The 144,179-nt window shown below is 42.8% G+C and overlaps 1 protein-coding gene across 11 annotated transcripts; it reads right to left on the minus strand.

The window, feature by feature from the left end:
- Positions 1 to 734: 734 nt before the first annotated feature.
- Positions 735 to 114,543, minus strand: UBR5 (ubiquitin protein ligase E3 component n-recognin 5). 11 transcript variants are annotated; one of them, XM_077493128.1, is made up of 59 exons: positions 114,144 to 114,543; positions 89,748 to 89,792; positions 87,844 to 87,925; positions 87,685 to 87,761; positions 84,081 to 84,200; positions 83,551 to 83,740; positions 82,724 to 82,883; positions 82,334 to 82,483; positions 80,182 to 80,393; positions 79,509 to 79,625; positions 79,296 to 79,406; positions 77,870 to 78,024; positions 76,904 to 77,021; positions 75,526 to 75,710; positions 69,489 to 69,598; positions 69,010 to 69,122; positions 68,736 to 68,879; positions 68,102 to 68,213; positions 66,891 to 67,045; positions 66,615 to 66,812; positions 65,648 to 65,864; positions 63,282 to 63,408; positions 60,098 to 60,246; positions 59,383 to 59,478; positions 59,089 to 59,212; positions 56,379 to 56,476; positions 56,135 to 56,283; positions 54,181 to 54,272; positions 53,948 to 54,094; positions 52,992 to 53,110; positions 48,369 to 48,507; positions 48,161 to 48,290; positions 38,608 to 38,768; positions 38,268 to 38,507; positions 30,251 to 30,374; positions 29,188 to 29,299; positions 28,965 to 29,096; positions 28,625 to 28,882; positions 28,140 to 28,399; positions 27,836 to 28,047; positions 27,166 to 27,390; positions 25,074 to 25,147; positions 18,977 to 19,149; positions 18,573 to 18,686; positions 17,946 to 18,163; positions 16,336 to 16,456; positions 16,150 to 16,248; positions 15,329 to 15,572; positions 12,019 to 12,124; positions 11,779 to 11,923; positions 11,543 to 11,673; positions 10,270 to 10,330; positions 9,736 to 9,911; positions 9,562 to 9,646; positions 5,891 to 6,046; positions 5,535 to 5,648; positions 3,943 to 4,087; positions 2,388 to 2,473; positions 735 to 1,807 (listed from the first exon to the last, which is right to left on the minus strand). In XM_077493128.1, exons 1-59 carry the CDS (start codon positions 114,203 to 114,205, stop codon positions 1,595 to 1,597), a joined length of 8,388 nt encoding a protein of 2,795 aa, XP_077349254.1. In that variant the 5' UTR covers positions 114,206 to 114,543; the 3' UTR covers positions 735 to 1,594. The 11 variants fall into 11 exon arrangements, with proteins under 11 accessions (XP_077349254.1, XP_077349259.1, XP_077349256.1 ...); XM_077493133.1 differs by having other exon boundaries at positions 27,166 to 27,393; positions 80,182 to 80,375; positions 114,144 to 114,542; XM_077493130.1 differs by having other exon boundaries at positions 27,166 to 27,393; positions 63,282 to 63,405; positions 65,654 to 65,864; positions 114,144 to 114,542.
- Between the last annotated feature and the right edge of the window lie 29,636 nt (positions 114,544 to 144,179).

Genomic DNA, 144,179 nt, shown 5'->3' on the forward strand with positions numbered 1-144,179 from the left:
GGGGAGCCAGCCCTAATGAAGCAAAGTCCTGCTTCCTCTACCAAAAAGAAAACTCCATCTCCACACCCAGTACAAAACAAGCTACGGTAAATAATAAAAAAAAAAAAAAAAAAAAAGGGGGGGAAAAGCTCAGCCACAGGGAGCCCAATGGTAGGACTGGCAACTAGTCATTTGCCATCTGTTAGCTTTTAAGGGCATAGCTTCCGCACTATAGGACTAAAAAATAAAAACCCTTTACAATCACTTTAAACAGGTTATACTTGGCTCCTCTGTGCAGTTGGTTTTGCACAGAGTAGCCTGTACCCTTCTGTTCTCCCTCTTTGCTGCTCCTAGTCCCTCCCTCTTTTGAGTGCCCCTCGGCCAGCAGCTTGCTACAGGGGTCATCCAAGCTGAGTCAGAGCTCTGTGTATCCATTCAGACAGGGAGCCCTGATCCCCCGATTGGCTGACAGCTGCGGGAGCCAATAGCGCCGCTGCTCTGTCTCAGCCAATCAGGAGGAGTGTACTAGATGGCTGAGGGTATCCGGGACATTGCTGGAGAGAGAAGGAGCTCAGGTAGTAATTGGGGGTTGCTGAGGAGGCTGTTACACACAGGTGGTTTTTTTTTATCTTAATGCATAGAATGCATTAAGATAAAAAAAACTTCTGTCTTTACAACTCCTTTAATTTGAAATGTTTAAAAATTAAGCACATCGCAATATATCAATAAATGTCAGAAAAAAACTCAACACACAATTTGTTTCATTTTTTTTTTTACCTAAAAGCGTCCATTTAAAATAAAAAACAGATCTGCTTGAGTTATTTTCCCACTGGCGTAATTGACAAAGCATATTAAAGTGAAGAAATGGTTTGGAAGAAAAAAAATCCAACTGAATTTTTATGCATTTAACATAAAATTACATACATGTATTTGTACATGCAATTTTGTCATGACCTATTCTCAAAAGCTCCAGTCTATGGAAAAGATTGTGATTAGAGATTGACATGACACGTGAAAAATAAAAATAGTGCAACATAAGCCCATTATTTTTTTTTTCAGGATATCACTTTTACAAGTTTAATATACATCATGTACAACACAGTAGCCAAACTACAAATTAAATAGCATGGGAGGGGGGAAAAAAGTACCCCCAAAAATCCCACAAAAAATAAAAAGAGGAAATAAAAGGGTGTGACAGAATACATTTTTGATTTTCATATCATTCCCTCCTTCCAAGAGTCAATGATAAAGCAATTTTCACAAAGGCCGCAGTGAAAAGTCAGACATGTTTAGAACCTTTTCCTGTCTTGGAAGAGACTATCACAGTGTTACTTCAGCATCCTCCTGTCCTTGGATTTAAAAGGAACGGTAACAAGCCAAACCGTTTGTCAGAAGACCTGATAGACTGGCCCACCAATAATTGTACTCAGTTGGGTTTTGCGTGACCAATTGGCGTTAGACGCCACTGCAATCAAAGCGCCAGAAAGTCCTCAACGCGACATCATGGTTGGGCAAAACTGTGTTAAAATTCATAAACCTTTTCGACAAATGGAAAAAGATCTAAGAAAAACATGTTTGCTAGATATATTACATGGGGGAAAACGCTTTATTTAATCTACACAAACCCAAAGTTCTTGGTTTTAATAGCCAGTAATAACTTCTGTTTGAGAATCTGTTTGGAGGAGTAGAGGGGGACATACAGGCGAGAGATACAGGTGTTGGCAGTAGGGAGATGTTGGTCATCTGGCGGTCGTATGGTAATGGAAGGCATGGGCTGAAAACCTTCTTCACTTGCGGGTAAAGATGGGCTTGATGTCCAGAAATAAACCTACAAATATAAAAACAGATAAATCATTATTTGTGCAAGTGTGAATTTTGTTCACATTACAGGATTTCATATAAACACTTGCCGACGGCAGAACGGCTCTCCTGCGCCAGATCACGTACCTAGTGCTTGATGCGGCACGCGTACCTCTGCTGTGATTGAACACAACACAAGCTGATCAGCAGGTGCCGGCCAATGGATGTCCACCAGCACCTGCTGATCGGCGAGAAGACAGACAAGAGCTCTGCCTAATTAAACAAGGATATTTGCGATATAATCGCAAACATGGTGTGATTGCAATACGGTGTGGTAAACATGCAGAGATTGCTGCGTTTCCCACACTGTTAGTGTGTGAACCTCGACAAGGGAGAAGAGGTCCATCACCTTTGAGCACAAAAAAACCCCCAGAAGAGTGGGGTTGGGATATAAAGGAGGTGCACCACCAGTGTCCAATCACTCAAGGTGCCAGCCTATAAACCAGGCTCTGCAAATACTCAGCCTGTGTTCTGTACTCTATGATTAGGATACAAAGTTACAATATCTATTAGAAAACATAAAATAGTGCAATGTGACAAGTACTTACTAAATCTTGCCGCTCAGTCATGCTCATCTTTTCAACAATTGACCAGAACCAGCGTTTAAATTGCAAAAGCTTTTCTGCATTTTCTCCTGAAAAACAAACATTCATAAATATTTTATTCTGTAGTAAGCATCTTAAATAGTTATATAATTATTTTGTGTTTTTTTACTGCATGCAAATCTGTAATGATAAAGGCCCATTATTTACAGGATAAGGGAACTTGCATGTAAAACTAATGCAACTGTACTAATTTACTCATGTAAAACTTACAAGTCACTAATGTCATAAAACAATTAGAATGAAGACCATAAAGGTCTTAAACTCCACCTTAAAATATATTTTAAGAATCATTGACGGCTTTAATAGATAGACCAAATAAATACCACATATTACCAGCATCCTTAAAGTGATTCTAAAAGAAAAGAATTTAAATGGGGGGGGGGGGGGGTAATAATACTTACCTGCTCTGTACAATGGTTTTGCACAGAGCAGCCCCAATCCTCTTCTGTTTGGATTCTCTGCTGACACAATAACAAAAAGCTTTTGTTATTTTCCTCCTTTTGTTCCTACAGAAGGTGTACTTCATGTTGGTAAGGTCCAAGTAACAGTCAGCTCATAAGGAATAGGATTAAGCCAAAAAAACAAACCCATACTTAATTAAGAACCCAGGAAACATACTAAAACTGCATTCACACCTGAGCATATTTAGAACAGTATTCTAAGCATTTTACAGCTTCAGGCGTTTTTGTTTAGCCAATAGAAAGCACTGGGGGAGGAAAGGGAGAGCAAGAAGAATACAAGGGGTTTTAAGAGCTGCCGTTTGAGGAGAAACCATAATAAAGCTCCAATCAGGCATTTCTATTGAAGTCTATGGGGCCAAAACCACTTGTAATCTGCCAAAAAGATGCTCATGTACTTTGAGCGACAGGCGTTTTTCTTCAGGTGACAGAATGCTCAGATGTTAACAGGAGCTATTGAGATGAATGGGATTTGGCCTGTTGAGCATTTTAGAGCTACAAACTTCAAGCAGAAAATGGCTCAGGTGTGAACGGCGCCTTAAGGGAATGTCAAATAGTGGATAGAGTGACAGAGGTCAGCTTATTTTTAGCGGTGTGTCCCCACTGCAGATGTGAGAATTTCACTCGTCACCAAAACCGGGATCCCCACTGGGAGATTTCTAGTCACCTCATGTTCTGGTGACACAGAACCAATGTGAAGAAAAGGTGCAGTTTAAAATGAATCTGGCAATAAAAAAAAAAATGCAGCTGATTATTGATAAAATATATTACAATGGCCCCTTTGCACTGAGAAGTCGGGGGTGGGGCAGTGCCAAAGCTCAGGGCAATGGTCGTGTAAAGTGTACTCCTTTAGTTTTGGGAATATCACAGAAATGTTTTCCTAAATACTATAAAGCATTACAGGGGCACTTTTTTGCTGCTTTTAATGGGTTTTATCATAGCGGATCAAATTATAGTTTTATTATTCTGTGTTCATTTAACTGAACTGTAATGTGTGCCCAAAGGTTTTTCCTTGAACAACAATGTATGCGATTTCTTACCCGACTCATCGTTGAAAGATGTAAAACTAATCAACATCTGAACATTAACTTCACCGCAGCCATTCACCAGAAGTCTGAAATCTTCCGCTGTTAAATCTTCTAGTGCACTCTTTGGAATTACATCTAGCAGTCCTTTCCTCATTGCCTAAAACATACACAATAGCAATAAGGTAACAGAAAGCACAATAATGCTGGCCATAGATTGCATCCAAAAAAAAAAAAAAAGAAGAAGTATATGCTCTAGATCAGTGGTCTCCAAACTGCGGCCAGATGTGGCCCTTTGCTTTCCTTTTTGGGTCTAGGGGCATTTCTCTTCCCATGGCTACAAAACACTATTGCTGCGATTGACACCAAAGATGTATGGTTTACTCCCACTAATGATGGGTGCAATGCAAACAAGTTTTTGTTCTTGGGTTGCGTTTTCCTTAACCACTTGCCTTAATCTATTTTAACAAGTTTATTAAGAGAGAAAAAAAAATAAAAATATTAAAACTAGACTTTAGTATCACTTTAACCGCTTAAGGACCGCCTCACTCCGATGTACGTCGGCAGAATGGCACTGCTGGGCACAAGCACGTACAGGTACGTTGCCCTTTAGGTGCCCAGCCATAGGTCACGAGCACGTGCGACTCGGTCCTGAGCTCCGCAACTGCCCTACAGTTAAAAAAAACAAAAAACAAACTTAACCCCCTACACTGCCATTCTTACAGTAATCAGTGCATTTTTAATTGCACCGATTGCTGTATTAATGCCAATGGTCCCAAAAATGTGTCAAAATTGTCCGACGTGTCCACCATAACATCGCAGCCACAAAAAACAAAACAAAAAACCCTCTAAAATAGTAAAAATAAAATGCCATAAAACTATCCCCTATTTTGTAGACGCTATAACTTTTGTGCAAACCAATCAAACGCTTATTGTGATTTTTTTACCAAAAATATGTCGAATATATATCGGCCTAAACTGAGGGAAAATTTTTTTGGGGGGGATATTTATTATAGCAAAATGTAAAAAATGAGTTTTTTTTTCAAAATTGTCGTTTTTGTTTGTAGCGCAAAAAATAACCGCAGAGGTGATCAAATACCACCAAAAAAAAAGCTCTATTTGTGGGGGGAAAAAAAGGATGTTAATTTTGTTTCGGAGCCACGTCGGACGGCCGCACAATTGTCAGTTAAAACGACGCAGTGCCGAATCGCAAAAAGGGGCTTGGCCCTTTAGCTGGAAAATGGTCCGGGGCTTAAGTGGTTAAGCTACAGTACTTGGGAGTCTGTCCACCCGTCACAGATACAGACATCCGACCATGTAAGTCTTTGCAGTCTGTTGTCTCCCTCTGTAAGTATGAAGTAGACAAGAGGGAGTGAGCAGAATCCACCCCTAGGAAGGGAAATTTACTCCTGTAACCGTTATTGGGAAAAAGGAGTTTCCACTGAAGCTTTATCACCAGCAACTTGCTTACAAATTCAATTTAAGAACAGACCTACAGAACATATCTTGGTTTGTAACCTGGGGACTGCCTGCATTTTACAGTAAAAAAAATAAAATAAATTGGACCCAAGAGTGAAACGTTCCACGCACTCTCAAACTAAACTTACATGTAGAGGCTGTTCTGCTACTACCAGCATCCTATGTTCAGCATATTTTCTTACATATTCATATACATTTTGAGGGGTTACAGGGATATTTACACCATTGGGAATGAGCTCCACCTGAAGAAAAGAAATTAAACTTTAGTCAAAGGTAATCTGTATAGGCATACACAACCACAGATGTATTAAAGTTCGCTTGTTGTGTTAAATGATTTAGGAGAAAAGGAAAAAAAAAAAAAAAAAAAGGGGGAGAGAGACCTTGCATAATATGGCAAATCTTGGCCGTTTTCAGGGGAACAAATGATTTGCCATTATACAAAACAGTTTAAATAGTCAACATGCATAATTAATATTGTTCATACCTGTCCTCCACTCTCCTCCTTGCACAGGTCTATAGCGAATGCCAAGTCCATTGATGCAAACACAGCATCTGCATCTGGACTCTGTGAGGCGAGGATGAGCTGACGCAGACTTTCATACATCACGTGATCAAAAAAAGCAAAATCATGCCAGTTCACCTACACAATGATAAAAGACAACACATTCGTAATTTCTATAAACATTTAGGCACCATACAACATGGTTATTGCTTTTATTCGTGTATGTGGATTTTTGTGCCTTTTAACTTTTTGTATCAAAAATATATTTTTATGATGTCATTGTAAATGTTTGGGTACACTTTCCTTTGTGTTCCTGGGGACCCAAATACTATTGTATGGATTGTACCTCTATAACCCCTTACTGAGCCCATTCATTAGAGGCCCATACTTTACCGTACAACATTGAATGAAGACTGACCAAATAACACTTCTCCCTAATATAGGAAGCTAGCAAACCAAACTGCAAATAAATGTATGCTTCGTCACAAAATAGTGAAATTTCCCATTAGTGCTCCTGTTGGTGGTGGACTTTCGCCAGTTCCTATGTCATCATTCCCTCTCTGGCTAAAACGCTGTAGAAGCTCATTGTTGGCAAGAAAACAGCAACAGAGTGACACTTTGGCCAGCTATGAAGCAACTCTAAAGAAACCGCCACTAGCAGGCCCAACAAAACAGACAGGAGGACAGCCTATAGCCCAAGAAATGCCTTAAGCCATAAATGCTTTATGTGGCAGAGCTCTCTACTAATTAGGGGAACAGCAACAGGACCAGAGGACAACAGTCAGCTTGATGCTCAGGACCAAATAGAAAAAGGTCACCATTTGAGGAGAATGACTCCAAACAGAAGGCAACAATGAAACCTGGAGCAAGCGAGAAGCTGATCAACCTGAACTTCAGTATTGAAGACACAGCAGCACATAGATGGGGTCCAACAGACAGTAGCAGGAGACCTATACGAGTCAGGATCCAACAAGGGAAGGAACCCCTTCGCTCAAAGTCTAGTAACCATTCCTGAAGGAAAAATCTCTAGTGAGAGAACCCACCTGGATTTGCGGAGAAGAATTATTACCAGCCATCTGATGGGAGACCAAGTGATCACACCAGAGAATACCCCGTCCAGGAGAGTTAGATACATTAACAGTCTAGACCCACAAGGAGTCTTTAATAGCAGACAACGGTTTCAAATAGAACAAGGGGAGATTAAAGGTGCAAGGTAGGCAAGAAAAGGGTAAAACCCTTCATAATAACACGGGGCCTGAAGGGCGGAACTAGTTTGATTACAATCATCTGCAGTTGACAGGTAGTTTCCAACACTGAAACCCAAGTCAGATCTAGCCAAATCTTGAAGGTGTTAAGCCCTTTGGGGAGATCTTGGCCACTAGAATCCACAATGCCACCCACTTCACTGGGGGTTGTCTCCCACACTCAGGAAAAGGCACCAGGCCTGAGAAGCAGACCTGTGTATGAAGGATACCAAAACCACACAACCCTACAAGGATGAGTGACAAGTAAAGCAGGTCCTAGCTGACCTATTAGGCCAGAGGGTTCCTCTGGTGTAAGGATAAGCTAAGACACACCAGGTATTACCAAGGGCCTCACATGCCCCAAGGGCAGGGAATCTTTGAGGAATAGAATGATGGTCTGGATAGGACAGTTCTAGAAGCCAAAATGACAGCAACTGGAGGAAAAAATAAATAAATGTACGGGTGAATTGAATCTGACAGCTCCCTGCAGCCAACCTTGACCAGAACAGAGTCTGGAAACTTCTCCATGCTAAGCTAAACCCAGTGACTGAAGGTCTCCTCTAATCTATCCCTGCAACACTCAGTCCTACAGGGTCCAGTTGCAGCACTCCGATGCCCATGCCACATAGCTGTAAATGAAGACAAGCTCTAGCAGCTATGTAGAGAAGATTCTGGATTGGAATTATAGGAAGAGAAGATTGAAAATAATGCCTGGTGCACACAATGAGATTATTGGACGAATGATCGTCCTTTTTTTGCATGCCAATCTTACATCGAACCTGAAGAGTTTATTAAGTCATGAAAATTCTTGAACAAAATAAAAATTCTGAAGTGATGTCATGTGTTGTAATGTATCTATTGCATTTTCGAATGAAAACTGGACTGATTAAACGAAAATCGAACAAATCGTTTTTTCGTGCATGTCCGATCAAATAATCAGATAAACTCTCCTGATCGGCTCTTGAAATATCTGTACCAACGATCAGATCATACGATCGCTCCGAAAATTGAAATTTTCGTATGATTTTTGGATTGTTTGATCGCTTTAGCAAAATAAGGCTATTTTTTTCCACTTCAGTGAACACTTTAGAGAGACTTGAATCAAACTCTACCGTTCATTGTTGTCTCATCTCATTTCAAAATCATTGTAGCAATTATTCCTTAAATATTAATTTTTTTGTTTTTGTTTTTTCCCTCTCCTATTCCATTAGGGGCTACAAACACAATTACAACAAAAATTTAAATTATCCCACCCAACACAATTCCCCCCCACATCCCCCCCCTTGAGATCTCTCCGAATAGCTAAAGTCCGACCTTCTGTTTTTTTCCCCCCTCCCCCTTTTTTTTAAATCCTTAGTCATCCTATGGTTCATCTGACATCCTATCTGCGTATCTCGACGATTGCTTATATTTAACCCAATCTTTGCATCTTTTTTCAAACTTTTCGAAATAAGGCTAGTTTTTAACAGTACAGCTGAAGAAAACAATTTTTCATCATCCTTGGATACACAGGTAGCAGAAGTTATCCTGGGCTGGCCTACAGCTTTATTTGGATTATACAGCTGCCTGCAACTGGCAAAAGGAAAAAATACATTTTGTTTTCCTCAACGACCAAACTATTTGGAGAAAAATAAAAAATAAACGGTTTCTTTTACCTGCTGCTATAGCACATTACACAAAGATACCAGAACTCTACAAAAATGCCATAAATTATCACTTATGAAACAGACATCCCAAGATGATGTAATTTTTTTTTGGAAAGAACCATACTAACATTGAGGGGGTTAAAACATACTGCTCGGTAATAGTAAACTGGATACATTAAATGTAAAATATTCTAACAAAGGGAAAAGGGGGGCAAAGGTGTTAAGGTACAGGTCGCATACAGTGAAAATGGAGATGAAGGGGTTATGTATAGATGTGCAGAATAAAGAAATGGGTTAATAGAAAGGTCACTGGAAGGACAAAAATAGGGTTGAGATATACTGGCAGAGAAGGGGGTGAAAGTGTTAAAAACAATGCCACAACCTTGGGATCTTCTGATCTGGAACCAATGAATGGTGTGATTAATTCATTAGTTCCTCCTTCCTCCTCTGTAAAAGGAAGGGGTGAGCTCTGCAATGTAAAAACAACACTGGCTACATTTGTGATCAGGGACATCACAGAGATCACATAGTACAAAGCAACTCAGATTGGCCTGGCACATTTAGCAACAAACGGCACTGGAAAAAAGCATCTACTTCACCGTTCATAAAGAAATGGGAGAGAAAATATGATTGTAAAGGGGCGGGGTTCTGTTTTTCCATGTGGGCTAGAACATGTAATATTTAGAACAGGTGTCCTATAACTTTATATCAGTATTTTAGGTTTGTGAATTTATGGAATCTGAATATTTCACAAAAGACTTACTTTTCTGCCCAAGAGAACCTTTATAACCTGCCGGCTTAATGTGATTGGACATAGTTCATTCTGCAACAGGCACAGGCCAAGGATCCTGAAACAACGAGATATGTTCTATCATATATTCACAGAAAACTGCAATTTTTATTGACACGACATTCTACTAATAGCCAAAACCTTTACCTTCCAATATTCCGGAAACAGTTTAACCGGGCCTCTGTGTTCTTGCCAGGCCTGGGACTATAGAATCCTCGTTTGCCAGGCTGATAGAATAAGGGGGCGTTATCATCACCATCATCCGTATCCGTTAGTTCCATATCAACCACACTGCGGCTGGATCCATGACGTTTACGGTTTTCCTGCAACAATAAATTGCAGAGTTTCAGAAATAAAGTCCGGAAGTAGTGACAGATCTGTAACATCTCATTTACATGCCCAAATATGCTGTGGTTCAGTTAGTAACTTGTTGAAACCCGCAGCCAGGTGTTGTCAGATAGTTGTGACTGCTGAGCATGTACAAAGCAGTGACAGGCCGATAGCGGCCGCAGTTGTCAGCCAGTGTTCAGATAATTGCACCCTCTGCAGGATACTTTCGAATTTAAGGACAGCTGATCACCTCTGGACTCAAGTTCCCTATAAACTATGGGCAGTCGCAAGCATTACAAGTGTCAATCTCAAAGATCCAAGAATAAAACATTAGCAGTAACAATGGCTTACCTGCACTTTTTCAGATGAATCTAACAAGCCAAGATCAAGTATACTGTCTGCTCCATTTTCCCTAGAAAAGAAAGATTATCCGGTTACATTGTGTTATCTCCCTAGGCCTAGAACCTCTTATAGCGAGGTTGATATAGTTGATATAAAGTCCAAGAATGACTCAACACCACTATTGCCAGCTTTTATAAGGCAAGAGTCAAAAAAGTGCTAACTAAATCCAAGTCTATAAACCAAGGGGATTTCCCTCCAATTACTGCATGTTGGGTCTATGGAACAGGAAATTATCGTAAATCACCCTGACGTGACCCTGACCAATATAAATTTTTTTTCGCTTTAGACATTTTATCCACCTCGGCGAACATGCCTTTTTTTGCCATTTAGCACTACGCTACTTTAACTGGTAATTGCGCAGTCATGCAATTCTGTACCTAAAAGAAATGTATACAACCACAAAAATAGAGATTCTTTTCGTGGCATTTGATTACTACTAGGCCTTTTACTTAATTCTATTTAAAGAAGAAAAAAAAGACCCCCCAAAAAAAGTAAAGATGTATTTTGCTACATATCATTGGCAAGAAAAGTCCCAATAAGTGTATATTGATTGATTATAACGCTATGGTATATATACTGGATTATTATTTTTTTTACTACTACTCTCAGCGATCAGAGACTTAGTGAGACTCATAGTGCAGCGTGCAATCTGACACCTACTTACAATGTGTGGGAACTGACTGACACTAATACAATGACAATATACACCGTGAACTGTACTAATGACACTGGCTGGGAATGGGATAACATCTAGGGTGATCAAAGGGTTAACTGTGTGCCTAGCAAGTGTTATGGTATTATATGCTGCTTTTTACTAATAACCTTTGTTTCTAGAAACAGATTGTTCCCTCTGTACAGAGCCCTGTGTTGATTGTCAACACAGGGCTCTGGGATGCGATTGGATACAGCTGATCAGCAGGTCCCGGCCATGAATCATTGGTCGGGACCTGCTGAGAAACTAGCGCTGTGTACAATCACAGCAGGTGTTGATGGTGGGGGGAGCGTATGTATGCAACCTAAAACTGGAAACAGGCAGTGATGTACCAGTACATCGCTGTACCTGTATGGGCATGCCCGTCCACATTACATAGTGGGCAGTCTGAAAGTAGGTTATGTTTAGATGATAGAGGAGGGTCCCTACAAAGCCTCTCATTTTCAAACTATACAGGAACAGTCTAAAATTGAATGTGTGTATGCAACAGTTTAGGTTATGAAGTGATACCTTCCATGTGCGATAATCAATTCCATAGCTTCATCCACTCGGGCTCTCAGAGAGTCTTCGCTGGCCAGCAGCAGTAGCAGTTGGGCTGGAGACAATTCTAGCAGCATACCAGTAATTTTACTTGCAAAGGCCTAAAAGAAATAAATGGTTATATGTTTCGGGTGTGCCATAAATGTTTATAATGTATGACTCGAACATCACAAAGCAGTTACAAAAATTGACAAGATGTCCCTTACAGGCTGCATGGCTTGTACACGTGGATACAGCCGCTCCCCAAGAGCCTGTCTGTGAGCTGGAAGAGGATCTGGATCATCACTGGGGTTCCCTTCAGAGGCTGGCCTAAAAGGCCTTGTGTCAATCGACAGCTGTCTCCTGAAATCTCTAAAATAAAAAAGCATGCGTGTTAAGTGAAGGTCATATGGAAAACTACGCTATTGGCGAATGAAAAAAAAAATAAAAAAATATATGGAACAAACCTGTCTCTATCCCTCCGAGATCCAGCTCTTAAACCACTGCTTCGTCGCATGTCCCGTTCTCTTTCCCGGTCGCGCTCTCCTCTATTTCTTAGCCTCTGCATCAAACCTTTAATAGCAAACATTTTGACTTATTAAAAAGTTTTAGTGTACATTACGGGATACAGATCTGTAGTGGTTACCACTGGGTTATATGCAGTCACCTTCAGGCGACTGGTCACTGGCAAAAATGAAGGCTCCTAACTTTGTATAGGATTAGCTATTTTGTAACTCTAGAGCTAGAGGGGTTGCAATTGCTATTCATAAGACTTGCCCTTTTGTAATGACATCTCAACTAGTCAATCTTGACTTTTTTTTTTATATAAAGGACAATTCAAGGGTAAAAATATATATGACATACTAGCCAATCTGTGCGCCCCCCACAACCCATACTGTGCACTTCCACACCAAGTCTGAAGACATCAGCAGACTTTATGGAGGGATTACTCCAAGGGGTCCAAATACAGCCTCCCGAAGCTCTGCTGAGGGTTAACTGATCTGATGTTGTAGGAGCCGCAATGCCTATGGTGCAGCAGGAATCCTAAGAAAAACATTGCGGTAGAAGAATCTGAAAAACCTCCACAGGCAGAAGGTAAGCTTCTCCCAGTAGAGTGAAGAAGAGGTCTATCACTTAAAGTGGTATTATATTCAAAACCAAACATAATATATTGCAGCTCAACAATCATTAGATGTGGAGGCTGCGCAAGTTATTTTCTTAGGCTTTTTTCACCTGGTGATCTGGGCCAGCAACACACCTTATATTACAGTGCCCTCGCTCTGGATGAAGGAGCACAGAAGCACATTTATACAGCAGCATTGTCAGTCTGGTGGGAAGGTGAGCGTTATATGTACTAGCAGATTTAAAAACACTAAATGAAGCCAAACTCCAGTTTTATATGCAGTTCTAGCAAACAGTATCCCTTTTGGGATAAAAGGTTTTACATAAAGCTGACCATTGTAAGCACCCCCGTCAGTGGTAAATTGTCAAACTCTATAACAGATACAATCTACAAGAGCTTATTCTTTTGAAAAACAGCCTAACTGGATCACCAGATGAAAAATAGAAGCCTTAAAAAAGAAAATTAATGCAGATACCCCCATTTAAGAATAGGTAAGCTGCCAGGTTTCCCTTTGGGTTTAACAGCTTTAACTGCTTGTGGACCAGCCTCCGCAGTTTTACCGCGGCAGGTTGGCCCCGCTGCGCAAAATCACGTTATATTATGTGATCTCGCGAGGCTTGCAAAGCAGGCGTGCGCCTTCCGTGAGCTCCGCGAGTCTGACCGTGGGGACACCTGCAATCGTCTCACGGAGAGATGCTAATGTAAACAAGCATTTCCCCGTTCTCTCTGCATAGTGACACCAATCACAGCTCCCTGTAATCAGGAGAGGTGATCAGTGTTGTGTCACAGCTAGCCCAACCCCCCTACATTTAGAATCGCTCCCGAGGACCCACTTAACGCCCTCACTGTCAGTGACATTTTTATAGTAATCAATGCAATTTTATAGCATTGATCGCTGTATTAATGCCAATGGTCCCAAAAATTTGTCAAAACTGTCCAATGTGGCCATGTCACAGTCGAGACAAAAAAATAAAAAATAAATAGCTGATAGCCACCATTACTAGTAAAATAAAAATGCCATAAAACTATCCCTTATTTTGTAGACGCTATAACTTTTGCCCAAACCAAACGCTTCTTGCGATCTTTTTTTTACCAAAAATATGTGACTACGTATCAGTGTTTTTTTATATATATTTTTCCGAGATATATAGATATATTATATACCAAAAAGTAAAAAAAAAAAAAAAAATATAGCTTTTTTTTTCAAACTTGTCGCTCAATTTTTGTTTATAGCGCAAAAAATAAAAACCATACAGGTGATCAAATACCACCAAAAGAAAGCTCTATTTGTGGGGGGGGGGGGGGAACGGAAGTCAACGTTGTTTGGGAGCCACATCGCACGACTGCGCAAATTGTCAGTTAAAGCGACGCAGTGCTGAATCGCAAAAAGTGCTGTCTTTGGCCAGCCAAATCCTCCGGGGCTGAAGTAAAGAAACCTAGCTTTTCCTGTATAGCTGCAGTTCGGTAATGGGCTTTGTAGAGACCTCAATAATATCTAAAATTAAAAAGGGTTCTAATAGTAACATTTTTTTTTTTTTTTTTAACTTTAATGCCTTCTGTGCAGCCCCTCCATGATTAAACTCAAAGATGTAGAGCGAAACATGGCGGGGGGGAGTGGAGTGGCTGGAATCCGGGCTGAGGCCGCCATTCATCTCACTTCATTCAAATGGGTCTGCTTTATGTGCGGCTTATGGTATTTTTTCCTTTGACATTATCCAGAGCTGTGCAGGAGAGCAGAGGCTCGCTCTTCCCTCACTGGACAGAGGTGCAGCAGCAGGGGCCAAGCTACACTTTGTGTGTCAGTTGAGATACAGTGTGGCTCAAGATCAAGCCCACACAAGTGGTCCCATAGCAAGCAGCTTTCTATTGGAGCACTTGGCAGTGGGAAGGAGCACTGGCAGGGGCCCCCAGAAGAGGAGGATCAAGGTTGCTTTATGCAAAACCTTTGCACAGAGCAGTGAAGTATAAAAAAGATTTTAAAAAATGTATATATTTTTTATTCAGACTGGGTTCACACTAATGCAAATTGGATGCGGTTTCTCTACATCCAACTCGCCTGACAGGAGAGAGTGCCCGGCTCGCAATGGAGCCAGTTCACACAGCTCTGGGGCGGCCGCAGTCAGCATTTGGAAAGGGTCCTGTGTGTCTTTGGTTCCAATACAGGGAAACCTTGGACACCCTGCTGTGAGCCGCAGCATGTGTAAACCCAGCCTCAGGGAAGTGATTTAGAAAGAAGCCGTCAGTCTGATGATTTCTAAGCTGCATACTAGTTCCAGAACTCTAAAGTAACTTTTTTTTTTCCCCAATTTATCCAAAACTTAGAGGGATTAGAAACTGTCAGGTTATTTTGCTGCCTGTGCTTGTTGGGGATATTCAACCTGTCTACTGTGAAAGTAAAAGAAAGGGCAAATTTTGGGTTGACAGCAGAGATGGGAAATCTTCCAATGACACCGATTCCGTTACATTAGAGGGATTTCCTCTCATTTCCTATTTTGCTATGGAACAGGAAGTGAACCCTTTCCTTTCTGTATCCACAATGAAGGGGGGGGGGGGGGGGTGAGCCCCACTTTGGCTTTATTATACTTTAATCCCAATCTATTCACGCGGACAAGTTTGTTCAACCACACATCATATCCTGTAAGAAAGAGGCTTACTTGTATGTGTTCCTTTGTTGGTGTTCTGAATGCAGTCTAGACTTGGCAATTTTTCATTTGACAGAAATGCTTGAGCAATAGCGGTATAGAAGCTTCGGGCTACTCCACTGCCCTCTCCTGGCTCGTCTTTAAAAGTGACCTTTACCCTGTGCACAGCCATTGGTGTTGTGGCACACCTGCGCCCAAAATGGTTATTCAACTGCCTCATTGTCTGCTGAATAAGGAGGTCTCGGTCTCTGTCAACCTAAAGCCCAAGCAAAAAAAAAGGTTAAAATGGACTACTACCTTTTATTAAAGCTTTGATTAAGCAATAATATTTTTGCTTTATATTTTAATAAAAGTATAAGCGAAATATAAAGACAACCATCACTCCAAAAAAATGTCACCATCTCTGCTCCAGTTCTGTCCTGGCTGCAGCACTGCTCCCTCTCACTTCCTGGTCTCACAGGAGAAACAGCAGCAAGCACCATAGGCTCCTTTTGGAGGAGGAAGCAGGGGCGTTTCTTTCCAGCACTGTGTGTATGGGTGAACACAGCCCAGCACCAGAGCCTGCGTGCATGGGTGCCCCCTTAGCACCTGGCTTGCTAAGGGGGCACCTGGAGGTGCAAAAATAAAAAAACCTCCAGTATTGTTAAGTCTACAATTAATGCCTAAAATCTATTTAAAAAAAAAAAAAAAAAAAAAAAAAAAACAGCGCAAGTCAAGACTGATCGATGCATTCAGAAGTGACCTTTAAACACCCACAAGGAGGAAGCGGATGTCACACAATAGTGAAGAGTACTAGGATAGTCAAACTATGAGAATTTCTTGTGTAATCTTACCTCCAAGGTTAAATCTCTAGATTGCTGATTTCGCAGTTTTTCCATCTCTCTGCGGAATTTGGATTCTTTCACTTCAAAGCCACCCAACTCTGTCAATATCTGTTTGAATGAGTAGAACTGTCAACCATCTACTACAAAAACAATATAGTATATAAAGAAGAGCCCTGAAGAACAAAGAAAACTTACTGATCCCGGCTCTGCTCCAACATCCTCCATGAACACTCTGCCAAAAAGCTCAAGAGATAACCTCCATCGACCCAACAGCATATCGTGAGATATTACCATACCCATAAAACTGCACTGTGGCCTAGAATAAACACCACACATTAGTAAACAAGGGAAATTAATCTCAACTCAGTGTTGATCCTAGGTTACACTTTCATAACAATTCAACAGTGTGCTTGTTTTAGATAACCCTTTAATAGTTATGCAACACAGTGGGGAGGGGGTTACTAAAATTGGTGTTCAAAATCTGGTGCAGCTCTGCATAGAAACCAATCAGCTTCCAGTTTTTTTTTTGACCAAAGCTTAATTGAACAAGCTGAAGTTAGAAGCCATTTGGCTACAATGCACAGCTGCAGATTTTGCACTCTTCTAGTACATCAACCCCAGTATGCTAACTTGTGGATTCTTGAAAGTACCTACAGTGTTCAGACTAAACACCAACACTATAAAAATACTTTGCACCAAAAATTCAAAAGTCTATAAAATAATAAATATAGCTGCTAAGCCCCAAGCTAGATATAAATATTCTAGTACAAATTGAAAACAAGTGTGATGGGGGGGCGCTAGACCACTAATTACTAATTACAAAAATAGATAGTGAAAATATCCACGAGGGAAAAAATAAACTTAAATAAATCAGTGCCAATAAACTACTTGAAAGATAACCTATGTGCACCCTGGTCAAAAGCGGCATGTCTGGTTACGCGATCCATTTCATACTTCCGGTCCCTCTGGTTGTCGGCAGCAGGCGGTAGAACGCATGTCAGACACAGCACGCAGAGGGGAAGTTTCTCTTAACCATAGACAAGCTGAACAGCCTCAGCGCTGGGAGAATGCACTTTTAAATGTAAGCAGCCACTCGGCTTTTGATTTTATCTAATATTTTTAATAAACGGGATTACACTATTCCAGTTTTTTGTATCCTTTCTATATATTTTTCCTGGTATCCAAACTAGGGGAGAGGAAAGGTTTCCCACACGGCTCTTCCATTTAATTGCAGCAAGCAATAACTTGCTAAAGGCTTTATTTGACCTTTTAATTAAGGACAACAACATCTGGTAAGCAGGCATCCACTTACAGAGCACTTTGGGTGTACAAGGTGGTTCATCTCTACAGTGGAAGCTGCTTTTGTGTGAGGTTTCTGCACATTGGACTCTCTTTGTGGCCATCTATAGAATTTTTCAGCACATGCAGTGAATATATGGTTGGAAAAACAGTATATTTTGATATAGGCACTATTTGTACATCTGCATCTAACCAAGGTGCACATAGGTTATCTTTCAAGTGGTTTAGTGGCACTGATTTATTTAAGTTTATTTTTTCCCTCATGGATATGCTTCACTATATATTTTTGTAATTATTAGTGGTCTAACACCAACACTATGCAAGTATCTAAGGATCATGCTTCAAGCCTTTAGAATGTTTTATCCAGTAGCAAGGAAATCAATCCAATTATTAAATAATGTTAAAGATCAGAAGGCAACTCTAGAAAGCTCTCTCTGCACAGGGAAACAACAAAAATCAAGACAAGACATTCCATATACAACTAGGTAGATTGCAGAGTAGTGTACCTGAATGAAGTCAAAGGAGGTCCCTCACTCTCTGTCAGCCCAATCTCAGCCAGCAAGCTGCTCTTTAACTGAGCAGCAAGATCATGCGCCGATGGCCCTGGCTTTGAGCTGTCTGTTTCTTCCTGAGGTGCAGCAGTTTCTTCTGTCTCTTTCTGATGGTTTTGTATGCTCATTACATTCTTCAGGTTAGCAGCATAAGACATTTTGGTAGGCAAAACCTAACAAAAATACAATAAATCACATATAAATAACATCCTTAAAATTGTTGCAAACCCTTACATACACCCAGTGAAGTGATAAACCGATTAAACAAATCTAACATCTTACCTCAGACTTCTCCCTCCACTTCCAGCGGCAATGGTGGGCCAGGCCCTTTAATGCAGAGAACTGCAAAAGGGGCATTTTACTTCATGTCCTAATTCAGAAGAAGTGACTGAATGACACTGGACATCATTCAACCAGAAGAGGAGCGCAGGCTGGGACTACACAACAATGAGCAGTGTAGAGCTGACAGCGTAGGCACGGCTTTAAGACTTTATAATGGGGGCACAGAGTGATTTAAAGAAAATCCTTGAGATTTCTTGTAAAATATACCAAACATGACTAAGAGGGCTTTTGCATGCCTACCTCCAAACAGTTTCTGTCCACTGTCACTTCAAGCAGGCATTTTCCACTATTAGCTGAAGATGAATACAGGCCTTGACTTGGCCGGCCAAACAAGTCTTCCTTACGGGCATTGGGCTAAATAGGTGATGATAAATTGTAATGTAAAAATCAGTTACCACTTTTACCAAACAATGGGTAGTAGCATAAACACACTTTCTATTTAAAATGGTCCACGTACTTCTCCCTCCATAGTCAAATAATTTCCAGACCTACAGCAATGTGCAGACACCCAATCATAGAGGATAAGCCTTGTGCAACATAGATGGGTTTGTCTTTGTCTAGGTTCTGGTGTATTTGATGAGGAGGGCAGGCAGATACAAGTGGAGGATTCTAACTGGAAATCACAAGAGCTGATATATTAATACCTGTAAGAGATGTGGCTGGTCAGCAAGAGGGATGGCTTCTGCAAGGGGAACCTCAAAAGGATTTGGTGGAATGCAGCCCAAGAAGGTCATAGAATCCGAGCGACGGAAGAACGGGTGATTCTGGCCAGTCTCTGCTGGTAGCGTATCTTCATCCTTGTCATTTAATGTAGAACCTGAAAACAATAAATGTATTTTATGGATGTTCCCACAGAATTCATTAGACAATTCTGTAACTATGCTTTGGAGCAAGGTCTCCAAACTGTGGCCCTTTGCTTCCCTTTACCCAGCGCTTTGGGGCACTCTTACTGCCAAGGATGCAAAGCCCTAGTCTTTCCATTGACACCGATACCACACCATTTCATTCACCGACATTAAAGGGGACATAATTCTTTCCCAATGACACCAACAATGGGGCAATACTCCTCCCTCCTACTGCCCATAGGCGCTAAACTATTTTTTACTCCCATTGACAACCAAGCCTTTATCATGGTTTATTCCCACCCAAAAGTATAAGTACAGTAAACTGGCGCTTTGTTATATTCCCCAAACTTTCTAAAATATCACATCACTAACAATACATAGTAACAAAAATTGGATTTTTGGTTTACCTGTAAAATCCTTTCTTAAAGTACATCACAATACACAGGTTGTCTATATCTTCATTATGATAAAGTTATGCTGTACTTTCAGCACAAAATAGACAGGAAGTTAATTTCCCAGGCATAAACCTAAGCAAGGCAGATGGATTGGAGCACTGTCTAGTGATTTGCGCCAAAAGATTTTACAGGCAAGCCAAAAAATCCGCATTTTCTTTATCATACATCCCAAGTCACAGGGTATCTACACCTCCATTACGATAGGGATATCCCAAAGCACTGAATAAGAGGGGAAGGCAACAAGCTCCAAACAAAACCAGAACAGGCTAGAACTGCACACAGAAGCCTGCAAAATTCACTAACCAAAGGTAGCTTCCTTAGCAGCTCAAACATCCAGGTGATAAAACTTTGTAAAAGTATGAATCAAAGGCCAGGGAGCAGCCTTATAAACTTGAACTACCCAAGTCTGATTACAAATAGATCAGGAGGCAGAGACGCTTCTGGTAGAATGAGCAGTTACCAAAAGCAGTGGAAATATCCTTTTAGACAACAAGTTTAAGAAATTGATGGATGCATCAAAAGATAGATTTGGAAGCTGAAAGAGGAAGTAAACCCTGATGGGTTTACTTCCTCTTTTTTTCCCTGCAAAGGTAAAGCATAATGGACTACTATGCATCGCATAGTAGCTCATTATGTGTCACTTACCTGACACAGGAGCCAGCGAAGTCGCCGCTGTCCCCTGTAGTCCGCCGCATCCATGTTGCTTGTGGCGTCTCGCAGCTCCGACGAATCACAGCGGCGCAACCGCGATGACGTCACTCCCGCGCATGCGCACGGGAGTCGCGCCTCGCAGCTCCGCCGCTGTCATACGGCGAAGCCGCGATGACGTCACTCCCGCGCATGCGCACGGGAGTCGACAAATTTGGCAAATCCATTCTTGGATTTGCCGCATTTAGTGCGCCTGCGCGCCGCTGTCTACGGCGCATGCGCCGTAGACAGCGGTGCCCATTTTCGGGCAAATATCTCCTAAACCATATAGGTTTAGGAGATATTGCTTGGACCTACAGGTAAGCCTTAATCTAGGCTTACCTATAGGTCCAAGTTGTTTGGAAGGGTTTACTTCCTCTTGAATACCTTGTGCCTTTAGGGATTCAAGCTGACAAATTGCAGAAGTTGACTTCAGGCAACACCCCATAGCACACACCACATCCAAAGTGTGAAAAACTTTGTCCCCCAGTGTCTGCGGGACAAGGAAGATGGCACCTATGACATGTGGAAAAAGCCAAAAACGCAAATAACGAAAGTGGAAGGTCCTCCATGGAAAACTGTAGAAATTTTTGGCGAGATGGAAAAGGTGCTCCCTGCTGGACAAAGGGCACCACAGACTGTGGCTTTGAAAGAATAAAGAGCAGAGGTGGAAGGCTCTGAAATTCCAGCTTGTAGCCTCAAGCCACTATGTTGTCAAGCCACTATGTTGTCGTCCCACTCTTCCCACAATCACTCCAGGCCAAACCCCCACAACCCAAGTGGAGCCGCCCTGTATAGCAAATGGGACTTGTTCCAGGCTTAGAGAGCTTTGGAGTCCTTGGCTTCCTGCAGAAGAGACTGGGGTTTGGGGTTTAAGTCCTGAGGCGTGCTTCTTGGAAGAAGTGGTAAGCTTTTGAACTGTAGGCTTTGCCTTCTTTTTAAACAGTTACTTACTCTTCCTTACAACCACCTTCTGGATGTAATCAGCCAAAGCAGGATCAAATGTTCCCCTTGAAGGGTAAATGTGCTGACCAACATTTCAGCCATTAGATCCTGCACATGTGGACCGACAAGAAAATTGCTGATTCAAGTCTTTCAAGGCTCCAGAGGATGTGGGAAATCTGCCAGGTTTCTTTTTCTGGTTTGGCATCTGTTAGAAGTGCCCCCCCCCCCCCCCCTCTCTCTCGTCATGTTACAATGTACAGGAGAGGATTGAGGATGTTGTGGCAGATGCCATGATCCATATCCTGTGCCCTCTGGGAGTAGAGGACTGAGTTTTCTTCCACAAATAGTCCAGACTAATTTGAAGTTTTTGCTACCAAAGGCCTTCTAGGTCTGAGATAAACCCTAAACCTGAAGAGCATAGTTAGGACACCTCAACCAGTTCCTTCCCTCCTCTGCTGTCGATGAGACACTGCCTGCTTACCAATACATGGGAACCTTTGCCGGGATCAGTGGCCTAGTCAGCAGAGAGGGCACAGTCTCTAAGCACCAGCAACAAACTTGGTTACCCTGGATTTGATCCCTTCTAATGCAGAAAGTGCTCCCTTAGGAAAAGTTGTGTGGCCTTTTAAATACTTGCTGTGACCTGTAGTCCCACAAAGTAAAATCGCACTACTGCAACCTGTAGTGCCACAATGGCAATTAGTCTGCTGTGACCTGTATTCCCACAAGAGGGTGAAAATTTGTCCAGAGAGGGGAACTGGGAAGGAGGGAGCTTTGTACAAAGTTAAGAGCTGCAGAGGTGAAAGCTGGAGGTGCTGAGGGGAAACATGGGTGGTGAGAGCTGTGGATTGGGGTGAGCTTTAGATGGGGATGCAGAAGGGGAGCACAGATAATATGGATGGGGTGCAGAGGTGCGTTGTGGACTGGGGTGAAAGCTGTAGATAGAGGGGAGCAGAGGTGAGAGGCAAAGGTGAGTTGTGAATAGGGGTGCAGAGTGGGGCTGTGGACAGGGGAAAGAGGAATTGAGCTGTGGATGAGGGTTGCAGAGGTTGGGTTTGGATGAGGGGACACAGAGGTAAGCAAAGAGATAAGCAAGAGTGAGTACGTAATGTATGGCACAGTGTGCAGGGTGAGAATTTTGGAACATCTTGTACATTACATACTCAGAACTGCTATACTCTGTGCTGTATGTTACATATTAAAGGCCTCTGGATGGTACTCCTTATTAATGCTGTACTCTGTACAATGGGTTTTGCGTTACATACTCCTGAGCCCTGCACTCTGTATGCTGGACTGCATATCACATCTACTTTACCACTGTTTGTGCTGGGCTCTGTGACATATTGCTGACCCCTGCCCTCTGTACACAGGTCTATATGCCCTCCTTTAAGGAAGGCGAGTCTGGGGGTGGGGTTGGGACGAGGATTTGGGCAGGGAGGGCGAGTTCCTGCACCCATTTTCTGATAAAAAAAGCCCTGCTTGTAACTGTCAGCCTTGCTATGCCTCATGGGACGTTGTTACTCAACAGCTGGAGGGCCGCCAGTTTGAGACCCCTGGTCTAAACTGCATGGGGTGGTGACTGCTGTGTAGCACTTGGCAGCCTGTGAAACTATACAGTTTATAAGCTTTCCCGCCATGAGGGTTTGGTCGCTAGAGAAGGAAAAAAAAGGCTACTATAGCAAGACTACCACAGGGCATGCACCATTCCAAGCTGAAGGACCCCTAGGGGATCCAATCTTCACCCATCATGGCAAGCAACGCCACAAGGGCCTTCTGGGACTTGACAGCCCAACTGGGGATCACTGCCCTGGACCTGTAAAGTACTTCAACAGTTTGTAAGGCAATATATGCTTGCACTATTTTCTGTTTCACTGGTTCCAGTTCCCACCAGCAACATTAAAGAGCAGGGTCCGAGTTCCATTCCTTCAAGCATAGAAAATCTGTAGCAAATCAGAGCAGAAAAGGCCAGTCTCCTAATTCCAGAAAGAACCATCAAGAAACTAGCTATTTTACATGCAGAGACTGCACGGACCTGACCAACACCTTAGACCATAGCAAAAAAAAAAAAAAAAACACAACTGAAGCCTTGCCTGGCGGGGAGGGATCTTCCTGTGATTTTGCCAGTGTTCAATCACCTAAAGATGGTAGCATAACTATTGTAATGGAGATGAAGGGTCCTTGGATGTACTTCTATTGTCCATGACAGGAGTCCAGGAACAAAAAATAATTCAATTGTTAACAGTTAAAGCCCAAACACCGCCTTTGTTTGGATGCATCAGGGAAGAGTTACAGCCTCAGCCAGAGAGACTTCTCTTGTGACAAGAAACAAAATCATAATTAGGACAAGGAGGAACGTTAAAAACGTCTGAATTATATATAACTGTCTGTGCCCTCCTGTCCCAAGGACAGCCGTTTCTCCTCTCTTCCCCCCCATTTCTTGAGTGAAAATCAAAGACATGGACATGTCCCCAATGAGGCCACAGACAAATACCTGAGAACATTTTAATTCTTTTCTACTGTAGGCAAAACTAAATTAAAAGATATGCTAAAACAGGGCTCGACAAACCCCAGGTGCCAGGTCGCATTTGCGACTAGAATTAGTGACCTGGCACCTGGGGCAGCACAGCTGGGGGTATCCTGTCTCCGTGCACCCCTCCCCCCGGCGTGATCGCGTCGGATCGCGCAGCCGCCGGCCAGTAATTGAGGCCGCGGCTTTGAGGCCTTCTGCGGTCCTATGTTTCCTTCTGAAATCTGGCACCCTCTAGTGGTGGCTGTTGGTATGACAGCCAGCAATGTTAATGGAGTTTTCACTGCCCGCCCATCTCCTCCCCTTTACTTAAATAAAAAATATATAAAATGTTTAGGGGTTCAAACAACCTAGAGAATAAAATGGCGGTCGTTGCATTACTGTCTGTCACACCGTATTTGTTCAGCGGACTTACAAGCACACTTTTTTGGGGAAAAATAATTTAATAAAAAAAAAAAAAAATAAGAGAACAGTAAAGTTAGCCCAATTTTTTTTTATATTGTGAAAAATAATGTTACACCGAGTAAATTGATACCCAACATGTCACGCTTCAAAATTGCGTCCGCTCATGGAATGGCGAAAAACTTTTACCCTTTAAAATCTCCATAGGCGACGTTCAAAAAATTCTACAGGTTGCATGTTTTGAACGCCGCTTTCCTATGCGGGCGCTACTCGCGTATATGTTCGGTTCTGCACGCAAGCTTGGAGGGACAGGGCGCATTTAAAAAAAACATTTTTTCTTATTTTAACTTTTTATTTTTTCACTGTTCTTTTAAAAAAAAAAAATTTGTCACTTTTATTCCTATTACAAGGAATGTAAAAATCCCCTGTAATAGAAAAAAGCATGACAGGACCTCTTATATGAGATCGGGGGTCAGAGAGACCTCACATCTCATATTTACACTAAAATGCAATTAAAAAAAACAAAAACAAAATTGTCATTTGAAAAAATAAAGATAAATGTCCCTCTAAGAGCTATGGGCAATGACTTGGAGACGCGCGCTCTATCTTCCCCTCACTCGCCTCCATGTCAGACCAGGGACAGGTCCGGATTGCCGTTACAGACCTGGCGCTTAACTTTTTTAGTTGGCTCCTAGATTCCAAGCAAATATGTCAAGCCCTATGCTAAAAGATATGGAAGTATGCATTAAGGCAAGTATTCTGAAGACAAATCAAAGCTCCTGAAAATAAACTTGAAATCTTGACCATTACCTGATCAAATACATGATTTTGCTAAAATTTGGAGGTTCAGGAACAAAAGTAATATTTCACAAGTACTAACTCTGATTGGTGTCGTCATCATTCTCATGCTCCGAGTCTTCGTTATCAAGGCCAAGTTCTAGGAGTTCTCGAGTTCTAAGCAAATAGAAATAGCATTAAAGCTGAACTCCAGGCAAACAGACACACCAATGAAAGATATACAAGAGCTGATTTTCCTGTCAAACAATTTGTATTTCTGTTAATAGACATGAGATTTACCAACTCTGCCACATAGCTTATCCCTGTCTGGCGGGAAACTGTAGTAGGAAACACGTTAACTTTCAGCTGTAGCCCACACTGAAGATTTTATGGAACATACAATAAAGGGTTGAAGTGGTGCAGCGGATTCCAGGTCCTTTTCTGTAGCTTTGCAGAAGAGCTGTGCTAGCACCTTCATCACAAGTGGCTAGTAGATAGATGGCTCTCACCTGTTATACAGCAAACGGATTACCTCATCTCTCTATTCGCATGTCCCAAGTTAGCACATGAGTACTGCAGCAGAACCGTTCTGAATCAGAGTTAGTGGTATTGCATTACTTTTTTTTTTTTTTTTTTAAACAGGCACCAAAGGTGGTTTATTGCCATAATGTGCTAGAATGTACAGCATAGTAGCACATTATGATAGGCTTACCGATCAAACAGCCACCTAGTGCTCAGCTTTCACTGATCCTGCTGGTCACAGAAGCATCCATCTTTGCCTGGTCTTCCGTCCAGGTTCGGCCTCTGGGTGCTTAAATGGCCAGGGTGCGATGTCATTCCTGCGCAGGTGCACAGGAGTCACATCGCGGTGCCGTAAATGCACTGAGTTTAGTGTACATTACAGCTGAAAGGAGATGTATAACAGAGGTTGAAGGGGGCTCATTTGTCAGTTTAATATGTGCACTTAATACAACTGAGAATTGCAAGATGCAGATACCAAGTTACCACTGGAACTTAAAGCGGAACTCCACTCAAAACGTGAACAGGTGGACTCCTGATTTCGGTACCCACTCCAACTTCCTTATTTGGCAAGGAGAAGCCACTTGCCCTGCCCCTGCCTTCTGGGACACGTCACATGTCCCAGAGGGTTGCAGGACCATTCACAAAGCGCTGTGCGAGTTCACACATGTGCAGTGAGAATCTGACTGTAGTTTCCTAGGAAGCCACAGCTGGTTCCTGTGGCAGCAATACACATAGATAAGACCCTGCTGCAGGAAGACAGCACTGGGCTCCAGGCACAAGTACCCCATTTTTGGAGCTGCTGACTTAAAAATATGCAGCCTCTTGGTAGCTAGGCCTTGGTGCAGAGAAGCTGCATATTTTCATGCAATAGCGGCAATGTAGTTGTGTCGAGATTGCGCCAGCGGCTAATGGAAACCTCTCCATCACTGCTTGCGATCCGGAGTTTTCTGATCATGTGACCGCCGTGACAGCCAATCACGGAGGTCACACTGTCAAAAGCCCTGCCCCCTGGCATTCTAGCGGCCTGATCGATCACCAAGGAGTTTATATATTTAATGTTGCAGTGATAAATACAGAGCTACATTTTGTGCCTTTTATGTCTGGTGCTCAGAGATCTTAAAGAGGAACTTCCCACCACAAATCTTGTGTGTAATCCAATACAGGTCTTTAAAACTTGACAAAACTGATGAGCTCTCATTCCTAATGTTACCATAATCCCTAACCAGACTTCATTATCCATTTCTGTGAAAAAAACAAAACAGAAGAGCAAGTAATACAGAATATCACGTCCTGCACCCTTAGGGAACTATCAGCAGCTATGCAGAAAAGCTTAAAAAAGCCATGCTGGAGAGATTGGAGACCTCCAAGCAAACATTCCTGGATAAAACTATTAACACTGAGTGAAAACCCGCAAAACTACACCCAGAACAGCGACATCACCTTCTTGGTTGGAGATGCCCTTTAGAAGCTAGTTTAGGAAGAATGTGCCCCTGAAATTGCTTGTTAATTTTCATCTCAAATGGCTACAAATGAATTATCTACAAGATGAAAACTCTAAACGACTAAAGTTTCCACAGCTGTCTGCCACAATCCTTCAAATAAAGTAATTAAATATATCTTGAGTGATCACTACACATACACACAAATGGTTTAAATCAAGTGGTGAAGTTTACCTTTTCCTCTCTAGCTGAGGTGTGTCCAGTGTGGTCTGTTGGTTCATTGCTTTAATCCAGTAAATAAGAGCCTGGAAAACATAGGCCACGTGTTTCAGGGAACACACGTCCAACACTGGAAGCACATCGGAGTGTTCATCATTGTGAGAACGCATTAGTGAGAGAGCATAGTTCAGAAAGTCTCCGCGTGCAGACATTCCTTGACGCGCACTTAGTAGGGTAGCTCTTCTAGAAGGAAAAGCAACTTTACATTAAAAATGTAGAACCTGACCAACATGAGCAGAAAGAAAGAAAGCCACTTTATATATTGTAAGAGCGCAGATTGTGTTTAAATATCAGTACAGCTGGATAAAGGGGTGGTAGGTGTCAGAAGAACCTCGTTAGGGTTACTTTAAAATGGTCACTACAGCTGGTCCAATGCCTGGTTTTAATTAAACAGCCTCAAGGCATGGGTACCCTGTGAGAACTGTGGGGATTCTAGAGGTAGAGACAACTGGACGAATGAACTGGGATACAGTTTTTATGGGGCATGTGACAAAATATATATATATATATATATATATATATAAAAAAAAAAAGGGGGGGGAAACCTTTGCCAGCTGCATTCTCCTTTAGCCAAGTCATGGCACTTCAACACTATAACAATACAATAGTGCAAAATATAGAATACCTTCTGCCTTCTAGTGTCCTCAGGCTGGCTTCTTCTCGGGCAGTCATGCGTTCTCGTCGGGTGGGATTCTGAGAAGCATGAAGAGGATGGTTTGGATGACCTGGATCTCCAGCTGAAGACAGTGCAGACCCATAACGAAGCTGAGCTTCAGTGGAATCCATTATACTGACCATCCAGTTCCATGTTGGTATAAGCTTTTCTTCCACATAGGTCTAAAAAAAAAAAAAATCAGAACGGTAGAAGTCAGAACAATGTAAATCCCACTAACAATGAGAAGCACTTACAGTTCTAGACAATGCCACACCTGCAAGTTAACTGCATCTTGATAAGTCAGCTTTACAGCAGCAGGAATCTGAGAGTAGACCAAATGGTTGTATTTTGGAATGAGCCCCATTAAATCTGATATTTGCCGAATAACTATGCTATAAGCCCTTGCCAGACTGCTTGCCGATGTCAAGTAGCTACTGGAGTTGCTGGCTTCAAGGGCTGCTGCTGCAGTAGAACTCATGTTTCCACTTCGACGTAAACTAGATGGTTCAATGTAAATTAGAGCTCCTGAACTTGCTAGAAAAGAAAAAAAAAAAAAAAAAAGTTAAGTTAAAATTAATTCAGAAACATATGTTTACAATACATTTCCTACCACAGTTATGAATATAGGAGGTAAAACAAATGACTATTCTATATAAACAACGTGAAAATATAAATTCAGGTTAAGCCCAAGACCCTGTGGTGGGTAAAGTGCAACAAGAAAGCAGAAATGTTAGGATGCAAAAAAGGTCTGCAACTTGCCTGCAGGGGTAGAAGTGCTAGATGGAGCAGTGTTAGGAGTTCTTTGATTCTGTGTGTTCCTCACAGCCCACTGCATAGAACGAGGAGCTTGTGCAGCACCATTGGCATGATTGCTGTTTGTAGACCTCTCTAAAGGCTCATCAATCATAAAGGTCTCCTGGTCAAGGTCATCGCTCTGACTACTGCTGCTGTCAGAGTCGCTGGAGTCATTGGACTGAGAGTCATCCTCAGAGAAGAACGCTGGAACACTGCTGGCACCTGCAAGCCAAAGATTTTTTAAGTTTAGCTCTATAGCGACCATAGCCACATGTAAAAGGAGTCAAGTGAGACTAATACATACCTGCTTCTGAGCCGGCAGTTGCTGCTGTGACAACACTTCTGCGGCCACTAGCATTGTCCTGATTACTGTGATTGCTTTCACTGTCGCTTTCTGTCTCAGCTGCAGCCAGAAGGTCCAACTCCATGTCACTCCCTGAAAAACAAAACAAAAAAAAAACACCCGACATTAGTATGGCGACTAGGACCAACGCTGCTAACTTATGGTCTATACAATTGCACTTTACCATCCTCATCATGCTCATCATGTTGTCCTTCAGCTTCCGCATTCTCTTCTCCATGTTCCTCTTGCTCATCATGATGGTCTTCCTCACCAGCAACTCCTTCTACTACTTCCACCTGAAAGATGGGTCACAAGACATCAGAAAATGACAGCCAGCATAGTGAACAGGAAAACACAATGACCCAGTGACACAGGAAATCATTTTTGCCTGTGGCCAAATTATATAATTTCTTCTGAGTGCTGGATGTGAGGATTTAACCACTTTAAGACCAATTCTTTTCTGGCACTTTGTTTACAAGTTTAAATCAGTATTTTTTTCTCGAAAATTACTTAGAACCCCCAAATATATATTGTTTTGTGTTTTAGCTGAAACCATAGAGAATAAAACGGCGCTCTTTGCAATATTTAATGTCTCACGGAATTTGCAACTAAATTTTTTTGAAATTATACACTTTAATGAATATTAATGCAAAAAAAAAAAAAAAAAATCTAACCAGATTTTTTTTTGTAAATGTTACACTAAGTAAATCGATACCAAACATGTCACACTTTTAAAATTGTGCACGCCCATGGAATGGTGGTAAACTGTGATACTTAAAAATCTCCATAGGCAACATTTTACATTTAAAAAACATTTTTACAGATTTCCAGTTTAGCGTTACAGTGGCGGCCTAGTGCTAGAATTATTGCTCTTCCGTTTGCAGTGATATCTCACGTGTGGTGCAAACACTGTTTACATGTGTGCGCAACTTGCATATGTGCTTGCTTCTGCACGCAATTACAGCAGGATGGGGGCACGTTCAATTTTTTTTCTTATTTTCATTTATCTGATTTTTTTTATTGATCTTTTGCAAAAAAAAAAAAAAAAAAAACTAACTTGCAAACCACAACACATACATACTTGTATATAGCGGTCAGCAAATGGTTTTTATTATTGCTGTGCCTGTTATGGCGATTGTGTTTTGTGGAATGCAAATGTTTTCGTAATTTCCCTTTGGGAACAATATATTGTGAATAAAAAAAAAAAAAAAAAAAAAAGTCCTGAATTTGTTAGAAGCAGAAGCTACCTCTTCCACGTCGGCAGACACGATATCATCTTGTTCCTCATCCCTGCTTCTCACAGGCTGTGACTGGCTTATTCTTCTCTGCTGAGGATTTCTAATGATGTAAGATGACTGCGATTGACTGGAACTAGAAAAAAAAAAATTAGGAGAAAAAGAAGGCATCAAGATTATTCTAAGTGAAGAAAATGTGTCAAGGTATTACAGCATTTACCATTATCCAGAAAATGAAAAAAATAAAAAATAAAAACTCAGAAGCCATTTACTTCAACACATATCTCTGCGAGCTGGGGCCACTAAAGAAGCTTCTGCATTGGACATGTTTGGGTGTCTGCGTCATCTGCTGCACTTTGTAGCCTATTCCTCCAGTCCTACATCAATACAGGATGCAGCTGTTCTAGAGAGACCATAGAGCATTGCAGGGAGCGCAGGCATCTGACACACCCAAGTGTTCAATGATGAAGAGTCTTAGGTCGATGCAAGTACAAGAGAAGATCTGAGTCAGTGCCCATCTAAGAGATAAATAAGCTTCCAAGACAAACTCCTGACCCCCTCCAGGTCTGGAGGAGCATTAACAGCTGTGGAGAAAGGGATATCTTAAAGAGGAAGTAAACCCTGATGAGTTTACTTCCTCCATCATTCCCTGCAAAGGCAAAGCATTATGGACTACTATGCATCGCATAGTAGTCCATTATGTGTCACTTACCTGACACAGGAGCCAGCAAAGTCACCGCTTTCCCCTGTAGTCCGGCGCATCCATCTTCTCGGTGGGGTCTCGCTGCTCCGCCACGATGACGTCACTCCCGCGCATGCGCACGGGAGCCGGCACGCGCGGCATCTTAGTCGTTGACGCTCCTGCGCGCCGCTGTCTACGGCGCATGCGCCGTAGACAGCAGTGCCTGTCTTTCGGCAAATATCTCCTAAACCGTGTAGGTTTAGGACAGGGATATGCAATTAGCGGCCCTCCAGCTGTTGCAAAACTACAAGTCCCATCATGCCTCTGGGTATCATGCTTGTGGCTCTCAGAGTCTTGCTATGCCTCATGGGACTTGTAGTTTTGCAACAGCTGGAGGTCCGCTAATTGCATATCCCTGGTTTAGGAGATATTTCTTGGACCTACAGGTAAGCCTTAATCTAGGCTTACCTGTAGGTCAAAGTGTGTTGAAAGGGTTTACAACCACTTTAAAAGCAGAGTCCCACCCAAAAGTGGAACTTCCACTCATTTGTCTCCTCTCCCCCTTCCGGTGCCACAATTGGCACCTTTGGGGGGGGGGGGGGGGGGGCATGCGCAGTAGGGTTCCTGGCGTGAAGCCGGGTTCCCTTATACACAATGGCGGCGGCAGCACCCGACAGCTGATGGTAACATCAGCTGCAGTGCCGACACTGATGGACTCCAGGACAGGCACGTGTCCTATTATTAAAAGCCAGCAGCTGCAGTATGTGTAGCTACTGGCTTTTTATTTTTTAGGGCGGACCTCTGCTTTAAGGAAAAATATGCTTAGTATGTTGGCTAGGGTCTGGGCAAGAGAAGGTATCTGTTCATCCCCAGGAGGCTGATAAGCCCTCTGGACATACTCCGTCTCCAGCAGGGGGTATCTGTGGCAAGACGTACGGCCATCCTGCTTGCTGACAATCCAGGGGAGCACAGGTCCCTCTCCAGCGATTATCTTTACCTGCCACACAGAATGCACAATTCCTTCCTCTCTGTGCAATCACTAGTAGATGAACATGAGCTCTCAATGCAATTTCCTTAAGATTGATAGCTCAAGCAAGGCCATTTGCACTCCATACCATCCAGTGCTGGAGCTAGACAGCAGGGGTCTGACACTTTTTCCCAGGGGCAAAGACAACATCTTAATGATGTCCAACAGAGTCCAAAGTAAGAAACAGTTAAGGCAGGATCATCCAATGTAAAGGGAACGATTTGTTCAGAGGAACCAGACATTAATCCCGGGTAAAGAGTTGTTGCAGAGGGGGTAACCCAGGTATGGGGACAAGACGCTATAACAGTCACCTGAACAAGCTAAAGTATTACTGCAGGGACTAACTGATCTGCATAGACATGACTTTAGGCCTGCTCAGAACCCAAATCTGACTGCAAAGGGAAGCTAAAAAGAGCCAGAAGGAAAGGGAAGGGGAAACATGCTTAAAGTTCCTTCAACATCTTACACCCTCTCAATGGAGAAACTATTAACTATTTTTGCCTAAAGACATTGGAGTAACATGTACACAAGGGAGGGTCTGGGTGTCCTCCCTAATCCGTGACAGGTGGCTGTTAAGATAGCAGAAACAATACTGAGGGGATTGCTATGCTTCAAGAACACTTATCAGAACTAGAGATTACGGTGACTCAGTCAGCGCTAAAGATGGTCAGAGCCCACTGTGATCCATGTTTGTTCTAAAACCAAAATGGAGAAGCATGGGTGTTCTCCATAATAGGGCAGATTGGGCCACAAATTCTGGAATAGATGCAGAGGTTCAAGGAATCCAGGCTGGAATCATCTGCCCCAGACAGGGTTTAAATTATGATTGAGGGTACAATTATCTGTCTAATCAGGGCCAGCACCAATTCCAGGTGAGGGATCCCTCCCTTGCATCAGGAGGACTGGGCCCAATGAGACGAGATAATAACAGTTATGAGTCACAATACAATTATGGTCCAAATCAGTACAATAGGAACAATTCTGATAATGGGAGGAATAATCTGGAATATAACATCGATAACCAGAACTGATTTTTTCCACTCCGGGATAGAGAGGGTCAGAGGGATACATATCATGAGGCCTATAACCCAAGGGAAGGCCCAGTGAAATATCAGCCCAAAAGATCTAATGATAGGAATCATGAACAAGGGAATTGGGGTTTTCCCAGGCTCATCAGGGGGGGGAAAAAAAAGGCCCATCAAAGGCAAAGAGGAATTAGAGGGGGGGGAGGAGAGTTCAGTCAAAAAAGGAAAAGAACGTGAAAGGTGTTGGAATCTTCAATTTGAGCTCGCTTAAGTATCTTGTGGGACTCTGAGAAATCTTTGCTCGACAAGGGCCTAAAATTTTGCCCGCCCAAAAAGCGCAATAAATTCTAAACTTATACGGATGTACACAAGTATGTACGTAGAATAAACAAACGTCATTTTGCTTCAGCCCCCACTAGGGAGACAAGGTCTATTCAGCCAGAGTAGCAACATTCTGGACTCTCGAATGCCTCCCTTTTTAACCCACCAGGTGCCCTCATCCCATCTGAGGGTTTTTTAGAGATATAGCTTTGAGGGACCTGGAATCCATAAAAACTCTAGAATGAACAAAAGTTTAGAGGATGAGTTAGACTCACTTTGTAACAATAAGGACATCAGCTCTGCATAGAATAGCCGAGGACCGTGAAACCTATATTATTTTGAATGGCAATCTGCCATTAAACATAAGAAAACATTGGAGGTGCTGGTTCAAAAAGGCTTAGACTCCAATATCCTTAAGCAAAAGCATTCCTAGTAGCCAAGGCCCAACGTGTACCAATTTTGTACTATTGCCCAAAGTCCAACAGATGCCATTGTATTAAGGATACACGGCACATTATTAATCTACTTTCACAGTTTATTCCCAAAGAGGATATGTGGTTGGTGACAGCAGATGTCACATGCTTATATCCCATCATACCTCACAATTTGGGCATAGCAGCTGTGAGATACCTTTTAGAAAATGTATCTGATGTGCCACCCAATCAACAGGGTTTCATTATGGAAAAGTTATAATATGCGGCTAACCATTACTTTTGGTTTAACGATCAATTTTACCGCCAACGAGGAGGTGTTATGGGGGCTAAATGCACCCCTAGTCTGGCCGACCTGTTTATGGTCAAGTGGGAGGAGGACTTCATCTATTCTACCCCCGTTTGATCTTTTGGGCCAGGTATATAGATGTCCTCCTCCTGTGGGATGGCACTGGCCCGCAACTGGACAAATGCTTTGTCTCCATTAATAACGATAGGGGGATCAGGTGTGTGCATGAGGCCAGTGAAAAGGAGGTACATTTTTTTGGACCTGACAATTTCCAAGAGGGGAGATGGTTTTAATACCAACACCCACTTCAAGATGACAGATATAAACTCCTTCATAACTCTGGACAGTTGCCACCATGACACTTGGCTCAAATCAGTAACTAGGAGATGGTTTTTGAGAATAAGGCGCAACTGCACAGAGAAAGAGGACTATAGAACCCAGGCTGGTGTACTCCTGAATAGTCATGTAGAAAAAAGGTTATAACCAAAATCTTTACAAACTACCATGAAACAGGTTGGCATTATGGATAGATCAAGCTTGCTAATGGAGAAAGTATGAAATAAGCATGTGAGTGGGGCAGATAAACATCATTCGTAAACATTGGCATTTGCTGGGTAAAGATTGTGTTAAGCCATTTTTTCCAGCAAACCGACAGGGGATTTTAGAGGTGTCCCTTCTCTCAAAATTTCTCCCAATGTCTTTGACACACAGTTTTGGGACGGCAGTATCAGTTAAAATATTAAAAATTAACTTTTTGGTATGGGGGAGGGTAACCTTTATGTCCATTCTGAAGGTCCATATAGTTCAGATTTTTTCAGATTCCTTACCTGAAAAACGAATAATTGGGTTCTTGTCATAATTTTTTTAATAATTTTTAAATTAAAAAAATTTCTTTTGATGCTGATAGTCCTTCATACAGGATGGGTTTCTGCCTCGTTTGGCCTTTAACAACCAATTTCAGTTTTTAGATTATTCCATCTTTTTTCCGTTAATGGAATTTCATAATTTGGGGCTCTGGAGATTGGCATATTTTCACCTTTGGGTAACCACTGGTAGAGGCTGTTTGGCCTCTAAATATAGGTGGTTAGTGCAACTCTCGTTTGGAGAAACAACCATCAGAGTTCGCTAGGGTGTCCCCATGGAAGTATTTCAGCTCTCCTTTTCCGAGAGTAGATTCCTTTCCGGTCTGTTGAACAGGTGGAGAAAACCTTTCCATTTTTTCTTTAAATGCTCAAAGTTTTTATGCCTGTAGAAAAGTTACACGGTAAGTAATCGTGCCTTCAACGATCGGATAGACCTATTCCCGATCCAAATAAGTGTGGCAGGAGTATAAGGTCATGCTATGAGGACCCATTGAGGGTTGCACAGCGAGTGGTTTACTTATTTCACTGGTATTTTAACCAAAATACAGGGCACTTACACCCCCTTCCTGCCCAAGCCATTTTTTTCAGCGCCGTCACACTATGAATGACAATAGCGCGGTCATGCATGTGAAATAGTCATCTCTTCTTCACACAAATAAGAGCTTTCTTTTGGCAGTATTTAATCACGCCTGGGTTTTTTTCCTAATAAACCAAAAATAGTTTGACAGTAAAATTTTGTAAATAATTTTTCTCCTTTACTGATGGGGGGCACCGATTGCTGGCAGTAGTGGGCAATTACTGCTGGAAGTACTGGTGGGTACTTAATTGTAATCAGGGCACTGATGCATCTCCGTGTTTACATGTGACCGGCTGCGTCAGCCAATCACATGGTTAAAGAGCCGTGGCTCTTTACACAGATCAGGGTTGCGCCATATCCTAGCATCACAGTGCAGCAGCGAGAGCAGTTCTGGGGGGCCATCATATGATGTCCACCCAGAACGAGAGCCACACCGTCCAGCTGTCATTTGACGGTGGGCAGGCGGCAAGTGGTGAAACAGCATACGTGCTTAATCAAATATAGTTAGGATATTTTAGATATTCCCTTTGGACTTTAGATGAGAAGGATCGCTCAGTCAATTGGCTGTGAGCTGTCCATTCCCCCAGGAGTAAGGGCATTTGCCCTTTCCCAAAATGGAGTTAGAGAAGCTACCACTCAAAGCAGGGTGTGGTTTCCTTGTTATGGAGATAAATATAAGGTGGTGAGTCAGCACACTGCTCGTGCCCCTGGATGTCAGTTCTGACGAAACATGTAGGGAGGGCCGACATGATGACGTCACCGTGTTCACGCAGGTCCCGGAGTGACAGGCTGCATTGGAGAGCCTGCCGGCTTTTTTAGGCTTTATATATACTACACAACTGTAAGTTCAATACTTTATTAAATTACCACAAAGATTTTACACTATGGAAGCCTTTATTTCTTTATGGGGATTGTATGGCAATATGTACCTTTGAGTGGTGTTATCCAGGAAGATGCAGAGACCATTGCTGTGTTTACCAAAGGCCCGGGCTGGGTATTAAGCCGAAAGCGCTTGTGATCTCCTGTGATATGAGATCACTGGAAGTCGGTAAGCGGGAGTGTGTAGTGGTGGAAGTCATCTCTTTCCTATCACATTCTTTGGGTGCATCTCGTCAGCTTCACATCAATTTTTCATCTGATCAACTTTGTGATATTCATTTATCAGTTTTTTTTATTATATTAATGAGTCAGGAGTCTAGCGCAACTTAATTATTGAAAGATAAACTATTTTCGCCTAAAGACATAGGAGTGACAAGTACACAAGGTGTAGTGGGTAGCACTCTCGCCTAGCAGTAAAAAGGGTCGCTGGTTCGAATCCCAACCACGACACTACCTGCTTGTAGTTTGCATGTTCTCCCTGTGCGGGTTTCCTCCAGTATCCTCCCCCACACCAAAGACATGCTGGTAGGTTAATTGGCTTCTGTCCAAAATTAGCCCTAGTATGTGTATGAGTTGGGGACCTTGGATTGTGGGGTCCTTGAGGGTAGGGACCGATGTGATTGTGCGATGTATACATGGAGCGCTGTGTAAATTGACAGCTCTATATGTATGTGAGTTGGGTACCTTAAATATATAATAGAGGAGCATTTTATATGAGAGACAAGGGCTAGAGACAATTATAGACACTCAGGTTGAACTGGATGGACTGGTGTGTTTAGTCAACCTTACTATGTAACAAGGGAGGGTCTGGATGGCCTCCCTAACCCGTGACAGGTGGCAGAAACAACTAATACTGAGGGGATGGCAGGAGACTGCCATACTTCAAGAACACTTATCAGAACTAGATTGCTGTGAGTAAAGATGGTATGAGCTCACTGTGATTAACGTTTGTTCTAAAATCAAAGGGAGAATGCACAGGTGTTCTCCATAAGAAATGGGGCAGATTAGGCCACAAATTCTGGATTAGATGTAGAGGTCCCTGAGGACAGAACAAGGGATTTGGTCTCACCTGATGGAGCTAAAGGAGATTCAGAGGTCGAAGAACCATTTTATAGAGCATTTCCGGAACCCAGAATGCAGGCATCGATTCCCTTGGGAGGATAACTAATAGACGTCCACAAAACTAGGGCAGTAATGCTTGGGGTCACTTGTGACAGCAGACTGCCCCCTCCATGTCCGGGCAATGCTGCAGCCGCTGTGCAGCTTGGCCTAAAAGGCACTTAGTGCTGATGAAGGTGGGGCAGCCAAAAAGGTGACCAGGTCACTATAGGCAGGCAGTAGCAACAAGGCAGTTACTGCTGTTGAAAAACCAACATGTGGAACTCCAAGCAGAAGCAGCAGTGGGATGGTGCTTCTCAAGGACAAGTGACAGAACACAGCATGGGTCACTCAGTACCTCCTCCTTAACCCTTACCAAAGTGCAAACCAGTGGTGGTAGAGAATGGGAAAGGCACCCAGTGGTGCTATGGCGAGGTATAAAAAGTTGGCCACCATTCTAGGACACTGGAGCATGAGCACAAAAAAAAAAAAAAAAAAAAAAAAAAAACTTTGCATTACCCTGGGCTAGCCCACATTTTTTGTTTGCCATTTATCAATCCTCCTGTAGGCAGCAGCATACCCTGCCGGTATCAATTTCTGTGTGCCTCCACAGAAGGAAGGAAGGAAGGAGCAAAAAGCATATAAATAAAAAATTAAGCTTACTTCAACACTCTAATTAGACAAAGCAAACATCTACTTATTTATTTCATCTGCACATAATTATATAAACTGAAGTAAATCTTCACTTTATAGTGAAGATTCTCAACCCTTTGTATATCAGATCCAATGTAAAGGAAACAAGGTACTAGCGTTGGATTTGTGCAGCAAGGTTCTTACCTGCTAGACTGGTCAGAGGATGGCCTTGGAGGGAGAGGCTCAACAGAAAAGAGTTCTTCACTTCCCTGCATGGCATCGATACTTGTGCTGGCCAAAGTGAAGGGTGCAGTAGGTCGCGCAATTCCCATCCTCACTGGAACAATGAGCGACTCTGCAACATTACACAGTTCCTCTACTGCATATGGAAGCAGTGCTTGGAATACCCTCTTGCATTTGCCTATTGGCTGTGGAATAAAGTTACTGAAAGAAAGAATTTGTGAATGGCTAGTATTAATACATTACATAAGGAATTTTATAACACTTTTATAATGACAAAATAAAATAATCAGGATAAACTTACTTTTTCTTCTTGGAGGAAGCCATTTCAACACTGAGTATGACAAACACACGAGCCACAGAACGCAGAAATCGCATAGTAACAGCCACAGCCTCTTCTCGACGTCCAGGAGTGTACTTGTTCTGAAGTTCTTTTACTAGCGTTCCCAGCAATGTGTCCAGCAGCTTGGAAACAAAAAAATACTTGAATTCATTTTTCATTCTATTAACGTGAAAATGCCCAGCAAATATTATATCCTCCCATTTTTCTTATTTATTTTAGTAGTTTATGGTTTTTACATAAAATTAGAGAACAAAAACACAGCACATCTATTTATAGTTGTAAAAAGCAAAGTATGTATGATCAGGATATAGATACAATTTGAAACCTATATTAATCAGCTTACAGTATATGCAAGACCCAATGTTATTTTGGATTCAGTTAGGGTGGGGGGGTTGAGTAGGTAAAACTGCTGTCCGGTTTGGTCATCTGTATCTCATTAGGGAAATTTCTCTTTACTTCTGGTCCTGTAGACTCAACAGAAAATGAATGAACAGCTTTCCAATAAGAGGGAGTGCGTCTTAAGAACCAATTAACCGTATTGCGGCAGAAGATTACATCAGCCAAGGCGTGAACATCCACCTGGTAGAACTTGGACAAAGTGTGAAGAGAGGACCAGGCGGCGGCCTTGCAAATCAGGGAAACATATGCGTGATGCTGGAAAGCTTAAGAGACACCAACAACCCTGATGGAATGAGCAAATGAACTAGAAAGAAGTTGCCTGATCAAACTAGCAATGATGGCGATGAAAGTAGTATGCCATCTATGAGGGCCCACGGCCAGGTCAGAGGGCTTGCAACTAGAGGTTGAAGCTTTCAGGTAGACGCAGACAACCATGATCATATTCAGGCAATGTAATTATCTTGTCACGTTTTGTGGCAGGACAGAGGGAATGGAAAATGTCCTCACCGAGGTGGCAAGAGACCAAGCAGGAGGGTTTTGGTCTCAAAACCACTTCGTCCTTATGCAAAACATTACAATGTGCATTGCAGAAAAAGCTCCTATTTCAGAGAAACACCTAACAGATGTAATGGCTACCAGCAAAGGCAATCTTTAAAGTGGACTTCTTCCTCAGGAATATTTCCAACTGGTCTAAAAGGAAGAGCTTTGAAGTAGAAAAAGAACCAGGTTGAGATCCCAAAGAGACACAGGGGGTCAAATTGGGGAATTTATATGAGCAACTTCCTAAAGAAAATTCAAGTTAGACTAAGGCTGCTTTCACACTGGGGCGGGAGCAGCGTCGGCGGTAAAGCGCCGCTATTTTTAGCGGCGCTTTACCGTCGTTTTAGCGGCGGTGTGCGGGCGCTAGCGGGGTGGTTTTAACCCCCGCTAGCGGCCGAAAAGGGGTTAAACCCACCCGCAAAGCGCCGCTGTCCCATTGATTTCAATGGGTAGTAGCGGTATAGGAGCGGTGAATACACCGCTCCTTCACCGCTGCAAAGATGCGGCTAGCAGGACTTTTTTCACCGTCCTGCCAGCGCATCGCTCCAGTGTGAAAGCCCTCCGGCTTTCACACTGGAGTTAAAGGGGCCGGTTTTTTTCAGGCGTTACACAGGCGCGATTTTTAGCGCTGTAACGCCTGAATACCGCCCCAGTGTGAAAGCAGCCTTACTGTTAACTGGTTTTCCAAGAGTCTTTCAGGACAGCACCTGAGAGAGTGGCTCCACCCACTAGAAAACAGGAAGGAAACACCAACTCCACCAAATTTTAAAAGGAGGCTTCTCCCCACAGCTCGTCAGTTGTAGCAGAGTACCTCCGGCCCAAGCTGGAACACACAAATCTAACTGTAAATTTTCCCTAAACATCTTTCAGGACAGCACCTGAGAGGATAAAGCGAGACTTGCCAACTAGGTAGGTACAACAGCCTGTATGACCTTTCTGCCAAATGCCTGAACACTGGCTGACAGAAGATCCAGTCTGTAATGACGGACAAAGGTTTGATAACTTGACCACTTAGCCGCCTTACAAAATCTGAGGTGGCACCAGCTTTTTCTGCCCATGTCGTCGCCAGAGCTCTAGTGCAGTGTGCTCGTATTCCCAGCGGGGGAGGGAAAAAAACCATTTGGGAATAAGCTTCTGAAATAGCCGATTTTAGCCATCTAGCAATTGACCCCTTGGTGGAAAAAAAGACCAAATAAAGAGTCCGAAGACCTAAAGTCCCTTGTTATTTCCAAGTAATGTAATAAAATTATTCTTACAACCAAGTTATGGAATAAATTCTTTTTTTCCCCCAGAAGGATTTGAACAAAAAGTTGTCTGCGACCAATTATGAACTGATGCTACTTTTGGTAAAAACACTATCTGTTTTAAGTACAATCCTGTCAGGGTAAATAACAAAAAAAGGTTCCTTTAAGGATAGTGCGTGTAGTTCACCGATTCTTCTTGTGGACGTAAGTGCAACTAAGAATACCGTTTTAAGAGTTAAATTCCTTAACGAGATTGTAACGGTTCAAAAGGATTTTTTGTGAAGGCTTGCAGGTCACATTTAAATGTTTAGTAGGAGCTGGTCTGGACCTAGTAAGTGCCCTAAAGAATCTTGTAACCAAAGGAACTGAAGAAATTGGCCCAAGTAAACTCCCAGGGCAGCCACTTGCACTTTAAGAGTGCTAATCGCAAGACTTTTGTCCGCACCATTTTGTAGAAATTCCTATACCGACACAAAGTCTAAGGTTTGGTTTGACGAACGACACCAAAAAGTTGTAGACTCTTCAAACTTTAGCCTACATATCTCAAGTTACTTTCTTTCTACTGGCTAGTAAAGTGGACACTAGAGGGTCCAACAATACTTTGTTCCTTAACAGCTGCTCCTCAAATACCAGGCGGTGAGGCTTAATCTGGCTATATCTGGGTGGTATACTGGGCCTTGAAGTAGGAAGTCCTGTCAGAGGAAGCTGCCAGAATGGTTTGACTAGTCCACAAGGGCCCGATTTTCCTCCATTCTACAAATGACAGAAGGACTAATCAGAATTACTGACACTTTTTCCTTTTATATTTTCAATACAAGTGGAATTAGCTGAAAGGGGAGGGGGCATAGCCCAGATGAAAGTTCCAGGGATGTCCTAAGGCATCTATCCCTAGTGAGCCACTGTCTCAGTGCAGAAAAAAAAGAATTGAGAGAGCTGAGCGTCTTAACGCAAACAAGTCCACTTCCTTCCACTCCCCCACATCCTGGTGATCACTGAAAATTTCTGGATTCAAGCTCCATTCTGCTTCCTGAATATTTTGTCTGCTCAAGAAGTCTGCTACTTCGTTTAGTTTGCCTTTAAGATGCACTGCTGACAGGGGGAGTAAAAAGGATTCTCTGCCTACTCCAGGATTTCTTATGACCGTAATAAGAGCCTTGCTTCTTGTGCCCCCGTTTGTTCAGGTATGCCACAGCAGTGGCACTGTCTGATAGAATCTGCACATGGGACCCCTGGAGGTTTGAAGAAGGCAGCCAATTCTAGGATGACTGCTTTTAACTCCCTACAGTTTGAGGACCAAATTCCTCAAACCAAATCGGGACCAAATTCCTTGTGCTATATTTGGATCACAGTGCCCCCCCCCCCCAATCCCCAAATGCTGGCGTCTGTCGTGACTCTTTTCTGTCGGAAGAGACCATAGTAAGCCCTTTGACGAAATGGACTTCACCACCAAAGGGCCCTCTTGACCCTGGTGGGAGCTTTACTTTTGCATCTAAGATTTCTGGGCTGCAATAGTAAAGGCCGCGGATCTAGCCAACATCCTTCTAGATTCTGCAGATGCGTCAGAAATGTAAGCCACAGCTGCTGTCAGGGTTGAAAATGATCTCCTGCTTGGGCGAATCTGCCATGTATGCTTTTAGTCGATTTAGCCAGAACTCCATGTTTTTAAAAAACGCAGGTAGTAGCCATATCCCGTTTGAGGTTACCCATGATGGATTACCAAACCTTTTTAAATTGTTGATCCAGCCTTTTATTTATGGGATCTTTTAATATTCCCATGTCTTCAAATGCAAAGTCTGTTGATCTAGAAACTTGGGAAAATGTCGCTTCCAATTTAGGAACTTTGTTCTAAAGCGCCTCTGGGTCTTCACTGAACGGGAAATATATTTTATGCACTCTTGGAAAAAGTTTCTCTGGATCCGCTCATTCCTTTTTGATGGCTTCAGAGATTACAGAATGCACGGGGAAAGTACCCTTTTTTGTTTCACCAAGCCCTGCTTACATTCGGTCATGCAGCGATAATGCTCTTTTCTTCACCTAAAGCCAGTGTTGCATAGACTGCTTTCAACAGACTGTCTACTTGTTCTAAGGATAGTTTGTATCTTGAAGGTGCATCTTCTGCCCCTTCCTCCTCCTATTCCCTGGAGTGTGTGGGGGGGATGCTCCCCTTGGGTAGGAGGACCAGCTTCAGCCTCCCCTGCTGGGATTAAATTGTGAGTGTGACAGACTCACCCAGGACAGGCTTTTGGAGTGGACTGAATGCTGGGCTCCTTCCTACCGACTATGGGCCATGGCAATAGAGGGAGCTACAAGCATTTAGGACGATATTCTGTTTTGTAATGCAAAAGGACATTAAGAAAGCCATGATGGTCTCTGCCAGCTTGGGACTCAGTGGACAGGTGTATGTGAAAGGAACGCTGATTAATGATATCTAGAAAGCCCGGGCCTTTCACCCAATAGATTATTGTGCTCATTAACACACCTTTGTCTCCTAGCAAACTATTGGGGGATGCGTTTCTACTTATGTGTATTGTATATTGGGAGCGAGGAGACAAGTCTACCCTGAAAGGTCATATCACAGCCAAAGTCCACCCCACATGAAAAGGGTCCAAATGGTAGTGCCACAAACGAAGTGTCAGTCTCCCAAAGCAAAATGCAGAAAGCGTAGATGTAAACTGAAAAAGGGTACACTAGCATCCTGTGTGCCTACTGATGTTAGAGATTTCAGTTGTCTGAAAGAAGCAATGACAAATCTCATGGATTCTATTTGGATTTGTGACACGCAAAGAAATTTGTTTAGAGCTGCAACATTAAAAAAAATAAAAAAATAAAAAAAGGTGCCCATCTTCATCGGCAGGTCTCCGTTGGACCCCCTTGGTTACAAAGCTAAAGCTGCAAGAAGATAGTATATGAATCTGGTGAGGAGTGTGGCAAATGGCTAGCCAGGGCCCTTTAGAGACCAATGTTAGGCTTCCTATTAATTAAAAAATGATAGATAGATAGATAGATAGATAGATATCTCCTTACCAAATGGATATCTCCCAAACGTTTGGGGAATTCTATCCCCATCTCCGTAGAGGAACTGAGTGGGGCAGTGAGGTCCGCCAAACAAGGGAAAGCACCCGGCCCAGACGAGTTTACCATACAGTACTACAAGACCCTCCTACCCCTGCTGGGACCACATATGGTGAAAGTGTTTAACGGCCTAGGACAGACTACATAGTTTCCACTGGCCTCACTCTCTACACACATCTCAGAACGATCTTTCCCTTCCTTTGGGATAACCGTTTGTGGCAGTTACCGGCCGCATTGCTCAATATGGAGCTGAAGCTCTTTACCAAAATACTTGTGTCTCAGTTTCAGTCTTTACTACCCCAACTAGTTCACTTGGACCAAGTAGGCTTTATCCCATCTCGCGAGGCACGAGACACTGTTAAAGTGCTTGCTCAAACTGGTTCACCTTGCTGATCAATCGGGCTCTCCCTGTGTGTTCCTCAGCACTGACGCAGAGAAGGACTTTGATAGGGTGAACTGGTCCTTTAGACCCCTTTCACACTGTGCCGCCTAGGGCATCAACGGCAGAAAAGGGGTTAAATCAGCCACAAAACACCACGGATCAGCGTTTTGCCAGCGGTATCGCAGCGCTGCCCCATTGATTTCACAGGGGAGCAGTGTTGGAGAAGCGGTGAGTACACCACTCCAAAGAAGCTGCTGGCAGGACTTTTTCTGACACCCTGCACCACTCCAGTGTGAAAGCCTGTGTGCATAGAGCAGCTGTTTTAGGGCGTTTTGCAGGTGCTTTTTTTTTAACACTATAGCGCCTACAAAATGCCCTCAGTGTGAATAGGGGGATTAAGTTTGCTGTCCTGAGTCATGGGTTTTGGGGCACCGATGCTCCACTGGATCTCTAGTGTGTACTCTTCACCAAGGGCTGCGGTTAAGGCAAATTGGGTGTTTTCAGAGCAGTTTCCCCATTTTTAAACGGCACCCAGTAGGGTTGTCTCCTTTCATCCTCATGCTGGAACCCAGACTGGGGAGGACAAGGCAAGGAGCGAGCAAAGATAGAAATTGTTTAGCAATTTGAAATTACAGATTGAAGCTCCATGCACACTAGCGTTTCTTAGAAGCTTAAAAAAATAAAATTTAAAAAACGCTGATAATGGCGTTTTTGTGCCATTTGTAGTAGCTTTTAGAAGAGTTAGCATTTTAATCGTATTCTTACAGTACATGAAGAAAACAAACGCTCAAAAAAAGCGGTTAGAACCTTTTTAGTAGCATTCCATTTTTTTATGCTGGGAAAATGCTCACAAAAACGGTACAAAAAAATATATAAAAAAGTCTGCTTCTAAACACTGAAGCTTCAAAAAAAATAAAAATTTAAATACATCTAGCAAAAAATTGTGTGCATAGACCACCACCATTAGCTTCTAGGATCTTAAAAAAAAAAAAAAAAAATTATATTATATATATATATATATATATATATATATATATATATATATATATATATATATATATATATATATATATATATATATATATATATATATATATATATATACATACACACACACACACACACACATACATACACACTTTTTTTTTTTATTTACATACACTAGTGTGCATGGAGCCTGAACCCAGAGATCTGAGGCATCTCAAACGTAGACTGAAGCAAAATTTAACAGATGTCCTCCATTTCCCTCCTAAGAGTGGGTTAGCCCCTTTATTGTACGGAAGGCTTCTGGGCAGACTTTGTGAACCTGGGCTTGTCACAAAAAAAGTGACAAGCCATAGTTTGGAATTAGACACCTGGTGAGAATAACTCTTACTGAGAAATAGTAGCTGCAGGAGTTTGAGTCAGTGGCATCCTTGATTTATCAAGTGATTCCGGAAATGGGAGTTCATCAAAATGCATGCGTAGAAGATGCTTTTTAAAAGGATGTTCAGCAAATCATGCTTTCAGCCACAAAATCCCACAGAGATTAGAGACATGGCAAATCACATTCTGTTGATCAACATAAAAATGCAGAGGGCATTAGCTGCAATTGCACCAAGACAGCAGGGTCCAGAAAGACAGGTTCAATTCCTTAGCCACAGGTCTCTGAGAATGCACTAGTCCTAGCATAAACCGAGAGGCTTGGATGATAGAATCTTTCATAGCATCTACTGTTCATCTGATATGGCAGCCCATTGCTGGGCCTGCTTATCAGGAAGAATCTTAAGTATATCCACAAACTGATCCCTTATGGATTGAGATACACCAATTGCCTCAAGAACCGGCTGCGCTACTGAACTTGCCAGAGACATGTTGTTCTTAAAAAGAAATTCCAACTTTTTATCTGTTGGATTCTTTAACATCTGCGCATTATCCACAAGTGGGACAAGTGACCCATTTATTATAGAAATCCTCCTCCATAGGATACAGTGTAGAAAGCTTTCTAGGAGGATAAAACTGTTTGTCCGGGTATTCCCATTCAGAATATATAAGCTTTTTTAGTCATGAAGGACTAGGAAAAGCATCCCCAGATGGGTGAGGCTTTAGTGATCCCAAACCAGAGGTGGGTTCATCAAGAGACTGCGCTGCAGGCAGAAAAAAAGGTTGAACAAACCAATTTAGTAAGGGAGTGTACAAGCAAACCGTCTTGTGACACTACTCCCTCTAGATTAGGATCCTTGGAAGAGGATATATTAGTATCTTCCAGATCTCTTGGAAGACCTTCCTGATCCCCTGCCCCTTGCACCTCAATATGGGTATAGGTTCCTGAGCACTGGATGGGGATCTGCTATGTTTGGACCCACTATGGAGAGTGATCATAGCACCAATCTTCTTTTCCAAATTAGAAATGGTAGAAGAAAAAACCTCCTGTGCGATACATATAGGGGCTGAAGAGTCTAGCACTGCTGCAACATCAGTCTCCCCCTGACGGCTCAAACTGACCGGCCGCATCACTCTGAGGAGGATGACATTTTCTAAATGGATTTAGGTTGTTGCAAAACAATCAAACCCCTAGAACCCTTTAAGGAGTTCCTGGTCCCTATTCCACTCAGCATGAAGCACAAAGCAGAGCCACTACCAGAAGGCCTAGCAGTGTGCATTCTATAGTCCAGCAATATAATGCTGCCATTACTGCACAGCCTGAAGCAGTAATAATGTGTCAAGGGGAAATGCCTGTGTCCCCAAACACGAAGTAATGCCACCGCTCTGCTCTCGTGTCCCTCCACAGCCAGCAGCAGCACAGTGTGCTTTTAAAAGCTTCCTCCACGTGCATGTGGCGTCGGAGAACGATGACATCATCTGCCCCTCCCCCCAGCGTTTTTTTCAAAAGAAGGGGTTTTAGACTATAGTAGGTGCCTAGCATACAGAGCTAGTATGGCGTGGGGAGAGGGGGATGGGGGTTGTAATTGGTTGGATAAAAAAACACAGCCGAGTGGCCGCCACTTTTTTTTTTTAATAAAAAGTGAATTCGGGCTTTCAAATGACCCGAGGGGGGGAATTCCAACATAGGGGGGCCACAGAGGAGAAGGAGGAAGTAATGGCTCCTGGCACAATGCTGTTTCCAGCATAAGGCGGTGACACATAGGCATGACAACATTATATACTTAAAGGAGATATTCATAAGAAAATTCAAAGATCTTTCTTCGAAAACTCCACTTACCTTCCCGCCACAGTTTTTTCTGAGGTAAACCCAATCTTCACCCTTCACAGTGGGCTCCGTAACCTTCAGGAGCAGGGGAACCTAGAGGTAACCCACAATCCTGGACTTGCAACAGCACCCTGCCAGTAAAACTTTATGGTCTTACTACCAAAAAGTACTGGATCCCAGGGTCTAGCTCTCTAAAAAGAGAAGCATTCACAGGCAAAACCTCGTTTCTTCAGATACGAGGCCTGGGTATCATTCCATTAGGCCCAAAAAAGGACACTTTGAATGGATCCGGTCAGCATGGCTAGCCCCAGCAAGGATTGCTCCCTTGGAGCTCAGCACAGCATCTTTACTTGTGATCAACACCTTAGACACTGGTGAAAAAACTGAGGTACTCCCAGTAGTGGGAGGGGTAATATAGGGAGTGCACTTAGGGCGTGCCAGTGTCCATCACCTAAAGGTTGCCTATTACCCACATAGTAACTACTATGGTTCTGTGTCCCCTGATGTATGAAAAGAATAGGCATTTAGCAGTTTGTATTTACTAAAACTATTGCATTTCCATATGCTGTGTATTGTGGGAGATCAGATATAGTGAATGCAGGGTCTGGGTTTAGTAACACTTTAAGGAAACAATGCAATGTACAGTAGGACAAGTAGCAGAATGGTGTAGCAAACATTAATGCTTACCAAGATGTCAGCAGTACACTTGACAATAAGGCAGTGTGTAAAGCAGTCAAGGCGAATGGTACCGCTCTGTTGATTCAAGTAAATTTGTTCCTCTGGGAGAAGGTGACCAATCCGACTGCTGGCACTCAGACTGAAAAAGGAAAAACTAAGTATTACGATGACAATCTTACAATAAAACCTTAAAATTTTACAAGCCACAATAACTCACGGATCTTTGTTTTCTTGAGAGCCAAACATGATCATGGATTTAAGTGCATTCCAGTCCTGTAAGACACGTTCAAGGGCAAGCTGTGCAAATCTTGGGGGTTCCAAGTCATGATCTGGCATATCAGAATCTGGAACAAAAGCTGCATCATTTTTCACATAAGAAGCAAAAATAGAAGAAATTTACACAACACAAACAAATGCCTAAGTCCCCTTTCATACTGGGCTGGCAAAGCTTCAGCTGCTACCGGGGCACTTTTAACCCCTGTTAGCGAAAAAGCCAAAAAGGGTTAAAACCACCCGCAAAGCACTGCTGCAGCAGCACTTTGCCGGCAGTATAGCCATATTTCAATGGGCAGGAGCAGTGGTATACAGAACGCTCCAAAGATGCTCCTAGCAGGATTTTAAAGTCCTGCCAGCACACCGCTCCAATGTGAAAGCCCTCGGGCTTTCACATTGGAGAGAGAGGAGCGGCCCTTTCAGCTTTGCAGGCTCTAATTTTAGCAATGTAGCGGCCACAAAGCACCCCAGTGTGAAAGGGGTCTAAGGGTTTAATCTCCGGCAGTGCTCTTGATTGTAGTACTTGGTAGCACTCTTAGCAAAAAATTCCAACAGCTCAGAAAAAGTTAATCAAAGAGGCAGAGATATGATCAAGAGGAAAAACACATGCAAACCTTTAAGAATTACAATTACTTTTAAAGCGACTGAAAATGTACTGGACTACCAAACATGATTCAAGTCTGGTGTTGAGGGTGTGGGCAAGTGTGAACGGATCCTTAAAAACAAGCAGCCTGCACCACATTTACTGAACAGCCGATTGCCGGCATAAATGCAGCCATAGGATAATTTTAAACCATTTCTCAAGTCCAGAACCTTTTGAAAAGGCCTAAGGAAGTGAAGTGATTAAAATAGTGCCTAACAGTGCAAAAGCAAGAAAGCTGCCGATGCTTCAACATGACTTTCATTATTGACAATGCAAGTCTTCAGGAGACAGGGTCACACCTTCCACAGCTAACCAGCCAGTACACTAAGGTCTGGACAGTGCCAATCACAGATTTCAATGCCCAAACGCAAAATTTCAGACTAGCCTCACACTTCTCCAGCAGACTCCAAAGCTACTGCTGAACAACTGTTGATCCAGATAGTTGCTATGCAGCTGCAACAAAACAAAAGTAGTCCTGAGTGAAATCAGTCACCACTTTGTCACCAGGTTAGAAATGGCGACAGGTCATGTGCGTTCAGGGACAGGTACAGCAGCCAGGCATAAATCAACTTGTCCCAGATTTTGACATGCTGCTGGCAGTGGGGCTGGACACTACGTCTGTGCCTCCCAGGTGCCCAAAAATGCTGGGATTAAATGCTGACTGCATCAAATCGCACATGTAGCCTTAAAAAAAAAAAAAAAAAAAATCCCTGAGGTTGGGTTCACACCGCCGCCACATCCGTCTCACAGCAGGGGGGTCCAGTGTGTCCTGGTTCACTGTTTCAGGTCCAATTTCAGCTCAAATTTTGGGTTGAATTCAGACCCAATATGGACCAAAAGACGCACTGCTTTTTTGTGCAAAACGCACTGGACCCGCTGCGGAAAAATGTGAACCGGCTCCATAGACAGTCAATCTCCTACTATTGCGAATTGGATGCGGGGAACCCGCATCCAATTTGCAGTGGTGTGAACCCAGCCTCAAAGGACATTGAAGAAAGTTAATTTTCAATATGAAAAAGTGGCAATCACATTTAACCCACATTCCCATTGGCAAGATTTGACAAGCCAAATCACAGCCTATTGCCGGCAAGGACACTATCCCAATCTGGGATTTTGCGGCGCTGCACCATTTTACAAATTTAGTTCCTGCGCTACTTTTGGCGACTTCGGGAGCATGAGCAATAGAAATCTGTGCATGAACCTGCATAGATCTCTTTCAAATCACCCCCCAACTAGCACTGAAATATGGGTTTGAAATTGTGCGAGCTCAGTTGAACTCGCATGATCTCAATCTAGCGTTCAGTGTGAACGAAGGCGTAAAGTGATTGTAAATCCTAACATATACCCAGTGAAGTGACTGGCCTCAGGGGATACACAGATGAAATCCTTCTACATAAGTTTTGTTTATCTACAGTAGTCTCATTTGTACATAATTTATATAACTTGTCTGAGCTTTTAGAATACAGGGGGGTGGGGGGCTGAATTTACACAATGCAGAACTCCGTGAGAAGAGCTGATAGGGAAGGGGACACCCCCACCACCCCCTCACAGCACACAGGAGCAGAGCTGAGGCTATCAAGAACAGACCATGTTGGAGCTCTTTCCCTTCACTTTTTTCCTCTGTGTCAGAAGTGACTCGCTGCAATGTAAAAGCCATCATATAGTGGCTGTTCATCGCCTGTGCGATCGGGGAACCAGAAAATAAATCTGCCGGGGGATTTTTAAGTACCGAAGTTTGGCGTCATTCCACAAGTGTGCACAATTTTAAAGAGTGACATGTTAGGTATCCATTTACTTGCCATAACAGCTTTAACATTATACAAAAAAAAATGGGCTTAATATCTTTTTTTCATTCATGAAAGTTTTTTCCCCCCAAAAAAATGCGTTTAAAAAAATTGTTGCAATGGTATTCATACCACAATTATTATACCATCTCCATAATTCCACGGTAGTAGTTCCCCTGAAAGTATTTTGGCTAGTCAAAAATTTTTGGTCCCTGCTCTGGAAGGGGGGGGGGGGGGGGGCGCAGCCAGGATTAAACTGGAGCAGTTACAAAAAAACAAAGATGTAGGGGGGTTGGCACTTTCGAACCCATGGGGGTACTATTTGGCCAACAAAGCGCCAACCAATGGCAGAGGGGCTGTCGCAGATGCCAGGCAACTCTACGCTACTTCTTTGGCAGAGAGATTGGAGGCACATTTTCCAAACCAGTTATAGCCCAATTTGGGACAACCACACATCCTGAACTTCTAAAGTTGCAACATGCTAATAGATGGTGCTCGGTGGGTATAACAAATATTTTTGACAATGGTGTATTGCTCTCATTTGCTCAAACTACAGTCTAGATTAAAAATTCCGCAGAATATGCCATTTTATTATATGCAGCTAAAACATGCCATTAAAGCCCAGAGGTCGATAATCTTGCACTTTCGCCCACACCGGTGTTCACCCTTTTGCAGCAGGCCTCCTCCACCAAAGGCTTTATTTCCAGTTGCTACGCCTCCCTACTGGGAATGTACCTGGACAAATATCCTATCTCAGCCTGTGATAGATGGTTAATGGATGTCGGAGAGATACCAGGGGAACTGTGGGTGGGGTGCTGAGAAAATGCTTGGATAAGCTCATTGAATGTATCACAGCGAATGTCCCAGCTTCACATCTTATTGCAGACATAGCACACCCCTCTTAAGGTACACCGCATGGGACTACGTCCAACTTCTTTGTGGTAGATGTGAGATTTAATCCACCTCATGTTGAGATGTCCGAAGCTCTGCAGGTCTCAATTCCAATGGAACCTAAACAATGTGTTTTGGGCATGTCTGACAGCGTCATTCCAGATAAATACTTGGAGGCAGCAGCGAGGGTGCCATTTCAGGCCCATAGGCTCGTACTTATGCAATGGATCGCTCCAGATCCCCCCACAGCTAAAATGTGGCTAGAACAGGTAGGCATTAGGTTAAGATTTGAAAAATGTATACACCAGCACAGAAGTAGTCACTTTAAATAATTTGAGAAGGTATGGGGAAGCTGCTTAAAAACACCGGTTCTAGCTCCAACTGATTTACTTATGGAAACGGCGCTTCTGTGATAGGTTGGAGGGTATCTCCTGTATTGTGCTGTTTATGATTGGGAATGTAAGGGTTTGCATAACAATGGTTGGTGGGCACACTTCATAGTATCTTTAAGATTAAATATAATTTGTATTGACTGTTTGTAACAGAGGATATCTCAAACTTGTTTCTTGATTTAAATAAAAAAAATTGCTGCGCTAATTCCTTGATGTCAAATTGCCACAACCGCCATTTTATTCCCTAGGAGTCTCAAAAAACAAACGAAAAAAATAAATAAAAATGTATATATATATATATATATATATATATATATATATATATATATATATATATTTTAAATATGTTTAGGGGTTCTAAGTAAATTTTATAGCAAAAAAAAAAAATAAAATAAAAGAGGAAGAGGAGATAATTACACGTAGGAAAGGAATGCCAAATTTGGCCCAGTATGAAAGTGGTTGTAAATCCTTGCATATACCCCACGGAAGTGACTGGCCTCAGGTAATAAAGTAGGATATGTTTAATCTGTATCTACAGCCTTCTCTCCTCTACAGCCTTCTAAAGGACACAGTTTACACAGCATTTCTAAGCTTCAAAAGGCAGGTATCTGATACACAAAGCACAGCGCAGAGAGTTGAGTAACTGAAGACTTGGAGATAAAGGGAAAAAAAAAAAAAAAAAAAAAAAAAAATCACACTAGGTGTTTTTTTGAGACAATTACATAGAGCAAGTTCTTTGTTCATTTTTCCTTTTCAGAGGTTTAAAGACCACTTTAAAGAAGAACAAGGCTATTTTAAGATAACCACTATTGCTTCTAAATGCACAAAACAAGCGAAGTGCTAAATTCTAGGAATACCTTCAGGATTGGCTGCTTTGCGGTTTCTATCTTCTCGTATGCGTGGTGGTCTGTACTGACAGTGTTCAACCGTCTGCCTGGCAACAGTCTGCACAAGGAACAGAAGAAGGTGCTCCCCTCTAAAATAAAAAAAAAATAAAAAGACATTACCTTGGTAAAATCAAAGTGTGATAAAAAGGGATTCTGGTGCTCCAAATGGTGTTATGTCCTTAGTCTAAAACCAGGGGTGATAGCTGTAATAGTAATTTTAAACAGTTCAATGCTCGTAACTAGTATTTCTCAATAAAGGAGGCAGCCGTCTTTGGAGGGTGTCCATTTTCTTACATCTAGAGTGCCAGCTAGATGTACAACGTTCAGATTAAAGTGTGCCAACTGAACACTTCACAGTCCAAACAAAGGAAGACTCCCATCAAGTTGATCAGTCCTGGAGTGAAACAATGCCACTCTGCACTCCACCGGTCCCCCAGCTGTTGGGGATGTAGAGCTCATTACTGGCTGGTCAGCATGGAGCTTCCTCCCACACATACAGCCAGTAACAAGATCTACATCCCCAACAGCTGGGGGAGCAGAACCCCATTACTCCACACTACCCTCCATACTTCTCTACAAGGAAGATTGGGGAAGCAACACAGATGTCCCGGACCTGACAGCAGTGACAAGGAACTGCAGGTTGGCGTTTGGTAACATGAAAAAGGTACTGAAGCATTTCTTTTTTTTACCCTATTGCTCGATCATGTGGTCTGTTCCACAGAATGTTGGGTGACTGAAGTTCAGGCAGCAATAACCAGTAAATGGCTGTGTCTAAAAGTTATCCTACCCATGACAGACCAAGGACCACTGAGGGTCCAACCCTGGAAACACCCTTTTCTCTACCAAGATCATGGTTACATTGATTTAGTGACTAATCTAGGTTCTGCTGCTGCAAAAAAATTAAAAAAAAATAATAAAAAAGATACCTGCTATTTGGCATGGTCACTAGATTAGTGATGGTCAGCAGTCGGTATAATAGATCTAGACGAGCAGACTTTTGACCAGCAATTAGTGTCTTGCATTTACATTTCTCCCAACAATCACAGTAGGCAGTGGGTGATGTACGCTTCAGCCTAAAAAAAACAGTAACAGATTAACCAGGTTTACTTTAAAAAATACACAATAACTGAACAAAGGCAGAAAAGGAAGGAGAACTCACTTGCAGTCATGTCCTTTGTGGCAAACCCTGGCACACTCAGTACAACAGCAGAGAGATTCTAACAACCCACATGTTCTGCATTCAAATATATCCTGAAAATAGAGCAATGTGCAAGATTAGTAATCATTTTCCAGCTAAAGTTTTACAACAGGATACATTAAGACATGCACAATGACCTGGGACCTTAGATTTGTTGACTTCAAAGCAAACCTTTACTCAAGAGATAACTAAAAGGCTGTTAGTGGCAATCATTTAAATATGCTAGTTGTCTGGTTAGCACACTGATTAGCTGGGTTCAGTAAGGTTTAATTAAAATGTTCATGTTTGCCCCATCAAGAAAAAAAAAAAAAAAAAATTATATATATATATATATATATATATATATATATATATATATATATATACACACACACACACATATATATATACATACATATATACACACACACACATAAAAAAAAAAAATATATATATATGTGTGTGTGTGTGTATATATGTATGTATATATATATGTGTGTGTGTGTGTGTGTGTGTGTGTATATATATATATATATATATATATATTTTTTTTTTAACGGTCGTGATCGGCTCTCGAAAGCTGTAACAGCGATCAGATTATCGTACGATCGCTTTGAAAACAGTATTTTTATGATTTTCTAAAAGTGTGTACAGCCTTATGTCACTGACCTAAAACAAGTATGCATAGCTGTCAAGACAGAATAAACGGTTTCTGGTGCATTTTTTGAGTTGCCCACACCTGTGAAAAAAATGGACATGCAACTCAAAAATGCGGTGTGTTTTTACCACAATTTACATTAAATTCAATGGGGTGCTGCGTTTTTTTGGCGTGGTTTTCAGAACCTCAAAGATGATGCATGCGGGACTTTTCAAAACACAACGCACTCCTAACATAGTGGTGTGAGGAGTCCCATAAGATTTAAAAGGAAACCATTTTCTTGCAAGGTAAAAAACAGTTTGAAAGGGCCCTAAATAAGCGGTAACAAAAATAATAATAATAATTAAGCATTGTGTGTTCAATTGAAATCAATGCACAGATCTTAACAACTGCACCCTAACCTAAAAATACATAAAAAAAAAAAAACACAACACAAACAAGGGCGAAGATTCTCACATGCCTCCGATGCCTCCTTGTGGGTTTATATCCCGAATCCCAAAGTGGACATGGCCACGCCTCCTGATGAAACACAGGAGCAGGCACACAGGTCACGTTTGACGTTCCTTCCACTGAGTGGAATGCATGTTGGCTCCAGGGAAGTGCAGAGCAGCGAAAACAGATTTCACAGACTATACAGATGGCAGATCATTCCCAGGGCTGGAACACGGCACTTTACCATGGGGACGGAATTTATAAGTCCTTTTTTTCATTGTTCCTTCCAATGAACAGGACCTAATGAGAGGGACTCTATACCACTGGGTGGACTACCATACATACACAAGCCTTGTAAAACTGCCTTGGCAAGCTCAGGGGGTCCACATCCACAGGTGAGTGCGCACCCTGGTGGGAGCATGGACATTTGATTTGCAGTGGCAATTTCACAAGCACTGTTTGGCTAATTCTGATGAACTTTTACTCACCATTTTTACTGGCAACATACTTGCTTTTGCATCTATGAACTGGATCCTTTTTCCACTTTTATATTTATAAGTATTAGTATGCATTCCATGAATATGTTGTATGAATAATGGATTTAAACAGTACATTCACACGTTACTTGGATTTTTCTTATAACACACGGTGTAAATGTATGAGGAATAACAGCAAACATTAGAATTATAGCACCATTCAAGGCTATAGAATCTACTGTTCAGACGGACACAGGAGATAGGTGTAAATACAGGGGACCCCTGCCATTATGGAGAGGTAAAGTAGGCTTGTGTTTTTTTGTTTGTTTTTTAACAGCAGTTCCATCACTTGTATTTGTATATTTTCTACCTGATTGATGTGCTCCGCTCCAGTCCATGTAAAGCTACAGGTGTCATTGCAGCACAGAACATACAGAGGGGAGTCATCTGCATTTGTGCCAGGTGGGCAGATCATTGCCTTGAACACATCTTCCTCTTTCTCATTGGCATTTGCTTCTGCTAAATAGAAAAAAGAATTAGTCACAAATGTAAGTAGCTCTACCATCAAACATGGCACCAGAGCACTCAGTGAAAGGTTTCCCCTCTTTACTTGCCTTTAGCTATTTTCTGCGCAGTTTCCAGAATAGTTATAGCTGCAGGGTAAGCTCTTCCACTTACAGCCGACATGAAGGGGGTCATACCTCTGGCATCCCTATAAGGAACATTTTCATCAGCATCTTCTTTAGATAAGAATAACAATTTTCCTCCGAAGACTTCAGCTATGGTCACATTCACACTTGCATTGTGTATTCAAAAAAGGTACCACATGTGTATGCATATTTTGTTAATTGCCTTTAATTTTGCAACCCTCACACATACACAAATCCAAAAACATACCTGAATCTCAGCGTCTCAGCGCAATACGTTTAGTAATAAGCAGGTGATTTTTTTTTTTTTTTTTTGCAGTGTGATAGAAAAAAAAAATAACACAGGGACATATTTGCCGGTGGCCATATGTTGAGAGAGGGGAAAAAATAAAAAAAGCTCGCTCAATGTGTCAGACGCATAGTCTAATGAAAAAAAGTGTGCACAAGTGTGAATGTACCCTTACATTTCACCCTTTAGTCATCCAAGTACTGGTAAGTTACAAGGTGCAACCAAGTCTACAGAGATCAATTTTCTTGAGCCAAGATAGTGTTCCATTTAAAAAAAGAAACCCCCATACACAATTAAGGAAGCTGCTATCTGATGTTGTTAAAATTCTTGGTTGTCTCAAAATTCAATACTTCCTGAATCATAAAACAAAAGTAACAAAAATCTAAAAAATTCACACAGGTTTAAAGCTGAACTTTGTACTCTCAAGAAAATATTTTTGGAGTCCATTGACTCAGGGACACAGGAAGTCCTTAAAGTGATAAAGTTAAAAGTGTGTGCTCGGCTCGCTGCCAAATCCACCCACTCTTTACTGGCTGTGATTGAACACAAGAGGGAGCCAACGAGCCTTTCAGCCTTTGGAACAGCTTCAACCGTCAGGGGTTATACTGCCACCTACAGGATTGGACATTCGTAAACAAAATTGTAGCGAGCACTAGCAAGACCATAAATCAAAACACAGGAGTGAGCCTGCCAAAATCTATGGGATTAGCTCCAACAAGGATTGAAACCAAAGTCTTCTCTAACATAGTACCCGACCTCAAAAATACTCGGCTGAATGGGCATACATTTCCAGAGACAGACACTTGAAGTCTTCCCAGGAGTGGGGAGACTCATAGCCACAAGCACAACAATAAAGCCCATTGTTTTCGGGTGACTTAAAATCTCATATATAGGTGGGATGGCCAGGTGTCCAAAAAACCTTTGGCCACATTTTTTAATTACAGGAAACCTTAATCACTTGCCATGCAGGCCAATTCTGACATTTCTAGCCTACATGTAAAAATCACCATTGCTAGAAAATTACATAGAACCCCCAAACATTATATATGTTTTTTTTAGAGAATACACAAGCGGTCGTTACAACTTTATTTCGCACAGTATTTGCGCAGCAATTTTTCAAACACTTTACTTTTTTTTTCTTTTTTTAACCACTACAATACAGGGCACTTTCGCCCCCTTCCTTCCCAGCCCAATTTTCAGCTTTCATCGCTCAAGCGCTTTCAGTGACAATTGCGCGGTCATGCTACACTGTACCCAAATTAAATTTTTATCATTTTGTTCGCACAAATAGAGATTTATTTTGGTGGTATTTATTCACGACTCCGTTTTTTATTTTTTGCGATATAAGCGCAAAAAAGCGGAAATTTGGAAAAAAAACAATATTCTCTTTTTTCTATTTTAAAAGAAATCCAATAAAATCAAATTTTGTCATAAATTTAAGCCAAAATGTATTCTGCTACATGTTTTTGGTAAAAAAAAATTCCGTTAAGTGTATAATAATTGGTTTGTGTGATCACAGACATATGTACGCAAATGATCATGTACATATGTGTGCAGGTGATCACGTACATATGTGTGCACATAATCATTGGGACAAGTGATTTTAGTGGGACATATGTGGGGGACATGTTTTTATTATTAGGGACATGTGTTTTTATTTTTGGGGACATGTATGGGGACTGTGTTTACACTAGACTGAAGATCAGTGAGTAAAAAGCTGTAAAAAACAGCTCATACTCACTGATCATCAGCCGGCTGCAGCAATCTGCTCTCCTCAGCGATGACTTCTGTGTGAGGAGAGGAGGAGCCGATTGCCTAGCAACCGGCTGTTTACATCACATGACGGCCATGATTGGACACGGCCGTCATGTGACCAGGAGGGCCAATCACAGAGCCCTCCTGCCGATCTGAGATGCGCCGTGTCCCGGTGACACGGGCGCATCGGGATCGCGCCGCTGCGCGCGCGATCCCGCTCCTCCTGATGGACGTTCCTGAACGTCCTATCAGGAGTAGACGGCTCCCACCCGGCCGTATATGTGCATTGGCTGGGTGGGAAGTGGTTAAAGTTAACCCAATTTTTTTGCATAATGTGAAAGATGAAGTTACACTGAGTAGATACCCAACATGTCACGCTTCAAAATTGCACACGCTCATGGAATGGGGCCAAACTTTGGTACTTAAAAACCCCCCATAGGCGATGCTTTAAAATGGTTTACTGGTTACATGTTTTGCGTTACAGAGGTCTAGGGCACTGTATTGTATGTGTTGCTTCCTGCCCAGTAGAGTAATGCAGACTTGTGCTTTCCTGCAAGTCAGTGGTAGAAGCTACTCCATACGTGACAATTTTGCATTCATTCATAAAGATTTCAGTCAATGTGGGGGACATACTTGGCAGAAAGAAGGTCTCTGAGGTATGGCTGCAGAACTATGCTATCACACAATAATTTCAGAATGAAGTGAGCATTCGCTTTGCGATCCTTGGATTCCACTACAGAAGTCTCTGAAGAAGGACCTACAACAAAAAAGTATACCAAGTGTAAAAAGAGGGCAACATAAAATCAAGGTAGTATACACAAACTAATTTAAAAAATTCTAGCAATTTTTTTACACCAAGCTAAACTGCAATAAATTGATTCAATGGATTTGATTAATAGCTTACAGAAAAGTAAAAAACAATTTCACCTGGTATGGTTGATGTACTAGGCCCTTGACCTGTGCCAGTAGATGCTGTGGTAAGGGATCCTACTGCAGGGGCCAGGATAAAATCTATATCACCATCTTTCAGAAAAAAAAAGAAGAACAGCATGTTTAAACACAGGAGTCATTTACAATCCTGGATGTATTCCCCACATCTACATGTTTTCATGTTTTGCAAGACACAATCAAAAAAAAAAAAAAAAAAAAAAAAAGGGAAAACCAAAAACGTATTTCTTCCCAGTAATAAAAAATAAATAAAACAAAAACATTTTACTATTGAGAATATATGAAAACACACAAACAAAACATAACTGAAACCTCCAGTGGGATATCCGTGAACTACCTCCCAGTTTTAAGCCTCAGTTTCTCAGGGAAAAACGTATGTGTATACACACACACCCTCTCTCTGAGGTGGTATACAAAGACTTCCTATACACTGTCACAAATGGGCCATGGTAGGAGATATTTTTTATGTCAAGAAATTTGCACATAAAGTTTACAAACACTGGAGTTCTTAGAGATGGAACCCCTGCAATTAAATTAGTTGGGCTACCTTTAAAAATATAAGCCAGGAAATCAGCTGTCCAAGAAACCATGAAGCATTTTTACCAGTGCACATTACCAGTGCACCAGGTAACCTACATTTCACAGCAAATTTTGTGACCCCCATTGGTCAAACCCATCCATCAATATCACTCACCTGGATCCATAGCAGGTGGGTCTGGCACCCAGCTGGGTGGAGCTATAGGAGGAGACACTGGGTCTTGGTGATCACCTGAAGCTCCAGATTCATGTCTCCCCAGCCCTGCCGCACGAAGAGACCGCCTCATCATCTCCCTCAGTCTTAAGCTGGCAAGAGATCACAACAGTACTGAAAGAAGTCTATTACAGCAGGATACAGGATATGCAATTAGCAGAGATCCAGCTGTTGCAAAACTACAAGTTCCATCATGCCTCTGGGTATCATGCTTGTGGCTGTCAGTCTTGCTATGCCTCATGGGACTTGTAGTTCTGCAACAGCTGGAGGTCTGCCAATTGCATGTCCCTGCTCTACAGCAGTTACTATTTTCCAAATTAAAATTACTAATATAAAATGTATATACATGCATACAGTGGGTAAAGAATTTAAAACGTCACCATATTGCTAGGTAAATATATTTAAAAAGTGCTATTGACCTGAAATTTTCACCCCGTTGGTAACAATCCATGCAACTCATACAAAGAAACCAAAAACACATAAGTTCAGAAATTTAGTTATGTGTAATAAAATAGAATGACACAGGAAAAAAGTATTGAACACCCTAACTGAAATGCAATACTTCGTACATTGATCTGGTGTTATTTTGGCCCATTCTTCCAGTCTACAAATCTTGAATGTTCCATGGGCCTCTACTATGAACTCTGATCTTTAGTTCTTTCCATAGATTTTCTATTGGAGACAAGTCAGCTGAGCCATTATTGCAGCTTTATTTTCTCTTTCTTTGGAACCAATTGAGTTTCCTTAGCTTTGTGTTTGGGATTCTTGTCTTGCTGAACATCCTGGTAGATGGCAGCAATTTTTATCAAGACTGTCTTGGTACATTTTTCCATTCATCCTTCAATGAAATTAAGTTTGCCAGTACTGAAAAACAGCCCCACACCATGATGTTCCCACCCCAAACTTCCCTGCTGGTATGGGGGGTGTTTTTGGAGTGATGTGCAGTGCCATTTGACCTCCAAACATGGTGTGCATCATGCCAAACAAATAGGATTTTTAACAGCTTACCCATAAAATCCTTTTGGGGTACATCACGGGACAGAGCCTTAGTAGTTACTATGTGGGTTATAGGCCACCTTCAGGTGATTGACACTGGCACGCCCTAAATTAAAATATGCCCTCCCTATATAGCCCCTCCCACTGGTGGGAGTACCTCAGTTTTGTAGCAAAATACTACATGTGTGTACCAAGAAGGGAGGGACCTCTGTGACCCGTGATGTACCTCAAAGTATTTTACAGGTAAGCTGTTCTAAAAATCCTATTTTCTTATTGTACATCACTGGACACAGAGCCATAGTAGTTACTATGTGGGTTGTCCCATAGCAATGCCCACTGAAGGGAGGGAGACACAACAAGGTAGGGCACTAAGACTAGAGGACTCATACTGCAACCAGCAGTACACTGCGCCCAAAGGCGATGTCCTCATGCCTTTAACATCTACTTGATAGAATCTGGTATATGTATGGACTGAAGACCAAGTTGCAGCCCCGCAGATCTGAGCCATGGAGGCTTGGTGATGCACTGCCCAAGAAGCACTATCCGCCTTGGTGGAGTGCGCTTTAATATTAAAAAGGAGGAATTTTCCTCTTTAAACCATAAACTTGAAGAATCACTTGACAAATCCATTTAAAAATGGTAGATTTAGACACTGCCTGTCCTCTTAGGACCGTCTGGCAACACAAATAAAACATCTGTTTTATGAATTTGAGCGGTCACTTTTAATAGACCTTGACCGCTCTCACCACATCAAGAGAATGTTACTGTGGAAGAAGCCTCACTACAAGGTTCTGGGGGGAAAAAAAAAAAAAAAACTAAAAAAACAAACACACACATGAAGGCAGAACAATATCCTGGTTTAAATGACACTACCTTCAGTAGGAATTTGGGATGAGGCCGCAATAAAACCTCATCCTTCTGAATAAACTAATATGGCTCTTTACAAGAAAGAGTAGCCTACTCTGATATTCTTCTTGCAGGAAACCAAGAAAATTATTTTTTCCCCATCAAGAGGACCAAAAGGTATCTCGTATTGGCTGAAAAGGCTGCGTCTGTAAGCCAACAGGACTAAAATTAAGTCCCAAGGGTTCAGGGGTGACCAAACTGGAGGATTAATCTGCGTTACCCCCTGAACAAAGTTACGAACCAGAGAGTGAAGCAAATGGTCGTTGAAAAAAGACCTATAAGGCCGACATCTGGCCTTTGAGTACTCAAGGCCAGCTTCATTCCTAATCCTATCTGAAGGAATTCAAGGATCCTACCTATGACATATTTGCTGGGGTGCCAACCCCTGAATTCACATTAGGAGACATATGCTTAATATTTAACTCATTCAGCCCCTCAGGGCGTACTAGTACATCCTTTGGCTGAAGTGGCTGTATCAGGATAGCTGCCGCTATCATCCCATGCCAAGATTTTCAACAAGCGATGGGCTTTTCTGTAGCATTGATCTGAGCGGCTCTACAGCCACTGATCACTTCTACGCAGTGGCAGTACATTTTCAGTTTTTAGGCCTGGTTCACACTAGTACGGTGCCAGACATTGCATGTGATTCGCACCGCATTGCTGTTCATATCACATGCGATGTCTGATGTGATTTCAGCTATATACAAACTGTATGGCTGAAATCGCATTTCATTTGCACCAAGATGGTGCAGGACCCTTTTTTGGTCCGCACTGGAATCGGATTGCATGGGTGTTCACACTTATGCAATACGATTCCTGCACCATTTTACAGTTCGCACTGCGATTTGATCTGGGGGTGTCGTTAACTTTACCTTGACACCCAGAGCGGTTTGCAGATCTTAATGTGAAACACTGTGCGATTCAGGTGCAATGCGGGAACCCGCACTGGATTTGCAGGGTTCTCGCATCGCACTAGTGTGAACTGGCACTAAATTAGATTTTAATGTTCTATAGTGAATAAAATTTAGGTTTAGGTCCTTTGAAAATCTTTGCATTTGGTCCTTATTTAGATTTTACAGTGTTCCAACTTTTGGAATTGGGGTTGTAAATAAATGTTTGTATAAATGGATTTGCTAGCCAGTTCTGAACAGTTTCTAACACAGATCAATATAGAAGACGTGCATCTTAAATCAAAAAAAAAAAAAAAGACACCCCTCAATCTTACCTTCGGCTACTGGAGGAGCCAGCTCGATTTCCTGGACCATTGCTAGACACCACAGAGATGGCATTAGCTATAGCTTCTACAGCAGATAATCGCTCTGCAAATGTGTTCCTCTCCGAGCGCTCTGCTTCTGAAACAAAGAGAACAATCATTTGCATTCTTTAGAAATGAGTTTCCCCAAAATATTCATTCCCTACTAGTTTAGGAGAACTAAAATACAGTGAGCATTATGTAAAAGCAGGCAAGCTTCTACATTGTTCATAATAGTGGCGGCACACAGAGTGCTCTTTGCTGCTCAGAATATGTGTTAGAGGAGCATGAGCTAGGTTTCCAAAAATTAAAAGTCAGCAGCTACAAACACTGTAGCTACTGACCTGTCCAAGGATCCTTGCGGTGCCACACATTTCTCTCCTACATGTAAAATTCATAATTTTTTTGCTAGAAAATTACGTAGAACCCCCAAACATATATGTTTTTTTTAGCAAAGACCCTAGAGCAGTGATGGCGAACCTTGGCACCCCAGATGTTTTGGAACTACATTTCCCATGATGCTCCACTACACTGTAGAGTGCCGGAGCATCATGGGAAATGTAGTTCCAAAACATCTGGGGTGCCAAGGTTCGCCATCATGGCCCTAGAGAATACAATGGCGGTCGTTGCAACTTTTTATCTCGCACGGTATTTGCGCAGCAATTTTTCTAACGCTTTATTTTCAGGTTTTAAAAAAATAAATAAAAAAACAGTAAAGTTAGCCCAATTTATTTGCATAATATGAAAGAGGAAGAGGAAGATACGCTGAGTAAATATATACCCAACATGTCACTCTTCAAAATTGCACACGCTTGTGGAACGGCGCCAAACGTTGGTATTTAAAAATCCCCATAGGCGGCGCTTTACATTTTTTTACTGGTTACATGTTTTGAGTTACAGAGGAGGTCTAGGGCTAGCATTATTGCTCTCGCTCCAACGTTCGTGGCGATACCTCACATGTGTGGTTTGAACACCGTTTTCATATGTGGGCGGGACTTAGGTATGCGTTCGCTTCTGCGTATGAGCTGACGGGGACAAGGGCGCTTTAAAATTTTTATTTTTTTATTCTTAAATTTTACTTTTTTTAGTTTGACACTTTAAAAAAAATGTGATTACTTTTATTCCTATTACAAGGAATGTAAACATCCCTTATTTTTAATCCACTCTAGTCACATGATCCCACAGCTCTGGCTCCCATGTGTTAGTGAGTGGGAGAAGGAGCACTTAGGGAGACATGCCTCTGGGAATTCTGAGCCAATGTTGAGCACCCTCAGCAAAAGCTGCAGGATCACAAGACTGGACCAGAGGAGATTAAAATAAAGTACACACTTTTATACAGGTTAGGCCGGACAGTTGGGTGGGGTGGTGACAGGCTTAAGAATCGTTAGATTTAGGCTTTTCTTCCACTTTAAATTTCTCTACAATCTTGGTACAGGGTTAACATTCAAGGTACGAATGACTCGTACTTATGAACGGAAATTCACTACTGTAAGTTTGAGAAAAAGGTGTCTCCACTGAAGCTTCATCACCAATCCTTGTTTCTACAACCAACATTTTATAAAGCCAACTGTCACAGGGACAAATTGAGGTGAAATCTTCTGAACAGGGGCACAGACAGCAAAACAAACGTTACAGGGGTGTTATCCACAATTTTTTTGGGCTGGATTTGCACTTAAAATGTACATACAAATTAAATATTAAAGTGCTTGTAAACCAAAAAAAAAAAAAAAAACCAACACCCCTGCAAAGGCATAATGAGCCAGTATGCATTATGAATTACCTTAGGATCAGGATTTTGTGGTGTTTTCATAATATGTTGGTATTGTGTTGGTTATTATTTGGGGTGATGTTAGAGAAAGTGGTGCAATATTGTATTTGGTGGTCTGTTATTTTAATTTGTGTTAAATGTTGTCCATGTTGTATTTTAATTCTATTAATGTTTTATTTGTAGTGTAGTTTTAAGCACCGTCCCGTCTCCTTATTGGCTCAATGGCTGTGATTGGCAGCAGCTTCCAAAAGCCTGAAGGTAAAAACCTTGTGCCTTTAAAACCACTTTTAAAAAAAAAAAAAAAAAAAAACTTTTTTTAAAGGAGAAACTAGCCCAGGATATCCCCCCAGACTGCACACACAAAGTTGCAGACAGAATTTTAACGGCTGAAGCTATTGTAGTGGCACATGAGCCATAGAAAACAAATGCTTACTGCACTTAAATGAGGCAAAAGTGGAATATTCACAATAGACAATATGCTACCCATTGCTATTACTAATACATGAGTGGACAAATTCTTAAGCTCTAGACTTTTACGTAGTTGAAATAATACTTAAGCTTGTGTGTTTACCCCTACCCTCCTCCTCTTTAGTCTCCTTGTTGCTCGTTGGAAAACAAACAGACACACAGGCGTGCAGGATGTTTCGATTGCCATCACACCGGTGGCTGAGGAAGGTCTGCAACATCTGGGTGTTTTGATCCAGAACCACTCCTTGTTCCAGGTTCACTAGATACTGCCTGCAGGCCTCATAATCACAACGCAGAATATGTTGCATCAAGGTTTGTTTCTAAAAAAAAAATGTCAATATAAGAATGCAAAATAAAGTATTCAAAGAAACACAAATAAAAAAAAACAGCCACAGGCCAAACACTGTGCTAGAGAATGGATATGAATGTCCAAAAAAATCAACCAGCACTTGAGTTTTAGAATACAAGAAAACCCCTAAATCAGTGACACACAAAAAATAAGTGCAGCGCTAAGTGATAAAACAATAGTGAAAAGAAATAATCAAGAAATATGCTGAATTAATAGCACAAACTCTGCTTAAATATAATAGATTTGCACACTAGAATTAAGCATATATAATAAAAATTAAAAATAAATTTAAAGTGGCTAAAAATATCTGGTGGAAAAAATGCTAAATTTCACTTTAGCATTTTTTTCACCAGATATTTTTAAAGTGAAATTTAGCATTTTTTCCACCAGATATTTTTAGCCACTTTAAATTTATTTTTTATTTTTATTATATATGCTTAATTCTAGTGTGCAAATCTACTATACTTAAGCAGAGTTCGTGCTATTAATCCAGCATATTTCTTGGATAGATTATTATTTATGTAAATCTTTCTTTTCACTATTGTTTTATCACTTAGCGCTGCACTTATTTTTTTATTTGTCACAAAATAAAGTATTGCTTGCTATAATACAGTAGACTAGGGCACCATTAGTTAAAAGTGAATGCTTAAAAACCATGAACACTATCGATTGATGGATTATGCTAAAGAGAGGTCAAACAACTGCATGCAACAACTTATACCTCAACTGCCATGATAATAATTGCAGCCTTCTTCTTGATGGTTGAATTTGCTGGGAGATTAGCCAGGGAGTGAACGCCCATACCAAGGCTGCTGATGGGAGGAAGGTCCAGCCAATCAGGGTCTCTGATGCCACCCATGCAGTCCTTTGCCATGGGATAAATTGTTCCATTTCCGTCTCTTAGGATAATTGGAGACTCCTAGAACAAACCACATGTATTTCATTATTATTCTGAACTTTGCAAATAAAAAAAGGTCCCAAAAGGTTAACTACAGACCTGTCCAGCTGTAAATATAGCCACATTTCTCTCATTCTGACCGAGAAAAGCAATGCTGCTGGTTGGGAAATTGTTCTCCTGTTCAGCTTTCCCAGTAGCGAGGTCAAAAATACAGTAACGCACCCATGTTCCAGTCTTCAAAACAGCATGAACCCCTGAACACAGCAGTAAAACAAAACAGGTTTAAGATGAGGATAAACATTTGACAAGTATTAAAGTAAAACACAAAAAAAAAAAAAAAAAGAAGAAGGTGGAGGAGGATTGTGAACAGGCAGGCTTTTTACATGCGCGGCTCCATATGCATTTCCGCCACAGTGCTAATGTGGCGAGATGAACAAGTCCCACACATGTGCAGGTGTGACATCACCCTGCACTGGCCAAACAAGACAGTAGAAGGCCAGCACCCAGAAGAAGCCGGGAAGATGCTGGCAAGTGACCTTTTGAGCATCAGAAAATTTTGCCTTTGGTTACAAAAAAATTAAATAAAAAAAAGGTCTACCAAATATAGGTTGTGGAGAAGGGCTGGAACTTCAGAGAGATGTACAAACCCGAGGAATCGAACTTCCTCGACAGGAAGTCTATATCAGCAGTTCCTTATTCTTATCCTGAAAGATTCCTAATACAGAACAAAAGCTTCAATCTTCAGGACCGACCCTCGCTCTTGCATTGCTCCAACATGGGAAAGGCTGTCACAGCATGCCTTTAGTGATGTTAAACCCATCTTCAGACTGATCCATGAACCTAGCTATTAGTGCTGCATTTTAAAACGAACTGAAGGGTCCATTTCACAAAGGTTGATTTTTGCTGTAGTCACATTAGCAAGGGGTTTTCATCTAACAAAATAATTACCTCCAAATAGTTCTCATTAACCCCTTTGAGCCAACGCCTCCCTTCCGGCCAGCACATACAGGTTAAAAGGGTTAAACCATATAAATCTAACCACTCATTTACATAAGCAAACTGTTAGATATCGGACTAGAGCATAAGCAAAACAGTTACAAAAAAAAAAAAAAAAAAAAAAGCTGATGTGTCTGACCTCTTAGGGCGCAAAGCAGAAATTATGCATGAGTAGACATGGGAAAAGATCAATTCCTTTTTTTTTTTTTTTAAATGTCCACTCCGCAAATGGTAGGATCTATATCAACGGGCCGTCTGTGTGCCGTGTACCAATATAAGAAGGAAACTTGTTTGTGCCTGGCTGTAGAAATTACCTTTAGAATCCACGTTCACAGCCAAGATTTCAGTTTTTTCAGGAATACACAACTTTTTCGGAGTCCTCTGGAAACAGTCAGGGACCTTGGGTGTTCCACCTGTCTTCACCACCTATAAACAGTTTCAGTTGCAAAACAAATTATTCCATGATAAAATTCATCACTATATAATACCCACCCACGTTAAGTATACCATCACCTTCAGCAAAACCAACAGAACCGTAAAAGAAAACAGAACATGTTTTGGATTCCAAATTGCATCCGGCCCCCCTCCACTGCCACATTTGCCGCATGTGTGTATCTGGTTTTGATGGCGATCTGAGCAGGAAGGCCCCCCCCCCAGTCTTCTGGGACACATCGCAGATGCCAGAAAGCTACAGGACCATTCACATGTGCAGTAGAAAAGCAGCTGTGAACCCAAAAGGCTTCACTGCCTGTCTCCCTTACTTTAGATGTCGGAGCCTGCATCCGAAGCAGATTGAATAATCGGCTCGAGTGAAGACACTGCTGGATCCCTGGACAGATAAGTGTCCTCATATTAAGCCAGCAGCTACAGTATTTGTTTGGGTGGGCCTGGAGCTCCTCTTAAATGTTCACATAAAAAAGACGATTTAAGGGCCTAGCAGTCACCTACCTGAAGTTCGTCTATCCTCAGAAGTCGACAATCTTGGAGAAGTGAAGATGGGTCAGGTTCACACCCAGGAGTGCATTGACTGTTGGTACTATTTGATGTCCCTGGGAACTTCACAGCAACATAGGCACCATCCACCTTCAGTACCTAAAAATCAAAGTAAAAATTAAGTTAGTCAAAAGGGATGCTGGGCACACCACCAATACATTAGAAAAGAAATATTTAATTGAAACAAACTGCATAGAAGCTGGAAATGTAGAAAACATGATACACGAACCTTGCCCACGGGGACATTTTTGACATCTTCAACAAAGACTACCTCCCTGAGGGACCACTGCTCTTCATTAACCTTCTCTTCCTCCTTGGGAGCTGGTGTGGATCGCCTGCGTTCTGAAAGACCAAACTTTGAACACACTATACAAAGACATTTTAAACACCACTATTTTATGCAGCAGATGGCTGCCTCAAAAAGGGAAACAAAAAAGGGGTTTTCCTTTTAGACAAGGGATTTTTAGCATTTGTAAAGCCATGATAGTAAGGCTGGGGGTATATAGAACCTGGATGTAACCAATTTCATGTACTTGTGCTGCTCTTAGCTGAAAGCCTGACACACAGCTCAAAAAGGGGGACTCACAGGGCAGATCAAGTTAACAGGGATTGCCGTTTCAGCACACAAACATGCTACAGTCCATGTGGGTATTAAACAGATATACCATGAAGCAAACATACCCCAAACACTCAGTTATGGGGACTTACTGTAAGGCATTGAAGCACTGCTGGCAATAGAAGAAGCATCACTACATGTAGATGCTGGAGATGGAGGTGGCCCCATTTCAGTCTTCACAGGTTCTTGTTTGCTTTCAGGCCTTAGTAAAAAAAAAAAGAATATATAAAAATTTGAATATTCACTCGACAGCTTCACAGCCATGTTATAAGCAGCATACAGATGGATAAATAAAAAATGTCTACTACACAGGACAGACAAGAAGTTCCTTCCCTGTAGTTTAAGCTTCAAAGACACATGGTAAATTAATGATTTCATAGGTAAGCCTAAAATCCTAATCATTTTCTTGCCTTACATAACAGGACGAGGAGCTCATATTCATAGGTTACACGCTGCCACCCACAGGTGATAAAAAAATAAATAAAAAAAAGGCAGGCATTCTCCCCCACCCAGGCTTAATCGCCTCCCCGTTCAGCTAAGCCGAAGTTGTATAAAACAATGAGAAACTGACAAGATGGAATGGATCCTGTGATGTACTCCCCAAGGATTTAAAAAAAATATAAAAAAAAAAAAAAATAGGATTTTTGTACTCTCCGTAAAATCCTTTTCTCTGAAGTTGAAGGACCATAGGTCAAGATTTAATGGAGCTGCACCCCTCAATGAATCACACCACCTTCAGGAGAGGACTATGCGGAACATGTAATACATGTGAGAACAGTACAGTACAGTTCCGCCCAGGGGGCGGTCCCTCTGGTAGTAACCCCGCAGCCTGCTTCCTGCAGCTCAGTATGTCAACAAGCAGTATAACATAAAATAATAGGAGGGGTGGGTGCTGTGTCCATCAATGAACTTCAGAGAAAAGGATTTTACGATGAGTACAAAAATCCTATTTTCTCTTTTGTTCATTGAAGGACGCAGACAGCCCCATTAAATCTTGACCGTAGGGACATCCCTAAGCAGTGTCAGAACAAGGGGTGGAAACAAACATAACTTAACCCACAGCGGTCTGTGAATTGGAGTTTTACAAAGTTGATGTGAGCGCATCTTCAGATGCTTGCTTTGGCAGCATATCAACGATCGGGAGAGCCGACCATTTTTTTAAGGAGGATCGCTTCAAAGGGGTAACGCACTAGAGGTCGACCGATATGGGTTTTTCTCTGGCCGATGCCGATATTTAGAAATCATGGCGGCCGATAGCCGATATATGATGCCGATTTTTTTTGGGCCGATATGTTAGGCCGATTTTATTTTATTTTTTTTAATCCCCCTTGATCTAACACACCTTTCCCACTGGGGCGTTTTTCAGGCGCTTTTGGGCTAAAAATAACGCCTGTAAAGTGCCTGCAAAATGGCTCCCCTGCAGTCTGTGTGAAAAAGAGTGCTTTCACACTGAGGCGATGCGCTGGCAGGATCTTAAAAAAAAGTCCTGCAAGCAGCACGTTTGGAGTGGTGTATACCGCTCCTCCACCACTCCTGCCCATTGATATGAATAGGCACCACTGCCAAAGTGCATGCAATGCGATTTGGCAGCAGTGCTTCATGGGCACATTTCACCTCTTCCTTGGCTGCTAGCTGGGTTATATGTGCCCCACTAGCAGCCAAATGGCACCGCTAAAATGATGGTAAAGAGCCGCTAAAACTTGCGTTTTACCATCAATGCCTGCCCGCTCCAGTGTGAAAGCCGCCTTCATAAGTGATACAGAAAATTTCTTACATTTAAACATTTATTAAACAAAACAAACCTCCAATCAGTTTACTTGTATGTATGATTTAGATAAAAAAAAAAAAAAAAAAAAAAAAAAAAACCTATATATTAAATAAAAACAGGTAGTCAAAACTTTTGGACAAAAAAAAAAAAAAAAAAAAAAAAAATGGGCTAACTTTACTGTTTTTATTTTATTATTTTTTAAATAGTGTATTTTTTTCCCAAAAAAATGCATTTGAAAGACCTCTGTGCAAATGCCGTGTGACATAAAATATTGCAACAACCGCTATTTTATTCCCTAGGATCTCTGCTAAAAAAATATATATAATTTTTGGGGGGTCTAAGTGATTTTCTGGCAGAAAATACAGGATTTTTACTTGTAAGCAACAAGTGTCAGAAAAGATTTAGTCTTTAAATGGTTAAACTGAGAACTTCTACACACAGAGATGACTTCATTCATTCAAGTGTAAACATTGTATCTTTCTGTTCTTTTCTTGGCAGCCTGCCCAGAGAGGAGGAAAGTGTTTCTATGAGGACTCAGGCAACTTACACTGACTTCTATTACAGAAGTCATTTCAAAGTCCGGCTGTAGTTCTAAATCGGCTTTTTATCAGCACAATCGGCCGATGATTTAAAAAACGGCAAATATCGGCCGATATATGGGCCGGCCGATATATCGGTCGACCTCTATAACGCACCGCCATCCTTTTTGGAACTGAAAGGTCCACTGCGGGCTTCTACATTCCTTGTATATGAACTTATCAAAATAAGTCAGATACGGAAACACCTTAGGTGTACGGGGCGGTTTACGGGACCCAAAGGGGGCCGACACATTCTGCATTTTCAGGGTATCCAGCACAGTGATGATAAGCGCGGGGCCCAAGTCCGAATCAGAGCTCTCTCCGGAAGACCGGGGGGTGGGGTCAGGGGACTTTTTTTTTTACCCCACTTGCACCTGCATGCCGCCTCCACCCTGGCAGCGAACATTTCCAGGAGCGCCGACAAAGCATCCAAAGGCACGGCACTATTTGCAGGCTAGTCTGTTGCAATTGCAGGGAGATCTGGGGAAGAAAAGACAGCTTCTGACGCCATGCTGATCCACCCTGTCTGACACCCTTGGGGACTTAGGACAAGGTGCTCAATCCCACCCCTCCTAGCTGATAACAGACTGAGTGGCCCCACCGCAGTACTCACCACCCTGAGTGCTGCACCGTGCTGTTGCTGAATGAGGTGTCCTGTGTCAGGAGTAAAAACCACGCTGTTCTGAGGCACAAGTCTGTCCAGACAAGGCATCCCATCACAGTCCCACATCCGAGTAGTACGGGGTGGCTGCTGGCCACGGCACACTGCGACAAAAACATCCATAGTCCGGAGCATGTAGCTCACTGGCTGCCCCTGGAGCCTGAAGGGCATGGCTGTGGCCAACCCAGCACGTAGCTAGGGCCTGCTCACGCTCGATGGCCGGGCTGGGGAGACTACAAGGATCTATATTTATCAAGCCTGTCACCCAGCCGGCTGTTGATAGACAATCACAAGATCAATATTTTGCGCAAAAGGCAAAAATCCAGCAAAAAATCCCCAGGACCGATGGTCCCAGCAAGGAGCCTAGGTCCTAGTCCTTCACTAGGCAGAAAAAAAAAATTGAGCTGCAGGAAGCAGGCTGAGGGGTTATAGCCAGAGGGACCACCCCCTGGGCAGAACTGTACAGTTCTGTTTTCACATGCATTACATGTTCTGCCTAGTCCTCTCCTGAATGTGGCTCGATAACCTACGGTCAAGATTTAATGGAGCCGTGTCCGCCAATGAACAAATGACAAATCCTAGTTTCTTAAAGTGTTTGTAAAGATAAAAAGTTTTTTTACCCAAACGCATTCTCTGCATTAAAACATTAATAGTAGCTCTCCCTCTCCCAGAACAGAATAGAGGAGAATCAGACTACAAAGCCACCCACAAGACATTTTGCCCAAAAGTGGCATCAGCAGACAAAAATCTAGCTGGCAAGAACTTTGTAAAAAGAGGGAAGACAACCAGGTAGCAGCCATACAAACTTAAAACAAACCCTTAATGCTGAATAGCCTAAAAAGCACCGACACTCCTGGTGGATGACAGCTACAGCGTGGGTCTCAATTGCCAGGAGGCTGTGAATAGACGTCCTCCCGCGCGTGTGCTGTCTGCACATCCCGGCGGGGGGGGGGGGGGGGGCACGCTCTGAGCACCGAGCCCGAGACTTGGGTGATTACAGATCAGAGTAAGGGTCCTTTCTACACGTGATCAGTTGTCAGCTGATCACGTGATGTAAACAAAAGCTTGGGAAATCTTCTCTTATTTCCCCCTCACGCTGATAACGTGAGAAAAATTTTTTTTTAAAATCACCGGCTTTTGTCAGAGGGACATCGGCCCCTCACACAGAGCCGCTGCATCAGCGCACATCAAATGAAAGGTGGAAAGATTACCCGGGTTTTCAAAATTTTATAACAAACTGATATGAAAATGAAGACCGAAAAATTTTGAAGCAAAAATAAAAACCAGTGGTAATTAACCACTTAAGCTCCGGACCATTTGGCTGACCAAAGACCAGACCACGTTTTGCGATTTGGCATTGTCGCTTTAACTGACAATTGCGAGGTTGTGCGACGTGGCTCCCAAACAAAATTGACGTATTTCTCCCACAAATAGAGCTTTCTTTTGGCAGTATTTTATCACCTCTGCGGTTTTAATTTTTTGCTCGATAAGCAAAAAAAAAAAAAATTGCGACAATTTTGAAAAAAAAAAAGTTTTTTTTTTCACTTTTTGCTGTAATAAATATCCCCCCAAAAATATTATAAAAAAAATACAAAAAAAACCACACACACTTTCCTCAATTTAGGCAGATACGCATTCTTCTACGTATTTTTGGGTAATTAATTTTTTTTTAAATAAAAAAAAAACGCAAAGTGTTTGGTTTGCGCAAAAGTTATAACATTTACAAAATAGGGGATCATTTTATGGCATTTATTACATTTTTTTTTATCAATAATGGCATCGATCTTTATCGTGACTGCGACATTATGGCAGACACTTTTGGCATGATTTTGGGACCATTCGCATTTATACAGCGATCAGTGCAATTAAAAATGCATTGATTACTGTGTAAATGTGACTGGCAGTGAAGGGGTTAACCATTAGGTGGTGCTGTAGGGGTTAAGTGTGCCCTAGGGAGTGATTCTAACTGTGGGTGGGGGGGGGGGGGCGGGGCTGTGTGTGACAACACTGATCACCACTCCCGATCACAGGGAGCTGTGATCAGCGACAGTGTCACTAGGCAGAACAGGGAGATACCTGTTTACATTAACATCTCCCCGTTCTCTCTGCGTTAGACGAATGTGGGTATACTCGCGGACAGAGTCCACGGAACCCACGATCACGCAGCTCCTGGCGGGCGAGCAAGCCGCCTCTTAAAAGGCAACGTACAGGTACGCGATTCTGCCTGTATGTGCCCTTCTGCCGCAGTAGATCTGAGTGAGGCAGTTGGGAATCAGTTAAATACCACCAAAATAAATCTGTGAAAGAATAAAAAAAAAATCATTTGGGTACAGTATTGCATTACCGCACAATTCAAACAGAGCACTGAAAAATGGCCTGGGCAGGAAGGGGGTTTAAGTGCCCAGTAGGCAAGCGGTTAAACAAATGGTTTTGCACAGAGTAGCCCCAATCCCCCGCTGGAGAGTTGGGCTCTTCTGTATGCCACCGTAGGAAGCCACTTCCCATGATAGCACACATACAGGCTCGATCCTGAGCCAAGCTCCATGTCTGCCTTTTCCTACACAATGCGGCTCGACCCCATCCCCCACTCCCTTGTCACTGGATTAGATTTGAAAGCAGGAGCCAATGGCTTCTGCCGATCTCCAGGAGTCCAATGAGGAGGGAAATGGCAGCACCACTGCTCTTGGGCACACTGCTGGATCAAGATTGGGCCCAGGTAAATATTTGGGGGGCTGAGGGGAGCTGTCAATAGAAGTTTTTACCTAAATGCAGAGAATGAATTAAAGAGTAGCTCCGTCCCTGCAGTTACAAATACTGCAGTTGCTGACCTTTAATATTAGGACACCTCTGCCACTGGCTGAGAGCGCTGATTGGGAGTCGGTCGGCTGCTGGTTTTCCAGACAGACCAACATAAACACTTAGAATGTTTTTTATTGAACCAGCCAATGTCTCGATATTCAGACCATGTCGGGGCTTAAAGGAGGTGTTAACAATGGCAGATTAATTTTTCCCTAGGTAGAGACAATTTCTTTAATAACTGAATATTCTAAAGCTGTAAGTGTAACAAACTGATGTTTTGAACACGGAACGAGATGCTAGTCTTTCCTAAATAGTGAACTCACTTGGCTTCAGTGGTCTTGCTGGACTTCTCCATGTTTTTCAGGCTCTCCGGAGACCTCAGCTGGAAACGGCAACTATCATTCATATTCCACACAGACTCCATTAAGACACCAACTTTTGGAATTCCAGCACTGATAGAAAATGCCACAGCACCCGCATGATACAGCGGGTTATTTCTTAAGCAAACCTATCAAATACACAAATAGGCCTTCACAAATGGAGAAGTATGCTTACACAGAATTCAGACTTGCCCTTTTAGCAACCCAAACCACATATTACTAGAAATTAAAGTATAGATTAAGTGGGACTGCAGGAAAAAAAACAAAAAAACTCAAGCAACCCAGAGGGGGAAATTTACTAAAATCGGAGAGTGCTAAAATCTGGTGCAGCTCTGCACAGAAATCAATCGGCTTCCAGGTTTTATTGTCAAAGCTTAACTGAATAAGCTGACGTTAGAAGCTGATTGGCTATGATATACAGCCGCACCAGATTCTGAGTGCTCCAGTTTTAGAAAATCTCCCCAGAGAGCCTGCCCCCATCCTCCATTTATTTCCTTCGACTTCTTGTCCCAAGTAAAGATCTAGGTTTCTTTCAGGCACGTTTAAATACACTTACTGTTCACTACACTACATTATCTAGGAGTCCGTTTTAAGCATTAACTACTCCTCCATAAAAATTTGAAGGTTAGTTGCTACTTTGTCAGCCGTTTTTGATCTTGGCTTCACAGTAAAAATACTTCTCTCCTGAACCTTATTCATGCCCCAAACATATTTAAAGGTTTCAGACTGTACATATTAAGTAACGAGTCTCTGGGAATACAAATATCCTATTTTAGTCAAACCGGCAAGCCTGAGACAACCTAAATGTGTTATCGTGTAAAAGAATGCCTTAAGGCCCCTTTCACATGGGGTAGATCAGTAATGATCCGCCCCGTGATGATCCGCTCGCTCAGCGGGGATCGCTCAGTTGTCCCCACTGAGCCGGCGGCAGACAGGGCAGTCCCAGCACACTGTGCAGGGACCGCCCTGTCCGCTCTCCTCTATGGGGGATCGGATGAGCACGGACCGTCTGTCCGTGTTCATCCAATCCGCTCTGCAGACGGATAGAAAAATAGGATTTTCCTCCATCTGCAGAATCAGACAATAGCGGAGGCAGACGATAGCGGGTGTCTGCGGATGTTTATCCGTAGACACCCGCTATCCCATAGGGATGCACGTATGTCCGTATTTCATCCGCAAACGGATGTATGAAATATGGACATAATGTCCGCATTTGTCAAAGGGGCCTTATTCTGTGCATTCCTAACAATGGACAGACTATTACTAGTAATAAATGACATTACCGTTCCAAAAAAATACATTTGAGATAAAATGGTCTCACCTGGGTACCAACCGTGATATTTGGCAGTGAAGAAATTCCAGCACTGGATTTGGGTTTTTTATTTTTCGCACGTGCTTTCTCAAGCATCTTCTTCCTCTGACTGAAAGGTACAACTCCCCTAGAGGATGAAAGAAGTTGTAAATTTGACATGTCTTGCACTGAACAAAATGGTAGAAGGCGACACTGGAATATTAACAAATTTACATCTGGCATTACTTCATGTCTCCACTCCAAGTGTTTCTCATAACATTTAAACGCCACTTAAAACCTAACCTCATCTCCTATACTATACTAGTGATGGGGAACCTCGGCACTCCAGATGTTCTGGAAATACATTTCCCATGCTGCTCAACTACACTGCAGAGTGCATGATCATGGGAAACGTAGTTCCAAAACATCTGGGGTGCCATGGTTCGCCATCACTGTCCTATACCTTCAGGTGTAAGGCTGTGCACTTTTTTTTGGATACCATAAATTTATAATTGAGCTTTACACATGCGCTTCTCAGAATTGTGTACATGATGTAAAGCTTAAAGCAGAACTACACTGCATCTGAGCACCAAAAATCAAAAAGGCTTTTTTAATATTCAAAAGCAAACATTCTGCATGCTTTATTTTGCTGAGAAATCAATTTGAAAACAACCCCTTAGCATTTGTGGTAGTGGCCATCTCAAGTAAGGGCAGAGGATTCATGTAGCATTTACTTCCTGGAATCAATCTGCCCTTAGCTCTGGAAGGTGTACTTTGCTGAGAAAGCCCTCCTCCTCTCCTGAAGTCCCATAGAATGTATGACATTTTAAAATAGTCAATGTTGACTGGAAGAGTGAAGTTACATTTTAAAATATTTTCTATGTCAACTATTATAAAAATGGGCCTCCTTTAGTCCTCTCTGGCTTATTTCCACTGTTTTTGTTGTGTAATAAAACAAGAACATGAACAAAATAAAAAAAAAAAAATTCTACTTACCACCAATAGAGATTATTCTCCAGTTGAGCACAGGTGTAAAGTGCACAGCAATGCAGAGATACAATCTTCTCTCCCTGTAATTCCGGGAATACCTGTGCTGTGTGTTCTAATTTTGTAGCCACAGAACTAAGTGTTTCATCAACCCAGGTGGCAACCTGAAAAAAGAAAGAAAAAGGATATGAGCGCATGCAACAAAAGGCCCAACGGCAGGGGAGGAAAGCCACAGAGTTAAACTGCATATCTAGTTCCTCAAGTTTTTATGCATGTCCGTGTCCTTACCCCTCTATTTGTACTGCCAACTAGGAATGGGCTCGGGTGTGTTTAGGATCCTAGTCCCAACCCACCTGCCAAATCCCGTCAGGCGCACAGATCTGGAAATGTCTCACTACCTGTGATTAGCAGCGTGCAGTGTCTGCTTCCTGGTGGGAATCTGGCAGGTGGTTTGTGACTAGGATCCCGAACATGCCTGAGCCCATCTCTACTGGTAACCATAGTCTGAGGGAGAAAACAATATTTTGGAGTGGTTGCCAGAAGAGGCAAGAGAAAATCTCCCAATGGAGACACCTGTTCTGAGGACAATTCTCTTCACTTTGCGAAATTTCTTCTAACTTTCTAAGGCACTGCTGAGACAAGATGTAAAATGAGAATTTCACCAATGCTACAGACCGCAACAAAAAACTGGCAGATAATCTCTACTACCCTCTAACTTACTGTTGCAACTCTGCCCCACTCTTACACAAAAAAAAATTTGGCCACAAATATACATTAAAAAAAAAAAACTCACACAAATGTAAAGCTAGGTTCACACAAACGCGGCTCTGTGAGCAGCGTTTTGCACAGGCACGGCAACCCATTCATTTGAATACGCGCCTTCAGAAACAGGGGGGGGGGAGTCAATGTAGCATTTTGAAAATCGCAGCCCACACAGGAACCACAATGCAGTGCAGTTCCCAGTGCATGCGACGTGCCATTAGAATTAACTCCTTAACGTCAGTGCCTCCATGCCCTTCAAGGGGTTTATGATCATGCGACTGTCGTGATTAGCTGTCACAATGGTCACATTAATAGAAAGCTCCTAATTGCAAGCAGCAATCAGGAGCTTTCCATTAGGCACCAGTAAATGTGCTAGGAGCGCAATCTCGGCACGGCATTGATTACCTTTTGGTACTCAAAATATGCTGACTCAGCGTCAAAACCCACCAGCTGAAAGGCTGTGTATTTGCGTACAGCACACTTTTCTGTGCGGCTGCAAGAACCCCCCATACAGATGTGAACGGAGCCTAGAAGTTTTCCGCTTTACAGCCGGACTATTTTTTTTTTTATAAAAAGCATACAATATAGCTAGCAGGTTTCCACTAAGCATTTTATGCAAGGGGCAAATCACACATACAAAACACAAAATTAAAAGGGAATAAGTGCGCCAAACCTTGTTGCTTTCTGTAGCGACAGTAGCTCGTATGCTATTTGCAGAAAGGAGTATAATTTTTTCATTTGTCAGACCTAGAAAACTTGTCCTTGGATGATGAAGCAAGGGGTTCTGCAGGAGAAACAAATAAAAGTGCCCTAATAAGCCAAGATTTCTAGACAGCAATACATACCAAGAACATATGCCTATATGCTAATACAACTCTCAACATACCTGTGGGTTCCTGTATGGTTCAGATTCTAACCACTTCCACTGAAAAAGCTCTCCTTTGCTGCTTACTGCAACTAGTTCAGAATATAGTGCCCCAATGGCAACAAATTTAGTTCCATCCTATATAAAAGAATAAAACCCCCACAGATGAGTTAGTATACAAGACCTGAATATCTACTAACATGCTTGTTTATTAAAGCAAAGATAATACAGTATTGTGTTTTAGCAGCTTACAGAAACCTAGAGCAACTAAAATGGTCTTTGCAGACACTAGTCTGGGCCATCATAAATTGCTGTTCTCGTCAAAATATGAAAAACTCTTTCTGGTAGCTGTCACCAGTCTCTTGCACAAGTACACCCTAGAAATGTCACCTCTAGTGACACCAATGGCTTACAATTTTCTCAATACTGGAAAGAAATAGACTACAGCTAAAAAAAAAAAGATACAAGACATCTTGAGACTACAATAATATAAAAGTTTTAAAAAGGAAGAATAATATTTAATGAATCTGTAAAAGGCTCTTTATACACTGCCCTAAATAAATCACATATCTAAATCACTACTAAACAGAACACCAACAGGGTCGCAATTAAAAGGAATATCCAACACACAAAGATTTTCCTTATTTGGCAATCACTATAACGATTACAAAAAAACAAAAAAAGTGCAGATTACCTTTTCTGGCCACCACTGCAAGTCTTCTCCCAGTGACACTGGACTCAGTATTGGGGTGTTCTTCTTGTCCAAACTGGGCTCACCTTCTTTACTTGTGGAGCCCCGTTCGTTATCAAATGAGGCCCCATCAAGCCACCGCCTCTCGCGCAAGCGTAAAACTGACTCACGTTCACGCAACAGCTCAGAGTCTCTTTCTAAGGGAAGAAGGAGAACTGGTATGCAATTGGGTCACACCAGTGGGATAAAAGTAAGCCAATCTCTATTTAAGACCCTTCTTATCTAGCAGCAAGTAAAGCTTATGTATGCTCTACAGAAATGATCTCCACTGCTACCATTTCCAGGGTCAAACTAAAGCTTGAATTACGGGCCGTTTAGTAAGAGCATGGCTTAGTCCTTAAATGGGATGTTTAATGCAAGGCTAAGTTATCAGATATCAAAATTATAATTCAGAACCAAATATAGGTACACAAATACATGTAAAAAACAGTTAATGGACCAGTTGCATAAAAAAAAAAAAAAAAAAAAAAAAGAAAAAAAAAAAAAAAAGGAGGCTATTTGGCAACAGTCTTAATAAATTACAGGTTGAGAAAGGCAGCAGACGGCCTCATCAATTTGTTTCTTGAAAGGATAAGTTCACCTTTGGGTACATGTTTCATGTTCCCCATTGTTGCAGCCGCTCCCTGCCGAGCTCTCTCCCCGTGACAGCAATACGGGGAGACTCCCCACTCACACATCATTCATTCAAAGAGCTCTGTGTATGAACTACAAATCCCGACATACTTTGTGCCTGTCAGCTTGTAGTTCTCAATGAACGACCCTGGCGCTGTTGAGCATTGTGGTAGTTCATTGAGTCTTCCTGTCAGTGTAAAACTGCCTGCCCATAAGATGTACAGGCAGACAGCTCACACTGACAGTCTGCAGGAGACCTGCATGGCATCAACAATTTGCCAATTGCTGGTGCAATGCTTTCCATGTGCCTTAAAAAAATAAATAGTAAATGCGTATTTTTTAATCTGCGCAAAATAAAGTGCATTTCCTTAAAGGTGAACTTATCCTTTCAAATCTTGCAGATTACAAAAGCAATGTTTCCCCTTGACGTTTGCTCCCTTGTCTGGCCAATGCCATACCAAGGAAGTACCATTAAATCACTTTACGCAGTTTAGACTACAATTCCAGTAGGAGAAACTTGGGACACCACTTAGCCTGATATCACAAAGATACCAGATGTGGTAATAGGACTAGAAATCTAAAAAGCTCTCCATTAGATTAATAATGTATTCAACCCCCATTAAGTATCATTCCCAATTGGTAACTTGTCACCATGCACATTTTGAAGCCTAAAACAAACATTTTTATAAACTGGTTACAAGAGCCAGTTTTTTCAATGAATTTAATTTGGCCATGACTTCAATACCCTCAACATATGTGGTTTGTAGTACCAGGGTATTAAAAAACAGGTATTGTATAAAAAAAAAAAATTGGCTGACTGTTAGAGGCGTCAGGACGCACCAGTTATGCCATTTAGACTTAAAGCCCAGCTCCGGGCAAAAAAATAAAAGTTTTTCCATACAGTGGAGCTGTGCCCACACTGTTAACCCACACATCATTAACTGCCAGCTTTTATCAAGGAGAGAGGATAAAGGAGATGTACTTACTAATCCTCTCTGCACAAGACCAGTGCGGCAGATCTGAACTCGACTGGTCCTGAGTTGTGGACAGTTCCCGTCAAAGCCCAGAGCTGGCTCCATAGACCGGGAACAGTCCACCACTGGACTATGGGGGAGCACAGTTTTCCGCTGGAATGAAGAATTAGATGAGCTCGCCTTCTCAACCATACTGCATGGGAAACTTTTTTGCTTGGTGTTGGGTGGGGGCGACCACACACGCATGCACCTTTCATACACTAGGTGAATGCATCTGTTAAGGTTGAAATAAATCATATATAATGCTACATTTCTGAAAGCCAAAAACTGCAATCAATTCCTATAACCAAGAAACACCTTTTGATTGAACTGGTCCATCAACGAGTTTTGAGGGTTGCTGTGAAGTTCCACTCTTACTTCTATGTACTAGGTCACCCATAATACAAGGAATGCTTACAGTCCAGAACATAACACGGCTAATTTCTAAGAAGACAAAGGCACAGAATTACCTCTAGATGAGCCTATCCTGGAAAGTGAAGAGCGCCGAAAGGATGGATAACCAAAGTAGCTAATATCTTCTGAAAACATAGCATCAGCATCAATTATGACACTTGGGTGAGCAGAATGAATGTCAGCATCCAGCAGTGACATAAGATCCTCTATAAACACAAGGATCACAAGCCGTCATTAAGCACAACATGAAAACAGAATGCCATGATATATTACACTACAGTCATGAACATCCTCCGTCTGAGCGCACACCAGTAAAAAGAGTGCGAACAGAAGGAGGTTTTGTTGTTTCTTCTTGTTAACTGCCTATGCTGATATTAAAACTATGCTTCCAGAAATAAGACCACATCATGTGGTACTGCACTTGGGCCAAGCTACCAAGCACTAACCTCCAGGTAAGTAGGATTCACTGGCAGTGTCATCCCCGTCATCTCCATCTTCATCATCTCGGCTCAGGAGATTATTTACAGCCAAGTTCACATCAAGGTTTGTTCTTTGGAGTTCTCTAATTATAACGCTTCTAGACTTTCCTTGAAGGACAACTTGTGCCTGTGATTCAGAGACAGACTGAAGTTTAGGAAGGCCAAAGGCCAGAGTTACAATCAGTTGTATAAGAAAACAAAAGAAAATTTGTACAAAAACAAAAAAAAAAAAAATACAGGCAACAGACAACGATGAGAAAGCTGCAGGTGCCTTATATGTACATAAAGCAGAAAATGATTACAGCAGCCTATAAAGGATTTGAAGTGCCTTAGAAAGTTTATGCTAAAATACAGAGATTAATGTTTCCAGATACATTCAGTTTCACACTTATTGACCAACTACATTGTATGAAAATAAAATTAAACAAACAAAGATATACCATATTCTTTAGAACAGAACTAACATCTCAGGGATGTCAGGAAACCTTGTCAGAAATTATTCATGCGGATAGCAGAGAAACAAAAAGCAGCAGAAAAAAGTGACACTTGATGCTCTTAACTGAGACAAGTACACACTATAGAGGGATATGCTTTGTTCATATTTCAGGTACGATTACAACCACTTTAAGGGTCTGCAGCAGTTTTTTACTTTAAAGTGGTGTTGGATTCTTAACTTATGCTGTACTATAAAGTGCAAAGTACAAAAAGTCTAAAAAGTCTTTAACATTCCTACCAAGTGTCCACCACAGAAAAAGTAAGGCGATATAAGGTGTAAAAAGTAAGGTGATATATACCTGTGATATAAGTTCTTCCGGTATCACTGAAGCTGGAATCACAGGCTGTGGCTGACTACCCAGGAGACCGGAGCCCCTGTCTCGTCCTGTACGAATGACTCGCGTTTGTCTCCGAGAGTCGCGAGCACCAGCTGACGAGCGACCAGAGGATCCACCACCGCTACCACCTACTCCAGAGCTCCATCGACTGCTATCAAAATGGAGGCAAAGAATGTCTGAGTTAAGAGCACAATTCAGAAATCATATGAAGAAAATCTTATATAGTTTCAGATTTCAAACAAGAACAAAATTTTGAATGAGAACCAATTTCACACATCATGGAAAAAACAAAAACAGAATTCACTTTCTGGAGATCCACAGATACAATATAAAGCACTGCAAATATATAATGGGTAAGCCAATTGTGACTCTTGCCCACAGCTGTAAATGTTCGGGGGGAGGTCTTTCAATACTCCGTTGTATATACTGTAGATGGAAGTATAGCTACTTTGAATGAAAACATCTTCAGCCTTATCCCTATTAAAACTTACCCAAGGGTGTTGCCTGCCAGTCTGCCCAGAGTCTCAGAACCAGACAAAAACCAGGGAGAGTCACTAGTCCTGCCTGGCCTGGATGTCCTTCCTGCCCCTGAGCCACTGTTCAACTTTGAACTGAAAACAAAAGAGGGCATATCAGTCAATAAATGTAAAGGAATAAAAAAAAAAAAAAGCCACCACCATCTGGGTTGTAATTTAAGGCCTGGAACTCCAGGTACAAATGCTCAAGGACTTAGTCTGGCAACATACAAGCTTAAGCAACACCCTTGGGATCTGTGGTGACAGTTTCCTAATTATCACACCAAAGACAGATACCAACAGAGGATTCAGGAACTGCTTGTAACAGCTGTGTATAACACCATGACCTGCACTAATTGGGTGTTCTGGGTTAATATGCTTTGTAAAGAGTCCCAAGACTGGAGTGATGTTGCTATTAAGTCCAGGTTACAGAGTGTGCAATATGGTAATTTAAAGCAGTTTTCCAATACACCAGTTGACCACCTAATACAACCAGTAATTATATCGCTCAGGGATAGTGTGTGTATGTATATATATATATATATATATATATATAAAGTTTTGGTGACCTAATGGTAAAACTGCACTAAGCTCTCAGGAGTACAGGTTTTCCTTTCAACTCCCTACTCTAAAACAGCCCCAAGCCCCCTCTAAAAGTGTATACTTAGCTGAATTGGACAACCATAGTCTGCAGGAGTCTTTGGTGCATTCCCAATAGAACCTCTTTTTTTTTTTATCCCAAGTGGCTTATGTTTTGCAACAGTGTGGCTAGGAGAAAGGATTTGATCCAGAGGCGCTAAATATTCCTGCAAACCACTGTTCAACTCAGATAGTGTACATTTGGAGAGGGGAGTTTATTTAGGTCAAGCAGGCAAAAAGTTATTAATCCTTTTATAGAAAGTACAGTAACCCTTTGGGTGTAATTTGGAAGACAAATAAAGTGCAATAAAGAGTGAAACCATTACCATAAAGATTTTAAGACAATATACCAATCGTTTTTTGGGGATTAAGAAACTTCCCAAATAAGCAGTTTTAAGAAGGAAGATGTTGAGACATTAGAGCAGTAGGCGGTAGTGCAAGCCAGAAGTTGATCAGGCTCTAAAAAGGAGTACAACTGATTTCTGAACCTGAAACAGTTGCAAGAAGATTAAGATGAAAGATGCAAATATTCCTTCATACTGAAAGGTTGATTAGTTACAGTATATTATTTTTCCTTACGCTATCATTCAAGCAATCAATTACTAAACACTGACGTCCAATGCAGTCTTTAAAAGTAGAAGTCCAACTATATTTAACCACTTCCATACCACAAGGCCATCATATGAAGTCCTGGTCTTTGAGTGTATATATCTGAATGCTGCCTGCAGCTACCCTGCTATAGCAGGGTCTCGGCTAAAAAATAAAATATAATGTTTATGGGTTCTGAGTAATTTATAGCAAAAAAATAAAAAATGTATGATTTTTACATGTATGAGAACAATGTCAGAATTGACCCGGTATTGAAGTGGTTAAACCTGTTCCCACCCCCACTTTAAGCCCTGTTTTAACTACCCAGTAAAAGAAAGGTCTATACTTGCCTATGCTGAGGGCGGTCCAGTCCAGTCACATGATCTCTCCAGTGACCAACTTTAGTGAAGAGAGATCGCCAACAGCAGCTGCAGTGCCTGAGCAGCGAGGTCACACACAGGCTTATATGGGGCCTCCCTTATGGGCTGTCCCTCCTCTATACTGAAGACGGCACTGGGAGTCAATTGTGTGAATGGACTGGTGTGCCCTCAGTATAGGAATGTATAGACGACATCTTTTTACAGGGTGGTTAAAACAGGCTAACCATGGTAGACTCTACTAGTTTGTTCAACCCAACAGGGCTGAATGGGGAAAAAAAAAAAAAAAACCTGACAGCTCAGAAGGAGCCACTGTTCTAACTACCCAAGTACAGCTATCTCCCCTGCTGTGCTATTGTGTTCTGACAGGGGGATGGGGACTGCACACCCCTGCCAGAACACTCCGGTCAGCGCTCTCAGCCATTGGCTGAGAGCACCGATCAGGAGTTGATTGGAAGACCTTTTTGGTGATGCCTCTGGCAGAAGAGAGACCGATAGGCGGCTTCTGTCGGACCAGCTGCAATACACAAGGGCAGAATGTTGACCGGTTTCTATTAAACCGACAAATGCCGCCCACTATTCGGCCCGTGTTTACTAGGCTTTAGCATAGGGGTGGCAGCAGGCTTAAGGATGGCGAGGATTTGACTGGACTTCCACTTAAACAATGACCACAGGTAAAAAAAGGAATAAATGGGATTACCTGACAAAAAAAATAAAAAATAAAAAAAAGTATTTACGGCAACTAGCATTTAATGTAAACGGAAACAAAATTTCTCATTCCCATTTAGAAAAAAGTGAGGTCCACTGTACTTATACAGGATTTATATAGCGCCAACAGTTTGAGCAGCACTTTACAATAAAAGAGGGCAGTACAATACAGAAGGAATATGACATTTGGCATACAGATTCTTATACTCTATGTAATGTGATGCTGCTGCTGTAAATTCACAGAAACACTTATGTGAACATGTTTCTACCAATTGATTTATAACTCTGCAGTGGTAGCCTTGTAAATCACAAACTTTGTATTATAGCTGCACATTACATGCTCTTGAATGAGAAGTGAATCTAAACCCTGCTCTATAAAAAAAATGTATATATAAAAGAGTGTGTGTGTGTGTGTGTGTGTGTGTGTGTGTGTATATACACACATATACATATATATTCATTCTATAATAAACCTACCTCTCCCACAACACAACCTAAATAATAAATGTATGGTCATACCTACCTGTTAGCAGCTACACTGTAGCACGAGCTGCTGGCACATGAGCATGGCCTTGGCAGCTGCCACCTGGACAGAGAACACACACTCGACCTTTAAATATTGCCTGGTTTTAAAAGACAAAACTTCCAACCTAAAATGTTTTTGCTGGATCAAAGTTTCTTAAAAGAAAACCTGTGCTTTGAGAACCATGGAAGCCGTCATCTAATCTGTCCTGAAAATTATAGCTTCATGGCGGTCACAATCATAATTATTTCCAATACCTAAATTAATGACCCAGAACAAGCATGCAGATCTGAAGCTGAACTTCACTCTGCGGTTACTTGCTGTGTAGAAGCTCCAGGTCAATTACTCAAAGGGTACTGAAGATGAAAACTGAAAGGGAGCCAGGATATTCAGAAGGAAGTTCAGAATGTCAGCTCCATACTTCTCTCAGCACCAGTTATCTTTCAGATTTAGGGACCTCGCCCATGAGAAAAAGATGTCGTCCATGCACACCCAGCACATGGGTAAAGGTCATAACACAGGGTATTCCGTTTGCAGAACATGCAAGTTTGTGGGCTCTTGTGTACAAAAGAATGCTTGAGACTTTACCGTGACTTCCATGCCACTGCCTTATAGCCTGGGTTTACCGCAGAGATAAAGGCCAGCTGTCACAGCAACAGGTGGGTTGACTGATCTCTATTATCCCATTTACAGGGGTTCCTACATAAAATACAAAAGGCCACCTGCTTTTTAAATTCAATCTTACCCATCATTATTCTCTGGTTTACTCAATTCAAGTCTGTCTGGCTGGACTAGGAAGCCAATTCTGCAAACTCTTCCATCCTAATAAGAAATAAAGCATTAAAATCAAAACCATGTTTGAGGGACTAAAACGGAAGAAATCAGAAATACTCAGGCAGGGTACCTCTAGGAGGAATGCAGCATGGTTCGGTCCCACCACACACTGTTTTATAGTCGTCTGCTCCAGTACATTCAAGGGGGGGTGACTGTAAAAGGGAAAAAATAAAAAATATGCAACCATATCTGAATTGAAAAAAGGCAAGTGATATGTAAAATTCAGCTGTACAGTTATATACCTCCAGGAAGGTTCTGGGAACAATACATGAGCTAAATGATATATCAGGTGGTTAGACAAGCGATTGTAAAAGCGTTTACAAAAAAAAAAAAAAAAACATTATACATACCTGCTTGGTGCAAGTATTACACAGAGCAGCCCTGAACCTTCTCTTCTGGGGTCTCCCGCTTCTCTATGTGCCATCATAGGGAGCAGTCTCCAATGGTGGCACATGTGTGGGCTCGATCTCCGGCCTGATCACTGTATATATTTGACAGCAGCAGGAGCAAGGGGCTCCAGTCCAGTGAGGGGGCGCATGCTGCTCTCAGGCACTACGCTGGATCGAGATCAGGCCCATATTTAGGGAAGAAGCTGCACATTAAGGCTGCATTCATACCTGAGCGTTTCAAAGTCACGTGTTTTTACTGCGTTTTTGTTCAGGTCACCAATGTAAAAGGCAGAAAATCGCCTGTAATCTGTCCCAAAGAAGCTCATGTTCTTTTTTGAGCTTAGAGCGTTTAGACGTTTTGCTTCAGGTAACAAACGCTCAGATGTCAACAGGTGGCATTGAAATAAATGAGGTTTTGCTTGTTGAGTGTTTCCAGCTCATAAAACTCCCGGGTGTGAATGCAATAAAGTAAAAAACCTGAAGCCTTTACCACTTTCAGTCTATCAAAGACCTCTTATGCAAGTCAGCACTTCTCTCCAGTAAGGCTCTTAAGGACAGTCCTTCCAAACGTGTCAGCCTGAGGGGTCTTAATCAGGACCCCTCACCCCCAAGTCCGGTGATTCAAGCTACCGATGACACATATGTGGCCTGACAAGCGTGTTTTTACTTGTGTTTGAGTAGACATGTTTATTGTTTTATTCAATTTTCTAAAAGATCTGTTGTATAATGCACTAGGCCAGTGCGCCCTCTTTTCTTCTCTCCAGTATGGCTGACTCCAGGAGCATGGCTCGAGTTTTAATATTTGGGCAGACCAGTCCAGTCAACATCCTTACTGACAGCAGCCATAACAGCCATTTACTAGCTAAAATGTCAAAGACAGACGTTTTCATTTTTATATGTCCTATAGAATCCACCTCAACTAGATAAAATCAACTTAATAGTCTCTCGCTTTCAGATATCTTGGCAGGCAGAAAAACACATTCGTTCAACAGCACTAACCCAACATATTTCTAAAGGAGTTCATTCAACTATAGCAGTTATTTTCAGCCATCACTGCTGAAAATAGGTTAGTGAAGAGAGTTCATATCGGCTATTTAACATCCTCCTTAAAACTGAAACCTGAGCTAAACAAAATTGTCTATATAGAAGGGGGAATTTGTATTTTTACTATCATTTTGGTGCCCTTTGTGCATTTCCTGCAAATCATTGCAACAATCCATACTGAAACAATTTCCTGTAGTAAAGACCAGTCACTGCTGTGCCCTCCTCTCCTTATGTGGGGTAAACAGTCTTGTGTCCGACACCTCCTGTAGTTTTCTGCAGGCAGCTTGTAGTGGGAAGGCCACCCGGGTCCCTCACACAGCTCTGCTCAGGTTATATGCAGTATGGGAATGAATGTTACTGCTAATTTTATAAGGTCTTTTCAAAAGGTATTCATGCACAAAACCTAGATTTATATTCTTTGTGGCTACTGAGAACTAGATTACAGTTTAAGCAGTACTGGAATAAAAAGATAAGTTCTCCTATAGTGTTAAGCAATGGTCATACATATTCCACGTCACGCTGAAATGACATGACTATTTACCTGCTTAAGTTATATTTATTCAGCTTCTCAGAAACTTCTCTTAACCTGTAAAAAGAAAGAAAAAACAGGGCCGGTCACCTATAGGAAAATTTGATCAAACATGTAAAGTCAAACTTCTCTACAAGGTAATAGACCCCTTCAAATGACAGGTTGCAGTGGCCCCAAACCATGCCTGCCCTAAATCCCAAATCCAGCATTGCTACCACATTAAAATAAGCAATTTTGGCAAAGCCGGCCCAAACAAACTTTCTTCCTTTACCAATTGCTGTGCCTGCTTGTCAGTGCTGTATAAACTGCATGCAATGCTGTGTTCTAGCAGCACTGACTAGGGACTTCTACATCTGCTGCCAGAACAAAATGGAGTCTATATAAGCGCTGCTCAGTCATTCACAAAGCCTTGTGATGTCACAACCTCCACCTCACATTATTGGAAACCTTGTATTCATTGGTTAAATACAAGGCTTGCTGTGATTGGTTGAGCAGTGCTTTCTAGAAAACGTTATAATGTATCCAAGTGGACTCAGTACGTTCTATGTCATAGTGCAGATCTGCAAAACTGACTTTCTTAAAAGTACCTGTAGGCCATATTATACTATCGGCACAAAATCTTTTTTATATATCAGTCGATACCTAGTATGCAGACTCTACCCTCAGACTGAGCGCACGCATACATCATTAGAGCGTGAAAGAGAAGCACGCCCATAGGATCGCAGAGTGGAGAGTGCTGTCCCAGGATAGGGAGTGAGAGAAACCATTCTTCTAACACCATGCATGTAGTGCATACATAATGAGTGCAAAACATACCCACAGGAGTAGGTACAATTAGGCCCCACTCACAGCAACTGCTGTTCCCAGTTTGTCATCCGTGTGGGTGCACATGTGCAACCCCCCCCAAAAAAAAAAAAAAAAAAAAACACAATAGCAAAAAATCGCATGTAAAATCTGATAGGCTGGTTGTTGTACCCAAGTTGATCGCTCAATCAACTTGGATACAATCAGCGTTGCCCATACACGGTTCAAATCCCAACCAGTACCTGCTGAACCAGCCGAGATTCAAAACTGTCTATGGCTGGCTTAAGGTAAATTAATAATAATTTAATCACATGCAGTTACATAGATGGAGAACAGGATCTTAAAAGTCTAAAAAGTAATTTGACTGTGGAATTGTACTAAAGCACCAATCTACCAACTATCTGAAAATGCACCAAGGACATTTCACCTAATGCAACATGAATAAAAATTAGGTTGAGAAAGTATTTACAAGGCTCAGGAGAGATTAGGGAAGCACATTTGATGGAAAATGGATTTTCAGGTGTGTGCAGAAGAAAAGCCGTCACATATCTACGAACACCTCCATAGTGATTCTTGAATGGAGCTTTACCCCCAAGAAACAGGCAGTCTGTCATTGTCATGCTCTTTGGATATGCATACTTGTTCCCGATCAGAGACTAATGCCACGTACACACGACCGGACTTTCCGGCAGACTAGGTCCGAAGGGATTAGTCCGGACAATCCGATCGTGGGTGGGCTAGTCTGATTGTTTTTTTTTTAACTAAGGATGGACCTAGCAATAGAACACGTTTCAGATCTATCAGACGGACTCAACTCCGTACGGACTAAAATCGGGAAAACCGTTCATCTGTGTGCTGGTCCGATGAACCAAATACGAAGTAAGGGAAGCTATTGAACTTCCTTGTTTAGTCCCGTTTACATCATGTTCAAAATGAACGGACTTTGTCCGTTCGCGTGTGGCCAAGTCCGTTCGGAAAGTCCGTCGGAACTCCGCCAAAAGTCTGTCGGGCCTAGTCTGCCGGAAAGTCCGGTAGTGTCTACGCAGCATTAAAGTATTAGAGCCAGTAGTTCTAACATTAGAAGATGGTAAGCAATTCCTCCCAGGATACTGTGGAGGTGTGCCATCAAGAGGGCCTAGTAATCTGAGGTCCTGTAATGACAACTTGGCTGAGAAGAACACACTATCCATCGATAGATTGTGGGTGTAATGCCACGGTGCTGGAGACTGCAGAACTACAAGCCGACAGCCGCAAATGGCCGTCAGACCTTGTCGTTTTCCCATGGACAGAACACTGTGAATTGATGGCAGATTGTGACAGCTAGCGGGGGCCAGAATTACTTATCTCTATATTATTCTAGACCAGACTCTGGAGGCAGCAAAGCATCACAGCCAAGGAACTAACAAACATTCTCCAAATTTTTTTTTAAAAATAAAAAAAAAAGGGGAAGGAAGGAAAAGGTTATTTCAGAAGAAATGTAAAAATTCAGCTATACAACACACGGAATATTCAATTTTCAGGGTTCCCCCAAAATGCAAATACAAAATCTGCCAGTTTTGATAAACATCACGGCCAAATGTAATTTGAAAATGAACTTTAGCATAACAACCTTACAAAAAATTTTGAAACGGGGGATCCTCAAAAACACAAATTGTATATTTGTTATGCCATAGAGACTTCACGGCAGGGTGGATTAAAAAATAAATAAATAAAAAAAACTTTAAATTTTTATTCTATTTTAATAAAATGCTTTTGGAGTAAAAAATCTATCCAAAGAGTTTTCTATTTAGGATACATTAATAATTTAATTTATTCAGCATGAAATGGAGCTTAGTTATGTAGCATGCATGAGACTGTATAATTTTGCAATATTTAAATTTTTAGTAAGACATACATTCAATGAATGCAAGCTAAGATGACATGCACTGCATTCACACAATGTCACAGTAACCATGAAATAAAACAAAGTTCAGGAATATTCCGTTATCTAATTTTTTTTTTTATGTGTACATTGCATTTCGAAAATGTACAGTATTTTCCCCAACCAAGTTCTGAAAAGTTTCAAAGAAGTTCAAAGGACGTGGAGCCCTTCTGCTCCACCTCTTGGCTGTCAAGGGAGGCAGGAGTTGCTGTATAATTTAAACTCAACTTCATTTATCTGCAGATCAAGGGATAAGCTTTAGAGTCGGTTCACACAATTGCAATGCGAGAATCCTGCGAATCAACTGCAGGTTGCCGCATCGCAGCCGACATGCACGGCAGTTCACACTGCCATATGCAAACTGCTGGGGCGTGTCATATCTTAACACCCCCATTTCAGCTCACATATCGCACTGAGAACTGACAGTTCTGACATGATTCGGATCGCATGTGTGTGAACACACGTGATCCAATCCTGGTCCGAACAGAAAAGGGTCCTGTGCATGTTTGCACCGAATGCAGTGCGATATCAGCCATACTACCTGTATGGCTGACATCGCACTGCACAGACATTGCATGTAATGTGAACAGCAGTGCGCTGCGAATTACATGCAAAGTATGCCATCGCATTAGTGTGAACCGGCATTTAATGTGCATATGATGTCAGTTAAGACAAAACAGATTAAAAAAAAAAAAAACCCCACACACACACACACACACCACGGTTTAGGTTCGCTTAACCCCAAGTTTACCCTATTCAGCTCCAAAAACTCCTCCACCCCATTCTCCCCTTTATTACTTTTTCTGCCTTTTATCTTTTGAACCATTTCATTTTTTATTTATTTTTTTCTTAACCACTTGCCGCCCGCCCTATTACAAATTGACGGCGGCAAAGTGGTTTCATTATCCTAACCGGACGTCATATGACGTGATTAGGATAATAAGCCACTGCGCGCCCCCGGGGGCGCGCATCGCGGCGATCGTTGTTGCGGGGTGTCAGTCTGACACCCGGCAACTACGATCTCGGTAAAGAGTCTCCGACGGAGACTCTTTACCATGTGATCAGCCGTGTCCAATCACGGCTGATCACAGTGTAAATGGGAAGAGCCGGTGATCGGCTTTCCCTCACTCGCGTCTGTCAGACGCGAGTAGAGGAGAGCCGATCGGCTGCTCCTCTGACAGGGGGGGTCTGTGCTGATCGATTATCAGCACAGCCCCCCCGAGGATGCCCACACTGGACCACCAGGGACACCACTAGACCACCAGGGAAAAGGTAATAAAAATCCATAATCCTCCCTAGACCACCAGGGTGCCAGTCAGCACAATGGGTGCCAATCAGTGCCCATAATGGATGCCAATCAGTGGCCACAATGGGCATCACTGATTGGCATGCATTATTGTTTGGCACTGATTGGCATCCATTACTATAACACCGATGCCGCCTGAGTGCCCACCTGTGCCGCCTGAGTGCCCACCTGTGCCGCCTGAGTGCCCACCTGTGCCGCCTATCCATGCCCACCTGTGCCGCCTATCCATGCCCACCTGTGCCGCCTATCCATGCCCACCTGTGCCGCCTATCCATGCCCACCTGTGCCGCCTATCCATGCCCACCTGTGCCGCCTATCCATGCCCACCTGTGCCGCCTATCCATGCCCACCTGTGCCGCCTATCCATGCCCACCTGTGCCGCCTATCCATGCCCACCTGTGCCGCCTATCCATGCCCATCCGTGCCAGCTATCCATGCCCATCCGTGCCAGCTATCAGTGCCAATTTGTGCCACCTATCAGTGTCCGTCCGTGTCGCCCATCCGTGTCGCCCATCCGTGCCGCCCATCCGTGCCGCCCATCCGTGCCACTTCATTGGTGCCTCATTGGTGCCTCATTGGTGCCCATCAGTGCCACCTTATCAGTGCCCATCAGTGTAGCCCCATCAGTGCCCATCAGTGAAGGAGAAAACATACTTATTTACAAAGTTTTGAAACTGAAACAAAAAAAAACATTTTTTTTTTCAAAATTTTCGGTATTTTTTTATTTGTAGCGCAAAAAATAAAAACCGTAGAGGTGATCAAATACCACCAAAAGAAAGCTCTATTTGTGGGAAAAAAATGATAAAAATTTCATTTGGGTACAGTGTAGCATGACCGCGCAATTGTCATTCAAAGTGCGACAGCGCTGAAAGCTCAAAATTGGTCTGGGCAGGAAGGTGTTTAAGTGCCCTGTATTGAAGTGGTTAATTTTGCCAGTGTCACAATAACCACTTGCCTACTGGGCACTTTCACCTACTTCTTGCCCAGGCCAATTCCCCATGTGTACCCCTATGAAATTTTTATAATTATTTTCACACAAATAGAGCTTTCATTTGGTGGTAATAAATCACCACTGGGGTTTTTGATCTTTTGCTAAACAAAACTAAAAAAAAAAAAAAAAACTAAAAAAAAAAAAAAAAAAAAAAAAAAAAAAAAAAGTCCTAAACTTCAGTAGTTTGTTATAAAGTTTTGAAAACAGGTAATTTACCTCCTTCACTTATGTGCGCTAATGAGGCTGCACTGATTGAAACTGTTGGGGCAGCACTGATGATCAGTGTGGATGTCCCCCTTCACACCTGCCGGTTACCGGCTCTTCCCTCACCTCATGATGCGAGCGTGAGAAAAGGAATGCCGATAACCCGTAAGTGCGTTTACAACATGATCAGCTGTGATGGGCTCTTTAACCCAATTTGTGATCAGAAGGACACAGTGATCACTGAGCGTGTCAGATGCAAGCTGCAGCAGGCAAATGGTTCTGGGAGGACGTCAAGACACCCTCCCAGAACTGGATGACCATGCTATGGCAGTCATTCGACTATATAGTGAGGTCAGCAAATGGTAAAAAAAAATAAAAAAAAAAAAGGAAAATGAAAAATTACACTCACCTAGGTGGACACAGCATCGGTTCAATGCTGCATCTGTCCTCTGCTGCTTCTCAGACAGAACTGAGCAATCAAAGACAGCTGACTGCTCAGTTCTCGGTCTTCACAGAAGCGCTGGGCTGTGGAGGGGGCAAAAAAGCTGGCTCAATCTCTCAGTTGCTTTGCTGGGATCTCTCCAGAGGCTGGACCTGCTAAGTGACATCAGCCCTCTGTCGGCTGAAAACCATAGAAGTCTAGCCAAATAAAGCTCCCTGCGGAGTAGAGCTGTACAGTTAATCGATTCAACCCCTTACGATCTTAATCCAGCATTTCCACAAAAGTTGTAAAACGTCCCATGTACATTAAGCCATACACTTTCAATGCTTTTAAAAATGACTACAAACATCTGAACAGGCCTTCTCTGAAACCTTATTTACAAGTCAAAATCAGTATTTTTTGCTAGAAAATGATTTTGAACCCTAACATTTTTAGCAGATACACAACAGAATAAAATGGCAATGCAATATTTTGGGTCACACTATTTGCGCATTTATATACACGTGTATAGGGCTGCAACTAACGATTATTTTCATAATCGATTAATCGGCCGATTATTTTTTCGATTAATCGGATAAAAAAAAAAAACTGAAAAAAGGGGAGATTATATATATATATACACACACACATACATATACACACACACTATATATATATATATATATATATATATATATATATATATATATACACATATATACATACACACACACACACACACACACGTGTCCCCCCAGTATAGATGACACATTCCTCCCCTCTCACATGGTGTCACTGCCCCACCTCCTCTCAGTGCTCCCCTCCCCCCTCCGGTGTCTCGGGTTCTCACCCCTTCATGGTGACAGCGGCTCCTCCTCGTTATGCCGGGGTGGTGTGGGGCGGAGTCTCAGTCCGGACCCGCAACACATGACTCGGCCGATTCCTCCAAATGGAGCGAAGGGCACCCCGAAGCCGGGAGATCAATCACAGCAGCGCTGGAAAGCGGCCCAGCGAGGGCTTAACGCTCCTGCGCTCTGCAGCGGGTCTATCGGAAGGCTGGTGGGTAGAGGAGGGGGGAGGAGGAGCCGAAAGCAGCGCAGGCGCGTTGCTGGCGGGACAACAGCTGGGTGGAGAATGCAAGCAGGCGTAGCTGCATGGTCATGGACGTGGTGCATGCGTAGGACACGGGAGGATTCACAGGATTCTAACGGACCGGCAGGGGGGAAGGTGCAGACTAGGGGTGCAACGGATCAAAAAACTCACGGATCAGATCGTTCCTCAGATCAGAGTCATGGATCAGATCAATTTTCGGATAAGCAAAAAAAAAAAAAAACAACAACACTATCCCCGCCCCCAACAGCCACATTATTTAAATAAAAGGTATAACACTATCTCCCCCCCCAATAAAATGCAGCTTATTACAAGCATAAAAACAGTCAGCATATCACTGATGATTTGCGCCAAGCTCACCACCGATCAAAGTTCCTCCAAACAGACCACCGTGATGAGTCCCGGAATGCCTATTGGCGCAAATCGTCAGTGATATGCTATGTTTTTATGCTTGTCATAAGCTGCATTTTATTGGGGGGGGAGAGAGATAGTGTTGTACCTTTTATTTAAATCAACAATGTGGCTGTGCCGAGCAAGTGGAAAGGCTTAGATAGTAGTTAGCTGTTAGATTAGGTAATAAATGTAGTGGTACCTGCATAAAAAGTTTTGAATGAGGGCAGGCAAGGCATCCAGCATGACTCCTCCAGAATTCCTTCACTTGGGCTGACACAGGCTGAACGCCGCGCTGGGGGTGACGTCAGCGCGCAGCTCACCGCCGCCGGGTGTACCAAGATGGCCGCCAGCTCCGGAGCTAGGCTGAAACCGGGGCCTTTCCTAAGGCGGCGGCCCGCATGGTGCGGACCAACTAATCGATAATGAAAATCGTTGACAACGATTTTCATTATCGATTAATCGTTTCAGCCCTATGCATGTATATATATATGTATATATATATATATATATATATATATATATATATATATATATATATATATATATATATATATATATATATATATATATACACACACACACAGGTTACCGGTTTAACCCTCGTTCACATTGAATGCATTTCAGTGCGACATGGAAGACATTGTGCTGCTTCATGCACTGATATGCAAGTTGCACCCTAAATCACCAAAAGTAGTACAGAATCAAATTTTTCAAACTGATGCGGCATTGCAAAGTCAGCTTCACACCGATCTGAACAGTACCATTGTAAACATTAAGGTGCAACTCATCATGCGATTTGACCCGTCATCTCCTGACAGGTGGCCCCGGTGTGAATGGTGGCGAAGAGTTATAAAAAGGAGGTCTAGTGCTAAAAAATGAATGCGCATGCTCTAATGATCGTGGCAATGCCTCGCATGTGGTTTGAACATTTTACATATGCGTTCGCTTCTAATAGAAATAGGCTCTTTAATGAGCGATCTGGGGTCAAAAGACCCCATATTTCTTATTCACCATTAAAAGCAAAAAGAAAAAAAAAAACGTTGACACTGAAAAAAATATTTTTTAAAAATAAATGACGTATACATCCACTAGTCTGCTTGCATTTTGTGGGCAGGCGAGAAAGGGCTGCCGTGGAAGAGGTGGCTATGCACCGCCGGCAACCTGGGTTGAATGGGAGTCCTTCTCCCAGCGATCGCGGAGGGGAAGAGAGGATTATCAGAGCGCAGGGAACAGCGATAAGAGCTTTCATTTTACATTGCTGTGTGGCCCACCGCTTGCTGTCATACAGCCCCTACTCCTGGTCATCCATCCAATCCCAGGATTGGCGATCTGTCAAAGTTTCCTAGCCAGGGGGTGGGGCTGTATGTGACGTTGAGCAGCGTGAACAACAATTGAAATGAAAGCTTATCGCTGTGTTCCCTGCACTCTGATCATCTGGGCGGCTCTCCTGTTCCTCTCCTCCCCTGCACAGGTAGGCCGCATGGTTGGCACAGGATGAATTGGTGGGCATGGATAAAGTTAATATTTTTATAAACTGAATTCTGCATAAAACATTTAAGTGTCATTTCATGAGATAATTTATGAAGGCATGTTTAGGGGCGGGACAGGGTAGGGGTTGGGTGGGGCAACTGGTGGCAAGTAACCCTTGAGGCCTAGCTAGTAGCTCAGGACTTGAAATTGAGCCCCGACGTGTATATATACTGTGGACAGTTGGCAAGTGGTTAATATCAAGCCGATCCCCTGCATAGCTTTAAAAAAACACCACATACAGCCATTCCATATCATTAGGTCAGCTGTATACAGCACCTGTGGCTCCTGGGCAGGGAAACACATTTGAATTGTACAACTCCAGTTGGTTTAACCCCCAAGGCCCCACTTACATTAGCTCATTCCTATGCCCAAAAAAGGCTCCAGCTCCTTTTCGGGTGACAAGTCCTGCATCGCACAGCAGCCTAAGGCTTAATGTACATGGAAAAAAGGAAGGAAATCTGCGCTACAGTGAAAAAACAAATAAATGTGATGCAGCAATTCTAATATATACCAAAAATGCTATATACGTGTATATGAAAAAAGAAAAAAGAGAGAACTGCGCAATCCCTAATATTTCATATTAGGATATAAACCACCCCACAATGAAAAAGGTGCTCAATCTGACTTGAAAATCAAAAATCAACTCTATTAACTACATGCAAAATATGAAATAACATGCATCATCACCCATTATTGTAAACATAAACCTATTGGTATATAATGCTGAGTCTGCGTGTACCCAGTATTCAAAAAGAAGCGAATAAAATTTAACACAGTAAAAAATTAGTATAAATTAATATATTAGTAGTATAAAGTCCTTGTGAATTCAACTGAAAAACACCACGTGTCCAGGGGAATTGTCCAAATTCAGACCCTTTGTTGACGTGAAGCAAATTGAGGTGCACCACCACCAAACAGATAACAGTGGCCCCTTACCAGATGCCCCAGTGGGGAGAGCTTTATCATAAATCAGGTCAGGAAATACGTCAGTCTTGAATCATCCGAGACAGGAAAAACCCTTTGGAGCAGGACTCAAGTGTATTCCAATGGAAAAGCAAAAAGGTCCACCATAGGAAGAAAAAATACTCCAAATAGTGTAAAATCATTTAAAGGGGTTCTGCACTCAGAATAAAACATTTGCCCATTCTCTTGCCTCTAGTTAATATATTTCATAATGCCACCTGTTTTTTTTTTTTTTTGCATTCACCTACCTTTTGTAATCTTTAGTAGTTTATTTTAAACCCCTGCGGCGATGGGCGGTCTCTTGCGGGGATCAGCGTCATTTCCTGCTGAAGCCCGCACTGTCTCCTGGGATCTCGTTCGTGTAATCCCAGGAGACATTGCGGCTAATGCACCCGACATCTCGCGAGATCTCGGGTGCTACAGCCGACATCTCGCGTGATTTCGGTAATGCTGTAATTACCGAAATCACGCGAGATGTCGGCTGTAGCACCCGAGATCTCGCGAGATGTCGGGTGCATTAGCCGCAATGTCTCCTGGGATTACCCGAACGAGATCCCAGGAGACAGTGCGGGCTTCAGCAGGAAATGACGCTGATCCCCGCAAGAGAGTGCAGAACCCCTTTAATAAAAATAAACATAAAAAGAAATGCACTTACAAAAGTAAAAGGACACAGGGCATATCATCAAATGGACAAGCGTCGGTCGATCGCGAACTCCAATCGATATCCCATTCAGTAACAGTTCTGTTGAGGCATAAAAGCGTGTCACGCCACCCAACGCGTTTCGTGAAAAGATCACGTCGTCCTGGGGTGTGGGTGACACGCCATGATGCCTCTATTATATAGTAAAAAACTGGCCCAAGCCACCTCCTCCATTGGACGGTTCTACTCCACTTCCGGGTTCATCCCCGAAGTGGGGCATATAGGCCATGGGACGCAACCCTTGAAAAAAAAACTTCCCCACCCACAAATTAGGGAATATAAAATAAATGTGAAAAGACCGTTTACCAATATCCCTAACCGCAAGCACGGAAACCCAAAAAAAACAATGTCCTTGTCGGCTAATGGGACCGCCTCGTTCCGTACCCACGGAACAGAGCCAAGCCTCACCATCACCGCCAATGAGAAAAGGGAACAGAGGACCAGAGCGGCGGAAGTGACGCATATCAATGCAATCACCCGTCCCTCTATAGTCCGCAGCTTCAAGGTGATGCCCCTTTCAACGGCGTGATGACGTGCCGTGCGTACTGGACGGATACAGCGCGTCACCACCCAACACAGAAGTGTGCGCACTCCATCTTAACCAGGCCTCGTTTACATTGCACTCCGGGAGCGGAATGTCTAGGGGGTTTGATGGGGATTGCGGCATGTGTGCCATATTTACCAATGTTTCACCTACTATCTAGCTAGGGATGGTCTTTCGGATTTGAGTCTTGTACTCAGTCTACAATACGTGTATTTAAATTAGATGGGCTTAACCACACAGCGAGTTAGGCATTAGTTACATAGTGTTGATTCATGTTTTATTTACTTTCATTTTCTTTTAATTGATGCTTGGGATTATTTGTAACCTGTTTATATCAATATCACCATTGGGTCAAGTCCCCTCCTCCCCCCTGTTCTTTTTCTTTTAAATTTTTTTCTCGGGTCATCTGAGTACCATTTTTTGAGTTTGGCACCCGTGGCCCTGTTCCTTTATGATTTTGGAACATATCTACATGGGCCGGGTTTCCGATCCTCTCGTTTTTCAGGGTAGAGCTATTTACCATCTTCGGTGCCTCTTATTTCCTATTTGATAGGAGGCGTGGCCTAAGTGGAGCGCATGCGTCTTCTGTCGCTCCACTTGTGCAATGTAAACGAGGCCTGCTTAAGATGGAGCGCGCACACTTCCGTGTTGGGTGGTGAGGCGCTGTATCCGTCCAGTACGCACGGCACGTCATCACGCCGTTGAAAGGGGCGTCACCTTGAAGCTGCGGACTATATTTGGACGGGTGACTGCATTGATATGCGTCACTTCCGCCGCTCTGGTCCTCTGACCCCTTTTCTCATTGGCGGTGATGGTGAGGCTTGGCTCTGTTCCGTGGGTACGGAACGAGGCGGTCCCATTAGCCGACAAGGACATTGTTTTTTTTTGGGTTTCCGTGCTTGCGGTTAGGGATATTGGTAAACGGTCTTTTCACATTTATTTTATATTCCCTAATTTGTGGGTGAGGAAGTTTTTTTTTTCAAGGGTTGCGTCCCATGGCCTATATGCCCCACTTCGGGGATGAACCCGGAAGTGGAGTAGAACCGTCCAATGGAGGAGGTGGCTTGGGCCAGTTTTTTACTATATAATAGAGGCATCATGGCGTGTCACCCACACCCCAGGACGACGTGATCTTTTCACGAAACGCGTTGGGTGGCGTGACACGCTTTTATGCCTCAACAGAACTGTTACTGAATGGGATATCGATTGGAGTTCGCGATCGGCCGACGCTTGTCCATTTGATGATATGCCCTGTGTCCTTTTACTTTTGTAAGTGCATTTCTTTTTATGTTTATTTTTATTAAATGATTTTACACTATTTGGAGTATTTTTTCTTCCTATGGTGGACCTTTTTGCTTTTCCATTGGAATACACTTGAGTCCTGCTCCAAAGGGTTTGTTTCCTGTCTCGGATGATTCAAGACTGACGTATTTCCTGACCTGATTTATGATAAAGCTCTCCCCACTGGGGCATCTGGTAAGGGGCCACTGTTATCTGTTTGGTGGTGGTGCACCTCAATTTGCTTCACGTCAACAAAGGGTCTGAATTTGGACAATTCCCCTAGACACGTGGTGTTTTTCAGTTGAATTCACAAGGACTTTATACTACTAATATATTTATACTAATTTTTTACTGTGTTAAATATTATTCGTTTCTTTTTGAATACTGGGTACACGCAGACTCAGCGTTATATACCAATAGGTTTATGTTTACAATAATGGGTGATGATGCATGTTATTTCATATTTTGCATGTAGTTAATAGACTTGATTTTTGATTTTCAAGTCAGATTGAGCACCTTTTTCATTGTGGGGTGGTTTATATCCTAATATGAAATATTAGGGATTGCGCAGTTCTCTCTTTTTTCTTTTTTAATGTACATGGGACAACCTCTCCTGAATGATTTAACTTGACAGATGGTCCATTTTGCAGTTTTTTTGTTTTTTTAATAGCCAAAAATTAAAAACGCCTGTAAACAAAAATGTGGCTAAATGCGAGTAACCGCGTTTGGCATCAGAAATTTCAGCAGTCTGAACTCATTTTTTTGCCTTCAAAGAAAAGCCTATAAAACGCAACTGTCTAAAAAAAAATAAAAATAAAAAATACATTAAACGACCCTGTGTATACATTAGAGCTGCACAATCGTCAAGAATCGTTATCGCAATCTTGACTAAAGTGTTTCACAATTCTTTCTATGTAAAGAATTCTCTCTGCTCTTCTGAAGCCACAGCCTTCAAAAGAAAGGAAGGAGAAAAACTGGGCAGTCTGCCAAGAATCAAAACATTCTTTATCAGGTTGAACTCAAGTATAAAACATTGTAACAATTTGTCAATGGAATAGACAGTGCAAGTGAAAAAAGTTTCACCACTTAAAGTGGTTGTAAACCCTTACAAACCACTTTGACCTACAGGAAAGCCTAGATTAAGAGGGCCAAGAAATATCTACATTTACAAAATATCTATATTTACAAAAAGACAGACACAGCTGTCTACTGCGCATGCACGTTAGTGGCTGGCTCCTGTGTCAGGCAAGTGACACAAAATGGGCTACTATGAGATGTATAGTAGCCCATTATGCTTTACCTTTGCAGGGAGACAAAGGAAGTAAACCCATCAGGGTTTACTTCCTCTTTAAACACTAAACCGTTTTTTGGCAAATAAAAAAAAAAGTTTTTAAAAACACCCTGTCATGACGAGCTTGCGCACAGAAGCGAACGCATACGCGAGTAGCGCCCGCATATGAAAACGGCAGTCAAACCACACATGAGGTATCACCGCAATCGGTAGAGCAAGACCAATAATTCTAGCCCTAGACAACCTCTGTAACACAAAAAATGCAATCTGTAGAATTTTTTAAATGTCGCTTATAGAGATTTTTGAGGCTAAAAGTTTGACGCCATTCCACGAGCGGGCGCAATTTAAGCGTGACATGTTGAGTATCAATTTACTCGGCATAACATTATCTTTCACAATACAAAAAAAAAAAAAATTTGCTAATTTTACTGTTGTCTTATTTTTTTATTCAAAAAAGTGAATTTTTTTCCAAAAAAAAGGAGCGCTTGTAAGGCCGCTGCGCAAATACGGTGTGAAAAAAACAAGTATTGCAATGACCGCCATTTTATTCTCTAGGGTGTTAGAACCCCCAAACATTTTATATTGTTTTTTTTTTCTAAGTAATTTTCTAGCAAAAAACTGTTTTAAACATGTAAACGCCGAGTCTGAAAATGAGGTCTGGTCCTTAAGTGGTTAAAAAAAAAAAAAAAAAAAAAAAAAGGAGGAAAACATTTTTTTCCCCCATGTGTCAATTGAGCCTAAAAAATTATTTTCTACTTTTAAATGTCACGAAGAACTCCATTTTAATCCAGCATCTTGTCCAAAACCACATCTGTTTCTTAGAAACGCCAAATTACTTCTATAGCTCTTTTCTTTAAAAAAAATAAAATAAAATCTCTCTGCACACTCCCACGGAGGTTCTTTTCCCTTCACTTCAGCCTGAGTTGTATTGCAGTCATGTGCACTGCGCTAATCAAACTACACAACAGTAATCATCGCGCCTACTGATTCTAATGTGCACTCTGTGCTGTCTGAGTGGTGATATGAATGGAGGATGCAGTGAGCAGAAGCATGTAAGGGCCTCCCATTCATACCTCTATTGTAGCCTCTCTTGAAAGTAAGCACTTGTGGGGCTACAATCCTACAGAGCAGAAACACACCAGAGCAACCTCCTACAGGAGCAGAGCAGATTATATATCTATATAGAGGTGCTATTAGGAGGTACAAAAAGTGACAGATGTAATGAATTTGATATTTTCTTATTAGGTTTAGTGACACTTTAAAAAGATAAAATGTAATGAAGTAACAGCAACATATCAGGAGGCAACAGATAAAGAAAAAAAAAACCCGACATCTGCAACAGCTGCTACAGAGTATTGGCTGAAACAGAAAGCTCTGCAGATGGATGGGCGCCTTCCATGAGGCTAGGCCTCTTCCAGCTAACACGTGACAAGGCAGCATGAAAATGTGTCACCAGGTCAGAGCAAAAACTTCTGACAGGCCTGCAAGGCTGAACCGCTAGAGATTATATATTCACAGCACAAAGTCTACATCACTTCTCTCTACAGACAGTATATTAACAGTAACATTCACGTGAAATGGCAAAACAAGTATTCAAAACATACTGACCCTCATAACCAAAATTTCTCTTTTTTTTAGAAAAGATATGCAAGTGAAGATGCCAATCCCTGAATTACTAGATCACTGATTTTCAGGCAGAGGATAAAAACAATTGAGATGTTTTCAATTCAACAGCAACAAGGAAAAATCATAACTTCTCAGGCCTGCTGTACGCGGCTGCTGAGTTTTTTTTCAGCTGCCCCTGAACTCTCCTCTATGTTACCCTATCAGTACATGTACACAGGGTCATTTACAGTCATTTATAGGCAGTTGAGTTTAGAGGCATTTTATGAAAAAAATAAAAATAAAAAAAAAGTGTTCAGAATCTGAGTTTACGGGCATTTTAAGCGCCAAACGCTTCTAAACACGGTAACTCGCATTTAGCCGTGTTTCGTTTACAGACCTTTCATTTTTGGTTATTTAACGACTTCAGCCCCAGAAGATTTTACCCCCTTCCTGACCAGAGCACTTTTTACAGTTTGGCACTGCGCTGCTTTAACTGGTAATCGTACAAGGCTGTACCGAAAGGAAATGTGTGTGTTTCTCTTCCCCCCACACAAATAGAGCTTTCTTTTGGTCACATGTATCTGATAACCTCTGTGGTTTTTATTTTTTGCGCTAACACACACAAAAAAAAAAAAAGGGCAATTTTGAAAAAAAATACAAATGTAATTGTTTGTTTACATTAATATCCCCAAAAAAAATTTTTTGTCTTTTTTATTAAAATTTCTTTATCAGTTCAGGCCAATATATATTCTTCTAACATTTTTTTTTTTACCAAAAATATCCCGATGAGCGTATATTGATTGGTTTGCGCAAAAGTTATAGCATCTGCAAACTATTGGAAAGATTTATGCCATTTTTTTATTTTATCTTTAAAAGTATTGGCAGAGAGCTGCAATTTTTAGCGGTACTGCAACATTGTGACGGACAGATTGGACACCTTTTTGGGGACCATTGGCATTTATACAGCAATCAGTGCTATGTGCTAGTGTAAATGTCACTGGCATGGAAGGGGTTTACTAAGGGGCGATCAAGAGGTTAAACGTGTGTTCCCTCAGCATGTTCTAACTGTGTGGGGATGGGAGTGACTGAGAGGAGCCATATGATTTTTTCCTACTTAGAAGGAAGAAACGATATGGTTCCTCTCCTCTGACAGCACAGGGATTTGTGCGTTTACACACAAATCCCCATGCCCGTGAACACGATACCACCCGCCATGTGCTTTGGGTCCCACACTGTGCAGCAGGTGAGCACGCCCTCTGGTGGCCGAAAACAGGACGCAACCGTACAGGATTTCCCCCAGGAATGCCATTGTGCCACAGTATATCTGCGTGACATGGTTGACAACCACTTGCCGACCGCCGCATGTACATATAAGTCGGCAGAATGGCACAGCTGGGCAAATGGGCATAACTGTACATCCCTTAGAATTTGCCACGCTGTAGTGTGTGCGACCCTGCCGCAAGCTCTGTGAGTAGGATCGCGGGTCACGCGGACTCGAAGTACGCAGGGATAACCGTGATCATCTCACGGAGCTGAAGAACGGGGGGGATGCTAATGTAAACAAGCATCTCCCCGTTCTGCTTCGTTAGTGTGTCACTGATCATAGCTTCCTGTGATCAGGAGCTATGATCAGTGATGTCTCACACATAGCCAGGCCCCCCCACTGTTGGAACCACTCCCTAGGACACACTTAACCCCTTCCTAGTCAGCTAGTGGTTAACCCCTTCCCTGCCAGTGTCATTTTTACAGTAATCAGTGCAATTTTATAGCACTGATTGCTGTAAAAACGACAATGGTCCCAAAAACATGTCAAAATAGTCCGACGTGTCTGCCATAATATCGCAGTGACGATAAAAAAAAAAAAAAAAAATACAATATTATTTATAAAAATGCCATAAAAACTAACCCCCATTTTGTGGACGCTATAACTTTTGTGCAAACCAAACCCCTATTGTGTTTTTTGTTTTTAACAAAAACATGGAGAATACGTATTGGCCTAAACTGAGGAAAAAAAAATAAGTATCTTTTTGGGGGATATTTATTATAGCAAAAAAAAAAGCTTTTTTTTTTAAATTGTCACTATTTGTTTATAGCGCAAAAAATAAAAACCGCAGATGTGATCAACTACCACCAAAAGAAAGCTCTATTTTTGGGGGTAAAAAAACAAAAAACGTCAATTTTGTTTGTCACACAACCCCGGAATTGTCAGTTAAAGCGACACAGTGCCATATATCACAAAATGTGCTCTGATCTTTGGCCAGCCAACTGGTCCAGGGCTTAAAGCGGAGGTCCACCCTAAAGTGGACCTTCCGCTCATCGGAACCCTCCCCCCCTCCGGTGCCACAATTGGCACCTTTCAGGGGGGAGGGTTGCAGGTACCTGTACAGTACAGGTATCTGCACCCACTTCCGGGATAGCTCTCTGCGGAAAGGGGCGTACATTACGCCCCTTTCCGAAGGTCCCCCATTGCCTGCTGGGAAACAGATCCCAGAGGCAGCGGGTCCATTCTTATTGCGCAGCGCGACTCGCGCATGCGCAGTAGGGAACCAGGAAATGAAGCCGAAAGGCTCCATTTCCTGATTCCCATAACCAAGATGGCGGCGGCAGCACCCGAGAGACGATCGAGAGATCGGCTTTGGGTGCCGACATCGCGGGCGCGCTGGACAGGTAAGTGTCACTATTTTAAAAGTCAGCAGCTGCAGTATTTGTAGCTGCTGGCTTTTAAAAAAATAAAAAAAAATAAAAACACGGACTCCCGCTTTAAGTGGTTAAAAAATAAAATGCGGAAAAACTGACATTTTAAACGTGAGTTTGTCTAGTTAAATCGTTCAGGAGAGGTTGTAAAAAACGCCCCGTGTACATGAAGACAAAAAAATAAAATAAAAACACAGCACTATGATTTCATGATATAAGGGTTTCCCAACTCTCAACGCATCTACATAAAATACAAAAAAGGAAATAAATCCTTAACAGCAACAAAAATAAAAACCTAAATTTAATGCAACTGTCATAACATCAAATAATCCTTTGCACACTAGCTAATCCCAAAGCACACAAGAATATTACAGGTAAATTAAATTGATGTAAAAATAAAAAAAAAATAAAAAAAAAAAAGAACCCAAAGCCAAGCATCATCCTGCAAAGACTAGCAGATAATTATCACAGAAAGACAGACCTAAGCATCCTCTGCCAGCGAGTGCATGCAGCCACTACAAACCATAGGTGACAGCAAATAAAGAGGGACTTCAGGTAAAAGTACCCAAAACACCAAGATGACTAGGAATGTGTAAATAAAGGGGAAGGATATTGTGTTGGGAACAAAGGAGTGCGTGCTTTTCCAATGGCTGTATAGCATGTGACAGATCTCCACCTTGTTGTGGAACTGCAACTCCCGTGGCTGGGAAACTGCTGTTTGCCCATCATTGCCTTAAAGCGGTGGTCAAACGGTGGCCCTTTGCTTGCCTTTAACCAGCCCATGAGGCATTATTCCTGCCACTGACACCAACAATGGTGTACCAGTCCTGCCACTGACACCAAACATTTCTATACCCCCCCCCTCCCCAATACCAAAGATCGGGCATTGTTTATTCCCACTAGGCACAGTCCAGCCCACCTAAAGTTTGAAAGACAGTAAACTGCCCCCCCCCCCTTTTTTTTTTTTTTTTTTTTAAGTTGACCCTACCTTAAACGAGTGCAATACCTGCTTAATTTATAGCATTTATACAGGCATTCTATAAAAGGCTGATGATAGTGTACACCAGATCCAAAATTAAAATGTGTCAAAGGGACAGTAAATTGCACACAAAAAGTAAACTGGCCATACACAACTAGATTTTTCTCTTTTAGTCCAGCCGGTTGAACAAGAGAAAAAAAATCAATAGATTCCGCCACCCATAACAGCATAGGAGGAATCTTCACTGCCAGCTATTGTATACTGAAAGTACTTTACTCTACCCAGTATATGCAAAGGGTGTCCTATAACTAGCAGATCTAGGCTAGGTTCACACCATAGAGGTGTGCTTTTCCACACATCGCATGAAGGGCAGACGATTCATTTCATGGGTTGCTCTACGTGTGAGAAATGCAAAAAAAAAAAAAAAAAAGTCCCCGACCCTTTCAACTAGTGTTGCACCAGCAGCAATATGAAGCATTTACACGAGTACAAATGCTCCGATACTAATACTGATACCTTCAAGTCCACAGACTGTAACTGCCATCTTTATGGAGAAAGACGCAGGACATCGCACAAGGGTGTGGCAGCGTGAGACATGTGGACCACAGAAGTGGCCTTTTGGGTTACACTATAATATAGAGGGTAATTATTCATTAGTCTACAAAAACTGTCACGACACTAAAAAATAGGCATCGGTAATTGGTATCTGGGAGTACTTAAGAAAAATCTGAATTTTTTACTTAAAAAAAAACCTGGTATCGGTGCATCCCTATTTTCAACAAATGCCTGGCACCATGCGGCTTATCGCACACATTAGATGTGTGGGGCAGATGTCTCCCAAGGGGCAGCGCGTTTCTGTGCAGGTCAGGAAAACTAGCGATTTTGCGCATGTTCTTGACACACGCGGTGTGAACAAATCCTTAGACAGCCTTGACTAAAAATAAAAGCTGACCACTGTAAGCACTTCCTTTAGCGATAAAATTATTTGTCTCAACCCTCTAACTGCTACTTCTGCTGTACAGATCGAGCTGCTAGGAAGTTGAAAAGTAACAGTTTTACTGGCCAGATCACCAAGTGAGAATACAAAAACGTAGAAACCATCAAGAACACATAAGCTGCAATATATTATTGTTTGTGGATTTAACACCACTTTAAGAAATAGTCAGGGGCAGGTTATATTCTGTTGCACGGATACATTTGAATTTCAGAGGATGAACTTCGGAATCAATGTGCAACCTTTCTCTGTGCTCCGCGGGCTCTCAGAAAACCAGGATGAGCATGCAAGTGAACCAGATGTCTGCGCACAGCATGCATGGCTAGCAGGTTGCCCTGCAGCAGTGCTATGAGGATGTACTCAATTCTAGTTCTTCCTTTTTACTGATTAACTCCATGTACAGTAAAATGATTGCTTCTTTAATTTTAACCAGTCCTCAAACTAAAAAATGGGAACAAATTTTACTGCACAAATGCCCTTTGGTAAACAAAACAAGTTGAAAGACAAGGCAGCTGTTAAAAGAGGGAGCTCTCAATGTGCTGTATTTGGCAGGCCATGGATAGGGCATAGACCTAAAGATCTGCCACCGAGGGAGAGAAGGATCTCCCCTGCCCTTGGCTCAAACGGGCGACTCTTCTTCTAAAGATGGTATTGAAAGCCTCATCACATCTTTGTAAATAAGCCTGGCACATGATTGTCAGCAGCAAAGTCATTAAAGATTTTCTCTGAGTGGTGCCTGTACTTGCTTTACCCGCCCCTCTTCCAGTCCAAAGTGCCCAACTGCCAATAGCAAATATAATTTCAGGTTTTGATGGAGTAGGGAAGAATCGTGTCCTCCCTCTGGGATGTATTGCTCCCTGTGATGCGGTCCTGGTGACCACTGTCACAGGGACTCAAAATATTGAATTTGTTGTCACTGGAGCAAGGATGGAGGGAAATCTTCCAATGGAGTCATCTAATCAACACCAACTGTCAAGAGATTTCCCTTACTTTGGAAAGATTTACTCACACCCTGATGCACCCAAGGGTCAGGAAACAAAGGGAAATGCCCTTAAAAGGAGAACTCTGACCAAAGGGGCAAGCTCCAATTTAAGGCCTCCCTCTCCAATCATCAACATTTGGCTTTTTTTTTTTTTTTTTTGGAAGGGGTGGGGGGGCTTTCGGAATCTGAAAAGTACCCAATCCCACTTCTTCTCAGACAGCCTTGGTCCCTCGCCTCCTCGCAGTTATCTAGGACACATTACAGGTCCCAGAAGATTGCGGGACCATACACAATGCCGCAGCACGGCTCGCGCATGCGTAGTGGGCACCCAGTTATGAAGCCACAAACTGTCACAGCCGGGTGCCAACAGTTGAGATGTCAGCATCGGGACAGTGAAGGAATGGCTCAGGCGAGCACATCGCTGGACCCTGGGACAGGCGTGCGGTTGTTTATTAAAAGCAGCTACAGTTTTAGCAGCTGCTGACATTTATTTTTTTGGAAAAATGGCTAGAGCTAATCTAAATTAAATACCAAAAAAAAAAAAAAAAAAAACACACCTTGGCTTTAGACACACTAACCCAGATTCAACAATAATGGAAGCGCCAAACACCACCGCCTTCTGTCATACAACAGTCTACTGTCACATTGGAGAAGCACCATGGGGCACAGAGCACACAATTATTTCCTGAGGATTATGCGGTAATCACAGATATTACCAACATAATCTAGAAGTGTCATCTTGTGCCCTGTTATCCTCAAAAAACATATTCAAAATACACAGGGAACACAGCGTTCTGGTACAATCTACAACTTCATCACTGCACACCGAGTCCTACACCTCCATCTTCTCGTTCCGATGCACCATCAAGAGGCCAACTCGAAGTAACAGCCAGCCCCTTGATGACACTGCACCACATGCCCAGTGTAGCATGGTGTAGAACGCCCCCAAAACCTCCATAGACACATGACGTGTTTCTCAGGCGTGTGTGTGTGTGCGCGCTTTTTACAGGTGGTATTGAGGCGCTGTATCGTCTCCTAACCATCTGCTTTAACCCCTTGAACCCAGCACTAGCTAGGCACAACGTCAGTTGTAATTCAGCTGCAGGCAGCCCCATTCACATAAATGAGTCGTGGTCAGCGAATGGTAATAGCAACCAACAGTGACAGGGGGTATAAATCTTGCTGCAAAGCGCTACAACTATGGCATCTGTACAGCCTCATCTGCTGTACTGGGGGGGGGGGGGGGGGGGGGGGGGGGTGAAGGTCCTCCAACCCACTAGTAAAAGTACGCAAGATGGTCTTTCTTAGAAGTAGTGGTCAACACTTCAGTGGACACAAGGGTCCTCCATCAGAACAGCTGGATAACCCCTGGAATATATGAGGAATAAAGGATTTCCTATCACTTAGCAGTCCAAACTTCTTCAGACCTGATGAAGGGGAACTTTATCACTTGAATCGCATCGGCTTTCCTTTGTTGCCTACTACATCTAAGGATTCATGTACACATAGGCTTTTAGCAGAGTTTAGGTGAGGTTAAACCTCCCTCTCCTGAACGTGGAAGAATCACATTCAGGATAGGAATGTTTTGACAGCGGTAAACCGCAAAACATGTCCAGTGTTAGGGTAAGGCTAGTGTACATGTAGCCTAAATATGTACACCCGCTGCCAATCAGCGACAGTCCAGGTTTTCTGACAGCTTGGGGTTGCCGTCGTTCTATCAAATAGTATCTTCTGTCGAAAAATGCCTGCTCCAGGCTGCTCATGCGCAGTATGGAACAGCTGATGTGACTGTATGAAGGCGCATGCGCAGATCATAGGAGGCACTACCCGACACTGATGAGAGGAAGAAATGATCTGTAAAGCACCGAGGGACATTGCTATTCTCCAATTCTGCCTCGCGCTCACGGGGCGGCTTCATTGTATTGAAGGGCCGCTTTTTTAGTGTTGCTGGGTGGGTTCAGTGTTTTACAGGGCATATTTAACTGCGTATCAAAGCGGATTTGGCATTGGGGACTTGGCTTTGTTGCAAAACACTGAACCTGAACACTAAAAAAACAGCCCTTTAATACACTGAAGCCGCCCTGCAAGCGCGAGGCAGAATCGGACAATAGCGTTGTCCCTTGGCGCTTTGCAGATCATTCCTCTCTCTCATCAGTGTTGGATATTTCCTTCTACAACATGCACATGTGTCTTCATGCCATCACGCTCAGGAAATCAGCAGTTGTGCTGTTTTGTACTGAGCATGTGCACCCCGGAGCGGGCATTTTTCGATAGAACACTGGCAGGGATGTTCCACCAGCCACGCTCTTTAGTGTGGATGGCGGAATCTCTGATTTCCCTTGATCAATACTAGGAATAGGCTCAGGCGTGTTCAGATCCTAGTCCTAAGCAATCCCACCAGGAAGACATCACTGCACACTACCAATCAGGAGCAGCCTAGTCACGGCGTATGTGTAACGGTTGGCCCGGGAAACGCAACACTGCCTTAGATTAGTGGTGTGCAGTGATGGCTTCCTGGCGGGATTGCGGAGGTGAGTTCCGACAAAGGATGAGCTCAGGCACGTTCGCAAACTGCATGTGCCGAGCCCGCACTGCATATCGCTAATCACAAGCGCTGAGACATTTCCCGATGTGCGGCTGCAGAGATTGGGACAATGTCTCACTGCTTGTGATTAGCGCTGTGCAGTGCCGACTTCCTGGCGGGCTCGGTGCGTGGCGTTTGCAAACACGCCTGAGCTCCTCCTTGGTTGCGATTAGGACCCGAACTAGCCTGAGCCCATCCCTACTGAGTACGTAGGGCTGATGGTCAAATGTGTACAGCCAGCTTACTGAAGCGCTCGTAAACTATTTAAAACATGTACCTACAGGTGATCTTACAATACGTCTTACGGGTAAGTACAGCGAATACCTCCATAAAAAACGTACACCGCTTAGTGCAGGGGTCTCAAACTAGCGGCCCTCCAGCTGTTGCAAAACTACAAGTCCCATGAGGCATTGCAAGGCCAACACTTACAAGCATGACTCCCCCAGGCATGACGGGATATGTAGTTTTGCAACAGCTGGAGGGCGGCCAGTCTGAGACCCCTGACCCCAGATATTCACACCGCCTCTAGCCGCAACAAGGTCCCTAAGCTCTGCAGTCAGGGTACACCGAGCGGGCCATGAATGAAGATCACTGTGTCGCCATGACGACTCCCATGTGCAGTGACCTCATCACGCCCCAGCCAAACACCCAAGGGTGCCAACCCAAAAAAGGCGGGCGGTGTGAAGACGGACGCACGGTGACCATTTGTCATTGATCTTCCGGGAGGAGCGGTACGGCTGCCGTACGCATAGCGAGGTGCCAACAGAACCACCGAAGGGTCTCTAGGCCCCCCCGCCCAACCCCTCTACCCAGAAGAGCTCCTCCTCCTCCTCACTATTACATAGGAGGCGCAGGGGAGGTCTCTACTTCAGTGATGGCGGGATGAATAATCCGACCCAAAACGGGCGCTAAGCCATCACCATGCGCTAATTAACGTACTCCGTAAAACACAACAAGCTCTGATTGGCTGCAGCCTTCTTCTAAGAAGCCCCATACCCTATCTAACCATTGGGAGGTGTGGGCCCCATGTGTGGGAAGGCCGGCCTCTGATTGGCTGGGGGCCCTCTATTGTCGCACTGGCCCCGGGCCTCAGCCCTCTGAGGAGGATTACCGGTCATTGAGCTGGTCCTCGGTCCCGGGCAGCGGATGGACCACGAAGTGAATGGAAGTCATGGCGGGTCCGCCGAGGATTATTAATAGGACTACGGGAAGAAGATGTCTGCTGGCCGCCCTACGAGGCGGAGCCTCGGCCTCTCCTCCCGCTCTACCGCCACACAAAGCCGGCTCCCGGCTACACGAAGCTCCTTTCTCTCTTCCTTCGCAAATTCTTCGCCAGCCGCATAAACGACATCCGACACCGGTTAGAAATCGGTGGAGCCTTCAGTACCCGGACGCCATCTTGCCGCCTCCAAGCAGTCTGCTTCTCCCCTCCTCCTCCTCTCACCAGGACCTCAGCGGGGGATGCAAGCTTCTCCTCGATTGGCTGGCCGCGGAAAGCCTCGCCGGCCGGGAGGGTCCTCCAAGGCGCTTTCTGATTGGTTCAGGAGTATTTTTTTTTCGGAGTATGACCGCACATGCGCGAGACATGTCACAGCGTCGGCAAGGGAGGACGTGACGTGCTGGGCAGGACGCATGCGCAGAGCGAGTTTTTGTGTTGGCTCTTAAATAACATAAAAAAAAAAAAAAACATTTAGGACAGCAGTGGGAGTAATTTTACTTGCTATAGAGGCCCCTGACCTCACCAAAGGACCACGCATAGCATTCATTGCATGTAATGATGCAGTGAGAGATTGTGAACAGGCTTCAGAGATGGGGGTTGGTTTACTAATCTGGGGGGGAAGCTCTTGCTGATTTCTAGTATCCAAACATGCAAAACTGCTGTTTTTTATTTTGCTTCCATGTGATTGGGTATTCTTTGTAAAGTTTGACCTCCTTTAGGCTCAATTTACATCTATGCATGTTTCTTTTGAGTGTTTTTGCTGTGCTTTTTTTTTTCATGCGATTTTACTGTATTTTTGTGTTTGTTTTTGGAAAATTTGTTGGGCAGATTTAAAGATGTAAATCACGGTAAAAACGCACTACATGCTTTTCTCCAGCTTCTCCATTGAAGTCTATTGTACCAAAAAAAGCACCATTTTGCGTTTCAAAAACTCCTTGACCCAGGGCCTTCTTTAACCACTTCAATACCGGGCACTTAGACACCTTCCCGCCCAAGCCAATTTTCAGCTTTCAGCGCTGTCGCAATTTAACAATTGCGCAGTCATGCTACACTGTACCCAAACAAATTTTTTATCATTTTGTTCCCACAAATAGAGCTTTCTTTTGGTGGTATTTGATCACCTCTGCGATTTTTATTTTTTGAGCAACAAATAAAAAATTTTTTTTTTTGTTTCTGTTACATTTTTTTGTAAATAAGTACATTTTCATCTTCAATTATGGGCACTAATATGGCTGCACTGACGGGCACTGATAAGGCGGCACTGATGGGCACCAATGGGGTGGCACTGATATGTGGTGCTGATGGGCACTCATGGGCGGCACTGATGGGTACTTATGGGTGGCACTGATAGTTGGCATGTATGGGCACTGATAGGTGACACTGATGGGTGGCATTGCTTGGCATAACTTAATTATGTTATACAATGGTGCCAGTCAGTGCCCATGTGGGCACTGATTGGCACAGGTTTGGTATTTATTTGCACATGTGGATGGCCATGGGGCATGTACCTGGCCATCCACATGTTATGTGCCTCCCTGGTGGTCCTGGCAGCTTCCCTGGTGGTCCAGTGTGGTCATCCGAGGGGGGGGGGGGGCTGCGTTGATAAACAATCAGCACAGACCCCCCCCCCCCCGAAAGGAGAGCCACCGATCGGCTCTCCTCTACTCACGTCTGTCAGACACGAGTGAGGAAAAGACAATCACGGCTCTTCCTGTTTACATCGTGATCAGCCGTAATTGGACATGACTGATCACGTGGTAAACAGCCTCCGTTGGAGGCTCTTTATCAAGATCGGCGTAGCGGTGTGTCAGACTAACACACCGCACCACCGATTGCTGCGATGCGCGCCCCCACGGGCACGCGGTGGCTGTTATCCCGAAGGATGTCTTATGACACCCAGTCAGGACAACGGAACCACCGCCCAGCTGTCATTTTGCTATAGGCCGGGTGGGAAGTGGTTAAGGCAGGTCATAAGGGGCAGCTGCCCCGGGCCCAGTCATTGTTGTGGGACCCAAAGCAGTTTCCCCTTGAGCCTACACTACCTGAAAATAAATGGATTCAGTAGAGCCCAAGAAAATGTTTGCCTAGGGTCCAATCAATATTAAAGATGGCCCTGCCTTGACAAAAACAAAGAGACACAAAAATGCATTGATATGAACATGTTCCATAGGAACCTGTGTTAAGAAAATGTCCTGCTTTTGTCCTGCTTTTCAGCATAAATTATGAAAAAATGCATAAGTGTGAGGCTGGATTCACACCTATGCATTTTTAGTGCTTTTTGCATTTTGCAGATTTGCACTACAGATTATGTTCCATAGGAGACCATGTTAAATGGACTGTAGTACAAATTTGCAAAATGCAAAAAGCACTAAAAAAGCATAGGTGTGAATCCAGCCTAAGGCCCCTTTCACACATGCGGACAGTATGTCCCAGTGGCGGTACGTCCATAGAGGACGCAGGAGAGCTTCCCCCTCTCTCTTGCACCGCTCTATCACCAATAGATAGATTTATGCATTGCATGAATCTATCTATTGTCACCACTGCCGCCACCTATTCAGGTGTCCGGCCCCTTGTCGGTCGCCGGGCATCTGAATTACAGCGGCTGGGTTTCTTTGGAAGCGCCTGATTAGAGCTGTCGACTCTAATAGGCTTCCAAAAGGGTAAACAGCAGGCGCAATGCTGTGCGTTCGCTGTTTACACAGTGCTGTGTTAGAGAAGCAAATACATTGCTTCCCTAACACTGACCCCCCATCTCAGCCATAGGTATTTCATCCATCCGTTTTCAGATGAAATACGGACATACATGCATCCCTATGGGATAGCGGGTGTCAGCGGAAGAACATCCGCTGACACCTGATACCATCCGTCTCCGCTATGGTTCGATTCTGCAGTGGGAGGAAAATCCTATTTTTCTATCCGTCTGCAGAGCGGATCGGATGAACACAGACAGATGGTCCGTGCTCATCCTATCCCCCATAGAGGATAGCGGAGATCTAACAGGGCGGTCCCTGCAAAGGGTCAATCTGCCGGCTCAATGAGGATCATCACGGGTGGACTTGCCGCGATTCTGCTCACGATTTCAAAGTGCAGAGGTGTGAATGACAAATCACAGAACACACATTTGAGATGCCATTCATTTAAATGGCATCTAAAATCACAGTGTGGTTCTCCCACGATTATCGCTCTGCAATAGTGGCGACCATCATCTCGTGAAGCTTGTGGCCCAAAAAAAAATTCAGGCGCTACTTTTGGGCAACATGCAATCTATTGCATGACAATACCGCAATGTAATTTTAGGTGCCATTCCTCTGCGATTTGTCATTCACACCTCAGAGTTTTGAAATTGCTGCAAATCTGCCTGCAATTCAAAACGCAGAGGGGTGAATGCAGTCTTACTAAGCTCAGGAGCAGCTGCAGTGCACAGTGCATTTGGCTTTAGTAAATCCACCCCACTGTGTTCATATTACAGGAGATGGTCAGAGACTGCAGACCTATTACGCCAGAGTCTGGGGACATGTTGCAGGAAACTGCCAGAAACTGAGGACAGATTACAAGAGACTGTTGGAGGTGCCTGCTGTTATACTAGTCTCTGAGCAAAACAGCGCCCCCTACAGCCTCCCACTACATGAATATTCCTCCCAGCAAAATCCATTATTAAGCCATATAAATGATCAGAGATAAATATATATATATAGATATAGATATATATATATATATATATATATATATGAGAAAGAAAAAAAAATCACATAAAAAGAAGAACATATGAGAGAATTACATCAAATGCTTTAGCTTGTAGAAGGTAGATTTGTTACAGTGGTATTAAACTCAAAAACAAAGCTATATTACATTACCTTGATAAAGTATTCACACCCCTTGCCCTTGAAATTTTCCACATGCTACAACCAAAAAAGTGAATGTATATGTAAGTGGAAGGAAAATGATAAATGGTTTTCAATTTTTTTTTACAAGTATATATCTGAAAAGTGTGGCGTGCATTTGTATTCAGCCCCCTTTACTCTGATACCCCTAACTAAAATGTAGTTGACCCAATTGCCTTCAGAAGTCACCTAATTAGTAAATAGAGTTCACCTGTGTGTAATTTAATCTCAGTATAAATAGAGCTGTTCCATGAAGCCTTCAGAGGTTTGTTAGAGAACCTTAGTGAACAAACAGCATCATGAAGGCCAAGTAACACACCAGACAGGTCAGAGATAATGTTGTGGAGAAGTTTAAAGCAGGGTTAGGTTATAAAAAAAATATTCAAAATTTTGAACATCTTACAAAGCACTGTTCAATCCATCATCCAAAAATGGAAAGAGTATGGCACAACTGCAAACCTACCAAGACATGGCCGTCCACCTAAACTGACAGGCCGGGCAAGGAGAGCAATAATCAGAGAAGCAGCCAAAGGGCCCATGGTAACTCTGGAGGAGCTGCAGAGATCCACAGCTCAGGTGAGAGAATCTGTCCACAGGACAATTATTAGGCTGGGTTCACACTATCTTCGCATGTGGCTCACAGCAGGGGGTCCAGCGCATCCCTGTTCACTGTTTCAAGCCCAATTTCAGCTCCTGAATTCAGAGCTAAAATGGACCAAAAGATGCAAAGGGCTCCTGTGCAAATTTGCAGTGGAGATATGTGAACAGGCTGGTCAGAGTTGATGGGAAGATGGATGGAGCCAAATACAGGGAAATCTTAGAAGAAAACCTTTTAGAGTCTGCAAAAGACTTGAGGTTCACCTTCCAGCAGGACAACAACCCTAAACATAGAGCCAGAGCTACAATGGAATGTTTTTTTAAAAAGTGTAAAGCATATTCATGTGTTAGACTGGCTCAAAGTCCGGACCTAAATCCAATAGAGAACCTGTGGCAAGACTTGAAAATTTTTGTTCACAGACGCTAACCATCCAATCTGACAGACCTTGAGCTATTTTAAAAAGTAGAATGGGCAAAAATGTCACTCTTTAGATGTGCAAAGGTAGTGGAGACATCCCCAAAAGACTTACAGCTGTAACTGCAGCGAAAGGAGGTTCTACAAAGTATTACAAATGCACGCCATACTTTTCACATATTTGTAAAAAAAAATTGAAAACCGTTCATAATTTTCCTTCCACCTCACAATTATTAATTAAAAAGCACTTTGTGTTGGTCTATCATATAAAATGCCAATAAAATACATTTATGTTTTTGGTTGTAACATGACAAAAAAATGGAAATTTTCAAGGGGTATGAATACTTTTTCACTGTATATTGCAGCTTACCAGTTCTTAGATGTGGTGGCTTTTGTTTTCTTTCTTTTGGGCTTTAAATTTTGCCAGTAAGCCAGTAAGTTATTTTTAATCTTTCTTTAAGGGCTTGTTTACACCATCCTTGCATGGAAACTGATGGGAAAACCGAACAGATTTCACTTGCAGAGACATACGTTTTACATCGGTTTTCATGTGCGTTACAGTGAGTTTTTATGCACGATCAGAAATTGATGTCATGTTATTTTTTTTCCTTTGCAGAAAATTGCATACACGTTGCAGATACCTGTGCAGAAAAAATCCACAAGGTGTGGTGTTAACAGGACACATAGGCTTCTTTCACAATGGGGCAAAGATGTCAGTTTTTCTGCATGCGTTCTGAAAGGGCACGTATGGTGTGAACGAGCCTGAGCCCTTGCAGAATGCATGCAAAAAAATGGTGTCTCTGCACCATGGTGTGAATTATATCTTTTCATGTGACAACACTGAAGAAGTGACACTTTGCTACAATGTAAAGTAGTGAGTGTACAGCTTGTATAACAGTGTACATTTGCTGTCCCCTCAAAATAACTCAACACACAACTTGTTTAAACCGCTGGCAACAAAAGTGAGTATACCCCTAAGGGAAAATGTCCAATGAAAATGGGCCCAAAGTGTCAATATTTTGTGTGACCACCATTATTTTCCAGCACTCCCTTAACCCTCTTGGGCATGGAGTTCACCAGAGCTTCACAAGTTGCCACTGGAGTCCTCTTCCACTCCTCCATGATGACATCATGGAGCTGGTGAATGTTAGAGACCTTGAAGATGACCCACAGCTGCTCAATAGAGTTTAGGTCTGGAGACATGCTTGGCCAGTCAATCACCTTTACCCTCAGCTTCTTTAGCAAGGCAGTGGTCGTCTTGGAGGTGTATTTGGGGTCGTTATCATGTTGAAATACTGCCCTGCGGCCCAGTCTAAGAAGGGAGGGGATCATGCTCTGCTATAGTATGTGTTGGCATTCATGGTTCCCTCAATGAACTGTAGCTCCCCAGTGCTGGCAGCACTCATGCAGCCCCAGGCCATGACATTCCCACCACCATGCTTAACTGTAGGCAAGACACACTTGTCTTTGTACTCCTCTCCTGGTTGCCGCCTTGCACGCTTGATACCATCTGAACCAAATAAGTTTATCTTGGTCTCATCAGACCACAGGACATGGTTCCAGTAGTCCATGTCCTTAGTCTAAGGAAAAAGTGGGGGAAAACACTGCGCTATAACTGAATATAAAACAAAAAAGCAGCTGCCAACACTTAAAACAAACAAAGTTCCACAATCAAAAAGTAAAAAATAGTGTAGCGCTTCTGTAATAGTGAATGTGATCAACACATACACAAAAAAATTCCAAATAAATGGTCACATGAGACAGTCCATATACATAAAACAAAGTCCAATGGAATAGGTATGAACTTCCGTGATGTAACTGGTGCGAGGATGGTTAGGCCATTTCAAGGAAAGAGAGGGATCTTGCTAAACAGATATACCCATGTAAAACAGCTTGTCTGTAGACATTAGGGAAGTAGATAAATACTCTTACCAACTGTGTTGGACTCACACGGTCATATGACAGTTGAGTCTGTAAAGCTTAGGGTCCCAATCTAGGGCCAGGGGGTGGATCGATGAGGGTCCGTCAAACTGGTGAGAGAACTTCAACCAACTGTGTGCCAGGCGATGTGTTTCACGGATGGAACATCAGGATGGTTTCTTATCCAACTCGGACGTAGCACGATCAACACCGATACTCCGATCACCCCAAAATAGGGTGAAAGATGTTAGAGGTTTTTTAGGCCAAAAAAAGAGAAAGGAAAAAGAGAGCTCCACATGGTGCGGGTCAGACTGTATAAAACGGCAAATTTATTTAAAAGTCAAAAAATTATATAAAATATTTATGACTTAGTGATCACAAAAAGATTAGCTAAAAATGAAAATAAAAGCAATGTAGGGTGCCAACAGCTAGCCCGACGCGTTTCGACACATATGTCTTCGACAGGGGCTTGCCCCTGTCGAAGACATATGTGTCGAAACGCGTCGGGCTAGCTGTTGGCACCCTACATTGCTTTTATTTTCATTTTTAGCTAATCTTTTTGTGATCACTAAGTCATAAATATTTTATATAATTTTTTGACTTTTAAAAAAATTTGCCGTTTTATACCGTCTGACCCACACCATGTGGAACTCTCTTTTTCCTTTCTCTTTTTTTGGCCTAAAAAACCTCTAACATCTTTCACCCTATTTTGGGGTGATCGGAGTATCGGTGTTGATCGTGCTACGTCCGAGTTGGATAAGAAACCATCCTGATGTTCCATCCGTGAAACACATCGCCTGGCACACAGTTGGTTGGAGTTCTCTCACCAGTTTGACGGACCCTCATCGATCCACCCCCTGGCCCTAGATTGGGACCCTAAGCTTTACAGACTCAACTGTCATATGACCGTGTGAGTCCAACACAGTTGGTAAGAGTATTTATCTACTTCCCTAATGTCTACAGACAAGCTGTTTTACATGGGTATATCTGTTTAGCAAGATCCCTCTCTTTCCTTGAAATGGCCTAACCATCCTCGCACCAGTTACATCACGGAAGTTCATACCTATTCCATTGGACTTTGTTTTATGTATATGGACTGTCTCATGTGACCATTTATTTGGAATTTTTTTGTGTATGTGTTGATCACATTCACTATTACAGAAGCGCTACACTATTTTTTACTTCATGTCCTTAGTCTGCTTGTCTTCAGCAAACTATTTGCAGGCTTTCTTGGGCATCGTCTTTAGAAGAGGCTTCCTTCTGGGATGACAGCCATGCAGACCAATTTGAGGCAGCGTGCGGCGTATGGTCTGAGTATGACAGGCTGACCCTCCCACCCCTTCAACCTCTGCAGCAATGCTGGCAGCACTCATACGTCTATTTCCAAAAAAGACAACCTCTGGATATGAAACTGAGCATGTGCACTCAACCTCTTTGGTCGACCATGGCGAGGCCTGTTCTGAGTGGAACCTGTCCTGTTAAACTGCTGTATTGTCTTGGCCACCATGCTGCCGCTCAGTTTCGGGGACTTGGCAATCTTCCTATAGCCTGGGCCATCTTTATGTAGAGCAACAATTCCTTTTTTTCAGATCCTCGGAGAGTTCTTTGCCATGAGGTGCCATGTTGAACCTCCAGTGACCAGTATGAGAGAGTGAGAGCGATAACACCAAATTTAACACACCTGAAACCTTGTCTCACTAACAAGTCACATAACACCATTTTTGCGATACGGCACTGCATTACTTTAACTGACAATTGCGCAGGCGAGTACACAAATGGCTAATTGGGCCCAATTTGGAAATTTTCACTTAGGGGTGTACTCACTTTTGTTGCCAGTGGTTTAGACATTTACAGCTGTGTGTTGAGTTATTTTGAGGGGCCAACAAATTTACACTGTTATACGACCTGTACATTCACTAATTTACATTGTAGCAAAGTGTAATTTCTTCAGTGTTGTTTGGGACCATTGTCATTTATACAGCAATCAGTGCTATACAAATGCACTGATTCCTGTGTAAATGACACCGGCAGTGATGGGGTTAACCACCAGGGGGCAGTGTAGGGTTTAAGTGTGTCCTGGGGCGTGTTTCTAACGGTGGGGGGTGTGGCTACATGTGGCATGTCACTGATCTCTGCTCCCAATTACAGGGAGCAGAGATCAGTGACAGTGTCACTAGGCAGAACGGTGAGATGCTTGTGTACATTAGCATCTCCCCATTTTTTCTCCCCGTGAGGTGATTGCGGGTATTCCCGTGGCGATCGAGTCCGCGGGACCCGCGACCCGACTCACGGAGCTTGCCACGTGTGCATGCACGCCCACTAGCCTCCTCTTAAAGAGCCACGTACAGGTACGTTATTCTGCCTATAAGAGCCCTTCTGCCGACTAATATCGGCATGAGGCGGTCAGCAAGCGGTTAAAGTGATTGTAAAGTCTCGTTTTTTTTATTTAAAAATAAAAAACACGTCATACTTACCTGTTTTGTTTTGCACAGAGGAGCCCAGATCCTCCTCTTCTCTGGTCCCTCTTCTGTGCTCCTGGCCTCCAGTTTGCTGTGGGGACACCCGAGCCGAGCCACAGCTCTGTGTGTCCATTCAGACATGGAGCTGGAGTTCAGCTCTACCCTCTCACTCTTGATTGGCTGACTGACAACAGCAGGAGCCAATGGCGCTGGTGCTCTGTCTCAGCCAATCAGGAGATAAAGTCCCAGGTGCCTGAGGCAATCACTGGATAGAGATGGGGCTCGGATAAATATTAGGGGGGGGTTTCTACACACAGAAGGTTTTTAATTGTATTTTATCATAGAATGCATGAAGATAAAAAACCTTCTGCCTTTACAACCTTTAATGAATGTAGTAAAATGTTCCAATATACTCACAAAAGAAAGTAATATCATGTGCATGTAGCAATATCCATCACACCAGTGGGGACCCATGCATTATGGGCGCTGCCCCCCCTTGCCCTGCTGACGCTTTCCCTATCCATGCGCCCAGCCCCTTTCAGGACGCCGGATGCATGGGCTCCTATGGCGGGGCAGGAGGGGTTGTTTTTTTTTGAAGCACCTGGTTAGAGCCAGAGGCTCTAATAGGTTTCAAAAAAGGGTGGGCTCAGGGCACAGAGGGTGAATGAATGAATATTCGCTATTTTCACACCGCATTGCCTCCCCACCAATCTGGAGGCAGGTCAGTGAGACTTGTTTCCTGATTGGCCAAAGCGTCAGGCGTCCCTATTGGATGCTCAGTGCTTTGGCGGAAGTGGGACAGAGAGGAGGAAGCTGACTGGAGAGGACACGCCGGAGAAGAGGACAACCGGTAAGCGCCAGACCTCCTGCACGGGAATCCATCCGTAGGGGTGGAGGGTGCTGTGAGTGGGATGTCCCGCGATCCATCCGCAGTGGAGGTGTAAGCAGAGTGTCCCGCGATTCATCCGCTGGGGGGGGTGAACAGAGTGTCCTGCAATCCATCAGCCGGGGGGAGGTTTGAGCGGAGCAGTGATGGTGCGTCCATAAGGGCACACAGGCGCCACCCCCTCTCTCCTGCCACCTCTCTATCACCAATAGATAGATTCATGCATTGCATGAATCTATCTATGGCCGCCGCTGCCACCCCCTATTCAGTCACCCGGCCCCTTTTCAGGCACCTGAATTACAGAGGCGAGGGGGGGGGGGTGTTTTTGAAGCACCTAATATAGGCTCTAATAGGAGTCAAAAAAAGTGACCTGCGAGCGCCATGCTGGCATCGCTTTCCTAACACTATACTGACTCTCCGCCAATCAGGTGCTCGGGTCTGTTATCTGTCACCTTATTGGCTGAAACAACAGACGCCGCTATTGGACACCTATCAGGAGGAGAGGACGGGAGATGAGGATGGAAGGAGTCGCAGGAAGGACCCCGCTCGTCGCTTTCACCCACTGCCCCACCAAGACAGGGTAAGTGCCAGGCAGGCGGGGAAGGGGCGGGGGCCACACTGGGGACATTCAAGGGCACACTGGCAGCATTTAATGGGCACACTGGCAGCATTTGATGGGTACATTGGCAGCATATGATGGGCACACTTGCAGCATTTGATGAGCACACTGACAGCATATGATGGGCACACTGGCAGCATTTGATGGGCACACTGGCAGAATTTGATGGCACAGGGGCAGTGTTTAATGGGCACAGTGGCAGCTTTAATGGCACCGTGGCAGAATTTGATGGGCACAGTGGCAATGTTTGATGGCACAGTGGCAGCATTTGATGGGCACAGTGGCAGCGTTTGATGTCACAGTGGCAGCGTTTGAGGGCACAGTGGCAGCATTTGATGGGCACAGTGGCAGCGTTTGATGGGCACAGTGGCAGCGTTTGATGACACAGTGGCAGCGTTTGATGGGCACAGTGGCAGCATTTGAGAGCACAGTGGCAACGTTTGATGGCAAAGTAGCTGCAACTGGATGATTTTTTTTCAAATTTTTTTGTGCCCGGCCCCCCCCAAAAAAATGTCAGCACCAGCCGCGACTGCATCACACCACCAGATGTGTGTCCATCAGAAAGAGTTCAGCTTACACATTTCGAGGGCTATGCCCTCTTCCTCAGAGCTCTAATGTGTCATACCTTAATGCACTAGGCTGGTGCGCCTTGTTCTTATGCTTGTTTTCTAGTATGGGATATCCCTGAATTGAATAGGGCTGCAAGCCCTTCCTTCTCTGTGCTCAGGTTGTTCAGCTGTCGAATAATTGCCAGTACTCATCATTCCACAGTGGCTCACCTGTTGATCATCTCCTGCTCTTCAGTCCAGCCCACAGCCAGCCCCTTTTGGCTATTTCATTTCATCAATTGCCTTTGTTTGGTCAACATATCTAGAGACTCTCTGCTGTGTTACTGTTGAAGACTTGCCTGGCTAACTTCCCTTCTGGTTCCTAATCCTGTCTGCTGCCTCTGACTATGCTGATCTGAGGCTTCCTGATTTCCTGGCTTGTTCTGACTACCCGATTTGGCTACCGAACCCTGGGTATGTTTTGACTACGTTTACCAGTTGTACCATTTTATTAAAAGTGTGATTTTTACTGCATTTTCTGTCTCCGTCTGTTTCATGGTTCCTGACACAGTGCCTACAGTGGTGGTTGTCAGTGATTGAGGCTTTCAGTGTCTGACACGATTGAAGATCTGTCCATTTTGAGCCCCATAAAGACTGGAATGTTTGGAGGGTTTCCTTACCTTTAACGTGGACTTTGATTATATTTATTTGTTTGTACCCCTATTTCAGTGATTCCTGCTAGCTTCGGGATCCCAGGCCGAATGGCTGCTCTGCTGCTTGGTGAACACAGGAGGTCACTCGCTTGGCATGTGCGCCCTTCAGAGTACACATTGCATTCTCTCAATTATTGCAAAGTGTTTTCTGATTGGACTAGGTGTAGATTATGACATCAGCACCCTGTATCTCCACCTTGTCCAAACAGAGAATGCTTTGCATTCATTGAGAAAATAGGAGGTGTTCTCTGAATGGTGCCCATAGACGTGCGCATGGGGACTGGACACACCCTAATAACACTGCAGTGCAGATTCACCCAAAAAACAAAAACAATTATAAATATAAATAAAGTTGTAAAAAATGTAATACAAAAATAACATAACAAAAATAAAAAAACTACCACTGCTCTACTGACACCGTCCACTGCCCTACTACATTTTAAAATGTGTGTGTGTATATATATATATATATATATATATATATATATAACAAAAATAAAAAAACTACCACTGCTCTACTGACACCGTCCACTGCCCTACTACATTTTAAAATGTATATATATATATATATATATATATATATATAGCTTTGGAGTGTACACCCTTATGCAATAGGCTGCACACACCTATGATGGTGCCCAGGCCAAGTGGGCAATCTCCTGTACTCACAATGCAGTAGCTCTGCACAGGACCTAGACGCTAGAGGCGATCACTGTAGTAGTGGTGCCTAATATAGTGATTTCCATCTTCCACTATGATCCTACAGGTTTGGCACATACATATTTACCTTAGTCCAAGCTGGAAATTGGTATACCTAAACTTCAATTGTTGGCCAGTATTGCCCCTGAGATTAGACACCATATTATATTTAACAGTTTATTCTATCCAGACTTACTTATTTAAGAATGCTTCACACTACTATCATCCTTGCCAAATAGATTCCCTACCAACTACAGGATCAGCTAACATTGTAAACATAGCATGCAAGTTACATTTAAATGACTAACAAACTCATGGATGATACAATGCCAATAACATGATATGCACATTATATTTATATATGTTGAAATCACACACTGTAGTGTCATTGACCTCACTGTCTATTACTGACTGCAGTATAGGGAAGTTAGCCTAGTAGAGCAAGGCTGATGGCAGCCTTAGGGAAAGTAGAGAATATATTCCAATTTATGCCACTAGGTGTCACTAGTGGAATACTGCAGACATTTGTTCAGCTTTTAGTACACGTCCACAAATGGAGAGCAAACGTACCATGCATGACCTGCCAACACCAGTTCTGATTGTCCCACAATGCAAATAACTTTTTGAGGTCACTGCATTGTGAGTCATTATTGCACCCATGGGGGAGATATAGTTTGTACCAAACACTATCAACTCCGCTGGACAGTTCAGTCTGCATGTAAAGCTGGGTACACACTATAAGAAAATAGGTTAAATGATCATGCGGTTTTTGTCGATGTTTCACAGCAAGTCGAAACCGTGGCTGGTACTAATTGTACGAAAATCCTCAAACAAAGGGGTTTTTTTTGTTTGACTTATTGCTGTTCATTGTTTCTGATCATGAGCAGTCTTTCCTATCTGATATTTTTCGAATGAAAACAGTACATATTAAATGAAAATCGTTAGTTCTGTTCACGTATGAGGAAAGAGTGTGTCCCTTCGGAAATTTTCATTTGGTCACCATACGAAAATCGAATAATTGTTCCTCGTAAAAAAAAAAAAAAATTCTTCCAATTTTCTCATAGTGTGTACCCCACTTTAATGTACCCCACTCTTCCTCTCCTCCAGCCCCGTTCCTTCCCCTCTCAAACATGCATTGGTTAGCCCCATACTTAAAAAAAAACCTCATTAGACCCCACTCATTTGAATAACCTAAGACCCATCTCCCTGCTCCCATTTGCCTTCAAGCTCATCGAACGCCTTGTCCATGACAGAATGAGTTGCTACCTCACGGATAACAACCTTCTCAACCCCTTAAAGTCTGGCTTCCGTCCACAACATTACACTGAAACTGCCCTACTAAGACTCACCAATGGCCTAACTGCTAAAACCAATGGCTATTACTCCATACTCATACTCTTAGACCTCTCTGCTGCCTTCGACAAAGTTGACCACCTGCTCCTCCTCAGAAAACTACACCCCCTTGGCCTCCGTGATTCTGCTTTATCCTAGTTCTCCTCCTACCTATCTCAGCGCACTTTCTATCTCCTCTTCCTTTCTTGGGGTAACCCAAGGCTCCATCCTTGGGCCCCTCCTATTCTCGTTCTATACCTCTTCCCTGGGCCAGTTAATAACCTAACATGGCTTCAAATACCACCTCTATGCCGACGACACCCAGATCTATCTCTCCACTCCTCAACTCACCCCCTCAATCTCCTCACGGATCTCAAACTTATCAGTATGGATGTCACACCACTTTCTCAAACTCAATCTTTGTAAAACTGAACTTGCTATATTTCCTCCTTCCCGCCCCCCCTCCCATGACTTTACCATTAAGATCAACAGCACAACCAATGGTCCCTCTACACATGCCAGGGTGCTGGGTGTAATCCTTGACTCTGACCTCTCCTTCAGCCCCCACATCCAATCACTGGCTAAATCCTGCCGCCTTAACCTCCGCAACAGCTCCAGAATTCGACCTTTCCTGACTAATGACATTACAAAGCAACTTATTCACTCCTTTGATTATTTCCTGCCTGGACTACTGCAACTCTCTCCTCACTGGCCTACCCTTATGCAGACTATCCCCCCTTTAGTCTATTATGAATGCTGCTGCTAGACTAATACACTTCGCTAACCGATCCGTGACTGCTGCTCCTCTCTGCCAATCCATTCACTGGCTTCCCCTACCTCACCGTATAAAATTCAAAATGCTAACCACAACATCACCCCCAGCTACATAACCAAACTCATCTGCAGAAATCACCCAAATCATTCCCTCCTCCCAGAACCTTCTGCTCTCTAGCTCCCTTGTTACCTCCTCCCATGCTCGCCTTCAGGACTTCTCCAGAGCCTCTCCTATCCTCTGGAACTCCCTGTCCTGGTATGTCCAATCAGCCCCTAAGTTCTCCACCTTTAGAAGATCCCTAAAAACTCATTTATTCAAGTAAGCCTATCCCATGCCCACCAAAACCTTTCCCCGGAGCCACTCCCATCAAATCATTCCCCGCAGCTATTACCTTTGGTACCACCTCCCCCCTCCCTTTAGAATGTAAGCTCTATGAGTGTCAGAAGCCATGAATCAGAATGAGACAGAAGTACAGTTAATCACACTTGTTTAATAATAATAAGATGGTCAAATAACTCAATGGAATGGGGTAGGCATTCTTAATCGTGGAACGATTGAGACCCCTATAATTGATACAAGGTCTCAGTTCACCACTCTCTTCTTCTTCACAAAAAATAAACCAGCACTAGCAGGAGATGAGGATTTGCAGATGAAACCATGAGAGTGCATCTGTAACATACTCCTCCATGGCCTTATCCTCCAAGACCAACAAAGGGTAAACCCAGCCACGGGGGGGTATGGCACCAGGTTAAAGGTCAATTGCACAATCATACGACCGGTGCAGAGGCAAAGTACAGGCTTGACCTTTGTCAAAGACATCGCTAAAGTCGCGGTACTCCAGCAGGGAGGAGAGTGAAGAGGTGCACAGGACCTTGGCTACCAGTATCTCTCACTGCACTGTGGGGACCAGGACAGAACCTCAGCACGGAGCCAATCAAAAGAAGGGTTGTCTCCCATCAAGAGCCTCAATGGCAAGTGGAGTGTCACACAGCTGCAGCGGAATTGAGTGTTTCAATACAAAGGCAGAATCAATGAACAGGCCTGCAGCCCCAGAGTCGATTAGAGCCTGTATCTCGACGGATGACTCAGCCCAAGACAAGGTGACCAAAACCAGGGGCTTATCTTTCTGGGAAACTGGAGACGAAACAACGCCACCTAAGGTCTGTTCGTGACAGGACTTTAAGGTTCGGGCATTCCCTGGATGGGTAGGACAAGACTTCAAAAAGTGACCAGCCTGGCCACAATAAAGGCACAATCTCTCCTTCCTCCTAAGGGCTCTCTCATCCGCAGAGAGACGCGTGAAGCCCAAGTGCATGGGATCATTTTCACAGACCGACTTAGTACCAGGGGCATGGGAAGTGAGGGAGGTAAGGGTGTGACTGCAAAGCTCAGAGACAAGTGTACAGGAGGCTTGCGCCAGCGCTCCTTGAAAGAGTCTTTCTCTGAGTCTGGAATCAATGAGGATGGCAAATGTGATCAACCTCTCCAGCTCAGTGGGTATATCTCGGGCTGCTTTCTCCTTGAAGTTATCCGAGAGACCACGAGAGAAGGCAGCCACGAGGGCCCCATTGTTCCAAGCAAACTCTGCTGCCAGAGTGTGGAATTCAATGGTGTAATCGGCAACAGTTCTCGTACTCTGTTTGATGGACATGAGGCTCTTAGCAGAAGCGGAGCGTGCAGGAACATCAAATACCCTTTTTAAAGGAAGCTACAAATTCTGGGTAACTCAGGACCATGGGTTTTAGCGTCTCCCATAGAGGGTTTGCCCAGGCAAAGGCTCTCTCAGAAAGCAAAGATATCACAAAACACACTTTTCTTCTGTCCGTGGGAAATGCCTGGGCAGCATCTCAAAGTATATCTCAACCTGGAAACCCTCTGCATTGAACTGGATTGCATTGAACTGGATTGCCCTCAAATCACTGGGGAAGCAGAGCGGAACCAGACATGCCTCTTATAGAGGTAATACTCGTGGCGGGTGCCTGCACAGAGCCTGGAGCAGCAGCAGGGATGACCTGCAACACAGGTTGTACTGGAGCAGCCATAGTGGAAAATTCCAGGTTAGCCGTGCGACTCAGGAGTGTTTGTAATGCCAAGGAAAACTGATCCATGCGGTGATCCTGGTCATTTAATCTGGAAAAAATATTACCAACAAGTGGACTGACTGCATCTTCTGAATTCATGGCCTTCGCCTACTGTCAGAAACCATGAATCAGACTGAGACAGAAGTATAGTTAATCACACTTATTTAATAATAATAAAAAGGTAAACAGAGTAAGCGTAGTCAATACATAGCCAGAGTTCAGTAACCAGATCGGGTAGTCAGCCAATGCCAATGTCAGAGATCCAGAGATCAACGTAGTAGAAAAGCAAGCAGGATCAGGAGCCAGAAGGGACATCAGCCGAGCAAGTCTTCAACAGGAGAGCAGGAGAAAAGTCTCTGAGATGTGACCAAAGATGAAGGCAGAGATGAAGTGAGCTGGACGGCTTTAAGTAGGCAGGACTGACGAGCAGATCAACAACAGCTGAGTCACTGTGGAGAGAAAGGAGCTGGCAATTAGCCAACAGCTGAGCAGCCAGCTCAGAGAAGGAAGCACTGAGCCCAGCCCTGACAACAAGCAGGGCCCTCCTGTCCCTTTTGTACAGGGAGCTGCCCTGTTTGTGGCAGGTAAACCGCCCCTTTTATAACAATAAACCAAAGAGGAAAGCAGCGCTGAATCAATTGGTGGAATTTGTGAAGCTAGTTATCCCCACGGCAGACATCCCCTATTCCCCTATTTGAAGGCCCTAATTGGTGGGAAGGTCCAGGATTCCCTGAGATCAGGAGCTGCAGCAGATGACATTTATGTGCCCAGGCTGTGGTACTGTGACAGACTGCATTTTCTGACAGGCCAGACTGAACTCTCTGACAGGCCAGCACACTCCAGTCTTCCTTCAAGGCTTTCTCCCCCCCCCCCCCCCCCCAGCTGAGGCTTCTGATGACCAACCTGGGCCTTCCAGGCAGCAACATGTGGAGGAGCCCAGCTTGTGTCACGTATAGCATTCTTCAAAATATTTCTGTTTGTCAAATTAATGATGTTAAATATATGTTAATTTTGATCACTAATTTCTGATTTCACAAAGTGTTTTACATATCAATTGACAATAGTGGCCACAGATGATTGGGACAAGAATGAAAAATGCTGGGGTCAGAATGATAGTCTTTTCTATTTGTTAACATTCAATTTGCAACAGTCATGAGCTGAAAATTGTGTGTGATTGATGAACAAAAAACTAAAACTATGTCCCTTTTTAATACACAGGAAAGCCTCAGCCAGGCTGTGGAAAGGGGCAGCCAGGAGGTGGCTGGGCCCAGTAGCCTGCCTGAACGCAGGTCCCACCCCTCAGCCTCCCACAAAAAAGTGCCAGGAAGAGGAGTAACCTGAAGGAGGCAGCAATTGGCCTATTTCTGAAGGCTACTGTGGCCCTCAGAACTCCCCCCCCCCCCCCACAGTGTTCAAGAGGATTTTGCCTACATGACAGCCTGCAAAATGCTGGAAATGAAGGAGGGACAATGCCTCTTATGTGAGGAAGTGATCTTGCGAGCCCTAAATATGGAGTTGAGGGGCCAACTCACAAGCCAAACCCCCATTTGTGAGTTCAACCATGGTCCTCCTCCTATTCCACCTCCTGCCACACCTCCAACACCAGAGCAACAGCCTGGAAGGAAGTGTCTAAGGAAGACCAGAGAGTGATGGCCTGGGTTCAGTCTGGTCTGACAAAAGATGCAGGCTGTTGTATGACCACAGCCTGGGGACAGATATGTCATCTGCTGCTGTTCCTGATCTCTTGTAGTCCTGGACCGGATTGTGCTCACTATCATATGGACTCCTCAGGCCACCAATTTTGACTGTAAAATGATTCATGTGTGCCCTGGGGTACAAAAGCTTCGCAAATTTCACCAGTTTATCCCCTTTATTGTGTTATGACTCAGAATAAATGCCTATTTTGTTTTCAGAAATACTTGCCTATGGGTTTTTTCCTTCAAAGGGGACAGTTTGTTTGTGCGTAGGCAGGTACATTTCAAAAATACAATGTCAAATTAACAAGGGACACCAACCAACCTCCCTGAGGATAAAAAATACAAAATAATAATGGTGTTGTGCTAATTTGCCACACAAAACGAGAAATAATATCATGGAGATCACTAGGAAAAAAAAATACAGATCTTGATTAAAAAAAAAAAAAATTTATAAAATGTATTATTCATGAGATCACGAGAAATAATAAAGAAAGAAGTTTGTGAGAACTCTGTGTGAATATGAGCAGCAAAACAACTTCATTCTTCTAGCATTTTAAAGAAGAGAATGCGCTGCATTAAACTATTTAAAAAATTTCAGCGTGATAAATGTGCCATCTCCATTGCGAATGGTAATTTTCCATCTGGTACTTGATTCTGAGCATTCGTGTTTTTTTGCGTGTCGGAATTGCATACACACGAACTAAATTTCAAAAAATTAAAATTCCGCCAGCAGAAGTCCGATGGAGCATACACACAATCGCATTTTCCGACCAAAAGCTCTTATTGGTCTTTTGCTGGCCGAATTTCCGATCTTGTGTACGCAGTATTAGAGTCTGCAAAAATCTTGAGACTGGGGCAGAGGTTCACCTTCCAGCAGGACAATGACCCTAAACATTCAGCCAGAGCTACAATGGAATGATTTAGATAAAAGCATATTCATGTGTTAGAATGGCCCAGTCAAAGTCCAGACCTAAATCCAATTGAGAATCTGTGGCAAGACTTGAAAATTGCTGTTCACAGACACTCTCCATCCAATCTGACAGAGCTTGAGCTAATTTGCAAAGAGAAGTGGGCAAAAAAATTTGCTCTCTAGATGTGCAAAGCTAGTAGAGACATACCCAAAAAGACTTGCAGCTTTAATTGCAGTGAGAGGTGGTTCTACAAAGTATTTACTCAGTGGAGCTGAATACAAATGCACGCCACACTTTTAACATATTTATTTGTAAAAGATTTTGAAAACCATTTATCATTTTCCTTCCACTTCACAATTATGTGCCACTTTGTGTTGGTCTATCACATAAAATCCCAATAAAATACATTTAAATTTTTGGTTGTAACATGACAAAATGTGAAAAATTTCAAGAGGTGTGAATACTTTTTCAAGGCACTGTACTGGATCTTACAGCTACAGTCGATACAGAGGAAGGCAAAAAATAAACCCCTATAAACCCTGGTCCAATTTTCTCCAGTTGGGAAAAAAATCCTTCCTGATCCCCTAAAAGCATTTATCATCTGCTCAGCACCTTCACGTCCCTCCAGGTTTTAGGTATTCAACAATGAAATAATACTCATACTCAGTTTTTATGAATAAAAATAATAAATCTTCACTTTTCATAAATCAACAAGTATTTACAGTACAAGTCATAATGAAATATATTCAACACTAAACCATTGTCAACTGAACAATAAATTGGTGTGAATGTGGTGGCAAAATCCCCCTCATGGTGGGGTGAATGAATGAAAGACAAGCATTAAGAGATGGCAACAGAGGTTATGAATTCTTAGGGGTGTATTTATAAAACAAATGCAGTTATAGATTTTGTAAACTCGCCTGTACATTCAATCTGTGCGAACGGGTCAAATCAAATGTTAGTAGGTTATGGTTACAGTCTCTCCAGGTCGCATGTTATTCATTCATAAAAAAAACTGAATGGTTGTGAAAAATACCAGATAATGACCGCTAGATGTAGCTAGCAATCTTAGAAAATAGGTATTTGGGGCGTGGCCAACTACGGACATGTAAGCAGCTCAGGACAAGAACTCCTCTGACACTGATAGATCCTGTACAATATCCAGACACAGAATACCCGTATTGAGTTCACCGAGAGGTGGGGGATACACCCGGAACCGATCACCGATCAAAAGTATGGTTCGAAATGGCCCAGCGGGACCTAAAATTGCCACGGACCAGCAGCATGCACAGGCGGCGGGAGGAATCAAAGATGGCGCCGGCCATTTGGCCTCATGTAAGAAACAGCCAAAGGACAAATACCCACAGACTGGTGAGTCTCGTTCCCCCTCGCATACACAAAACTCCACGGTCCTCAATAAATAGGGTAAACCACTAACGACTATAAAAGAACACTTTGCCGATCCCCGCAGAGCCCACGATTGTCGGCCACACCAGTCATCCCTGCAGGAGTAGAACCCGATCCCTGGGAGAATACAGACAGATAGGAGGAAGATAGTGAGCTAGGAGGCCCCTCACAAACCGCTATACTAGCGGAGGGCACTGGGGAGGATAATGAGGGTGAAGAGGAGCTTACTCTTAAACATGTCATGGACACAATTCAACAGTGTCAGTCCTCATTAACCACACAGATTGAAACGGTTCGGCTGGACCTTTCCATTGTGAAACGTGATATGCAAAAGATACGCTCCAGAATCACTGGAGCTGAACAACGTATCAGTGACATTGAGGACACTTTACATCCCATGTTGGTAAATATGAGAATGCAGCAACAGGACTTAAAAGATCAACCCTTGAAGCTGAGTGACTTGGAGGACCGCATGCGCAGCAACAACTTGCATATTGTCGGCTTTCCGGAGGGAGCCGAATATAGGGAGCTGGAATTATTTCTGGAAAATTGTCTCAAAGCAACTGTAGGACCGGAAAACGTATCCTCCCTGTTCGCAATTGAACGGGCACACAGGGTTCCCATGAGTCCCCTCCCACCGGGAGCTCCGCCACGACCTCTTCTGGCGAAAATACTACACTTCAGGGATAAAGAGATCATTATGCGCACAGCTAGCAACCTACCTGATATCAAATTTAACGGAAATAAAATATTGATTTTTCCAGATTTTTCGGCTGCTAAACAAAGAGCAGCCTTTACAACGATGAAGAAACGCCTCAGGGACAAACAGCTCAGCTACAGTATGTTATACTCTGCTAAACTGAGAGTTATTAATGATGGCAAAGTCCAATTCTTTCTGACCCCCACCGAGGCTTCGGATTGGCTCGATGGCTTGGGCTAATTCTTCAATATTTTTGATATTAATCAAATGTCCTATGTGTTCACCGAAACCTAAGGTAGCTACTTTTTTTTTTTCCTGGTGTTGGTACGCAAGTTAAAAGTGGGACACAACAGCAGGGGAAAGGTCTCTTTTCTTTCATTTTTTTCTGACTATATGTTAGCTACAGCTTCGGCCTTGTAGACTCTGAGGAGTGACATAAGGACTTATTTCTTTCAGAGGGGCCCACTGCCACTATTTGGATTTATTCGGTAGTGACAGTGGATATGGTCATGTAATGGTATAAATAGTCTAATTCTTCAATACCCTATTGCTGAGATTTAACAGGATTACTGCCTGATTTGGATTGAAGTTGCAGATAACTGTTGAAATGCCACTGATGGATGACTTAAACCTCCCCGTCTGCTTGGTTTTTCCCTCCCCCCCCCCCTTTTTTTTTTCTTATTTATTTTTCATTTTCTCTACAATTCTTTTTCTTCCTTTCCATCCGAGTACTACTAGGGTAAAAAGGAACTACTATCTGAATGGAGAGGAGGGGAAGAGGGAGTGATAAATGTGATATCCTCATACTGAATCAAAGTTTGGACCCATGGAGAGTGGATCAGTAGCAAGTGATGTTTGACTGAAGTGAATTGAACAGAGGCAATAATGTATCCTATCTCTACTTAAACCTGATCTAGGGACCATCTGGATATAGTGATCACAATATGGGAATTCATAATACAGGATGCATTATTTTGAACCCCATATTCTGAAGGTGTCAGTGCTGCTCTTGGTGACTGAAGGGATATTTAGCGTAACCACTTTCATTCTTTAAGAAATTTGTTTTCCATTTTGTGTCTCTCTAACATCCACTTCACAAATATACATGCTCTAGTTCTGCTAATCTAGTTTTGTTTCTCATGTTGCTGTTATCTTCTTTCATTTGTTTCCTTTCTTGGAAAGCACATGATTTTGAGGAATCACTAGTTTCGCTTTTATTGTAGGCTGTACTTGTATATGATTGGATAATCTGTATGAAAGCCCCCTTTAAATATTCACACCAAAGAATAAAGATTAGATTTGCTCGGAGAGACTTTGTTGTTTTGTGTCATTGTCTCAGTGGACTAATCTCCCAGGCCTGTGTGGGTGATTGGACATCACACTTTAACAGACATGAAGGGGTTCAAAATCACCTCTAGACAATCTACATTTCCCTTCAGTGACACGTATATTTGTTCCCCCCCCCCCTCCAGTTTTCCTTTTTTTTCTCTCACTTTTTTATTTTTCTTGAGACTATGTGGTACTAACACTAGGTTAACAGAGGGAACTGCATCATTAACCACTTCCCACCCGGCCAATGTATATATACGGCCGGGTGGGAGCCGCCTGCTCCTGATAGGACGTTCAGGAACGTCATTCAGGAGCAGCGGGATCGCGCGCGCGCGCGCCCGCGCAGCGGCGCGATCCCGATGTGCTCGTGTCACCCGGACACGGCACATCTCAGATCGGCAGGAGGGCTCTGTGATTGGCCCTCCTGATCACATGACGGCCGTGTCCAATCACGGCCGTCATGTGATGTAAACAAACAGCCGGTTGCTAGGCAATCGGCTCTCCTCTCCTCACACGGAAGTCACCGCTGAGAAGAGGAGAGCAGAACGCTGCAGCCGGCTGATGATCAGTGAGTATGGGCTGCTTTTCACAGCTTTTTACTCACTGATCATCAGTGTAGTGTAAACACACAACATACCACACAGTGAAAACACAGTCCCCACATATGTCCCCAAAACACACATGTCCCCAAAACATACATGTCCCCAAATAATAAAAACACATGTCCCTAATAATAAAAACATGTCCCCCACATATGTCCCACTAAAATCACATGTCCCAATGATTATCTGCACACATATGTACGTGATCACCTGCACACATATGTACATGATCATTTGCGTACATATGTCCGTCATCACACAAACCAATTATTATACACTTAACGGAATTTTTTTTACCAAAAACATGTAGCAGAATACATTTTGGCTTAAATTTATGACAAAATTTGATTTTATTGGATTTCTTTCCAAATAGAAAAAAGAAAATATTGTTTTTTTCCCAAATTTCCGCTTTTTTTGCGCTTATATCGCAAAAAAAAAAAAAACGGAGTCGTGAATAAATAACACCAAAATAAAGCTCTATTTGTGCGAACAAAACGATAACAATTTCATTTGGGTACAGTGTAGCATGACCGCGCAATTGTCACTGAAAGCGCTAGAGCGCTGAAAGCTGAAAATTGGGCTGGGAAGGAAGGGGGTGAAAGTGCCCTGTATTGAAGTGGTTAAGAGTTATCACTCATTTAGTGGTACAAAGAAATTGATAGCCTACGCCATGGGAAATGTGCATATTACTGCATTGCTTACAAGGTCTGGGAATCAATACGTAATAATCTCCGAATTATATTTATATTTCTCTTTAGATGGGCCTTAAGACCCCTTTCACACCAGGGCGTTATGCAGGCGCTATAGCGCTAGAAATAGCACCTGCAATCCGCCCTAAAAAAGCTGCACCTCGGGCTTTCACACTACAGTGGTGCGCTGGTAGTACGTCAGGGAAAAGTCCTGCCAGTAGCTTCTTTGGAGCGGTGAAGGAGCGGTGTGTTTACCGCTCCTCCACCGCTGCTCCCCATTGAAATCAATGGGGCAACGCTGTAATACCGCCGGCAAAACGCCGCTATTGCGGCGTATTACTGGCGGTTTTAACCCTTTCTCGGCCACTAGTGGGGGGTAAAAGCGCCCCGCTAGCGGCCGAAATGTGCCGCAAATCCGGCGGTAAAACACCGCTAAAAATAGCGGCGTTTTACCGCCGACGCTATGGGCGGTGTGGTGTGAAAGGGGTCTAAGTGTCTTACTTGGAACGTGAGGGGCTTGAACTCAAGGATCAAATGATCTTTGGTTTTATACTACCTCAAATGCACTAAATCGCATATTATGATGGCACAGGAGACCTATCTGGAGGGCTCAAGGGTTATGGCTCTAAAGAGAAATTATATCGCCCACGCATTTCATGCAACATATTTCTCCTATTCCAGAGGGGTATCTATACTAATACTCAGATCGTTACCAATTCAAATAGTAGAGGTGAAGACTGATACCCAGGGATGTTACGTTGCTTTAGTGTTCAAATATATGGAGACACTATATACCAGTGATGGCGAACCTTGGCACCCCAGCTGTTTTGGAACAACATTTCCCATGATGCTCACCTACACTGCAGAGTGCAGGAGCATCATGGGAAATGTAGTTCCAAAACATCTGGGGTGCCAAGGTTCGCCATCACTGCTATATACTATAGTAAATGTGTATATTCCACCACCCTTCGAATTCAAAAAACTAGAAAAATGTATGTCTGTAGTGCTCCCTATGATGCAGGGTCACCTCATTATGGGGGGTGACTTCAATAGAGTTATGGATGTGGAGATGGATAGACTCAGATGCACTAGACCACAATCCCACACGTTAAGAGATTGGGCAGCTGCCTATGGTTTGATAGACGTATGGCGGTGGAAATATCCGGATAGAAAAGAATTTTCCTGTGCATCTGAGTCCTATAAGTCTCTGTCCCGACTTGATATGTTCCTTACCTCACAGAATGTATTACAGAAAGTGGAAGAAGTATCTTATTTTTCAAGCGCACTTTCCGATCACTCTCCCTTGGAGCTTACCATCCGTGAACAGGGACGTACTGCTGATCGAGTATGGCGCATGAGTCCATATTGGCTCACGGAACCAATGGTACTAAGCTCATGTGTGGAGGCTATTAATGTATTTTGGCAAGAGAGTATAATTCAGATAATCTCAGAAATTCCAGAGAGGGAGTTATGGAAGCCTTTCTACAATTTTATTCAGAACTATATAGATCCCAGGCCCATTATACCCCCCCCCCCCCCCCGAGCTGTATGGCTATGTGGATTCTATTGGTTTCACAACACTCTCAGTGGAGCAACAAGCAACACTGGAGGAACCCATTTCCATAGATGAAATTGAACAAGCAGTTAAAACCTTTGCTAAACATAAGACCCCAGGACCGGACGGACTACCTATTGAGTGGTATGTGGAACATAGAGAGGCCATGATACCAAGGTTACACAAACTTTACTCCACTATTTTCACACAAAAAAAACCTCCCTCCCTCCATGAAAGAGGCCCTAATAGTATTGATCCCTAAACCCAAAAAGGACCCCTTATACTGTGAATCTTATAGGCCAATTTCTTTAATTAATACAGATTTGAAAGTATTAACAAAAATTTTAGCCACCAGAATAAACTCAGTAATTACAACATTGATTAGTCCAGACCAAACAGGTTTCATTCCGAGCAGATCTGCGTATAGTAATATATGTAGATTGTTCACTAATCTTCAATTTACCAACACATCATCGATTCCCAGAGCGGTCGTATCTCTCGATGCTCTTAAAGCATTCAATTCTGTCAAATGGCCCTATTTATTTTATATATTGCAAAAATTTGGATTTGGGGGTCATTTTCTTACTTGGATTAAAATAATGTATGACCAACCCACTGCCCGTATTAGAATTAATGGAATAATCTCTAATCCCTTTATTATTCACAGAGGTACTCGACAAGGATGTCCATTTTCGCCATTGTTATTCGTGCTTGCTATAGAACCCCTAGCAAGATTACTAAGGTCTTCATCAGAAATGCAAGGTATAAAATTAGGCATCCTAGAAGATCACATTTCTCTTTATGCGGATGATATGCTGCTATATATAGCCAACCCTCAAGATACGATCCCTGTCATGCTCCGAATAATTGGTGAATTTGGTACATTTTCAGGCCTTAGAATAAATTGGACGAAATCTAATATTTTCTCAGTAGACCACAACCTACTATTTGATCTTCCCTTAGGCTGCCCACTACAAATGACCTCTAGCATTAAATATTTGGGAATCACGATACAATTACCAATGTTCACCTATATTGAAAATAATCTAGTGCCATGTATGGACTCCTTTAAAAGCAAGATAACGAGTTGGGCAAACCTACCATTAACACTGATGGGCAGGATAAATTTATTTAAAATGGTATTTTTGCCTAAATTCCTGTATATTCTTGCAAATAGCCCGTATATGTTCCTAAAGAAATTGACTCTTTATTAACAAACTTTTTATGGTTTCTGAAACACCCTTGAATAGCCTTAAAAACACTTCAGTTACCCACAGCTCAGGGGGGATTGGCACTACCAAACTTAAGACTAATTAATATTTTGCTTCGCAACTAGTCTACATACATTGGTGGCTGTTCCCACAGATAGAAAACGTGGCTATGGCGGTGGAAGCGGCTATACTCTCATCTTATGAGGCTCTTGGTAATTTAATATTTCATAGAACAACTAGGGATATAGAGGGCAAAAATATACTTAAGGTCTCTATTGATATTTATAAGTGATGCCTCCAGTTGGTGCCAGAGGATACACCATCAACATCCCCTAACCACCCTATATGGGGTAACCCCACTTTCTCTCACTTTTTAGATCTACCTGACGCTTCCTTATGGTCTGCAAAAGGTTTAAAATATATACACCAACTATATGCCCAGGGGAAATTTAAATCCTTCTCAATATTAAGACGGGAACTTGGAGTCCCAATGACATGGCATTTCAGGTACCTACAATCAAAACATGCAGCGAGGCCCCAACTGTGTCTACAAGATGCCTCTTTCCAAAATTCTACACTGGAGGGGGCATTAATACAAACTGAACACTCAGGATTGATTTCTATGTATTGCAAACTGTTAGGACAGCATGGCTTGACTCAACTACAAACGTTGAAAAATCATTGTCTCTCAGATATACCAGATATGTCGGAAGCTAACTGGGTGGAACTCCTTGATACGTACTTTGTCACTACTATCTCTGCTAGGGATGGAATGATACAGTTGCGTATCTTTCATAGAATCTACTACACCCCTCTACGGCTCTTTCGTATGCGAAAAATAAAAAGCTCTACTTGTCATAAATGTAATAAATATACAGGTGACTTGCTCCACATGCTTTAGGACTGTGAAAAGATACGACCATTTTGGTCACAGGTGACTCAATTTATCGCGACTAATTTTGACCTACCTAATATTTGCAGCCCAAAGTGGTGTATATTGGCGGTCTTTGAGGATGTGGACATAGGCACATACCAAAAACTATTTTTACATCTTTTACTATACTATGCCAGGAAAACGGTGGTTATGCAATGGATACACTCCACACAAATTTAGCTAAATCTATGGAAGAAAATAATTAACCAGGTATTGGCAGTTTACAAACTAACATATGAAGCCAGAGGGTGTGCAGGTAAATTCATGAAGATATGGGGGAAATGGAATAACCTTATGGATACATGTGAATACCCTGACGAGGACCGTAATTCTTGAGTAGTTGCATTAAAATAAACATAAAAAGAGGAGGAGATGAGTCTCTTGGGGTGGATGACTGGACCGAGGTCTCTCTCTTACAATGACATCGGTGAATTGGGGAATATGGCGGCTTAGGCTTTTAATACCTACTATCCAGTATGGAACGTGCAGCAGTATAACCAATTAAAGTTGTTCAGTGTAATAACATATAAAATCTTTCTTCATCAGAAATTGATATCATAGAATCACTTCTTGAAGTATAGATGGAAATGTAGAGGAGAAAATATATTATATACGAATCAATGTAATAAGTTGTTGATAATCGGACAAGTGTATAAGAAAATGCTTATGAAATACGGTTGTAAATGTATCTTTTATGTGATGAAGAATAATAAAAACAGTATTTAAAAAAAAAGAAAATAGGTATTTATTTCTTATGTTAATCAGCACCATCTAGTGGCCATAGTTCCGCATTTTTTCTGATTCATTCTGTTCTGTATGCATAAATAACATTTGACCTGGAAATAAAATAGTCTTGTTACATTTAGTTTTGCCCTGTTTGTCCAGAACATGCAGTTTCACAGGACAAATAGCTCTGTGAGATTTTTTTTTAAAAACTACCCTTTAGTATCCAAGAGCATAGCACTGCTCTATAAAGCCAGTAGTTTTACCAAGCTTGCATTATGATGCTGGGCGTGAAAAATGGTTTGGAGATGCTTTTTTCTTTTACCCCAGCAGCAGACGTGTAAAAAAAAGATCCACATTGAAGAGCCCTGTGGACTGACCCTGGGGATAGCAGGGACCTGTACCTTTCGAGGCAGTGCTGCCAGATGGATTAGAATAGCTACTTCCTCCAGTCCTCTGCAAGCTGCCCTTGTCTCTAGATAAAATCATCTCTCATTGCAGTTCTGCCCTTCCCTCAGAACTTTTCTCCTCTCCAATCTGTGGCACCAACAGGCAGGTTGCCACCTCACCATCCACCCATTCAATCATCTCCGGAGTCCACTTTGCATTAAGCCCCAGCTGTTGGAACATCACTTCTTCTTGCTGCTGCCTGTTATGTGACTTAACTGTCCTCTCCCTCCTATAATCATAGCGCTATCTTCCCCATCATCAGTGTGATTAATACATGTGCTTTGGACTGTAACAGGAACATTTTTCTAGCCTATGGGGTTGAGTTACTAAAGGCAATTAGGCTGTGCACTTTGCAAGTGCAGCTGCTCTAGAGAAGTGGTTATCAAACTCAGTACCGTGTTTTGGGAACTTCCCTTAGATAAAGTAGCTCTTATCAATACCGTGTCATTGATATTGATTTAAAGCAGCTGTGCAGAGTAAAGGAAAACCTGAAAACATGGCCCGTTGGGGGTTACTTGAGGACTGAGGATGAGAACCATTGCTCTAGAGCACTGGTTCCCAACCTGGGGGTTGGGACCCCCTCGGGGGGTCAAATTATGATTTGCCAGGGGTCACCGAATCCTGGGCTGTTCCTGAAGCCCACATCGCTGTCCCAGCCTTTTCGCAGCTGCCCAGCAGGGCTGTCCCTGGAGCCTGTGGCCACCCACTCAGCCTCTTTGCAGTTGCCCATTCAGTTCATGGCATGGCTGGGGGGCAGAGACTAGAGGTCAGCTAACTGGTGAGGAATGTGAAGTG

The sequence above is a fragment of the Lithobates pipiens genome, unplaced genomic scaffold (assembly GCF_037356315.1).
Source record: "Lithobates pipiens isolate NorthernLeopardFrog02 unplaced genomic scaffold, aLitPip1_a1.2 Scaffold_19, whole genome shotgun sequence".
In the NCBI taxonomy this organism is placed as follows: domain Eukaryota; kingdom Metazoa; phylum Chordata; class Amphibia; order Anura; family Ranidae; genus Lithobates; species Lithobates pipiens.

Coding starts and splice junctions, on each gene's coding strand:
- UBR5 (XM_077493125.1), bottom strand. CDS start 114,205: ATGACTTCCATTCACTTCGTGGTCCATCCGCTGCCCGGGACCGAGGAC. Junction 68,214..68,735: donor TGAGGATAGACGAACTTCAG/GTAGGTGACTGC, acceptor AACTGTTTATAG/GTGGTGAAGACAGGTGGAAC. Junction 16,249..16,335: donor TTGGAGCAGAGCCGGGATCA/GTAAGTTTTCTT, acceptor TCATTCAAACAG/ATATTGACAGAGTTGGGTGG.